This window comes from Melopsittacus undulatus, chromosome 8, assembly GCF_012275295.1.
Source record: "Melopsittacus undulatus isolate bMelUnd1 chromosome 8, bMelUnd1.mat.Z, whole genome shotgun sequence".
Classification (NCBI taxonomy): Eukaryota; Metazoa; Chordata; class Aves; order Psittaciformes; family Psittaculidae; genus Melopsittacus; species Melopsittacus undulatus.
The window spans coordinates 26,740,208-26,883,594 of NC_047534.1; the positions used below are offsets into that span (position 1 = coordinate 26,740,208).

Genomic DNA, 143,387 nt, shown 5'->3' on the forward strand with positions numbered 1-143,387 from the left:
ACAGACACAGGAGCCATGCCTGGCCATTGCCAGCCCAGACACATGGCCATTGCTGTTATCAGACCATTCCCAGGCATGGCACAAGCAGATAAACACTATAGCAAGCACCGAAAGCAGAAAAGCAGCCACTAACAAGCACTAGACTGTAATATACAGTAAAGCAAGCAAACCCCATGGCAAGCACAGAAGCCTGCCAATGAACAGCTAAACAGCAATAGCAGCTACAACTTCCATCTAGCATATTCCAGAGAAATCTGTCATTGTCTCAAACCCTTCAAGACCTACACTGGGCACTAAAAAGAACTGCCATGGTTTAACCACAGCAAGTGGCTAAGCCCCCTACTCACTCAATCCTCCTACTGTGGGATGGAGAACTGTAAGGGTAAAAATGAGAAAACTCGTGGTTTGAGATAAAGGCAGTTTAATAGGTAAAGCACAAGCCACATGCTCAAACCAGAAAACCAAGGAACTCATTCATCACTTCCCATGGGAAGGCAGGTGATCAGCGATCTCCAGGACAGCAGGGATCCATCATGAATAATGGTTACTTGGGAAGACAAAGGCCATCATACCAAATATGTACCCCTTCCTTCTTTCCCCAGCTTTATATACTGAGCATGATGTCATGAGCATGGGACATCCCTTGGGTCAGTCAGAGTCAGTTGTCCCGGTTGTGGCCCCTCCCAGCTCCTTGTGCCTGTTCACCGGTGGGGTGAGGAGCAGAAAAGGCCTTGACTCTGTGCAAGCACTGCCCAGCATAACAGAAAGATCCCTGAATTATCAACACTGTTTTCAGCACAAATACAAAACATCACCCCATACCAGCTACTATGAAGAAAATTAACTATCTCAACCGAAATCAGCACTCCTCAGTATCTTCACAAAACACCAGTTTATAAGGTGCCCCAGTTAACCTCTTGAAAAGCAAAAGACAATAAAATCTCTTGTGGGGGAGTTACTAACTGTAGCTATGACCATCACAACCAACCATATCAAACAACTTCTTTCCTATATGGATCACACAACTGTTTTCCTCCTCTTCTAAGCCAGAGGAAGATGTTTTAAGGAGGAACTCTGCTGTTCCTTCAAGCTTTGGAATATTTCAGGAGTCTCAATACATGAACTTTTCTTCAATTCCAAGTTAATTTTGAATAGGAGGAAAAAAGAAAGTTCCAAATAAGAGTCCTCTCAAAACCCAGGACATTCTAATACCTCATTTCATTTACTTTAAATACAGTCCATTTGTATGTGCCTTCAGTACAATAAGCATTATTGTCCAGCTACCCCTTCTCCTTCAGAACAGTATGAGTGTCTTTCACAAAGTGTTTTTGTTAGTTTAACAATGTCGATAAACTCTCTTCACCTCCAAAAAGTCTTTCTTATATTTCCCTAGGTTTCTGTGTTAGCTTTAAAACACTCCTGGTAGGAGCCGGTAAGGGACTGCTGCAGTGTAGCGCTTCCAGTCCTTACCGTATTTGCTGAGACAACGGTGTTCATCCCTAATGCACCGGTGGGTTAGCAGAATAGTCATATAAACTATGTAGAAGTAAGGCAAGATGTGCTCAAAGCCACAAGCCAGGCAGTAGGCCAGGGAACCCATTAGGTCACCTGTGTAGTTAAAATGACGTGCCCACCCCCAGAATCCCGAGGTCATCAGTTTGCTGTAGTACTTGGTGCCTTCTACAGACATGTAGGAACACTCTATGTACTCTGGTTTCTTCCCCCATATCTTGCAGTTGCCGTTGGTACGACGGAAAAGGTCCTTCTGGTGGTTGGTCATTCTGAAGATGTAATAGCCGATGAAGCCCAGTATCAAGATCCCTATAGCATTGGCTGTGCCCAGCTGGACAGGGTGGTAAACCAAATACAAGCCCTGTGGGGAATGTAAAGAAAGAATTAGTGATTTACCTTAAATATATGTTCCCATATATGAATGTGTTAAAATATGAACCAACATCCACCAAAAAAACCCTGAACATGCTGGAGCGCAAAAAGGAATTAAAAGGATTTAGAAAAACATATAGACACAAGACAGTGATAGAAGAAGACACTGAAGAAGGGGGGAGAGGAAAAGATATCAAGTCCATGCAAGCACAGTAAGCCTTCCTACAAGTGCATCATTACAAACGATGTTGTAATGGTTACAATCAACTTTCTAGAAACAGTTGAAGATACAAATCAAACTGTCAAGGAGAATGTTTCTGGAAAGTTTCTTTCCTTTTAGCCTCAACACATATTGTACCACATTTTTACCTGCAAAGTATAGAGGTAAGGCAACCAAACACAGTCTCCCCAGCCCAAATACCATCCAAAATGATCATGGCAGATATCAATGGTTTTCAAATACCAGGCTTCATTCCAGAAGAAGTCCAAAACATAAATACCCTGAAACAGACCAGCAACATTATTCACATTAATAATAGAGCACAGTCACCAATTATCCTGTTTAACAGCATCAGCCTCATCTTTCTGCGCTGTCTTGTGATAAGACCTTAAAACTGACTTGTTTTTTTATGTTAACACCTCAAAAATAGGGTAGTAAGAGGAACACATCACACAAGTATACTCCATCCAGATGGATAAAGCAATAAAAAGTCATGCAAAGCAATATTAACCAAGATGACTAAGGAATTCAAGACAAAGTTCTTTACTGCGAGGGTGGTGAGACACTAGAACAGGCTGCCCAAAGAAGTGGTAAATGCTCCTTCCCTGGCAGTGTTCAAGGCCAGGTTAGACACAGCCTTGGGTGACATGGTCTAGTGTGAGGCATCCCTGCCCGTGGCAGGGGCGTTGGAAGTAGATGATCTTAAGGTCCTTTCCAACCCTAAGCATTCTATGATTCTATGATTAAGACAAGTGTGCTACATAAGGACATAGACTTCAGAAGTATACTTGCACTTGACCACACATACCTCTCTTCAGCTTAAAGAGCCTTATGCTTTCAGAGAGGGGAAACAGAGACCCCGTTGAGTGGGCTTTTATTTACACTTATCAATGGATAAATCCAAACTATTACCTGTACTTAGGACTTTGGGGTCTCTTCAGTAGAGAGCATGGCACCAGACTGGCTGTTTTTAGGTGTGGAGACATCTCTAGTTTTGCATGTCTCACACACACACATACACACAAACCCAACTTAGGTGCAGTGCTGCCACCACTAAAAAAACCTGTCTAATTTAGCTCCAACTAAAGCCATAGAATTTGTGATTGTTCTCTTTGGATTCAAGATCATTCTATGCCTGTTTCCAGAACACAGGATCAGAGAAGCATTTCTTAAGTTCACACTGAAATCTGCTGGTGCAGGTATGACCATGCCACTAGTAGCACTGCATGAATACAGCAGAGTATTTACATTGGCACTCTGAATGAACACAAGTGTCCAAAAGATCAAGTTCCAGTGCATGTTCTCTGAAAGAGGTTGTTCAGGCCAGGAAAAAAAAAAAAAAAAAAGAAAAATCAATTTCAGTACAAAAATTTTTGTCTACTTTAATAAAAATAGTTTATTTCCAAAGTGAGTTCCTACTTTGCTTCTCTGAATTTACCTGAAGGACATTGACAAGGATCATGGAGTTAGTTACTTGGCCATACAGCTCCTGTTGTTTAGCAGCATAGGAAAGGTTAATCAGAGTCCAAGCTACAATACCAGGGCGCCCATTGAAGAAGAGCTTGAAATCAAACCACTTTCCTATCCGAGGGTTAAATTCAATCCCCATCATGTAGTCGTAAAAGAAGTTGCCAGTGAATTTGCTAGAAAGCATAAAAAATTGGAAATATATGCAGTTACATACAAATACTATTCTAACTACACATTTTAGATTCACTTGATGTAATGATAATAAAACTGTAAAACCATATAGTGCTTTGCAAGACAACACAAACTGACTCAACCAAAGCATTCCATTAGCAGAGAGAAATTTTAGCTTCAAAGGTACCCAATTTTTTTCTTGGTAACATTTTTGAACAGTTTAACTACAACCGTCCCTATTTGTCACAAATCGGATGGATTTATTTGTGACACTGAGGCTACCAGTCACATGATACAGAGGAAGGTGCTAATGAAGCAAACCATCAGTCATGTATTGGCCTATTTGTGCCAGTAAAATATATTCTATCGCTATTCTGTGCGGCATTCAATTTATATGTCCTATTGTTACAAATCACATACCAGTCTTTTGGATTGGTAGGGAAAAAGAAGCCTTTAATCATTGCAAATGTAGAAACTGCATATCCCAGGATATTGGCACACCACATGAGAGGAATCCAGTTGTCAAAAATTATGGTAGGGGAGAAGTAGTGGAAGTAATAGGCATTTGCAAACCAAAGCACGTGGGTAAAGATCCAAGCCTGAAGTCCATTTATTTCATACTTATTCACTATACCTAAAATATGAAGAAAATACGAGTGTTTAGTGGCATTGCATTAATACAGCTTTTTATTTTAGACATATGCATACAATATACAGAAGCTTAATCGAGTACTATGACCTTACTCTCCTCAGCTTCCCAATTAAATATCTTGAGATACTTACCTGAAAGTTTCATTAGACTCCACTGTAACCATCACGCTCTGCTGGGCTGAGTTTTTCTCTTCAAGCGGTCAAGTTACTGTCTCCCTTTAAATTGCCTAAGGTATGAAGTTACCCTTTCACATGCTAAGCTCACATCACACATTTTGTTCAAGTCCCATGGGTTAACTTCATTGTCAAATACCAGCAGTAGTCCACTGCTGATTCTAAGTGCCAAAACTACCAGTCTGTATTCTAGCATTGCTGGTGCAGTGCCTGACACATCATTAGTTTTACTGACAGCATGAGATGGGAATTCTATAACTTATCCTAAAAGATTACATAGATTGATTGCTTTTTATTTTCCTTTGTAGTGAACATGAGGAAAGTGAAAGCATTTATGGCCATGTTTCCTTCAGCTCCACATGGGTTATAAAGAGTAAGTACAGAAATATTATAGAAGACTGTATGGTTGGAGGTATTTTAAGGAAGAACTTACCAGCAGGGGTGACAGCACCTTCTTGTACACCTCCTACATATCCAGGAAGAAATTTATGGCAGAAGTCAGGAAGGCATATATACAAAACCACCTAGAAGAAGTAGAATGTATTAACAGCAAAACAAGACATGACAAAACCCCCCAAACCACTGCCCTTTTCATGCACATACCAAATATAACACATGTCGGCTTCAAATAAGGACTGGATAAGCAAATACAGCACAATTTAGCTGTTGTTTAGTTATTAAACAGCTCTAAAGATGTTCTTCATGTATGGCTGGCATCCCTTTTTGGTGGGGAGGCAGGACATTTGGTAACTAGATTCCTTATCCTTTTACTTTGAAGTTTATCTGTATTATAAGCAAGCTGTTTTCCAATTTTGGAAAAAAAAAAAAAGGAGTGATATGCTTAAGTTTGAAGATACTTTACAAATACATGTAATGTCAGTGTTCTTTTACAGCCTTTCTATAGAAAATATCACCCCTTCTGCAGTGTTAGTTTATGATTATTTATTGTGTATTAATTTAAGACAAATGGGTATTGGTCATATATAGTTGCTTTTTCTTAAAAACCACATCAAGAAACACATCACACCACGAATATTTGTGTATATTCCCTACATATTTATTTTCTGAATGCATAAGTGGCATTTGGATTCCAAAAAGCCATGGCACACAAGAAACACAGAAAAAAGTAAATGCCACTGTGACATTCTATTACCCTTCATGTAAAAGGATTCATCAAGCAGCTCTTTGAAGAAACAGCCACTACATTTAGATTTGAACTCAATAATGTACCTGGAAAGTGACCCAAAGGGCATAGATGCCAGCAGCCCTGTAGGTCGGCATAGGAGTCTTGTTCCAGATGTCAGACAGATGTTTATTCCCCGTTAGCAAGTCAATGAGTGGATTCATCAGGGAGCATTGGTACTGGTCACAGGACATTATGAAGTAATAAACAATAAGTGGTGCAAACATAAGCAGGAAAAGGACACTTGCCAAGGAAAACCAGTCCACCTCCCTGTAATCCAAAACAGAGCAATTTTTACCCCCTCAGTTTTCAGTTAGAATAGGGGTTTGATGAAGTCAGACAATATTTTCAGTGGACCTACTCGACTAACTGGATGAAAACTGAAAATGTTTTCAGGGCATTTATATTTGTTTGTGTCAAATAGGGCGTTGCATACTTTACCAGAATCTGTTATAAAACTATGCTAGCTGGTCAGAGCAACAGAATAGGTAATATCTCCTCCCCAAAAAGCAGATTATTATTACAACCTTCAATCAAATCACACACGATTGCCTATGATATGGCAATCATAGGTACAACTGGTATTCCGTTGGGAGTGGTAACAGAATCACAAGAATATTGTGCAAAGCTTTGAAAAACGGAACAGACACACCCTGAGCAGCCATGAGTTGTCCTTGCTCTACAACACACCATACTGGCAACTTATATAAACACCCATGGCTGTTTCCAGCTGCAACACAGTACTGACACTTGCACAACTCCTTGAGAACAGGGATACGAGTCATAAGTCTTGTTGCAGCACGAGATGTCAGCTGGCAATATCACAGATGGATGCCTGTTCTTCAAATCTCAGGAAATATTGAGGTTAAAGTTCCAGCCTTGAAGGAACTACAAGTTTGACTGATTTTTATGATCTGCTTTTTGCAAGGACAACTGTGTTTTAACCCAAGCCATCTGGCAAGCTGTCTGTCCTAAAAATCTTGAAGGACTCTTCGTTGGCATCTGCTACTACAGCTCATTATCCATCAGTTTCAAGAAGAGGGCAATGCAACAATCTGTTACTAATAGAGTTAAGTTTAAAAGGAATGTAGCATCTAAAGGAGTGTGAACCAATTTGAGACACAATGACTAATTAGAGTCATCAGCTTCTCTCACCATGCTCTTCCCCACTGGACTTGAGATGTTTGAGTATTATTTTGGGGACTTTTGTGTTTTCTTTCTTCAGAAGGTTTTTTCTCCTGCTGGGCTCCCATGATGTCCTGTATGAAACAAAATATTCATGGTATTACTCCATCTGGTTCTCAGTAATTCTTATGGCTCTACAGAAGAGAAACACGAATAGACGTTATTAAAAAAACCTATCATGTAGCCTTCTGATTACAAGAAATTTGGGAGAAGAGGGTAGAAAGGAAAAAAAAATCCTTCCTACTTCCTTACGATCTGATATTCATCAAAACATAATCAGAACACTGATTAACACCATTAAACGTCTTCCTAGCAGGGAATTTATTATAAGATATATTGTATAAGACCTGGCTTATTGCTTACCTGTGAGATGCAAAGGGGAAAAAAACTGGTTTGCTACATGCTTACAAATCTCTGAAAATGACCATGTGTAACTAATTGCTTTTCTTAATTAGAGAAATTCCTACTGTTGCAACATTACAGGTACTGGACTTTGGCATATTATGTATTTTTCCCCAGACTCCTTGCTCCATACCTGTCAGCTATGACACAGAAAACAAGATAGCAGTTTATAATCCCATCTAAATCAGAAATCAGTGGCAATGGAAAAGGACTTGCACCACACCCAATTCTCTCTGTGGAACATGCATTACAGCTTTCTTTTGCTTTGCCCACACACTTCTGTTGTTAAAAATCATCATCCCATAATGTAAATATTTGGTAATCCCCCCTCCAGAAAAAAAAAAAAAAAAAGAAGAAAAATGTCTTGTGGGACAAGGGAGACTATAAGACACACTGAGAGTTGTTGTTAGTTTTGTACCTTTTTGGGCTTTAATATTTCAACTCAAACCAGAAACCAGCAGTTATTTCCACTGAAACAGAAATTATAATACAACACTGGCAGTGCCCTGAGGACACCAACAGGCCTTACTGTCCCTGCCCAGCCTGGCCCAGGGCCTGCCCTGACTCATTTCAGCCCATCCCAGGGCCATCAATCCCTGGTGATAACACAAGAGTACTGGTCTCCAGCTCCACCAGAGCCCTACCTGACCATGGGTCCTGCTGATGTCCCACAGCCTGATGTCCTGGCCCAGTCTCATCCCCATGGTCCTGTCTGGCCATTCTGGGTCCTTGTCTGACACTGCTTCTCCCTAGGCCTGAACCTCACCCCTGTGCTGATTGGGCCCTTGCCTGGCCTTGGCCTGGCCTAATCACCACAGGACTGCCTGGTAACCAGGGGACCAGACCCTGACCTATAGACCCGCTGTTTCACCATGAACCTGCCTGACTATCTGGACTCTTGGTTGAACCTGGCCATAATCTCTGGGTCTTTGTCGCTCACCTCAAGGAGTTACTATGGAATGGACTGACAGGCAACTCCCTGCCTACAGCCCTGTTATCCCCAGTAAGCTCCCAGCCCCCTAGGGAGCAGTATTTCACATTAAGACAAAATAAGGACTCAAACAGGATCAGCCCAGCTGCAGGGATAATGTGTCACACTCAGATTAAAACTACATGGTATTTTACTCTGCAGCAATCTCCTCCACACAACACATTTCAACAGAAGTGCTTATTTTCAGAAACAATCTAAAAATAACATTGCCAACCTGGTTAAGGCAGAAACTCTAGTAAAATAATGCAAGATACATGGGTGGCAAGAAGCCTATGTTACTACTACAGTTATTTACTATTTCAATTATTGTGTTACCAACCTATCCTTCAGCAGAAACATTTCCAAAATACAGTCAAACTTCTGCTTCACTTTGAGCCAGAAGTCTACATCTTTCTCAGTCTCAATACTTTCACTACAAGATTTCTAAAGCAAGCAATGAAGCAACATGTAGAGGAGGTTATTGATCATGTACAAGAAACGGGAATGACAGGAGAATAATAATATCAAGATTGCAGTGTGTGAGCTTACTCCAATTATTTGTGTTGGTTTTGCTTTACAGCAGTAGTCCAAATTCTTACAATAAGCAGTTACAATACTAATAGGGTTTTTACCAAGATAGAAAGGCTCTGACTCAGGAATTATCAGAACTGGAAATATTTGGCTCAGATGACACCTTTGACATCATTCACTCCTCACTGAGAGCAAGGGCAATTTACAACAGGTTGCTCAGCACCTTGCCCAGTTAGATTTTGAATATTTCCAAAGATTCCACATGACTTGTCAGTCCTACTGAGAAAGAGCAAGCCTCTTTTATAAGAGGCCCAGAAAAGAAATCCTAAGTTGAGAATTTTCAGTGTTTAGGCTTGTAGTAGTCAAATAGCCTAGCTACTTTGCTGAACTCAGCATACTCTGTGTGAGAGCTGTGCTCAGCCTGCTGAGCACTCCTAAAAAGCCTGCCTGCAGCCGGCAGCACGTGGGATTTGGTGCTACACCATTCTGTGTAATGATACACAGAGTGTATCATTAACCCTATCAGACAACACAGAGACAGGATGATCACCGATTACTACTGGGAGCTAGCTACATGAGAAGTGCTGTCACTCCTTCCCACAGCCTGCAGTTCTTCATAAATTGCTCCAGTGTGGGTCCCTCACACAGGGTGCAGTCTTTCAGGAACAGACTGCTCCAGTGCGGGTTCCCTGCATGGTCACCAGTCCTGCCGGCAAACCTGCTCTGGCATGGGCTTCTCTCTCCATGGGGCCATAGGTCCTGCCAGAAGCCTGCTCCAGCGAACAGAACAATGCCCATGAGATCATAGCCTCCTTCAGGCACCCCCTGCTGGTCCCCGAGGTCCTCCCCAGGCTGTAGGTAGATATCTGCTCCACTGTTGGCCCACGTGGGGGTTTAGCTCACCATGGTCTGCAGGGGAATTTCTGCTCTGGCGCTTGGAGCACCTCCTCCCACCTTCTGTACTGACCTTGGGGTCTGCCAAGTTGTTTCTCTCAAACATTCTCACTGCTCTCTCCAGCTGAAATTGTACAGTTTGGATTTCCCCTCCCCCCCTTCTGGAATATGTTATCCCACAGGTGCTATCAGTGTCACTCATGGGTTCAGCCTTGGTTAGTCCATCTTGGAGCTGGCTGGCACTGGGACACAAACCCAGTACATTTAACCATCTTCTTAGCAAGAGCATGAAACAAAATTCACAATTCATATATCACCTGAAAAGAGAGCTCCAGATATTCTCTCTTCCTCAGAGTCCAAATCTCAGGGCTTAACAATGAAGTACTGCATTACTGCTCACATTGGGTTAAACTAGTAATCACGTCAATTCACTTGGAAGCTCTTCCCATTTGGTGCCTAAGCTGTAGATCTAACATACAATTTACAATGTAAATGTCACATGAAGCCCTTGCAAACAACAATACACGTGCTTGATGCTTTTAAGCAGCATGCTCTAAAATCACTGAAGGAAACTGATGAAAAAGCATGGCAACCCCCCACATTTTGCCCTACAAAACCAAGGCAGACTCATGCTCAAGAATGTGTATTTTCAAGAGAAGTCCCTAGCCAACATGCGATATGCCACACAGCCCCGTGCTTTACACAGGGGAGGATCACAGCAGCAGGCTGCTCAGAGCAGGGGGGCTCAGCATGCCCATGTAGGCAGGTAAGGCAGCACCTTTCCACACATCAGGCCCTTCATGAGACACGAGCGCTATTACTGGGAAGAGGCCGCACGTTAAGAACACCTTCTGGGGTCAGGGAGCGCTTACTGAGCTCCGTACCTGCCCTCGCCAAGAACCGGCAGGTACGCACCCACGGGCGGGCTCACCAGCCCGGCAGACACTACTCACTTCCCGAAAACAGTGCGAGAGCAACATACTTACCGGTGCAGCTCAGCACAGCCCGGCCCGGCCGCTACCACGTTTCCTATTACACCAACGGGCTCAGCTCAGCGGATCCCACCTGAGCCGCTACCCACGTCCGTCCCGCTCTCCTGAGGAAAGCCCCACCCCCAACCCACCGCTCTGACCAATCCCCGCCGCGCTCCGCTCCCCTTCACGCCACCCCATTGGTGGAGCGCGCTCAACCCATGGGCCGAGGGGACGGAGTGGGCGTGGTGGTGCGGTGCCGGCTACACGGCACCGCCCCGGAAGCGGCGGAGTCGCCATGGGCAGAGCTGTGACTGTGGCCGCCTGCGCTCTCAACCAGTGGGCCCTCGACTTTGAGGGCAACCTGAAGAGGATTGTCAGAAGTGAGTGTGTGTGCCTATCCGGTCGTGCGTTCCTTGTCGGGGCTGTAACGGAGGCAGTGTCTGGTTTATGCCGTCCGGTTCCCGGAAGCGCGGGAGCTGTGGGTGGTGCTGAGTGGGGTGGTTTGGTGCCCCCGGCTGGTGTTTGATCCAACCTTCTTCCAGGTATTGGCATCGCAAAGACCAAGGGAGCCCGGTACCGGCTCGGTCCGGAGCTGGAGATCTGGTAAGAGCGCCTGGTTGGGTCTGGGTTCGGTTCTCTCCCAGTTGGTAACTGAAGGACCATGAGTAAGAAAATGAGCCCTGCCGTTGGTCTTTTTATTGGCCGAGTTGTTGCTTAGAGCACACGGCTGTCACTGCAAAGAAAACCAAGGTAGTTGAAAGCACAACATTGGTTCTCTTGTCTTGGAAACGTGGCTGGTACCCACTACTTCTGTTTGACCTCTGCAGCGAGTCTTCCTCCATAGAAACTGTAGTGCTCTGAATTCCACCCAGGCTGCTGCTCTGGGAAGGAGTATCTCAGCAATGCTATGGAGTTTTAAATGCTGTCAGCAGGAATAGTGTTGGTAGTGCTGCTTCTTCCTGTTCCACATAAATTCCGTGTGTGGATGAGATACCTTACCTGAGGAAGTTCTGCTCCCTTGGTTGTGATAATGTTTTGGCTTATTTTTTCTCTTTTTAAATGCAGTGGTTATGGGTGCTTGGATCACTACTATGAGTCTGACACACTCCTGCATTCGTTTCAAGTTCTGGCAAAGCTTTTGGAGTCTCCAGCTACCCAAGATATTATCTGCGATGTGGGAATGTAAGTTTGGTTGTGTACGTGTGGTCAAGGGTTAGGTCCTTGGGGAGCGCTGCCTCTGCTGTGTGTCTGGATACTGAGGGCTCTGCAGCAAATGTTTAAACATCTTGGGACCTGCACTACTTTCCCTTATAAATACCATGACTAGGATTGCATCAGGCAAAACACTATTTGAAGGGTGATCCTTTGAAAGATTTCTGGTGGTAGAGCCCTTCAAGAGACAAGTAGGAACCCTAATGCCATGGGTAGAACTCTGTACTACATATAATGCAAAGGTCATTATTAATTGATTCACCTTCAGAAATATCAGACTAACATAGCTGGCTTTGACTGGCAGACACCTTTAACATCCATGTGTGTCAGAATGGCTGAAACTGTTGTAAGTCACATGATGACAGTGAAGAGTGATGAATTATAGTTATCATGTAAGACCTGCTTGTTAGTATTGATACAAACACGTAAAGCTAACTTTATTTCAAGCTAGCCTGGTACTATCATAGGAAGTCAGATTTGATTAAATCATAGAATCCCAGAATAGTTTGTGTTGGAAGGGACCTTAAAGCTCACCCAGTTTCAACCCCTGCCACGAGCAGGGACACTTTCAACTAGACCAGGTTGCTCCAAGCCCTGTCCAACCTGGCCTTGAACACTGCCAGGGATGGGGCAGCCACAGCTTCTCTGGGCAACCTGTGCCAGGGCCTCAGCACCCTCACAGGGAAGAACTTCCTAAAATCTCATCTCAGTCTCCTCCCTTTTAGTTTAAAGCCCAAATTAGTCAGCCCAGCCAGGGGGATTCTTCTGGTCTGCTTGTTCCTGATGAAAGCCAGTGGTCTGGTAGCAGCTGATATGTCTGGGACTGGCTGAAGAGTCAGTAACACTGATTTTTGCAAACAGCTGTCAGAGTTAAAGAATTAGAAGCTAAAATTCAGTATCTTGTTTTGTTTAATTCCCCTTTGTGACATAGTGTAGAAGTCCTGTCTTAAAAATAGGTTTTGTTCAGTGAAGTAGATTTTGTGGCTTATTTAGATTTTGTTTAATGAGCTCAGCTGCTGATAATGTTGCTTCTTATTTTCACAGGCCTGTTCTGCACAGAAATGTTCGCTACAATTGTCGAGTGATCTTTTTAAATAAGTAAGTTTTGTGAGGCAATACGTTAGTATATAATTTCAGAGACTTCTGTGGCCTTCAAGAAAGATTCTTCAGTGCTATGTGGAATGATAGAGCTGTCTTCCTACCTGCTACATTTTACAGAGACAGCTAATGTTTTCCCTTATCTCTTTTTTCCATTCTGAATTTGTGGAAATTTTCACTGTTTTCTGAAAGGTTCCAGAAAAAAAAACCCAAATCCTTTACCTCTGCAAATGGAAGCTTCAAAAATTACTGTATGTGGTAGTTGTTTAATGTAAATAATAATAATACTACTACTAAAAAGAGTTGGTATTAGTTTTATTTTGATTTACTGTACATCAGGTCTTAGCTCACCCTTTCTATTTTGTTTTATGTTGTAAGAAAAATTCTTCTGATTAGACCAAAAATGTCATTGGCAAATACAGGAAACTACAGGGAACTTCGATGGTTTACCCCATGGACCAAAGCAAGGTAGGCTGGCTAGCATTAAAATTGTGTTTAAAAGCACAGCTTGCTGCTTGCAGCCCCAGCAGGAGAACTGAAATCTCTATAGAAGTGATGAGTGCTGCTGCAGGATGAGCAGCAGGGCAGAGTCAGCAGAGCTACATAATTGAAGGGCCGTTAGAAGACTTAGGTGCAATGAAACTCTTGAGTTGTTGAGCTGGAAGAATGCATTTTCTTTCTGTTTACTTTTAACCATACGTGGTTTGGGATTGGAAGAGCCTGTGTTTGTCTGCTCAATTGCTGCATCCTCTTCAATATCAATTAAACTGGAAAGCAATGTGAAATGGGTTAGCTCTGTCAGAATCTTAAATGACTGCAGTGGATGAAAGCTGTGTACCTTGGGATGTTCCAAAATACACTGATGCTGTGCACTTATCCTGTAGTCCAGAGAATGGTTTTAACATGACTGAGTTGGTGAAGTACTTCTAAGAGAGTAGCAAAGCATCTGTCCTCTTGATATCAGGCAATTCCAGATGAATTCTGAGTTACTCATGTAATACTGCAAAAAGAGAAATGTTTATTTGGTGTTTGACTTGCAGAGGGTGTTCAGAGAAGCTGTGGCTGCCCCATCCCTGGCAGTGTTAAGGCCAGGTTGGACAGGGCTTGGAGCAACCTGGTCTAGTGGAAGGTGTCCCTGCCCATGGCAGGGGGTTGGAACTGTGTGAGCTTTAAGGTCCCTTCCAACCCAAACCATTCTGGGATTTTATGATTCTATGGTACAACTGATTCTTTGTCAGGTCTAGTTTATGGTTAGGATGTAGCAGTGTTTACCATGCATTTCTGAAGCAAATTGGGATGTTGCTATCTTATAATCTTAATATTTCTGATTAATCTCACAGTATGAATTTGTTTTTTTTTTTTTTTAATTTTTTTAAACATATACAGCTGTGTAGAGCTGAAGTACAGTTTCTTTAATCAGTGTTAGAAGGTGACAAAATGTGGACATGACACTCAGTTTGTATTCTGTGATTTACATATACATATGTAATATACATAACTCTGTGTATTAACAACCTATAAATCTGCTTTAGGCATGTAGAGGAGTATTTTCTACCCAGGATAATTCAGGAATTAACTGGTCAGGTAAGTTAAAAGAAATTTTTTAATTTTTCTTTTTAACTTTAGCAACTTCCAGATTCAGCAATTTAAATGCATAGAACTGGTGGCATAAAACTATAGTACACCAAATTCTGTTTTCATTTGTTTTGCAATTTCACAGGTTTCAGTGAGTTCTCAGTTTAGTTATAGAGCATAATTTAACCTTCTTTATGTTAGTATTTGGTAGCAAAGCAAGTAAACTAAAAGTTTGTTTCAGTCATTTGTATATACTAGACCTTGATTGTCTCATTTTGCACAATTCTGAGTTTATCTGGGCTGGAGACTAGAGATGACTATGTCTTTTGAGGTAAAAAAAAATACCCTTCTTGATTCAGAAGGCTCTAAAACTTGGATTGTTTTCAGCTAAAGCGTGAGCATGATTCCTAGCAAAAGACAGTCTGTTTGCTGATTGTTGTCGTGGTTTAAACCAAGTCCGCACAGCTCATTCACTCACTCCCCCCCTTGCTCCCCCAACTCACGGAGAGTTAGGAAGGAGAATCCAAAGAATGTAGCCCCCACGGGTTGAGATAAGCACAGTTTAATGTCTAAGGTATAACACAAATCACTCCTGCTACTACTACTACAAACAATAATGATAAAGCAAATAACAAGTGAAGAGAATACAACACCTCACCAGCCACCGACCCATAACTCACCCTACCCTGCCCGACCGAGCACCGACCGATACCTCCATCCCCCCAGAGCTCCAGCCCTTCCGGCTCTCTCCTGGTTACATCCTGGGCATCACGTGCTATGGTATGGAATACCTCTTTGGCTAGCCTGGGTCAGGTGTCCTGTCTCTCCTTCCTCCCGGCCTCCCCTCCTCCCTGGCAGAGCATGAGCTCAGAAAAAGGCCTTGGACAAACCAAACATTTGAGCAGTAACTCAAAACATACTTGCTATCAGCAACTGTTCTCAGCCCGAAAGTCAAAACACAGCACTGCACCAGCTACCAAGAAGGAGAAAAAATGCTACTGCTCAAACCAGGACAACTGTTTATTTCAGAAGCAGTTTTTGTGTCCTGGAGCAAAGCACTGAATATGAATACTGTCACCACAGAATATTAGTACAGTCCAGAAATTTGCAGTTTAGAGGTTTTTTTTTTAATTTGGTGTAAAATGAAGGTGTAATGTTATTAATGTATACTCATTCCACATAAGAATTCAATTTTTGTATAGTTTTAAGATTTGTAGTTAATTTTTTTAACTGAACAGATTTTTCTGTTATCTATATGTTCTTGTTTTTCTCAGGAAACTGTTCCTTTTGGGGATGCAGTGCTAGCAACCTTAGATACCTGCCTGGGGGCAGAAATATGTGAAGAACTCTGGGCACCAAACAGGTGAAGGAGACGAAATGAAAAGTAAATTAAAACATACCCTGGACTTGCCCAAAATTAATGTTTTGGGAAAAAATATGCTTGTTATTCTTCTATGTAGTATAACCTTCAGAAAGTGCCAGCAAGCTAAAATAGCATTAAGAGCAATAAATACATAATGGGGAAAGATTTCACTAGGCTAGATTGGGGTGGGTAAGCTAAATTCACCTGAAACAGAAAGTAGGAGAGAAATACAATAAGAAGCAGAATGAAAAAGGTGACCTTAGGAAACAAAAGACAGATGATTATAGTGCTTGCATTCCAGATACTGCTCAGCTTTTAGTTCTACCTGAGGTTGAAATGTCCTCTCTGGATCCATATCGAGTCAAAATGACAAAGTTATTTTGTATCAATTTACAGTATTGATTTTTTTTTTCTAGTAATTATAATCCTGTATTATTCCCACTTACTGTACCTAGTCTCAGAAATTTGAGACTAATAGAAGCTCTTTTAATTTTAATTACCTTATTCTTATCTTTGGCTTTGACCACCTCCTCCAAAGCATTCCACTTAACAGAGGGGGGTTGGAACCAGATGATCTTTAAGGTCCCTTCCAACCCAAACCGTTCTATGATTCTATGATTTGACAAGCTAGAGCGTAAGCTTCTAGACAATATCACTTTGAGATACATCACTTATATTTCTTCTGTTTAGCTGTTAGCTTAATCCTTCTGCTTTACTTTTTAAGCAGCATTAGACAATGCAGCAGGAAAGAGCAAAAGGTTACTGAGGGCAAGCAAAACTTAGTGCCCTTTAGCAATTTTTCCTGTTGCTATTTTAGTTGCTATTGCAGTTCGAAGTTCTTCCCAGTGACAAAGTAGATCCCATTCACAAAGGTCTGGTGTGAGTGGAGATGCGGTTGCGTGAAAGCTGTTGCAGTCAACAGAAAATAAACAGTATCTTCCCAATGATATTCCAAATTTTCCAGTTACAGACATGCATTTCCCTGTAACTGCAGGTGTGATATATTACAGACGGGGGTGTGTGTGGGGGGTGTTCAGTGGCTCTTTTGACATTGGAGAAAGAAGAAGAACAGAACAAATTTCATGGTTCTGTTTGCTTATGCTTTTGGATTTACTGAGGGAAGCTAAATGTGACAACTTACCTTGTAAGAATATCTCTGTGTTGTCCTTTCAGACCAGGATTGTCTTATTCTCTCCTTCTTTGAGACCTGTATTTCTATCAAGTAGGAGGCACTTAATTTAGAACAGGAGCAAAAGCCCTTCTGCCCTCTGCAGTCAACTAGTGCTCTTTGAGAGAAGAGTGAGGCAGTGCAAGAAAACAGATGTTTTTCAGAATCCTGGCCTTGTTTGAGCTAAGACATGCAGAAACCTGTCAGAGATATTTTTACTTCTCAGTGATTTTAACTGATACCTCACAGCACGGTATCACTAGCTCAATTTATTTCTGCCTTTCGCTTTGACAGCCCTCATATTGAAATGGGACTGGATGGTGTGGAAATCTTTGCTAACTCTTCAGGGAGTCACCATGTGCTGCGGAAGGCTCACACCCGGGTGGATTTGGTGAATTCTGCCACAGCAAAGGTATATGCTTAAAAAACCCAAAAAACAAAAAAACCCAGTTTTGGTTATGCATCGCATTTGTTTTCTCAGAGCAGTTTTCTGTGACAAGGACATAGCATGAGTGTGGGGGCCCTGACAGTCTGTGTTGTTAAGTTTCTTGTTTTCTCATCTGCAATTACCTTCCCTAATTGAACCAGCTGTGGGGGACTGTACATCTTTGGGGTGCACTGTCTATAGCACAAAATTGTTAGGAACGGAGAAATAACATTTTGCCTTTTAACATTCTGCCAGGTGCAATGTTCTGAAAAACACTTTTTTTGTCTGTGTGTTTGTTTTCCTCCCAGAATGGTGGAATATATATTTTAGCTAACCAGAAAGGCTGTGATGGTGATCGTCTGTATTATGATGGCTGTGCCATGATTTCGATGAATGGAGAAACAGTTGCACAAGGATCCCAGTTTTCACTTGATGATGTGGTAATACATTCAACCTACAGCTGCTAGTTACAGCTGAAATTAGCTGAATTTATGCTCAACATTTTCCAGACATTCCATTTCCAGACATTCCATTTCCAGACATACTAGGTCCATGTCTGTAGACTAAAGAAGATGTATTTTTCTTATGCTGTTTAACTTGATCTAAGCTTTTTCCTAGTAAAATTGCCCAGACCTGATCTACAGTAGCTCTCCTGCTTTTGTGAGCATGGAAGAGCTGTCACAGTGGAGGGACCTCATGAAAATGTTAACGTGTGCAATCACTCTGTGTAGGAGAGACCCTGTGAACTTGTATTCCCTTGTAGAAAAAAAAATGGTCAAAGCTTGCAGTTTACTGATTATGACCTGGTTTGGTAGACAAAACATTTGATAGTTTGAGTTTTAGTTCAAGAAATCCTTTCTCAGTAGATTGGTTATCCAAGTTCTGGGTTTCCTCACAGTATGTGCCAAATTAATCTCTTTCCCCAGTATGTTTATTGCCTTTTGTGTTTTGCCACCACTGATGGTGAACCTGTTGTTTCGCCATCTGATGAACACTGTAAATTTGTTGTGATTTATGAGTGTCCTGGTGTACTCAGTGAGGAAAGTCAGTTAGAATCATAGAGTCAGAGACTGGTTTTGGTAGGAAGAGACCTTAAAGTTTATCCACTTCCATCTCCCTGCCACAGGCAGGGACACCTTCCACTAGACCAGGTTGCTCCAAGCAATGAACACTGCCAGGGATGGGGCTGTGCCAGGGTCTCACTACTCCCACAGTGGAGAGTTTCTTCCTTATATCCAACCTAAATCTCCCCATATCCGACTTAAATCTCCCCGAGTTGCACTCTCTTGGTAATGTAAGTAATTGTACCAAGTCAGAAATGACCTGTGAAGTGAGCATGAAAATCTGTATTGAAAAAAAAAAACCCATGCATTCTTCAACAGTTTTTGTAATCCAGGCATATCAAACATTGTGTATCTGTGTAGAAGCAATCTAATGTTGCAAACCTTTCCATAGGAGGTGCTGGTGGCCACTCTAGACTTGGAGGATGTTCGAAGCTACAGAGCAGAGATTTCTTCTCGTAACTTAGCGGTAAGAATTCCTGATGGAAGGTTGTGTTTGTAAACTCTGCCAACTTAGAGCAGTTGTTGAATTTTATAAGTATTTGCACGTCTTGATTTTCACAGTATTCTATAGATCTGATGTTTTACAGGTATATGTTACATTAAAATCTATGCCTTCCTAATTCTTCTGTTGTCTTGCTTAGGCAAGTAAAGTAAATCCTTATCCCAGAGTAAAAGTGAATTTTGCTCTGTCAAGTTCTGGTGATGTAGCCGTACCTACTTGTATGCCAATCCAGTGGAGACATCATAGTCCTGAGGAGGAGATCAGGTAAGTACATACTGAATCTGTTGCTTGAAAATTATTTTGATTTAAAACAAGCAAGCCCCAAAACTCAAACGAGAGATAAACATAAGATCTTATTTATATTTAAATAAGAAAATAGCTAATTGGAAGACCACAGTAAGAATGTTGACTGGCTTAGGTCTTACTCCATAACGCTCTTGGAATAAGCATGTTCTCTGATTTCAGCCTTGGTCCTGCATGTTGGCTTTGGGACTATTTAAGGCGTAGCAAACAGGTAAGAATTGTTTCTGTTTGTTGTCTTGGCATACACATCATCTTCTATGCCGTAGGGACACTGCACATTGTTACCCTTTCTGCCGTTAACAGAAAGTGAGGTTAGTCTGAGGTGCAAGGTTTGTGTTTTTCACTGGTAGTTCAGTCAGACTTAAAACCTGTATGGAAAGTGTGAACTCAGTATGCTCTTCAGATCTTTTCCTTAGGAGACATGCTTTCTTTGAAAGCAACACTCAACCTTACCTAATAAAGGGGATCTATTTTCCTTTGAAACACTGGTTTGCTTTGTTGTTTTTTTTTGGTGTTTTGTTTTTTTTTTTTCCAGATAGGATAATATTTCAGTGGCATAATGGAGGTGTTTAAAACACACAGTGACATGAACTAGTAATTCAGTTTAACAGTGAAATATATTTGAAAAATGTAGTATTAGCTTTTCTGTCTTACTGGAGGGTAAAGACATCATGAAAGATTTTCTAGCAAGGGTTTACACTGACTACTTGTTTGATTATCCTTTTGCTGAGAGCTTAAGAGAGTTTGCTAGGTCTGGTTAGTTTGATTTTTTTCCTAGCAGAATATAAGTAGACTTGAGCAATGCATGTGTAATTTTTTTCCCAAGAGTATGTTTCTGAACAGCACAATATATAATGTTCTAATTTTGCTATTTAAAATGTCTTTCTTGCTCTGTTTTCAAGGCAGGATTCCTCCTACCTCTTAGTGGTGGAATTGACAGCTCTGCTACAGCTTGCATAGTATATTCTATGTGTCACCAGGTTTGCCTGGCAGTCAAGAATGGAAGTAAGTAGATATGTGCGTCTGGATAGTTATGCTTACTAATGGTTATGGACAAATTAAGAGCAGTTGCAAGGCGTCATTAGTGGTGGACTCTTGCCCATTTGCTCTAATGGAATCCTTTGTATCTCTTCAGAAATCCCAAATTTCAGTTCTTTGAACTGGCTTAGTAGTTTTCATTTTGGGTTTACGGATTAGATGTGGAACTCAGACTAGTTTCTGTCCAGGGTATTCTTCAAAATGTTGGCTGTTGTAGTTTTAGGATTTCAGTCTATCATGAGCATTTACTCCTTTTGTTGAATTCAGCACTACAAAACATGATTAGATATGGATAGAGCTCTTCAACTGGCTTTAAGTAGGCTATATGCATTTAGCTATGCTTTGTACATATGGGATCATGTATGAATGAAGTTCATACATGAATGTATGAAGTTTCTTTAAGGCATAGAACAAAAAGATTTAATATTTCCATGTTCAAAATTCAGAGCAAAATCAGTCATTCTTTTATTCAGTATATGAAAATGAGTTTGGGGAGTTAAACGATGGAGTCATCTTACTTGTGAGGGGCAGTGTAAAGCTTAATTGGAATACAAGACATACTAGGTATTTGCCTAGCAGCAGCACAATTTCTGCTCTTGCTCTGTTTTTTTTGCTCTGTCCTCAGATGCAGATGTGCTGGCTGATGTGTGCAGGATTGTGAATGATGAGAACTATGTCCCTGAGGATCCTCGAGAGTTTTGCAAGCGTGTCTTTACCACTTGCTATATGGCTAGTGAGAACTCCTCCCAGGATACTTGCAACAGGGCAAAACTTCTGGCTGAGCAAATAGGCAGGTACAAGTTGAAAAGTGTTGGGGGGTGGGAAATTATGTTGTGGCATAGACTTTAATGCAAAACTTTCAAACTCTAAAATGGGAAATTATAGAAGTGGGAAAGTAGGTATGTTAAACAGCAGTACTACAGACATGACTCATTAACTGTATAAATGTGAGGCAAACTTAGAAGCATTTGGTGGAGGATATGGACATTTGGAAACAGAGTCTGGGAAGTGTTATTCTTTCCTAAGTTTCTTCATACCAAATCTGAGATGGTAGCAGCTTTAAAATGTCATTTGTTGGCTGGGTTTTTGGCCTTTTTTTTAATGCTGTGTTATCTGGCCAGATGGTGCCAGTGAGTCACTTCTGCCTGAATTCTTCTCAGCTACCACATCAATCTGAACATAGATGCAGCTGTGAAAGCTATTGTGGGAATTTTCAGCATGGTGACGGGTCGAACTCCCCTGTTTTCTGTCTTTGGAGGGAGCAAAAGAGAAAACCTGGCTCTCCAGAATGTGCAGGTAGGTTTCACGTGGGCTGCATCAGGTCAGACCTTTGCTTTCTGCCTTTTTTCTCCACCCCCCCCCCCCATTTTTTTTTTCTTCTTTTTTTGTCTCCTCCTATTTACCCCCTCCTTCTGAAATAGTACATGCTTATAGCTCATCAATAGCACCGGTGCTGTTTGGAAAAACAGCCCAATAGAAAGGAATTGCCAGGTTAGGAAAATGAGCAGCAAACTATTCTAAGAGACAAGTCTGAAATCCAGTAGGATGATGGCAGGTCAAGACTCAAAATTATTGCTGACGGATACTAGACTTTGATGAATGTTAGCAGCCTTTGAAAGACTCTGTGTGAGGTCTCAAGTTTACCCATACCAATTCCTAGATGTCCTCTGTTTTAGAAGGAAGAAGAGAATTTTTATATTTTTTTACGTTGGAAGGTATTTAATCTTCCACAGACTCATAAAAAAACAACTTAAATACACCTTACCAGTTATGCATTTTCATTGTGTTGCAACAGATTGGTACTGTGCCTGGGTAGTGCTGGTACACGTATCCTATAAACTGATGGAAAACAGCTTCCAAGTGACTTCTAGTCCCTGGCTCCTGTACTTTTTGTTGTCTTGATGGCTTTCTTTTTGGCCTGTTTTTAAAAGCTCCCAACCTAACCAGCATTTCTGTATTGATTCTGGCTAAATGTTGATTGTTATGTTTTATTGTTTTTGTTAGCAGGAGACTTAATCTCTCTCCCCCTGCTGTTACTGGATAAATCCAGCTGTCTCCTCTGGAAGTAAACATTGAACCCTTCATCAGCTTTTTGGCAATGGGATTGGCTTTAGTTGCAGAGGAGTGCAGTGATTTGCCTAACAGCACACAGCTGTGGCTAGCGCTGGAGGCTGAATCTCCGGTCTGTTTGGTGTTATTACCACCTGTCCTGGTTCAGCAGTAGCAGACATTTTTTTCCTTCTTAGTAGCTGGTGCAGTGCTGTGTTTTTGACTTTCAGCCTGGGAACAACACTGATAACACTGACATTTTTAGCTGTTGCTCAGTAATGTTTACTCTGACCAAGGGCTTTCTGAGTCTTATGCTCTGCGAGGGAGGAGGGGAAGTTAGCAGGAAGCAGAGACAGGACACCTGACCCAAAGTAGCCAAAGGGGTATTCCATACCCCAGCACATCATGCCCAGTATATAAACTGGGGGCCGTTACCTGGAAGGGCTGGATCATTGCTTGGGTCAGGCTGAGTATTGGTTGCTGGGTGGTGAGCAGTTGTATTCTCTTCCCTTGTTATTTCCCTTATCATTATTACTATTGGTGGTAGCAGTAATGTTTTTGTGTTACACCTTAGTTACTGGACTGTTCTTATCTCAACCTGTGGGAGTTACATTCTTTCAATTCTCCTCCCCATTCTCCAGGAGAGTGGGGGAGGAAGAATGGGGGGAGTAAGAATGGGGGGAGTGAGTGAGCAACTGCATGATTCTGAGTTACCAACTGGGCTTGAACCACAGTTCTTTGTGGTGGCCAACATGGGGCACAAAGGGTTGAGACAATAACCGATCTGACCAGAGTGTGTCTAATCATTGTTGTGATAAACATTTGTTGTTTCAGACTAATAGTCACTTGTCACAATGCTGATATATAGGCTCTCAAAGTTGTTGCTTTTGATCTCGGAGTTCCAGCGTGTCGTACCTTACTCACAGCCAGTATTTGTTGTTTTAGCATTTATTGGCTGGGGGGCCTGCGCTAACGTTCTTGTTTTGCTGTACTTTATGGTAATGATTTGTAATACAATAGACTTATTGATCATGAAACTGGTCTGGCTTGTGTTCCCAGTGTGGTCATCACCTCTTTACTATGGGAGGTATATAACAGAAGTGTTTAGCAATTACACATTTTTTTTTCCCCTCCTTGGGTGGTCAGCCTGTGAAGGAGACATTCCCTTATGTTCCCAGCTCCCCCACCAAACTATTTACAGCATCATCTGAGGGTTCTGAAGGTTTTGAATGGCGTTTGATTACCCTGGAGACCTGCCTGCCGATTGTGATGGGGATCATCATGTTGGCACACAGAGTGTGTTTTGCCCATGATCATTTTGTCTGATCTCAAAAGTTAAGCAGAGTTGGGTTTGGGTTTTGTCTAGGGTTAGACGGCATCATCTAACCAAGGAGGACCAAGGGATTTTCCCCAAGGCTGGACAGTCATGAGTGGCAGGGTGTGTGGGATAGTATGGACAAGTACCTAGGCCAGTGGGCTCCTCTAGTGCTTTGGAACTTCACCACTGAACAAGTGCAAAATCCAGAAAAATTAGGAGAACATTTAAATGAGGTGTGTTGCCATCCTGATTATACCAGAGAGGGACAAATCATGGCAATGTGCTGGGGCTCGGCCTATGCTTACAGAGCCCTGTTCAACACCATTGAGCACCTTCAAAGGGAAAAAGATGTTTGTGGATCTGATGGGAAAGCAACAGACAATGCAGCTACACCAACCCCAGTGACAAGTACAGCAGCTACTCAAACCCTAACCACAACAGACAATGCAGCTACTCCAGCTCCAAGCACAGCAGCTGAACCAACCCAGTGACAAGTACAGCAGCTACTCAAACCCTGAGCACAACAGACAACGCAGCTACTCCAGCTCCAAGCATAGCAGCTGTACCAACCCCAGTGACAAGTACAGTAGCTACTCAAACCCTGACAGCAACAGACAACGCAGCTGCTTGTGCTACTCAACCCCCAAATACAGTGGTTGCACCAACCCTGACAACAGATAGTGCACCCACTCCAACCCTAATGGCAGACAGTGCAGCCACTCCAACCACAGTGATAATCATTGCAGCTAAACCAAAGGACCAATTCATGCCAATATTGGTTGCCCCTGTACACAAGGGGAAAAGCAAACAAAAGGGACAAGAAAGCAACCCATGCAGTGAAGAAAGATGAAGAACCAATGCACTTACTACATGGGACAGCATCTGCACAAAAGTTATTATGTGGATCAGAGGAAGAGGGAGAAGAAGAGGTGACTTCTCAACCCCGGACCTCAGCTGAGCTACAGAATATGCGAAAAGATTTCACTCATCATCCAGGGGAGCGCATTATCACCTTGTTGCTCTGACGCTGGGACAATGGGGCCGATGGTCAGGAACTAGAAGGTAGCAAAGCTAACCAGCTGGATCACTTGCTAGGGAAGGGAGAATTGACAAAGAGATTGCAAAAGAGAAATGGTCCCTTAGCCTCTGGAGGTAGCTCTTGGCAGCTGTGAAGGAAACGTTTCTGTACAAGGACAATGTTATGAGTTGCTCGGCCAAGTGGACTACTCTAGAGAAAGGCATCCAGTCTCTGAGGGAATCAGCCATTATAGAGATAATCTGTCATAGGCCAGATGCCGGAAATGCATCCATACATCCAGATGAAGTCAAATGTACATGACCCATGTGGCAGGAATTTACGTGGAGTGCACCATCATCATATACTCACTCACTGGCATCAGTGACCTGGCATGACGTAGCACAACCAACAGTGGATGAAGTGATTCATCAACTCCGAGAGTCTGAAGACAATGTCACCCCTTCCGTCATTTCAGCTGTGGAAAAACTGTCCCAGGAGTTCAAACAATTGAGAGACAATCTATCCGATCTATCCAGCTCCCCATGTATACCAACGCACGTCTCAGCTATTAACAAAAGGTGCCCTGCTGCTTGAGAGAAAAGATATAGGAGGTGTATGCCACAGGCCACCTTATAGTTTTACCTGCTGGAACACGGAGAAGACATGAGAAAGTGGGATGAAAAACCTATGTCAGTTCTGGGAGAATGGGTGCATGTATTGAAGAGGAAAACAAAGGTCAAGGATGATTATCACATGAAAACTGTGGTTTCAGTCTCTGGTGAGCAGGTTTCCAGATGGAATGGAAGAGTTGATTTTACTCCAGCTCCTGTGATGAAGTGATGGTATATTGAAAAATGTGGGATCTGAGCATGATGTGAATGGCATGGAATAAGGGGTAAATACTGTCCTGGGTTCAGCAGTAGCAGTCATTTTTCTCCTTCTTAGTAGCTGGTGCAGTGCTGTGTTTTTGACTTTCAGCCTGGGAACAACACTGATAACACCAATGTTTTTAGCTGTTGCTCAGTAATGTTTAATCTGACCAAGGGCTTTCTGAGTCTTATGCTCTGCGAGGGAGGAGGGGAAGTTGGCAGGAAGCAGAGACAGGATACCTGACCCAAAGTAGCCAAAGGGGTATTCCATACCCCAGCACATCATGCCCAGTATATAAACTGGGGGCAGTTACCCGCAAGGGCTAGATCACTGCTCGGGTCAGGCTGAGTATTAGTTGATAGGTCGTGAGTGGTTATATTCTCTTCCCTTGTTATTTCCCTTATCATTATAACTATAGGTGGTAGCAGTAGTGGTTTGTGTTATACCTTAGTTACTGGACTGTTCTTATCTCATCCTGTGGGAGTTACATTCTTTCCATTCTCCTCCCCATTCCTCCAGGAGAGTGGGGGAGGAAGAACAGGGGAGTGAGTGAGCGACTGCGTGATTCTGAGTTACCAACTGGGCTTAAACCATGAGATCATCCTTAGAAAAGGTTGAGTTTCAGAGGACAAAAGCAAAGAGAACTTTTTACATATTTTATGTAAGCAAATCCCTTTAGTCTAATGCTCTATAAAAGGCTACAATAGACAGATGGGTTATCTGCATGCTTTATCGGTCATGGATCCTTAAAGAAGCTTGCAGGAGGTAGGAAATGGCAACTATACCCCATTCTGCAGTTTGTAATAGAATGAACTTGCTTGGTCTTAGAAGTCTGTGGCAGTAGTGAATACTGAACCTGGCTTTTCTACATGTTGGCATCTTCTCCACAAGACCATACTTTTTGCAGTAATGCTTGCCCCCCTTGTATTTTGTTCCTTGTGGGTTTGTTTAGGGAATTGATTAAGAAAAGTGATTTGGGAGGAATTATTCTGCTTCTCAAGTTAGCTTTATTTTTCATTTTGTTTTGCAGGCTAGAATAAGAATGGTCCTTGCCTACCTGTTTGCCCAGCTGACACTATGGACTCGTGGGATGCCAGGGGGACTTCTGGTGCTAGGATCAGCCAATGTGGATGAAAGGTTGGTGGAAGTTAGAGACCTAAAACCAGGTGAACTGAGAGCAGGTCACTGCATTTTCTTGCAACTCTACCAATCCCAGTGTAGTGTTACCAAGAACAGGTAACAAGCTAAAAGTACACTGATAGCAGTAAAATTAATTAAAATAGTTGTATTGGCCTCTGCCGTGGAATGGGCTCAGTCAGAGATCAATATGATCAGACAAAAAGCCATTTATTGCAAAGCATTAACTCCTTATATACTATTGCTTACACACACCTACAGCAATTTGGCATATCATGATTGGATACTTGTCTTGAGGACCCTTAGTGACTAACATATAATTGGTTAAGCACAGGTGTGAGAACTTGACCTCGAACGCTTGCCGACAGTCCACAGTTCTCATAACTCAGTGAATTCCAGCTGCTTCTTATCTTGCTTGCTTAGGCTTCCTCGGGCCTCCCACGGCCTTGCTGTATCCCTCGGAGTTATTCAGAGTTCATTTACCAGATATTCATTCTCCTGTGAGAACACTGTCTCCACAGGCCTCAATGGAAAAATGTGTAATTTTCAGAAATTTAGCCAAAGTATTGTCAAAGTCTTCCCCTAAAATGTTCCTTCCTTAGCTGTTTTCAGTAGAGCTTGCCTATGTAGTTACCAGGTTAACTCTCCAGTCTCTTATTGGTTGTATCTTTCTATTGCTGTATCAGCAATTAAGCTGTGAACTATCAGTTGAAAAAAAGAGCTTTTAGAAACTTGGGCCATTGACCTTACAGCTGACTATTTGAAGATTAAAGCAGTCCTCATAAGAGTGTGGGATTGATAACCTCTAAAGCTGTGAGAATAGTATGTGCTGGTTCTGTGGGTGTTTTGGTGTTAATGTTTTGGGGTTTTTTTTAGTTGGTCAGGGCAGTATTTTGAGTGTTTTGCATCAGATCTATTACCTTAGTGTGGACAGTTTTGAAGTGCCCTCCTGGCAGTTTTGTGGCTTTAGGATAGCCCTGTTACAGCTGACCATGTTTGCCTCTGATGTATAAATATGTTGACAACATGCAGTCTGGTTTTCCCTGTATTCATGCTACATATATATTCTCTATAGTATAAACTATTATAGATTATAGTCATGTTACATTATTATTTCCTATTCCTCTCTAACATGTCCTCTCTTATTTAGTCTCCGAGGTTACCTGACAAAGTATGATTGCTCAAGTGCTGATATCAATCCCATTGGTGGAATCAGCAAGACTGATCTGAAGAACTTCATTCAGTATTGCATTGAAAATTTTCACCTCACAGCCCTCAGAAGGTGAGTAGTGAAGCAGTGGTGTTTGGTGACTGTATTTGTATGCAGCATACTGTGGACAATATGCTTTGGTGGGTTTTTTTCTATTAATAGAGTTATGCTACAGCAATATTGCAGATGCTAGTGAAGAAGAGTGTTCTGCACATCGCTCTGTTTTTAAATGATTGTGTAGCTTACACAGTGTAAATTGCTGGTTGTTGAAAATGCTGCTAGGCTTAGGAATTACTGTATGCAAACATTGGTGGTTTTAATTGTAGAATCACAGATTCATAGAATGGTTTGAGTTAGAAAGGACCTTAAGGTCATCCAGTTCCAACCCCTTGCCATGGGCAGGGGCACCTTCCACTAGACCATGTCGCCCAAGGTTCTGTCCAACCTGGCCTTGAATACTGCCAGGGATGGGGCAGCCACACTTTCTCTGGGGAGCCTCTGCCAATGTCCCATTACCCTCACAGGGAAGAGCTTCCTTATATCTAACCTGAACTTCCCCTGTTTTGGTTTAAACCCATTTCCCCTTACACTATCACTACAGTCTCTGATGAAGAGTCCCTCTCTGGCATCCTTGTAGGCCCCCTTTCATATACTGGAAGGCTGCTCTGACATCTCCACACAGCTTCTCTTCTCCAGGCTGAACAGCCCAACTTTCTTAGCCTGTCTTCATACTGTGCGAACCAGAAGCTTTATGTTTTGGTGTAAAGCATTGCTTTTTAAACCTGAAACAGCTTGCAAGTGTCACTTCTTTGGCATCATCTAATTCTTTAGTAGCTTATGTCCTGAAGAAGTTTTTAATAAAGGATTTGATTTTTAACAAACCAGGCTTAGCAAACTAGTTTGCTAATTAGTATTCACAAAGCTGGATAGAATTAATTTTTTTCTTTTTACCTTTTTCTTACAGTATCATGTCAGCTCCACCCACTGCAGAGTTAGAGCCCCTGGTGGATGGACAAGTGGCTCAAACTGATGAGGTAATGGACAGTGACTTTAAAATGCTCTGGTAAGCCTTATCTCCAAATTTGATTTTTGTCCAATAACTATTGTTTGCTCTTGTCTGTATCCATACTTGTTGATCAGCACATTGTAAACTGTCTTAAACCTGCTGACAAGGCACTAGTATCCCACACCTGACTTACCTATGTTGACAAGTTTCCAAACCAGCAAAATAACTCAGTATCAAAAGGGAGTCAGGGCCTTACTGCTATGGAAATAACTGGTGGCACAGCCCTTCCTCTTCTCCCTGTGCTGTCCTGTGCTGTGGGTAAGAGAGGATGGGGATAGTAACAACTACCTCTGAGGGCTGATGGATATTTAATTATTAAAGACTGAAGGTCTTTATGATACAGCAGTAGGTTGCTGAACTAGAATTAATGATTTTCTTTATTTGGCCTTACCTTACTGAAGTACACTTCGTTTAAGTCACCTAGAAGGGAAAATGAACAAATATTTTTCAAAAAAGAAATGTTTTTACTGGCGAGATCAAATACAAATCAAATACATTCATGGAAGGATTTCACATCTCCTATTTTAGAGAGATTTCAGTAGGTACTTCTGCTTGTAATATGATTATCTGTCTTTCTGATCAGTGGCGATTTCATTTTGGTGTTTGACTAAACTGGGTTATTGTAATTTCTCCATAAAACTATAAATTATAGTTTACATAGTCAAGATTTTCAGTGACTTTGTGTGTGTGGGATTGCAGGTGGATATGGGAATGACATATGCAGAGCTCTCCATCTATGGCAAATTAAGAAAAATCGCAAAGGCTGGACCATACAGTATGTTCTGTAAGCTGATTAATATGTGGAAGGAAATTTGTACTCCAAGAGAGGTAATATTAAAAAAAAAATCAAATCCTATAACATCTTTGCCAAAATAGAGTATGTTTGGAGGAAGGTTGAGTAGAATTCCTTTGAATAGAAAAGGATAGTTTAATTATTCTGTGTCTAGAGATTATTCTACAGCTATAACTTAATATGCTGGAAGAATTGGTATGCATCTCCTAAATTAATGCAGCCTGTTGTCAGTGTTGCATGTTGTTAGAAAGTAATTGGGTAACTTGAAAATAATTACTTCAGAACTATACCTTCAGGGGAAAAGTATTCTCTGAAATACACATGGCTAACTACTGTTGAAGCCTTGTGGTTGTGTATTCTGAGACAGAACTTGGCTCTTGCTTTGAAAGAATATCTATGCTGCAGAGCCATCTGCTTTGCTGTTATGTAGTTTTTCCCTTCTTGTGCATAAAGGAACAAGGTCAGATTTTTCACCTGAATTGGAGAGGTTGGTGTGCACTTTTAGACGTCTTCTGAGAGTCTGGAAGTGGTCTTAAATGCCTCTTATAGGCAGGGTCATCCACAGGGGTTCATACTAGTGGTAGATAATTTATGAAAATGTTAATGGCATAAAATGGATGTGTAAAGCTAGAACACAGTCTCCAAAATACAGCTCTCTAGATTTTTAGAATACTGACAAACTTCATGTGATTTAAAGTTATATTCTTTGTACACCAGGTGGCATCGAAGGTTAAGCATTTCTTCAGGATGTATTCACTTAACAGACATAAAATGACCACCCTCACTCCTTCCTACCATGCTGAAAACTACAGTCCAGATGATAACCGGTTTGACCTGAGGCCTTTCCTTTATAACACTACATGGTCCTGGCAATTTAGGTGTATAGATAAAGAGGTAAATGCCTTCTGCTTCTTATATAGTTTTGTATTTAAAGCCCTTACAATGAGACAAGCTCAGTTCCAGTGAACCTCCAATAGGAGGCAGCTAGCATTTAGGATGTAATAGTTACAACAAATTCTTGTGAGTGTTCTTTTCACATAGCTATGAGGCTAAAAATTCTCTGGGTTCAGTGTAGGCCGTGCCGTTTGTTTTGTTTCTGTTGTTAAGTACAGCATGTTGTAATGCTTTAAAAGTGAGAAGAGGGAAAAGAAAGAGAATATATGTCCTGAGGCCAGAAACTAATAGGTGTACCCATACTCACTATGCTAATGCAGAGGATGAGTTTATGTGTTTCAGTTCAGGATTTGTTTAATTATGAATTTAAGGCTTGACCTGCATCTGTGTAGGAAAAGCCACAATTTGTTGTGAAAGCTTTTCCCACCTGCTTCAACAGCCTTAAGTCAGTTGACTCACAAATACGTGTTTGCTCAGATGGAGCAATAGTTATGGTACAGTGCTTAGTTTGAGCACTGTGAGGTGTGGTGGGGCTCAAGCAATTATCAGAACTATGCTTAACTTTGTATTTTTTAGTTACACCTTTGATGTTATTTTAATGCATTTTTTAAGGCAAAAGTACTGAATAATTTTAGCACCTTGAAAGTTTTTTTTTGTTTCTGCCAGAGATTTTACACCTCACTTGCTTTTAAGAATATGTTTATATGTGTAATAAAATACTAATTCCCTCGTCTGTGAAATGCCAGACATGTTGTAATGGTGTTTTATTACCTTTAAACCTAGGATGAAACCTGCCATGTGCAGCACTGTTTTGTAGGTCTGTATGGTGGAAGATTTTTTTCCATCATTTTGGACTTTTTCCCTCTGAAGTCCATGACAAAAGTTCTTTTGGCCTCAGTGGAAGTTGGGTAAAATATTTTTGTAGGGTCTAGACCAAAATGTAATTATTTAATGCTTACAGTAACTGTGATAAAGATCTTCTCTTCATGATCCAGGATATTATTACACTCTTTAACTAGATGTGTATGTAATAGCAGTAGTGCTGTGCAAGGGTACTAGCCATTGCAACTTATTCCTGGAAACTGGGAGTCAAGTCTGGGGAAGAATCTGTTATGTAGGCAGCAGTAACCTGAACTGCTATCCATAACAATGAGTTAGCTTTTTGCAAGACTGGAAAATGATGACTTGCAATAAGATGCGTCAGATCTTCCCTATTCAAGAAGGGGAATACTGTAAGCATTTCCACTTACTGTGTGTATCCAGCACATCTGTAATTCTGAGGACAAACAGTTTCTAGTACAGTGTCTCAGTTATAGTTGTGCTCCTGGGACTTAATCTGCACTTTTTTGGCTTTTTTTGTGTAGTAGCAGGACTATGAAAATAAGGCATAAACTCCGGATGATGTAAAATTCACCTTTACTTAGGTAATGCTGGGTTTTCTTGTAAAAGAATCAAGTTACATCTTAAGCCCCTGTGTGAAGGGAAATGATTTGGAGTGCTAATGATAGAGAAATCCGTTGGATTTGTGAAAAGTACTTTTCTACCTTGGATGCTTGTACTGTAGTCAAGCCAATGTAGTTACCCGCTCTTTGAAGTGCAAAAGTACATCTGTATTTGCTGCAGAAGGAGCAACAGTAAAGGAAGTTGAGATAATAGCATTTGCTGGCAGTTGCCAGATTTGCCTTTGGAGTCTTAGTATTATTAACCTCTACCTAGCTGAAGGTTCTACCTGGGTGATAAATTTCTAGTGGTGTAGAGAAGTCCTAGGAACTCCAGTAGCTTCCGCCTTTGAGTTATAACTTATGTAAAGGATATGTGGTCAGAGCATGCACTTTAACACTTTCTAGGTGCCAGAATGTTCATTGGGATTTTAATAGCTGGCATAATATGAAGGACCCGTGACAGAGCGCAGAAGAAAACTGGCACTCTTGCCCCTGAGGACTAGGTATCTGCAAGTCTGTCTTCTGCTTTTTCCAGTGCTTACATGAGATCAGCTGCATTTGGTCAAATAAAAAGATTTAACAGCCCAAGTATCTTCATGTGTGTCTTGCGACCAGTAGCGGATGTTGAAGGAAGAACGTAAGAACAGGGAATTTTTAATATGACCCTCCCTGTATATCCCCACAGATCTGGGAAATGTAGAACTGGATTTTCCAAAGATAATAAATAATGTAGAAAGCACTGGGTTTAGTTCATGCTCTTGTTTGAGTTTGGAGAATACTTTCTGAAACTGTTTATATTGTTAGTCTTTTAACAACAGCTTAGCTTAATAGAAGTTAATATAAGCTTAATATAAGGTAATTGCTTTTCTTAAGTTTTAAGAACAGTGAAGATCAGTGTTGTAAAATTGTATGTGTGTGTATGAAAAGCATTTCCACTCAGTTTTAATTACTCTAGACTTTCTCTTAGAGGCAGGATTTCAGGTTATGGCCTGGTCTGATCTGACTGAAGTCGCCAAACTGACCAAAACACAAAAAGTGGGAACTTGGATGTGGGAAGGTTATGGAGGCAGGCAGGAAGAAAGTTTGATCTTATGTTTTGACTGCAACACCCTGCTAAGTTGTCCTTTAGAACATAACCTACTGTCAGTTACTGGGAAATCTGGACTCTACACTGCTTTGTGATGGAAGTCTGAAAAGACCAGAGACATTAAATGCAAACTTACTTGTACTATTACTTTTTATATATGCATAAAAATATATATAATTATTTCAATTGTTATTGAATCAATTTCGTTTTAACTTGCAGGTATCCAAGCTAGAAAAAAAGGAAGAAATTTCTCTCGTTGAAGATACGGACTGATTTGCTGTCTTGTTTAACTGTGGTAATTAACTTGCTAAGCAGAATAGCAGAATGTTCAAAACAGGAGTAATATTGTGATGATGAGCAGAGATGACCCAAACAGTTGTTGACATGACCATAGTAAATGGTATTTGTAATTTGTTTTGTTTTGATTGACTTCCCATTTTATTCCCAATATACGTACACTGTAGTTTGGCTAAGGAATATTTTTTTAAGGATTTTCTTCAACTTCTTGAGTTAATAGCCTTTAATTAAAAGTATTTGGATATCAGCCATAAATAAATGCAGGGTACTTAGTCTTCTGTGAAAGTGAATACATATACAAGTAGTAAGTTTGGTTCTGACAACTTGGGATATGATTTTTGAGTAACATTTAGCCAAAAGTGTAAAATTTTAACAGCTCTGGCATGTGCCGTAGAGGGGAAAAACTCATTTTACTTTGCAATAAACTCGTAATTTTGTAATGCTAATTGGCTCAGTTCCTACTTTGTGTTTTTTATTTAGCTAGCATGGGCCATGCAGTCTGGTCGAGTGTTTTCAGTGGCTACATAAGGTGTAATTTGGCAAGGGAGTAAGTCTAACTTGAAGCAGATGGGTAATCCAATTCTTAGTGGGATCCAAATTAGAGTTCAGCTTCTTGTTTTGCATGTACTTGCTGTGTAACCTGTGCCAATAAACTTTAAAGTCTTTGACTTAATTTTCTCATAAAGGAGCAATACCTACTTCATCAGGATGGTTAGCGGATTGCTTCATTGTTACTGCTCACCAAGATCCTCAGTTGTATTTTAAGGAATTTGAATAAAGTTGGCTTGGTGTGATTTCCCTCCTGGCATTTTTGATGTGTAAAGGTAATTGATGTACCTGGAATAAGAAATATCTTCTGGTGCATTATGTCTTGAATAGAGAGGACACAAGGTTGGTATCCACACCACTGTTGTTATTCCTATATGCTCTGGTGCTGTTTGTCCAGGAGGTATGATCTGTTATCAGTGACCATGCCAGCAGTGCGTGATTGGACTTGTCCACCTAATCCCTTTACTGTTTGAATCAAGCTCACTTGGGTGTAAAACATCTGGAAATGGAGTCAGTACTGCAGATGAAGTATAAAGCTAGCTTCCTTTCAGCACCTTCCATCTACTGTTTGAAAAAACTTATTTTAACTGCACAGCTTTGTCAATTTTTTAACTGTGTCCCATGCTATGGAATAATAAAAAAGTACAAGGATAGGCTTGTACCTTCTCATTAGTCTCTCTTCTGCTCATTCATTTGACGTCTGGCCAGTTCTCCTGTTTAAAAAAAAAAGTTGAAAGTTGTGCTTTTAATAGGGAAAACTAGAAGTGCATTTCTGGGCAAACAATGCTGTGACTGTGACAGCAGGAGAGCTTAGGCCAAATGAGACTCTTAAAACTGGTCATATATTGTGTTAATGAAAAATGCCTGCTAAAAGGGCATATTCTCCACATTTGTTTTCCACAATCCAGAAAGTCAGAGTTAATTCAGTTGCAGTTAAAGATGCTGCATTGTTCTTGGTGGGTTTGTTATATGGTATGCATTTAGGCCTTAGTGTTTGTTGGTGGTACTAAGAAGTTTGACGGAAAATCTCAGCTGCGATTCATCTTCCTTCACGATCATTTGAGCACTTCTACTTCCTGTTCCTGCCAGAGGGCAGTGGCTGGATTCTGAACAGAAGTTCACTGTACATTTGAAGGCTTCTTACTTCCTTTTTTTTTTTTAATTCCCTGAAGTTACTGATTCTCTTCCCTGACAATCACAGATGAGAAAAAAATGAAACATTTTCTTACATTCAAATAAAAAATAATAGCAAAAATAAAACAGTGTTTACATGTGTTCTCTGTTACTTTGGCTACCCTGAATATTTCAGACATTCAATGATTAATGGATAGTTGTGCTTCTTAGCAATGGCACTTACACTGTGTATGCAAAGTGCATGTTATTTCTTACCTGCTAGTGCTGAATACAGATTGTACCAGCCCAACCTTACTTTCCTTTTACTGTTTGAATTTTTCACTGTAGTGTGTAGCCCCTAGTTCAACCCTTATCAACACTAACTCCTGTTTTATCTGTGCTGAGAACAGGAAATAAGTGTAACATACAGCTGCTGACATTCAGTGTTTAGTAGTGATGACTATTATGGTAAAGGTCATGTCATGGAGGTTTCCTTTTAAGCTTAAGCTTCTTAAAAAGGATGAATTATTTAGATGTCTGTGTAAAACTGGTGTTTGACCCATTGCCTGTGTAACTGAAGGTAAAAACTACCCCACCACTAACTAAAGAGTAGAGGATGAATCTACTTTTGGTGCTCGGGTTGGGAACACCAGAGTGAGGGATGGATAAACTTACCTGTTCATCATTATGCTGCCGCAGCTCCCACCATGTGGCAGAAAAGTGTGTAGTTGTAAAACCATCCTCTTGAAATTGCAGCTTTATTGTATATTGTGTACAAAGGGGACCGTGAAGAAAGGGGGGGGAGCAGCAAAACTGAAGCATCTTTTAACAGTCAAACCAGCATGTGCTAAATATATAGTTGCTTCTGGGCTAAGTAATTAAATACAAATTAAATAGTTTCTGCGGCCAGGTGATACACGGGTAACCAATGTACAGGGGGGTAATACAGAAAAATTGTACAAGGGAGTTAAAGGAATTCCTTTGCTTAAACAAAAGTGTTGTCTGTCTTAAGTACCTGCCATTGCCATCTTGCCAAGGCACTGATTACTGCTGGAGGGGAAGAAACAGATGCTAATTCTACTGACAAAAGCAGATGAAAGGTCCTGCTGATAGGCGGCAGGAGAGGCAGACTGGGTGACCAAGCCTTAAGACCATGACAAAAGCACAGGTGTTGGGTCCTACTGATAAGCGGCAGGAGAAGCAGACTGGGCGCCGACTAACCCTAAGTCCATGTCTGAAGATTAAAAGGTGTAAAGGTTAAGAAGAGGAAGACTCATTTACTTCATCTTGAAGACCCCTACCCACAGGAGGAAGACTCATTTACTTCATCCTGAGACCCCTGCCCATGACCAGAAGGGGCACTGCACAGGTGCAAAGGACCTTCCGGCTCATTATAATACGAAGCGGGGATAGATAATAAAGGGACAACAACCCTGAGGCGTGCATGCTTTGCAGGAGCTATCCCCATGCACCTCAGCGCTGAATAAAAGCATACCTACTTTACAACTTTAACTAGTTGTGGAGTCTATCCGCGCATCACAGGAAGGTAAAGGATGAGGAATGTGACTAGGAGCAGGACGCAGCTATGATTTCCTCTGTTTCCTGAACCCAGCCCCGAGCGGCGGCAGGCTGTCCGCAGCTCCCCCTGACACAGCGCCCAGCCGAGGACACCGATTTAGAGCTGCCGTGAGGTAAAAAATCTCCAGTTCCTCATGGCGGATGTGTTTTTCTCACGGTGAACCACGTCCGGGGCCTCCTCTCCTCAGCTCAACAAAACGCACTTTGTACCACAGACTTACTGCCCGCCCTGCCCGACACCGAACAGCGGGGGCCTGGTCGCTGGGCGGGAGGAGTCCTGTTCCCGCCCTCCCCCGGCAGCCGGTCACGTGCGGCGGGCGGTGCGCTCCCATCCCGGCGGTGGCAGGGGCGTAGCGCGGTGAGTGCTGGTGATGGAGGCCGGCACCGAGGCGGAGCCGCTGTTGCCCCCACGGAGCTGGCGAACGGGCCGGGGGCTCTGGAGGGCCGGTGCCCCCACTGCCGCCGAGGACGGTGAGTGCCGCGGGGCGCGCGGTGGCGGCGTGCCTGGGAGCCTGCGGGCTGGGTGGAAGGTGCTGAGGGAGCCGGCGCCTGAGGCGGGCGGCGCCGCTGCTATTGCCCTTCCTTCGGAGCTTGCCCTCCGCGAGGAACGGGCCGGGTGCCGGAGGAGAGCCCCGCGGGGTGTCGGGTCTCGGCGTGGGGCTCCCAGCGGTTTCGTCTGGGACTGTGCTGAGGGACCAGCCACGGCAGCCCCGGTTGGCTGATCTCAGGTGCAAGCCTTGTGCCGATTCGGCCTCACAGTGATTATTGTTCTTACCTATGTTTCACTTCATAAGGTTTGTTTTTTTGGTTGTTGTTTGTTTAAAGTTTCTGACAAGTTTTTTCTCTAACTCCGTAAATGTTAGAAGTTTGATTTCTCAGTTACTTCAGGAAAGCATAGTTCGGACACCTCAGCTTCTCTGTTTTCAGGGTATCGTGTCACTGAAGTAAACCTTTTTTTGTTGTCTGCTTGTTTGGTGTCAAAACTGATGCGGAGTCTCGGGTAGATCCTGCATACCCAAGCCGAGCAGTACTTCATTCATCACTGTGACTAAGTGTCACTTGCTGTGGCTAAGAGTTGCAAGATAAATTGGATGTTCTTGATAGTAAGCCTAGAGAATGTCTGGGATATATTTTTTTTGCTTTGTTTTGGTTGGTTTTTACTTTTTAATGACATTTTTTCAAGTCAGCGTTTCTTGGTAATTTCCCTGTTTTGTGTTAAGGACAGCTGCTTACCTCCTGCCCTTTCAGAATTGTTGGGATCAATGCCAGGCTTTCTGTGTGCTCCCAGAACCTAAAAGTTTTGCTGTTCTTGCTATTCCTTTAACTACTACTGTTTGTTTAAACAACTATTTTTCATCTCACTGGTGTGTCATGTCTCGGAAAAGATAGGGTCTTCACTGCATGAGCCTAGCTTGTCTCCTGTTTATGCTCAGTCTTTCTTGCACTGTGATTCATATCGGAATTGGTACAAAACTGTGTTGTTGCTCATGCTCTGATAAATGGTGACATTTAAAAACTGCAGTCTTTGTGGAAAACGGATGCCGCTGAATCATGTGGAAGATAAAATCATCTGGGATGCAGGGCAGTAGTGTTTCTGGTGTTGCTTAGTGTCTGGAGAACATTCAGCTGGCATTGGGACTGATTCTATCTCATTGTATCCTGTCTGTGATTGCTGTCTCCTGGGAGAAGATGGTATAAAGTGCTCTTTGGGACTCTTCCCCTCTGTGGGAAGGTTACAGTAGCACCTATTTTCATATCTCTATCTCTCTCAGCTTGCTTTCTTCCCACTCCTTCACCCCTTTTTTCTTTTTCCTTCACATTTGTCTCTTTTGTTGGCTTCAGTAACAGTTACTCAAAGGTCCTTCAAGTGAACACTAATTATTGTCCTTTATTCGCCATACAGGCTTCCTAGTTATGGGCTTTGAAACATTGCACAGTAATTAACTTGGTGATAATTTTTTTCACTTTGTGTGCTTTCACTCCTTTACGTGTCTTGATCTGTTTGATACATTAATAATAATTCTCAGGACAAATTGAAAGAGGACTTAATTTTATTCTCAACTGACTGGAGATTTGTAATGGGTTTGGAGAGAATGAGATCAGCGTAAACCTCAGTACCTTTATTAAACAGGAGTAAAAATGCCCAGAATACTACTGTCTTGATTTTTCCAGCTTCAGTTTGCTGTATGCTTTGTTAAGGAATATTTTGGTTGAAGCTCTGTTACAACACCTGTTACATGGGACTTGTCTCTGTATAGAAATATTGCAGTCTTGTGACAGCTATTTAACTACTTGTGTAATTTAGTTACCTAAGTTGCTTGAGCTAAATGTGAGACCCTTTTCACAAAACACAGAAACATGCATGATGATGATTATTTATTTTAATTAATGCAGGGTGCTACTGTTGAAGCACAGTGTCAGGTGCTGTGTCTCTACTTTTTGCACAGTGTCCTTTGTCATGAGAGCCATGGTTGTGAGCTTCTGTTAACTAATGAGCAAGCTGTAGGCTTTATCCAAACTCCCAAATAATTCTTACTTCTTTTTAACTTTTCAGGTACTGGTGATAATGACCTTCATATAAACCAAGCTGTAGTATTCATTGAAGATGCAATACAGGTAAATATAACTTGTTTGCTGGCTATTATGCTTCCCATGCTGCATACTTGTCACACATTCTGCTAGTTTTTGAATCTGTCTGTTCAGGCAACCAACATTTCACGTCCTCTCAATGTACAAAACAGAATCAGAATTCCAGATTCCTGTGGTATGCAAATTTCAGTGAACTTTTGCCTGAGGGAAACATGTTTGTCCACATAATAAAATAGACAGTGTCTTCTCTTCAAGGTTGTCCAAAAGAGATGCTGTTTTGTGGGATGTTTTTTTGTTTTGGTTTGTTTGGTTTTTGTTTGGGTAGGTTTTGGGATTTTTTTTTTTTTTTTATTTTTTTTGAGAGTGCCTGGCTGTACTGTTAGGACAAACTGAGAAAACTCTGGAATTTACTTCCAAATCTGATTACTTGCTAAGAGGCGATTGGGTTTAAGGCTAGCTTCAGGCACTAAGCTTGAACTCTTTGGCTTCAGCTGAGCTTAGTGTCTTTGGAAGTCTCTGTTTTCTCTCTGTGTCTCTTTTTTTGGCCTTTACTGCAGATTCCTAGATGCTGTTATTTCCCAGTTACTAGTTGCAGGCAGTGGGAACACTGGAGTGCAGTTCTTGAGTTCTCTTGCTACTTTTGGTTGGGAGATTTCTGGGGATCAGATATATTTAAAGTGTGTGACACCTTTCTATAAGTGGGTATTAGCAGAGGCAGGGTAACAGTGGTCAAGGAGCAGTCACAGAGGAGGAACCCATTCTGAAGAATCACAGGTACTTTCTTGAACTTAAAGCACATTTTATTGAAAGATATAGATTGGGGTCTATAATATTCAGAATTATTTTGCATTCTATGGCTTTTCGGAAAAGAAAGACAAAGGAAAAAAGATCCATGAATGGAATGAATGCTAGAAAGGTGAATTAAATAGGTGGACTGTTTTGGTGAGTACCTAGACTAGACACTGAATTATTAGAGATGCTGTTATTTGTACTGATGATAATGGCTCTTTCAGATGACTGCCACACAGTTTGGTTATCTGAGCATACAACGTTATCACAGTCCATGCATGTAGAGTACCGCTATTGTAATTGCTGACTGATACTTTAATAACTTATGCAATCATTTATCTTATTGTGAAACTGGAATTATCTCAAGACTTGATATTTGTTGATTAGAGTTTAGTTTATTTCGGTAACCTTATATTTGTCTTTGGTTCTGACTAAATATAATATCTGAATTGTTCCTTTTGCTTTTCTTTCAGTATCGATCTATAAATCACCGTGTGGACTCCAAATCCCTGTGGCTTTATCGATGGTATTACTCAAGAACTTGCCAGTGGTAAGTTTTTTTGCGTTTTGCGTTTTTTTTCAGGAGTAAATCTTAATAAAAAAATATTCCTCATCTTTCATTGTTGATAAATAATTAGATAACTGTGCTTTTATCTTTATAAGAATTTACAGTAAGAATCAAGTGGATTGACTATATGTGAACATGATAGAAGTGGAAAGCAACAAATTATATTAAAGTGTGATTATGTAGATGGCTCTTTCAAACAGGGCTGGTGCATGAACTGTTGGCATGATTTACAGCACTGTGTGTTAGAATTTTCCAATTATCTTTTTCTATTTGGTGGTCAGCAGTTACATTATTCTAAGTAAGTGTGGCATTGTTGCCAAACCCATTGGTGTTAAATGTGATATTATAAAGCTTAGTTTACTTCTAAGAAAATTGCTTTACTGTAAGCATTTTGTTTTTGTTTTGCCTCATTCTGGGGGTGGTGTTTCATCTCTACCTGAATAGGTTTTTGAGTTTAACCATCACTATAATCCTGGCTTTGGCTTTCATTGAAAACCCTTCTTCGCTTACTGTCACATCGGATGTACGATACCGCCTTCCTGCGTGGAATCCTCCGTGTGGCCTAACGGAAAGCATTGAGCTCCTTTGCTTTCTTGTATTCACAGTTGATGTATCTGTGAAGGTGAGCATCACACTCATGTGGTGTTGAATGAAATGCCAGACATACTGGGCAGATCAGTAGGTGTAGGCAATGTGGCTTTTCTCCATTTTAGAAGTGTTATCCTAATCTTGGATTTGTATGATGAGGTTGCTTTGCTTTATTAAAGCCTTACTTTTAGCAGAAATTAGAAAATCCGTATTTTCTAAATTTTAAAAATTGCATTTTGTTTTAAATGTAAGAAATATGTGTGGAAAAACTGAAATTTTGCTGGTAATACAGTGATTTTGGCTTAACTGCTTTTATTAGGTTATAAAAATTGATCTGTATACTAATCAAGTATGTCCTAGCTCATTTAAACTTAATAAAAAGTCAGAAACAGAACCTTTATTTGGATACTTATTTCTGGAAAATCTATTTTATGCTTATGAAATGGACATTTTATTTACCTTCAGGGGATTCCTCTTGCATGGCCACAGAACCTCTCATTTCTACTGATCTTTATTTAGTTCTTGTAGAAAATATCTCTGATCAGTGTATTTTGGTTTGCATTTTGGGGACTTCTTTATGAGCACTGACATAAAACTTCAAATACTTGGAAAACAATTAGTGCTTACTTTTTAGGGTATTGGAATTTATTATTAAAGTAAGTTGCCTTTTTTGTTTTTTCTCTTCCCAGAGTTACTTAATTGGATGGGCAGAATTTTGGAAAAATAAATGGCTAATGGCATATATACTGACTTTAGTTATTTCCCTTGCTGATTGGATAGTTTCGCTGAGTTTTTTTTGCACAGAGGTAAGAAGTGCTTTCTGCAGAAACAAGCAGCAGCTTCGTTGTGGAGAATGGCAGAGGAGAGCAACCTGCAAACTGATGGTGGTTTATTGGAGTATTAAAGGAGGAGGGCAAGATGGCTCATTTTTGGGTTTTGATAGCTGGAAAGTACATTGACCCATAGAAAATGTTTGGTGTTATGTAGCTTCTCAAGGGATTCTGTTTGATTCTTAATAGAAGATGTGAGTTCTTTTCTAAAATAAAGCTTTGCTGCTATAATCTGTCAACAATCAGAATATAGAGAGAATCTCTGGTTGCATAGCACTGATTTTATTGTACAGTTGGAGAATTATATTCTTAACTTAATTCAATGGCAGAGTCTATGTAGTGACATATAAGTAAAAGGTAATTGTACAGTTTAACAACTGTTTCCTAAGATGAGCTTGTGTTGTGTTCAAAATAGTTGTGTCCTGAGAGGAATGTCAGTTTTGTAAAGCTGTTCTTCAAGTGCCCTCTTTTATGGAATAATGCAATCTCCCAATTGGTGGTCTTTGCTATGACATAAATCTGCATAAAATTAGTTGTTCACTTACAGTCATAATAAAGAAAATACTAATATGGTAAAAATGCTGGGAAGTGAGGCAGGAATCCTAATTTTTGCTGCTTGACTAAGTTCTTGTGTCAAAGCCACTATCTGTTGCCTTCAGGTAACTTTCAAACCTATTTCAAATAATTGTCTGTATTAGCCAGGGTTAGGTTGGATGTAGTTGCTACTATTAGTAACTCAATGTGTAGCTGTGCATACTTCAATGGCCATAGTTGACCACTGGACATTGCTGACAAGGTTGTGATGTAGTATCAAAGAGATGATCTTAAAATGCTGAAAGAATATGTCAGTTAAGCTTGTAAGTATCTAAGTATAAGAAGAATGCATATGTCCTTTTCATATTCAAGCCAAATAAATACAATGCAGCTGAAAGAGGTTAATTACAACATGGGGAATGTGATTTGGAAAGAAATGGTTGTAAAATCTTTAGGTATCGTAGTGAACAAGTTGTTTGACCAGGAGCCTTCCATACAAAGCAGTGGTAGAAGGAGCAGTTTAACTGCTGCAACGCATGAACAGGGGAATACCAAAGAAGAAAGTGACTCTTTTTTTTCTTTGCTGTTACTGGGAAGGCTGATGCTGAATGCAGGATGCTGAAATACTTGAAGTAGCCAATAAGTTGGTGAAATACTTGAAGTAGCTGATAAGTTACAAAAGTAACTTGAAGGTTGGCAAATGTCTTGAATGCAAGAATCAAACAGCTTAATTGCTTTAGTGCATGTTAAGGAAGATAAAGGCAATCACCTGTTTGAGTCTTGCCAGAGAGAGAAATTGCTGAGTAGTAAGTAGGCCCTTTAATTGTAAAAAGGTGCAAAAAAAAAAAGTCTGAAAATTGTTATCAAGCACTTATTTTAGAATGGAAATCTATTTTTATTGAAAGGAGCTTGCCATTCAATTCTTGAAGTGGACCTTGTTAGAAGATCTGAAAATGCCCTCTCTTGAGCTGCTTATGTCTACTGAGCAGTAAAGTTAGTTTATGATTAGTGGCCTGATGAGGCTATTGAAATGTCACTGTGCTTTTTTAAAGCAGTCTTACTCTTTTAATGAGGCACCCATTGATAGAAAATCTTTTGTGAGTTTTGTGATCACAGTGTGACAGTTTGAGCTTCTGAGCACAGCCTTTTTACGTTAAACTTCTGACTTTGTTGATATGTATATCAGTGGTTTTCAACAGATTTATATTAAAAAGGTTTGTGGTGCTAGTCTTAATGGGAACTCAGTATCTGATCTGCTGGCTTTTGCAGAGTGTGAGAATAAGAAGAATTCTTCGGCCTTTCTTTCTGCTTCAGAATTCTTCTATGATGAAGAAAACATTAAAAAGTATCAACAGCACGTTGCCTGAAATGGGGAGGTAGGTAACAGTGTAGAAGACATTCTTTCACAACAAGCATGTAGTAACCCTCAGAATTCTGGGTAGACCTGTAGGTAGCTTCCTTCTTGACTGCCCAGTTAAGTGGCTGCTGAGATAAGTAGCGGTGGATGGAGGGTGTGTTAACTCTTTGATTCCTTTAGTATGTAAAATTTCTCCAGAATGCATGTGATGTGACTGTATATGACAGATAAGATTTTTTTATGCCAGTTGAGTGGGTTTTCTAAAAATCTGCATATGTTACATACAGCCCTTTTGTAAAGGGAGAACTGAGGCATCATCTGGGCAAAGGTCCATGCTGTGTTTCTCTAAGAAGGCCTCTTGGATGTATGGGTAGACAGACATGTCTTCCAGTTATGAGTACCAGACAAGAAGATCTCTTTCTTTACACTTTCAAAGTGCTTTAATTAATCTTTTTAATTTCTAAATTGTTTTAGCAACAGATGTATTCTTAACTGAGACAGCATGATGTTTTTTGAAAGAGATCTCTTCCTGTGACATGGGTCATGTATGTGTATGGCTTATAAGACTTGCTGTCCATGCCTATTACTTTTTAACTAACAAGTCCAGGAGAATCAAAGGTGTATGCAAGCCAGGTTATATTTTGGTTGGAGTATGTAAGTGTAGTCCTAATCTTGAGAAACAAATCTCATTGACCTCACAACTGTCTAAGCTCATGCTGAGGAGTCCTGATCAAGTATGATTCTTACTTTGAATCAAAACTCAGGTCATCTTCTGTTATCTCCATATAGCTTCCTAAAATTGGTTTTCTCTGTACAGTGTCCTTTTGCAATTTTAGCAAAGGATATTAAGAATAAAATCAAGTTGACATTAATGCATATGATATGTTTTCTTTCCAACAGTGTTGTTCTTCTTCTAGCTGTTCATTTGTCTCTCTTTGCCATGTTTGCCATGCTGCTGTTTGCTCGAACAAAGGTAACCAATGATATTTATGCTTTAGTACATCTCAGTGTAGGTTTTTTGTCCTTTACTCGCTTAGTTGCTGCATGTCTAGTTTTATAATCAAACTAGTGAAACCTGTTTTCCCTGCAAAGGTCATGTTACTTGTCAAACTTAGATGAGTTTAAAGTCCATTTGGAGGGATTTAAGGTGTGCATTGTATTCACGTAGAGTGTTGTTTCTGTAAGTGTGCATTAGAAGGCCCCTCAAAATAGTGTTAGAATCTCTGGGTTTTAGTGAAGAATTTATTTTCCATGTTGTGCTTTGCTTCTGAAGTGATAATGCTCCTTCTTACTCCATGAGTGAAAGATTTCACCTTTGCTGTAGGTTGTTGCATATTATTTTATTAGTCTAGCTCTGCTGCTCAGGGTGAAATCAGATGGTTCCATGCTAAAATGTGGTTGACATCTTTATGGTCCTGCATTTTATTGGTATCGATGGGTAAGAAATTGGAAGTCTATTTATACAAGAGGCTTCCTTGTACAATTCTCCATTTTAATCCTTTGGGTTACTTTCGCTGCTTTTGTTGAAGACTTCTATGCTGTGCTGTGTCCAGAGCTCTTAATCTTGTCACTTTTTTTTATATTAGCACTCATTTCTCTTATCTAGCTTTTTGCTAAGCTTAATTTCTTCTGTGTTTTCTTTTATCATCCAATACTGCTACCCCTGGCCATCCCTTGGTAGGTTTTCTGATCTCTCTGTGTTTTTTGTTTGCTTACTTTTTTTCCCCCCTCTTTCTGCTTCCAGAAAGCAAACTTGAAATTTTGTGGTTAAAATCACTTTTGTGTCCAAGTGTTCCTGGTATGTTGCCTCTCTCCTAATCTTCCTCTGTGTTAATATGTCATGCAGATCTTTTTTTGTGCTTACTTTTTTAAGGCCTTCCAATAAATATGTTCTTCTGAGCACAGAGATTAGTCACACGTTTCTCTCAGTAATATTAGTTCTCTCTTAACCTCAGTTTTGCATCTTCATTCTAGCTGCAGTTTGCACTTGAGTCTGCCTCTAGTTTCCCTTGTGATAGGCAAATTCCTTGAATTTCCATGTTAAAGAAGTTCTGAATTTAAAGCACAGCTCTATTTTCCCCCCTTTGTTTAGTTGCTAACTGGATTTTTGTTTTATCTTTGTATGTTGCACCTAATATCAGTTATGAGCATTCGCAGCAGATGAGAATATGACTTGTACACCTGAAACAGTCAATTTTGTGTACATCTGGGTGAACAATAACAAATTAGAGGACAGTCTCTTTACATTTTTGAATTGCTAGTCTAATACCATTACAAACTAATAGTACCTAACAAGGCAAAACACTGAAAACAAGTTCTGAAAATTTAGTGGTAAAATTCATGCCTATAGATTTTGCATTGTCTTCTGTATGTCCTCTAGAGGTACATTTTTTGTCACTGCAGCAGATTCAAAGGCTGTTTGTTCTGTGCTGCATGATTAATGTTTGTATTGTTTGCACTCTGCATCTTTTTTTAGCTGTCTCTGCTTGAATTTGGGGTGAAAAAATAAATATGTGAATGATCCAAGATCAGCCTCCCTGTGGGTTTTTGATGAAAATTATAGTACCATCTGAGCTTCAGCAGATCAGCTGATGCTACCACTGAGCCACCGAATAAGTTTGATGACCATAGTCACCAAAGTATTTGGAAATAATTTTTGAGTGCTATAGCACTGCTTCTCCCCTGCTCCATGAAGGAGTTCAAGTGCTATGTGATGTTTTTTTCTGATAGTGTACATAGCATTTTGAATCTTTAGCCTCCTGAAGACAGAACAGTTCCCTGTTTTCTAGCTGCCCAACAGCTCCTGAAATGCGCACTAATTCTAGTTATAACATACTGTTTTTTATTGTGTAATCTTACTTGTGTAAATATTTATTTAATCTAAAATAAAATGAAGATTATCCTTGCACTCTTTCTTGTAAGTACACATTCAAATATGTTATTGAAGAGAGTCCTAAAACTTGTCTGGCTGTGTTCTTTGTAGATCTTGCTTTAATTAAACAAAAACCCTTGAGTATGTAAGGGCATAACTGAAGAAAGAGAAAAACCTTTGTTCCGAGTAGTGGTAGTAACATTTGTGCAAGTAACTAATGCAGAGGATGTTAAGTTTCGTATTTGGAAGTCAAAGGTGAAGCGAGAGACACATTTCTCCCTCAGCGAGTGTGCTAGTAGGGCTGTAGGTGTTTGAGAGCTGCTTCTAATATAAAGGCAAGATTCCTTTGTAGCATGGTACTTGTTGAGGCAGCTCTTACCAGGGAAGCTGTTTTGTTTCTGTTCTTCAGTATAGACAAGATTTATTTTAATATTGTCTTCAAACTGTATTATACTTCTGGACAAATCCTGGAGTGTAGTCCTGGAGTATACATTTCAGGGTTGACTAGGTTTCTATCTATAGCATGCTGTAGGGCAGCTCCTACTCTATGCTAATTTTATAATGTAAGGTGAGACTGAATTCGTATGTGATTATTTTTTTTAATTACATTTTTAAAATCATGATTAGGGAGTCCTTGTATCTCCAATACACTAATATCTCTTGCGGGCTAAGAGGTGATGCATTTTATATCGGGTGGCTTCAGATTTCTATATTGTAACGTTACTGTCCTTCCTGTGTCCGAGGTGCTAGCTAGACATAGTTTCTATTTTGAGCTTTCTGTGTCTGTCTTAGCTTGCTGTTCTTCCTTATGTTAATGGCTGTTAATAAGTGAAGTGATTGCACTGTATTCCTAATGTTGTCCTAATTTTCATGCTTTTCTTGTGCTTTTTTCATGGGGTAGTTGTGACTGTGTTTCTGAAGACATTGATTGATATATTTAAAATTTCTTTTCCCCTCCTTGATAAGACAATCTGAGTGATTTTTTGGTGTTCCTCCATCTCTTTGACTAGGATGGCCAACAGGATAAGGAGTGGGTGGGATATTTCCGGAATTTGCCAGATTCACTGACATCGCTGCTGGTCCTGCTGACTACTGCAAATAATCCTGATGGTGAGCAGTCTTTCAGAAGTAACTTTTGTATCTCTTTTCAAATAATAATAGAATAAGGTTATCTTCAGACTACTATAACCATTCTTTCAGCTGATAGTTCTTAGCACAGCTAGAGGAAGGTTATGTAGACATATTTCATGTCTTTAGTAACTTGTTTCTTGCCTTTCTTTTGGTGTAATTATATATGCATCTCTAAAGTGGAGCTATATAAGAGCTTCTACCAATTGCCAAAAATTGGTAGAGATACCTAGCTTTTTATCTTTAAATGTGAAATAATTTTTTTTGTTAATTCTACAGTGATGATTCCTGCATATTCTAAGAATCGAGCATATTCAATCTTCTTCATACTTTTCACTGTATTAGGTAAGCTACCTCTTGCCCTCAGTCGTTTAAATGTACTTTAACTTTGACACTTGTGCATGCCAGCTACAGTGTTTTCTAGGAAAGTTTAATCATAAAATTCTCCCCCACCCTTTTTTTTGTGTATGTGTGTGTAGTGTCTCCAGTTACTGCATAGTGGCTTGTAAGATAACTTTCATGGAAGGTACTTTGGTTTAGGTTTTTGTCAGCAGCAGGTGATAGGGGAATGGATATATCACAGCATATTCAGACATGAAAAACATTTTGGAAACCAAACAGAAGAAAACTAATCCTTTTAAATTTTACATCTGACTTACTATATACGTATCTGTTTGTCAAAGAAGTTTCAGTGTGTTTTTATGATTGTTATTGGCTCTTTTTCTCCAATAGGCAACTTATTTTTAATGAACTTGCTTACAGCAATAATATACAACCAGTTTCGAGGTTACCTTCTGGTGAGTAAAGTATTCCTAATTTCTGTGTTTTACCATATCCTTTAAACTGTGAAGCTCTGAGTATTAAAAGTTTCAACTGTGTTTTAAAGCAATATGCCCATCCTGGTTGTAGATACAGTTTTAAGATACTAAAGATTCTTTGATGTAGACACTTCTTCCCTTATATACTGCTGTAGCTTGATACCCCTTCAATGACAAAATTGCCTGCTTGTATACTTCCACATAGTTTGAATATTACAGGGGGGGAAATACCCCCAACTGTTATAAAATTGAACAAGGGCAAGTGAAAAAGGAACTTAAACTTGGCCTCTGGGAAGAAAACCTGCTGTTCTATTTAAATAGCTATTGTTGCAAACCCTAGCACTTATTTTCTTTGAGTAGCACAGCATTAGAAGCCTTCAGTAGAACAGAATTGCTGACTAAAACATCTTTGTGTTTGGTATTTTTCACTTCATCCTTACTATGGTGGGTGGACGTGATGTTAGAATGATTAGGGCAGTCTGCTGCTACTGAAACATGGACTTGAGTTGAGCCTTGTAGTTGACTTGTACCAGAGTAGTTACCAGGAGGCGTAGTAGATATTCTTGGTAGTATTCAGTATTAAGTAAAAGGAACCTGTGCTTACTGTCCATGCAATGCCAGTTATTTGTGTAATACTTTAATGTGATTCTGGAAGGTGCCTGATCATTCATGATTCTCCCCATTTTGTGCACTGTGAATCTTAAGTGTAGTGTAATGACCTCTTGACTCAGGTATTTATATTAGAGAAGTAGAAGCTGACAAAGCGTACTTCTACGTGTTGTTCAAGGAGTGTGCAATCTGTTGTGACAATTAAACTTATCACTGAAAGCTCTTTTTCCTTTACTAACAAGCTGTGCTGTGTGCTTCGTTGCATTGTGTACATGAGTTGTCTGTTTTCCAGCTGGGAGTGCAGTCTGGATTCCCTTAGCAGGAAATAGCGTAATTGCTTTTTTTTCTATACAAGATAGTGCAGTTGAACAGTCTGTGAGGAATTTTCATGAGTTGAGGCAAGAATATTTTGGAAAGCACGGACAAAGTAAGTCAAATGAAAGATCATTTCAGTTACTTCCAATAAAATGTACTTCATGCAGGAGGTTAAATTTGTGACTTTCCTGTTGTTCCAAATTGCTGTTCCAAAAAGAAGTAACTGACTGGATAGGTGGTGAAAGGAAGAGGTTGCATGGGTGCATCTGGAGATCTCCAGAACTGGGTTTATTTCCAGCAGTGAATACAGAACATCCAAGGCACATCACAGCTACTTAGCAGTTAACACACACAGTAGATTAGTAGAAGGAACACAGTGCTAGGCTAAGTATTAATGTTTATCACACTCATGGCACACAGCTGAATCTTTAGTCAGGCAGTCATCAGTGAAAAGGGGAGCTGTCGATCTCTTGCTCCTTGGAACAGGCAGAGTCTCTCTGCAGTGGTATCTTCAAAGTGTTTGAGAGTTTTCTTTAAGCTTTGTAACTTCCGTGGCGATTTTTTTTTTCCTCTTGAGTTCTTCAGCAGTTTCAATTCCACCTCTGTTTTTTACTTTCCTCTTGCATATTTTATAAAACTTCACAGCTCAGCAGCAATGTGTTTGGGAAAGCTGAGTCAGGGTAATGCTATGCAAAAACATTGGAGTCTGACAGCTAAACCTCTGGGCTGTAGGTTAAGGCTTTTTCCCTTTGTTCCAGTATGGGTATAGGTCTCTGTAGCTTGAGATGAACAGTGATTCCTCATTGTGTATGTTCCAGCTGGTCTTTTCTCATGTTTATAGTTTTGTTCAGATTTAGTGGCAGGGGAAACTGGTAGCTTTGACTTTGGGTATCATCTCCCTTTGTTTACATATGGTTTTATAGTTCCTTCATTACTTCTTTTCCCTTCTACTTATATATAGTCTTAGAGCTCCTTCTCCTTACCTAAATACTCTTATAGTTCGTTCAGTACTTCAGAGGAGTGGAGTTGAGGGATTGGGGGCAAAAGTGAAAGAATAGCTGCTTTGGTAGAGCTACAGACAGAATGTAATGCTTGTTGGATAGTGAGCCTAAGGGAATATTACAGAAAAAGAATTGCTTCCACCTTCTTATGGGAGAGGGGTGTTTAATACATACAAAGAGGAATTCCTGTAATCCTTTCTTCCTTCTTGGTTTCTTCCAAGAAAAATCTTGTGTCAGTTCTTTGCTTTCCCATGTGAGAGTATGCAATAATCTGACTCTTAATAAAGCAGTTAAGTTTGGAAGGGGGGGGAGGGGAGGGAAAGCAGCATGAAAAGCTATGGCTCTGGCTTTATTTTTGCTTGGCAAGAAGCTGGAGTTGGAGAACTGGCATGTCAATCCAGAATTAAAAATAAACCATGACCTGGATGTTTACTTGACCTCCAGAGACTTGTTTGCTTGCTTCCTTCCTTCTTTTACAGGGAGTTCTTGGGGTGAGCGAGGGCTAGGAAAGCCTTCTGTTCCAATCTAATCGTAAATCTAGGGGTTGTGCAAGAGGATCTGTATATTTTCTGACCATAAGACATAGCACTGCATGAGGAGCTGGGTAGCCCTGATCTTCCTTAAGTTCTTCTTAAGGATAGGAGTGGGCTTTGCCAATTTCGGCCCATGACTCTTCATGGTATTCCTTTTAAACTGTGAAGTGTCTGTCTGGTTGGATCTCATCTTTAGACAGCTAGATCTAGTGGGTGATAATGGGGACTTCAGCAGTGGGGTAAAAAAAATCCAGTAGTTTTCCTACCTGAAAAATTGCTCTAGTTGAACAGATATGGCTCTTTGTGAGGCTTGCAGTAGGTTCTGCCAAAGAGCTGGGCAAATAATTTACTGGTCTTACTTATATCATCTAGTTGGGTTTCCTTTAAACAAGTGTGAGTAAGTTGTCTCCCCTGGTGTTTTGACTGTCCAGAAATCAGTTCAGTCCTCCCTCTTCAGGAGGCGACTGGGAATCCGGGCCGCATTTGAAGTGCTTTCTTCCCTCAGAGAGACTCCTACTAATGCACAACAGTAAGTGAAAAATGTTGAAACAGTAGATTACCTAGAAGAAAAGAGCAGATTTTTTTTATCATCTTATTTATTATAATTATTGAATATCCTGTCTTGGAAAAATATCAATTTGCTTATCTCTTTTTTCTTCAACTGGATATTTGTAACACACTGTTTGGGACTGTTATGTGGTCTGTTTCCCTTTTATTTCTATGTCTAATTTTATCTGCTTTTCAAAAAAAAAAAGAAAAGAAAAAAGAGGCAGCAAGAATGCATTTGGAACAGCTGTTTTTGTCGTGAAGACGAGTTACCTGTTCCTTTGGCTATTCTATTTTATTTTCAACAGGTTGCACGTTGGCACTGGGGCCTTACTACAGGTGCTGCAGAAAGTTGAAATGGATTCTCGTTGCAAGCAAGCCATTGTGAGAGTAAGAACTTTGTTTTCTTAGTTGTAGAAACTGAAGTTTCCTTAATCACACCGTTTGATGTAGGAGCTTTCCGCTCAGTTTCATTAATACTAATTTAAGTGTGGACAGAACAAAACCAGTGTCCAGGCAGTGATTTCACTTGAAGTCTGCTGCTACTTTGATTGGTGTGATGAGGAATGCATTCACCTGTAGAGAGGTGTAGAGTAACAAAAACTCTTGTTTTGGCTAATTTTTTCATTTGCTTTACTTTCTAAGGGAGGCATTTCTCACTGTGCTCTAGAACTGCTGTCTATAGCAGCTTCCCTCTACTGTTTGAAAACATCTTTTTTTCACTGGATTTTAGCTGTGCTGTTCCCTCTGGGTATTAATACTTGTATCAGAGTACAGAGGGGGTGGGTTTGCTTAGCTGAAAACTTAATCAACATTGCAGTTCATGCCGTGATTTGCAGGGACAAGAGAAATTACTTAGTTCTATCAAGAGTTGCTAAGATTATTGGTGTGGTTTCACAAAGAGTATCTGAAAGTGATGTTGCTTTTTGAGAACAACATTGTGAGTCCTTTGAAGTCCTTATTGTAAAATCTCTGCCAAAAGGAGGTGGCAATTCCAGGCTGACAGTTACAGCATAAGCAGTTGTCTACCTCTAATGTGAAGGTTGGAAGAGGTACACATGTATTGTTTCTGATGATTGTTGACTGGGGTAGAGGATGCATAAACATAGTTGCATGAAAATAGTGCCCCTGCCCTGTAATTATCCTTAGTTGTCCATGGCATTAGTTACACAAATCCAGGTTTTAGTTTTCCTTCTTGTAGCTTGTGCATTTCTTCTATTTCTTTTATTGTTGTGTGTGCTACAGTTGTAGTTAGTATTTAGCATGCTGTGGAAGTGTTTATCATGTTAGTGTGTGAAATAACTCCATCCTTTCAGGCAGTAATTTCTGCAGAATAGTGATAATTGACATAGTATGTTAATTCTTTTGATCATAACATAATGGCAATACTAGATGACACTAAAAGTTCAAGTACATCAAAAGAGCATGCACCTTCTTAACCAGCATGTGATCCTGGAGAGGGAAAATAGAAATGGTGAGAAAAATCTCACCATGTGGCTGTTTTGTGTTAAAGCAAATCAGTATTGAAGCTCACTCTAATACCTGGTGTAGGTTTTATTACATCTCTATTCCTGGACTTTCAAGATAGTCTGAGAGTGTTGGCACTCTGAAGATGCATCTATTGCAGTTGTTGATTTGAATGTTTCTCTTTCACTTGAAGTCGCTCAAAACATGCTCCTGTGATGAGCTGTCAGCTGCCCAGTTTCAGAAGCTCTTTGAAGAACTAGACAAAGATGCCATTAAGCAAGTATGTATCTGACAATCATTTACAAAGTGTCATAAGTTGAGTATGGTCTTGCACAAAAATAAGTAATGGTATTCTACTATAAAGCATATAAGCAAACTTCACATCTTTTTGAACTTACTGATTTTTGAAGTTGCTCATGGATTGTTGTTATAGTCACAAGCAGCATTGCTTTGGGGGCTTTTACAGCTTTAGTTTGTGGTTGCCAGGTAGTGTTAAATGTACAAAAAGCATGGTTGTTCATGTTGGGAAGATTCGTTACAAGGAAATGGGGGATAGGATTTAGACCTTACGTCATAGACTTTCTGAAAAACATTGTGGAGAAATGAATAGCTCTTTAATAAATTTGTTTTTGTGAAATGTGAGGAATTTGTCATGACACTCCTATATTAAAGCAATGCATCTCTGCTATATATTAGTCTTTGCAGGGTAACACTCAAATATACTCGGGCAAAGTCTTTCCTCCAGTCTCTGATTGAAAAATGAAATGCGAGTTCTGTAAGTGTTCAGATGAAGATGCGCAGAACGCATTCTCCACCTGGGGAAAGAAAGAAAAAAATAATCAAACTTTTCAAGGGTCAGGAAGTGTTCTCTTCTCTGCTTGCATGTAACTAAGACTTCTGAATCTTTTAATGGAGATAAAATGTTGAGAAATAGGGTAGGAATTTTGCAATTAGTAGCTTGGTGTTCAGTTTAGATGCTTGGAGCGTTGGAGAGAGGTTGGATTATTTCCCTTCTTTGTCATTATCTTGTATTATACTATAACAGTCAACCCATTATTTAATCAGAAATGATCTCTTGCTGCTCATAGCCACAGCTTGAAAACATCTTCATACTAAAATGTCAAAATTAGCCTGTGGCTTTTAAGTTTTGCTTTGAAAATATCTGTTTCTTAAATCTGAGAGGAGATGTGTGTTTCCTGCATTGTAATTAATGTCACTAAAATACTTATGCTTTGTGCCTTAGCAAATGCTTTGTGTTCTTTTTCAGCATCCTCCCAGCCCGGAGTACCAATCCCAATTTATGCAGAAAATGCAGTTTGCCTTTGGCCATCCCTATTTTGGGTATCTGGGGAATGTTGTAGCCCTTGCAAACATTGTTTCTATCTGTGTAAGTAAAAAGGTGTCTAAGGGAGCGGAGTTGTTTGATTGTTAGTTTTTTCCCTGCTACAAACTTCAGTTGTTCTTTAGTCTAATACCACTTTTTTGTATCAAATGTCTATGTTTGGCATGCTTTAGTAATGCCAAGTCTAAGAAGAGAATACCTGCAGTTAAAAAATATACAAAAAATAGATATTAAAAAGATCTCTGCAAAACATGAAAAACTGTTCTTGTGTTTAAAAATCTACAGCAGTAAACCAGTGTATTCATAAGATATTTCTTGTTGGTTTAGGTGGTTTTGGTGATGGATGCAGATAAGCAGCCATCCAAAAGAGATGACTTCTTCCTGGGGGTAAGATGCAACATTTTCCTACAGTTAGCTCTGTTTCCTGTGGTGTCAGTAATTCTAATACTTATTTTTATTTTTTGGGGGTGAAGGCTATCAACTGCTTCTTTATCCTATACTATCTGCTGGAAATGTTGTTAAAAATCCTAGCAATGGGCTTAAAAAGATACTTGTCCTACCCAAGCAATAGATTTGATGGACTTCTGACTGTAATTTTGCTGGTAAGTTCTTTTTGACTTCTGTATTCCTGTATTTATTGACTAGGATGATTAGGAACTGCAAGAATTATGGGATTGCTTTTGCTTCAACTCTAATATGCTAAGCTAAGCATCATAAAATAGGGTTGTGGTTTGCTGTGGCTTGAACATTTGTTTCTCTTAGGGTCTCCTTTCTGGAGGTAGGATTTTCTTACATTCATGGAAAATGTGAGCTTTCCTATAAGCAGCCTTTTAAATGTTGTTTGAAAAAAATCAGCTCTTGGAGTAATTACATAAGGAATTCTGTTACATAGCTAAAAATCACCTTATTTTTTTACTTAAAAAACCCTGAATTCTTCTTTATAGAATCATAGAATCATAAACTAGTTAGGATTGGAAAGGACCTCAATATCATCTAGTTCCAACACCCCTGCCATGGGCAGGGACGCCTCACACGAAACCATGTCACCCAAGGTTCTGTCCAATCTGGCCTTGAATATTGCCAGGGATGGAACATTCACAATCTTCCTGGGCAACCCATTCCAGTACCTCACCACCCTAACAGTAAAGAATTTCTTCCTTATATCCAGTCTAAAACTCTGCTGTTTAAGTTTGAACCCGTTACCCCTTGTCCTATCACTGCAGTCCCTAATGAAAAGTCCCTCTCCAGCATCTTTATAAGCCTCCTTCAGATACTGGAAGGCTGCTCTGAGGTCTCCACGCAGCCTTCTCTTCTCCAGGCTGAACAGCCCCAACTTTCTCAGCCTGTCTTCATATGGGAGGTGCTCCAGTCCCCTGATCATCCTCATGGCCCTCCTCTGGACTTGTTCTAACAGTACCATGTCCTTTTTATGTTGAGGACACCAGAACTGCACACAATACTGCAAGTGAGGCCTCACGAGAGCAGATTAGAGGGTCAGGATTACCTCCTTTGACCTGCTGGTCACGCTCCTTTTGATGCAGCCCAGGATACGGTTGGCTTTCTGGGCTGTGAGTGCACACTGCTGGCTCATGTTCATTTTCTCACTGACTAACACCCCCAAGTCCTTCTCCACATGACTACCATGAATTTCCTTTTTGCCCAACCTGTAGCTGTGCCTGGGATTGCTCCCACCCAGGTGTCATGGTTAAACTTCATGAGGTTGGCATCAACCCACCTCACACGTGTGTCAAGGTCCCTCTGGATGGCATTCCTTCCCTCTAGCTTATCAACAGAACCACACAGCTTGGTGTCATCAGCAAACTTGCTGAGGGCGCACTCAATTCCATTGTCCGTGTCAGCGACAAAAATATTAAACAAGACTGGTCCCAGCACCAATCCCTGAGGGACACCACTCGTTACTGATCTCCAGCTGGACATTGAGCCATTGACCACAACTCTTTGCGTGCAGCCATCCAGCCAGTTCTTTATCCACCGAGTGGTCCACATATCAAATTGATTTAGAGACAAGGATGTCATGTGGGACAGTGTTGAACACTTTGCACAAGTCCAGCTAGATGACATCAACTGCTCCACCCCTGTCCATCACTTTTGTAGCCCCACCATAGAAGGCCACCAAATTGGTCAGGCAGGATTTCCCGCCAGTGTAGCCATGCTGGCTGTCACCAAGCACCTTGTTCTTTTTCATGTGCCCTAGCATGCCTTCCAGGGGAATCTGCTCCCAGATTTTGCCAGGCACAGAGGTGACACTGACTGGTCTGTAATTCTCCGGGTCATCCATTTTCCCCTTCTCGAAAATGGGGGTTATATTTCCCTTTTTCCAGTCGTTGGGAACCTCACCTGACTGCCACGATTTTTCAAATATGATAGCCAGTGGCTTAGCAACTTCATTCGCCAGCTCCTCAGGACCTATGGATGGATTTCATCAGGTCCCATGGACTTGTGTACATTCAGGTTCTTAAGATAGTCTCGAACCAGATCCTCTCCTACAGTGGGCCCGAGGTCTAGGTTTTCACAGTCCCTGCGTCTGCCTTCCAAGACTTGGGTGGTGCAGTCAGAGCCTTTGCCAGTGAAGACCAAGGCAAAGAAGTCATTCAGAACCTCAGCCTTCTCCAAGTCCTATGTAGCCAGTTCTCCCAAAAGTTTCTGGAGGGGGTCTACATTGTCCTTAGTCTGTTTTTTAGCCGCTACATACCTATAAAATCCCTTCCTGTTATCTTTAACATCCCTTGCCAAGTTTAGCTCCAATTGGGCCTTAGTTTTCCTAACTTGGTCCCTACATACCCTGACAACATCCCTGTATTCATCCCAGGCCACCTGTCCTTGCTTCCACCTTTTATAAGCCTCTTTTTCCTTGTGAATTTTCCTCAGCAGCTCCTTATCCATCCAAGGAGGTCTCCTGGCCCTCCTGCTGCACTTCCATCTAGTTGGGATGCAACACTCCTGAGCTTGTAGTAGGTGATCCTTGAATACCAACCAAGAGTCTTGGGCCCCCCTGCCCTCTAGGTCTATATCCCATGGAACCTTGCTAAGCAGGTTCCTGAAGAGCCCAAAGTCTGCTCTCTTGAAGTCCAGGGCAGTGAGCTTACAGCACGCTCTTCTCACTGTCTTGAGGACCTCAAATTCGACCATCTCATGATCACTGCATCCAAGACTTCCCTGGAGAGTCACATTTCCAACGAGCCCTTCCTTGTTGTTGAGCACGAGGTCAAGCAGGGCACCTCTCCTTGTCGGCTCCTTTGTTGCTTGCAGAAGGAAGTTGTCTTCCACAGTCGAGGACCCTCCTGGATTGCTTGTGCCAGGCCGTACCATCCCTCCAACAGATATCAGGGTGGTTGAAGTCCTCCATGAGAACAAGGGCCTGTGAGCGTGAGGCTTTTCCAATTTGTCTGTAGAGTTCTTCATCCACAGGTTCCTCTTGATCAGGCGGTCTGTAACATATCCCCACAGTAATGTGTCCCGTCACCGATTTCCCCTTAACCCTGACCCACAAACTTTCTGTTAACTGATCACCTGTCCCCAGACAGAGTTCCATACTCTCCAGCCTATCCCTAAGATAAAGGGCAACTCCCCCTCCCCTCCTACCGGGCCTGTCTTTTCTAAAAAGCCTATAACCCTCCATTCCAACACTCCAGTCAAAGGAGCCATCCCACCATGTGGCAAAGAAAGGGTGAATGTAATGCACTGTATATGCTTTTATGTGTCACTGTTGGATGATGTATGTGTGTTGTGTTAATTTGGTAAATACTTAGTCAAATACGACAATTTCAGTGCTTCGGCGTGGGTGAATTTAGTTGTTTAAAGCTCTTGAAGGTATTTCTTGTCAAGGAACTTATGCATCTTTTGAAACTCAGATTTACAAATTAAGGTTTTGCCTTTTTTTCTTCCCTAAATAAAGGTTTTGGAGGTTGCTACTTTTGCTCTCTATGGATTTCCTCATCCTGGTTGGTATGTAATCTCTGAACTGTTGCACTTTGTGCAGTGTCTGTGGTGGGTCAGGGTAATATGCACACAGGTCTATAAACACTCATGTCATGACACTATGATTGTCACTGCAGGCAGTAATTTACCAAACCTAGGAGAATTTCTCACTGTTGTAGTTGCTGGTGGCCATGCAATATGGATGAGTCAAAGAAAATTAGAAATTTTTAAAAAAGAAATTTAGAGTTCTGTTTAGTTATTCTGAGAAGGATGCATTTGTATTACTTGCAATCTGATGTAAAATAAAAGCGTTAGCAGACCTGTGCGTACTGAAGGTGCAGGAGTGGGAATTTGGTACAGCATACACAACTAGCTAACCTAGTATGTATGAGTATTGGATTGTCCATAAGATCAGTTATGACTTCCTGAACAGCTGGTGAAACTCCTTGAAGTCTGAGTTTTGTGCTGTAAAATTTAGAATAATTCCAATGGACTTCAACTGTTTATAATGCGATAACAAGGAGTTATATTTTGATTTCTCTTAAGTTCAGACAGTTCTTGGATACCTATCCTGTATTGTTTGTGTTAACACAAGCATAAAAATCATTATTTTGTCTCTTAAAACTTGAAAACTGCCACCACAATGAAAGAGGAAAGCAAAGGGCTTCTGGAAGATTTCCTGAATCTTGGGTATTAGCTGCTACCAGTCTAATGGCATTAACTATTAACCTAACTTTTGGTTGTTCGTATTTGGGTTTGATTTTTGCCCTTTGATTCTGTTGTAGACACCTGTTTGCTCTACAGTAGTATCTTGAAGCACCAGTACTACTTGTTAGTTTTTTGTGTCAGTGGCTGCCAACAGATAACAACCCAGATGAGTCATTCCAAGTCCTAATGCTGCTTATGATGTGTCTTGGTGGTAATTGCTTGGTCTGCAGGTTAACATCTTCAGGACAGGACTACTATGTGACTGTATTCTAGAATGTGTTCTATGTAATGTTGTCTTAAATAATTTCTTCCATTATTAGAGTTGAAGATACTAGTGCTACAAACCATGATTTAGCATCTATGTTATGAAGGACCTTTTCCATTAACATCTTCCATCCCCCCACCTTTCCAGCAAAGAAGCACCCAGCATGCCAATGTAAAAGTCTGTTAAAACTCAGGCTGACAGTTGAAGTGTCATATCCACATATCACCTGTGGAATATGAATATAGGGAAGAAGGCTGTCAAGACAGCCTTCTAATTGCTACTTCTAACTTCAGCCAAGCATATCCTGAAGGATTAATGTACATCTTTGTGCAAGGTCCTGAAGTATCTCACTATAGCAATATCTTTGTATTGCTTTGTTTTCTGAAAGGACCCCCTTTGGTCCCTGTCCCCCCAGCAGAAGGAAGGCCACTTACACAAGTATTTTAGTACAAGCATGCCCTTTAAAGAGCACTGTATGCGTATTTAAGAGCCCAGGCTAAATGGACCTCTTCATCGATTATAAAAGTTCACTGTAGCTGAGATTGCTGCTGAGTAAATTAACCAAAAGTTGTGGGGAGTTTAAAGTTACCTCCATGAGCAGATTTTACTGTGTCTTTCGGTCATGAGCTGTTTCTCTGACTTATTTTCTTCCATCTTTCCTAGGAGACCCGAGTTCATGGGCTTATTGTCCCTGTGGGATATGGTGCGATTGGCGAACATGTTAATTGTGTTCAGGTTCTTGCGGATTATTCCTAATATGAAGGTGTGTTTATCCCTCCGCACTTCTCACTTATTTGTGGGTCAAATTGTGAATGTGTTAAAACCTTTTGAAATAATATAACAATCTCTTGCACCTGAGTGGGATTATAACTTGGCTCTAACTACTGCTCCAGACTATTGCACATCACCTTGCAAACTTAGTTTTCCCTGTCTTGCATATGAAATTCTGTTTTGTTTTAGTTCATGGCTTTGGTTGTTACTACGTTGCTGGATCTGGTAAAAAACTTGAGAGCCTTTGCAGGAATTCTTGTGGTAAGTCATGGTACGAGGCTGTAATTTCCTTTCTTATAGTTAGCAGTGTAATAAGGGTATGTTATCACTAAAGCAAACAAAGTTCTTTGACAATCACCATGAATGGTCATACTGCACCATAACCAACCAGTTCTTCTCCCGGGCATGTCTTGCAAAGCCCCAACAAACTACTGTTTTGTTATGGGCTGCGCCCAGTTGACTGGGCCGCATCAAAAGAAGCATGACCAGCAAGACGAAGGAGGTGATCCTGCCCCTCTACTCTGCTCTTGCGAGACCTCACTTGGAGTATTGTGTTCAGTTCTGGTGTCCTCAATATAAAAAGGACATAGAACTGTTAGAACAAGTCCAGAGGAGGGCCACGAGGATGATCAGGGGACTGGAGCACCTCCCATATGAAGACAGGCTGGGAAAGTTGGAGCTGTTCAGCCTGGAGAAGAGAAGGCTGCATGGAGACCTCATAGCAGCCTTCCAGTATCTGAAGGGGGCCTACAGGGATGCTGGGGAGGGACTTTTCATTAGGGACTGCAGTGATAGGACAAGGGCTAACGGGTTGAAACTTAACGAGCAGAGTTTTAGACTGGATCTAAGGAAGAAATTCTTTACTGTTAGGGTGGTGAGGTACTGGAATGGGTTGCCCAGGGAGGTAGTGAATGCTCCATCCCTGTCAGTGTTCAAGACCAGGTTGGACGAAGCTTTGGGTGATACGGTTTAGTGTGAGGTGTCCCTGCCCATGGCAGGGGGGTTGGGACTAGATGAACTTAAGGTCCTTTCCAACCCTAACTGTGATTCTGTGATTCTATGACAGTGCCGCAATTATGAGTTTGTTTTAGGAGTGCCTTTAAAAAATAGATTGGAACTTCCTCAGAGTGCCTGCCTCAGGCTGGATACTCTAGTTTCAAGTAAAAGTTCATCCAGTGCAAAAAGTAGCCTAGTTTTCCTTACTCTGGCTTGATTATATTCTATTAAGTAGCAAAATGAGTTTAACATTCTTTTCTGTTGAGGAAGTCCGTAGATGACATGTTTGGACATGACTTTTAAAAGCCTCTGCCATCCTGTTTTTGGTGTAGCTGTGTAGAATACGTGTAGATGTGTGATTAAAGGATGGATCACAACATGTCCACTACAAAAATCCTCCATTTCCCAACTCTTAAGTTTCTGGCTTTGCAACGATGTCTTCCTGGTAGAGCAAAGAAGTGCCTGGGTAGTTTTTCTGTTGCTTGTAGGGTTTTTTAGGATATCTTAATTTGAGGTAATGGTTAGAGACCAAGGATTTGCCTTGTGTTAGTATTGTCTAAAAAGTTGTTCTAGTCTGTATATTTAACATGCAGTTTACCCAGATTGGCTGGTTTTGTCACTAGTAATTTCTGCTTTTTTTTGTAGGGGAGGGGCCTTAAATTGCATTCTAGAAAGATGGCAGGAACCTGTAGTAATAGGCTTGATTTTATTTTTAGGAAATATGCATGTTTCAGTGAGGTGTTCCTATCCATATATGTAAGGCACAATGTTTATGAAGTAGTTTAATTGTCTGCTTCTAATTATCCTTAGTGCTGGGAGTGTGAATTGTAGTTTTGCGTCAATCATGAGGCAAATCTGCCATTTCCATTAATTTAAAGTAAAATTGCTTTTACTTGAGGCTATGTGGAGGCTGTCACTGAGCTTATACTAAAGTCTGACTCCATTACCTGGTGATTCAAAGCATCTTTCATAAGGTTAGCCTGAAACATGTGCTGAGAAAGTCACTGATTAGCTAGTTTCTCAAGCAGTGAGTGTGTTAATTTTTTTTTTTTTTTTTTTTTTCAAAGAATAAAATTACCTTTATTATTGCCAAGCCAGGTACCCCATCTTCTGGCAGGCTGTGGAATATCAGCTTCAAAGTGCTGTGGTTCATAGGTCAGGGCTGTTCCTGTTCTGCTGTGCCCAGACTTCCCCCCTGGGTCTTTTTTGTAGCAAATTACAGAAATGTATTAAAGAAGTTGCTGATGTAAATTTAAATAGTTAGTTTTGTTCTTGGTTAAGTTTGGTTGAAGCTTATTTTCACTAAATCTAGCAGGAAGCTCCTCAGATATTTAGATTAGTCCTTAGGAATGCAGGTACTGGTTTTATTTTAAGTCATTATTCTGCAGTGTTAAAGGCTAAATATCATCGTTCTGAGACACAGGAAATTAAAATAGATGGTAAAGTAAATTGATCTAATGTGTTTTAACAACTGAAAGTTAAATAGGATATTAAAAACAAGAACAAACAGTTCAATACAGACATTGAGAAGTGTTTTAACTTCAATAGCTTCAGGTATTGTTTGTTCATGAAGTTCCTTGGACTGTGGTGTTCATGTGAATTCCATATTAATTGCATTGTTACTTAGTGATAGAAATACTCAAATCTAATATCTACTTATATTTCTTCCAGGTGGTTTTCTATGCATTTGCTATATCTGGCATAATGCTATTTAAAGATGCTATTGTTCCCTTTGGAAATATCAGGTAACATCACCACTCTGTTTTTTTTCAGCAGCATCTGCAGCTCAGTATCTCTTGAGTTGTTGCTTGTGGTTGGTTTTTTTTGGTTTTTAGCTTGGAGTCACTCTTCTTTTAATGTTGAATTATATAGACTTTTCAGCTGTTACTCCTTCTGTTTCTTCTTGCTGTATTGGAATTACAGGAATTCTTATCTATAGCTTGAAATTTTACCCTTTTGTAGCTTAAATACTTGAACTATTTCCCTTGATTTCTCCCCATATAGAGATTTCTATAAGGCACCAAGAAGAATTTTGTTTTTAAGGTGTAATACATAGAAAGCTATGCTCACATCATCCTGTAATTCTCTTACAGTGCTATCAATACAACATATGATAATGGAACTCTACAGTGTGGGACCTATGAACAGTTGGAATATTGGCCAAACAACTTTGATGACTTTGCTGTGAGTCTGACCACCAATGGAATCTGTCCCTTTTTCCCTCTCTGCTTATCCCTTCCCCTCATGTTCTGAGTGTAAGGTGTGTAATATAGCCACTGAACTCCTGCTTTACTTGGGTTATTTAGGCAGCAGTGGTGACCCTCTGGGATGTGATGGTGGTGAACAACTGGCAAGTGTTTCTGGAAGCATTTTCAAGATACTCAAGTCCGTAAGTAGCAGTAATGGTACTAAAGAAGTCCTGTATAAATCTATAAATTCAGTTACTTATAAAGTAACTGAACAAGTATTATACACATAGCACAGTTCCTACAATCTGTGAAGAGGGGTGCTGCTTACCTTTCTTTTGTGTCAGTTCAGGTATACAGGAAATTAAGTTAATACTCGATGATCTTTCAAGGTCCCTTCCAACCCTTGGGATTCTGTGATTCTGTACTGTTCTTTGAGTAACTTGATGTTTGGTCTGGTACTTGTTGGATGCCATGAAATGCTTTGTCATGTGTAGAAGGGATTGGAAACTTGTTTGGGAGTCATCTTGTTCCAAAAAATGGAAGTGGATGACTTAAGTGGGTTATAAACTTGCAATGTGTTGGATGGGTGGTGCTCTCTGTAGAGTCAATCTCACAGAAGTGAGATATTAGCAAATCACTGTAATTCATTTTGGGCTGATACTGTATTTCCCTGTGGATGAGCAATCTTTTGTAGAGTTAAGACCTTGGACATGTATTTAATTTGTATTTATTTCATGGGAACGTTTGAAAGGACTGGCTAGTCTCTGAGTTGAGCTGTTCCAGTGGTCCTTTGCTGGTTAACCCAACATGTAGTGAAGTTGTGGAGTGCTCATTTACATCTTGTGTGTGATAAATGGTTAAACATGGTCTGGTGAACACTGCACAGGTTGTGAAAGAGAAATCCATTGGGATCTGCAGTTAGTGGAGGCTACCTCTAGGTCAAGAAATCTCTGAACTGCAAATGGCTGGAGACTGGGAGAGCACGTAGGGGGTAGCATCTTAGGTGTTTGACCATGATTTTACACTCTTTCCTGCACTTCTGCTTTGACCACTCTCGGAGGATACTAGCCTAGATGGATCTTTTGCTGTGATCCAGTACAATTTCTACTAGAGCTGCTTTTCTGTCCCTTCAGACTTTAGTTAGGTAAGTTAAATGGGGGGAGTGAGTCTCTTTGGCTAACTTAATGAAAGGCCAAGACTTTTTATTCTTCTGTCCCAGACTTCTGTATACATTAAGATTCATTATACATTATATTTCAAGGAAAAATGTGTTTTCATGGCTCTGTTTGGTTGCTTTCAGGCTGAGGTTGTTTACTGCCTACTTTACTTTATTTCAGGTGGGCAAAAATATATTTTGTAGCCTGGTGGCTGATCTCTTCTGTCATCTGGGTTAATCTCTTTGTAGCTTTACTTCTAGAGGTAAGGAAATGTGTTTATTTGGTATTAGATACTAAAGACAGGTTCTGATTTGTGTGGGGAACAAAAATAACCCAGACAACTTTTTGGGAAAGTACCTGTAGAGGGCACTTCACCGCACCTTAAAACCTATGCACATTTCTTTTGAAGATGCTCTTGTCTGCATTGACAAATAAAATTTACTACTGTAGGCAGAGTGGCAAATATTTAAGACAGAAACTTAGTAATGAGTCTCATGTGAAGCCTTAGTCTTGCCCATGAGTGTTTCAGAAAGGACTTTCAGTTCTAGCTGGAAGCTAACCCCATGAAGTCTTCTATCTGCTTGCTTCTGCAGGGTTGTGGCCTAAGTTTGCTGTAATAACCAAGAAGCAGCATTCTGTAGTAGGAGAGTAGGATGTCACTGGTTTTCTCCTTTTTTTTTGCCTCAGCTATCTGTCTGCTCCCTAGGTGTTGATTTGATAGAGTAGTTCAAAGTCGATAAGGGAACATGACAAAACTAGAACCTGAGTTTAAGTTGTGATGTCTGGATTTGGGAAAATGTTTATATATGGTCGGGTTTTTATAAGAGGAAAAAATTCCAGGCAGGTGAACTCATGTGAGTAGCTCACACAGTTTTCCTGGGGAGGCAGTCCTTGCAAGGAGTAGAAGGCAGCAGGGCTGTTTTTGCTCTGCTGTTCTTCCAATGTGTGAAGAGAAAGTGATCTCATTCTTGAACAAGAGGCTTTACTATAGCAGCCAAAAAATATGCCCGAATAAATCACTGCTCCAACACTCTGCATTTACAGTCAAACTTCACCCTGTCCTAAGCCTTACCCACAAACATACTGACCTGATAGAATCTCTGTTCTGATGTCATCAGAAGTAGCCTTTATTTTTTTTTCCCCCCCATTCCTTTTACACTTCAGAACTTTATTCACAAGTGGGACCGTCGCTGTCATCGAGAGCCTCTTTCAGACATTGAATACCAGAGGACAGTTGATCTCATGTTCAGGTGAGTTGACATGGGCTTGATAATCAGTCTAGTGTTTGATGTTCATCTGTTTTAAAGAGAATGGGCTGGCTTCAAGAGGTTAAAAGGCTTGTCTTCTACTTCCTCCCTCTGAAGCAAACTGTGTCATCTGTTAGTTTTGAAAAGTACATTAAGTACTTTAGCCTGGCTTCAACTGATTTGGTCACCTAACCTTCATATGGTTTTTGAGCATAGCATGTTGGGAGAAGAGGTATGGGGAGGGGGGAGAATAGGACACAGATTGTGCTGGGAGGAAGAAGAAAAGGGAAGATGAGCAAGATGATGCACATTGTTGGCTTATTAAGAAATTGTGGGTGGTGAGTTGATACTTGATGATCATGCATAACTGAAACTTCTGGTGCACATTGGATTTTCAATAGTAGCATTGGGAACATGTTCTCATTTGGGAGTTTCTTCAGGAAAACACATCTCCTGACCTTCAGTTGTATTGTACTGTGTGCAGGAAATTGCTTCCCTGCTTCTTATGGGAAAACAGCTGCTGGTTTCCATGACACATCTGTGAAGGATGGATCACAAAGGAAAGATGCAAGGAGATGCATCTTTAGGGAACATCAACTTACTGTAACTTTAATTCCTTGTTTCATTCTTGAAACAAGCCCATGTTACACCTCACTGTGTGCATTGCAAAAATAAATGCTGAGAAGTTTGCTTGCTGCCCCTAACAACTCATGTTTTCTTGCAGAGATGTTTTGGAAGAACCTACAGAGGAAGAGCTGATGGAAAAACTGCACCAGCATCCACACCTGCAGTTGTGTAGGTGACTGCTGGAAAGGACTGACTTAATTAGACCTCTGTTTTCTTGAGGTTGTCAGCTGGAAGAAACTGTATGGATTTTCTGGGAGGTGCTGTTAGGAGAGAGGCTTGTAGGACAGCATGTGAGGTTTGGCTTGTCAATTCACTGCAGAAAGAGGGTTTTATTTCTGGTTCATCTCTTTCTTTTTTCTTTTTTCATTTTTTTTTTAATGTGAAAAAACTGAATCTTGCTGATTGGATTTGATTTTAAGTTGCGATTTTAGCAGAGTTTTGCAGCTGTTATTTTTATAAACTGCTGATATCTGAACATTTTATTTTTTATTTAAGGAAGAAGGGAAAGTGTGTTTAAAATGACTATGCACTTTAAAACATGAACTTTATAACCACTGAGTCTGCTACTTCTTTCATCACAAGAAAATGGAACTGCCTTTTCTGGTAGGCCTGCACGGCAAAGACTATACTCTGCAGTTCAGGAATGGATTAAGCAGGACCAGAACAAAATCCGTAAGCTTTTTGCAGTGAGAGTTGAAACACTATTTTTATTGAAATGAGACACCAGCATATCTTACCACCTCCTGAAAATCTATTAATCATGTCAGAACACAATCTCTTTGTTTTTGATCAAGGGTTGCATCATGCTGGTAACTTTGTGAGCAGTTAGAACTTCAAACAAATCAATTGCACTTGTGGTTTTCGGTGTGGTAAAATAGAGCTCTCCTTTAGAGTAAGTATTCTCATGTTGCTTTTTAGTGAACCTTTTCCTTCTACTTTCTCCCAAGTCCTGTTCTACACTGTCTTATATTCTGTGAAAAAGCTGAGGGGAATGAACTTTGGCTGGAATGTAGCACTGTGAGTCTCTTGCTTCAGGGTTGGGGGGAGAAGAAGAAGGGTAGAAAAAAATGTTGAATGGAATAATCAAAGTGCTTAGCAGTTCAAATTTTCCTATGTGTCTGTGGGAATTGAAAGGGCTCAACCACTGTTGCAAGATCACATTCTTTTCTGGCTTAATGAATGACATGCTGAATTCCACTCACTTTCACTTGGGTAATGCTTTTTAGGTAAAGAACATTGTCAACAAATCTAAAGTGGAGAATGAACAGTAAGCCATGGCCATTTCCTCTAAAAAAGGTGTGGGTGCCTGAATCTTTGTCCCATAAGTAGTAAATCACTATGAAGAATAGAATCAATCTGAACTACAGTTTCTGTGTGTAAAAATGAAACTACACTTTGGGGTACTGCCTTCTCGTTAAGATGCTGATCACCAAAATTGACGTTTCTTGTGATGTTCTCAGCATTGATAAAAGCACAGACACTTTTCCTCCTCTTCATCCTACCATCTTTTCCTTTTTTCCTGCATAAGGGAGAGAAAATGCTTGGTATGCTGGTGCATTTGATCTCAAAACCATAGCTTTGTGTTGTTGTCTCACTGTTTAGAAGTTGCATAGTGATTCTTGTCTCCTGTATCTTCAGCTTCTATTTGCATTATGCTGCGGAACAAAATGTGTTGCAGCTTGCATGTATGTAGCAATCTGAATGGAGCTGTGTGCTACTCCTGCAGTCTTTCTTTACTCTTGTAAGCTTGCCCTTAAGCCATCCTCTTGTATATGTTTGGTCTCTTGTTTCTGTACCAGAACAATCCACCCACTAACTCACTTGCACTGGTTTCTGAGGTGTTACCATGCTTATTTTCAGCCATGCACTTGCAACACACATTGTTGCAAGTAGATAGAAGCATTGATCCACATTTTCTTTTTGCTAGATTTGAGTTTTTGTTCCGTGTAGCTTTACATCAAGATGGTTTCTGTGCCTAGGATGATGTCATCACTGCCAGCAATTAATTGGCACTTACTAGCAGAGGTTAAATAGTCTATTTTACCTTTCTACTAAGAAATACTATTTTTAATGTCCATTTTTCTAAATACTTGAAGTAGCTTTGCCTTGCCAAAAAGGATGTGGCCAGTTCTTATTAGCTTGCAAGCTTAATTGTTTTTGTTTATTAAGATTGTTTGGGTTTTTGTGTTTATTTTGGGATTTTTTTTATTATTTTTTTTATCATTACATTCCACTGCAGTCTACCAAAGCAGTGCAAATCAGTGTGGGATTATCTTAAACATCACAAATGTCTTCATTATGCAGCCTTTCCATCTGGACAAATGTAAAGAAGACTTTCTGAATGGAATTGTCTTAGTCTTGTTCTTGTTTCACGTTTAATTGCCTGAAAGTATAACTAAAATTTAACACAGAATTGTGGTACCTGATGTCACTTGAACTGGAAGATGTAAATGACCACAGGTCTTATGCAATAATTGTATAAATCATGAAAATGAATGTATGTAACTGGGTGAACTTTGAGGTTTGCATTATTATTAAACAAAAAAGTTCCTTCATAAAATATGAAAATAACTGGGGTGTTGAAATGATTCTTGTGGTTTGGTTTTGCTTTTCCCCTTGTGACTGATTTCTGCTGTGCTCAGCATCTGTGGTCCCCTTACCTTTACTAGTTGAAAGGCTGGGGCCATGAAAGAAGTTAAATACAAGTGGGATACAACTCCCTGGTTTCAAAATGTAGGACCTCAAGTGTGCTGGTGTTAGTCTCCAGTTCTAGGAACACATAGCAGCATCTGTAGGTACTTGATATGCTTAAGTAAGGTGAAACTTTGGTAGAACTGAGCATTCAGAGTGTTGAACAGCTTAATTTTTCATTTGTGTTTCAGTCTTTGCATCTGCAAACTAGGTATTCCTTCATCAATTTTTGTTCCTGAACAGATCAGTGCAATAAGCATTCTCATAGCATTTCAAATGGGGCAGATTTTGCACAGAGTTCAACAGGGTTCATGGCGTTCTTTTGAAACTGGTTCTGGTTTAGAAGATTTTACTTTACTTATTTATTTAAGAACAGAACAAAAACAATTCTAGATCAAGCTAAAGGCTGAAACTTGCTGTTGTCTCTGACAATGGCTATTGCGGATGCTTAGGTGAAGCATGTGAAAGCGAAAGCATTTACATTACAAAATCAGGCTTCTGAAGGGGGTCTTAATCACCAGACTGTTGACTAACTTGAGTCCTCAGGTTTTTCCTTCCTGATTTGCTATGGGTATGTATTACTTCAAGATTTAAGAGTGGAAGGAGAGGATTAACACAATTCAAGTGTTCTTGATTCTTTCAATAGAAATCCAGAAAACCAGTGTTGGGCGTCACTAGCACACTTAAGTATAAAGAAACTTAAAGAGCTCATATTGGTCAGAGCTGCAAGTAGGGCAGCTAGAATAACAGCAGCTGTGTAGAAATGACAGGCAAAGAAAGAAATACTGCCTTGGGTGTCAGGGCTTTATGTGATAAGGTGCATGAGGCATGCCTTCTTGGCTTCTCTTTGTTGGTAAGACAGTACATCTCGACACGTGTTAAGGGAACGTTGCTTTTTCATCTCTCCAACACTTCGATATGCACAAAAGCACAGGGACATACGATGCTTTTAGAAGAAATGGGGTCTATGGGAAACTAATGCAGGGTATAGATTAGTTATTTCTGAAATGTCAGGTTAAGGTATCTCTTTTCTTGTTAGATGGTTTCTCTTTTTAACTGATAGTGTATTATGAGCAGTACACAGTGTTACCATGACTTCTGCTCTTTCTCAGCGTTGTGCCTTAGTCAGATGAAGTCACTTCAGCACTCCAAATGCCTTGGGTTTTTATTGAACACAAACCAGAAATAGGTATTCCTTCTTTTTCATGTAGGTTTTTATGATTTTTTTGTTTGTTTTTGGTTTTTTTCTTTTTTTTTTTCCCCCACTAGATTTTAGTCTGTTCAAAAGCCCATTCAGCCAATAGGGGTTTTCCACAAATCAGGTGGGTTTGACTTAATCTGCAGTCTTTATAACAAATGGCTCTTTATGTTGATGTGAACTTTGGGTAGAAATAATTTGGAGGTGGGGAGCTGGAGGGGTGAGATTTGATTTCTATTCCAGCTCTAAGCACTTAATTATATAGGACACTTTCAAAATTATCTTAATAAACTAGAGGAAATGGGCAACATTAGCAAGATAAAATTTGAGAAATAAACATGGTCTGTTACAGTTTAGAATCACAAAATGTAAAATGCAGGGAGTAAGTGTTATTAGAAGACAAACATTATAGGGCTTACTAAATGTACTACAATTAAATGGGCTAACAGCATCTGAAAGAAATCAAAAGAAAATTGCTTTTATGTAATTGGTAACAATACTTCCCTTTAGGTCCCACTGTTCCTATTTTGGACCCTGCATTTTAAAATAGGTGGGGCAAGGCATTTGTTACAGGACAGTAGCAGAAGTCTTAATTTGGAAGGTTTGAGTCGGATAGAACTCTGAAGGAAATAATTTCAGGCAAACAAAAGATAGGCGAAGAGTTTTTAAAATAATATATAAGTATGTAAATGGTTGAGAGGAACAAACTGTTGGTGTTGTGTAATCTCTGTGTGCCACTTGTAGAAAAAGTTGGGCTTTGGATTTCAGCAAAAAGGGTGGTTAGGTGTGAGGGATGCTTCCTAACTCTGAGTGCTGTGTTGTGCATAATTGTTGCAGACTCCCCTTCACTGGAGTGCCCTTTTAGGAAGGGATAGACAGTCACCTGCTGCAGCTTGATCTGGATGTTTGTGGACCTGCCCCTGCTTGGTGGTACCTCAGCTGGTCCCTGAGTTTCTTTTCTGCCTCCCTTTCTGTGGTTTCACTGGGAAGAATTCCCATGGCTGTAACAGACCTAGCTTATGTTGTTACAGCACGTGTTCTTGGTTCTAGCCAATGGCTTACAAATGTTTACAGCATGCATGTACTGTACAAGTATGGATAGAGAGAAAAAAGCAGAACTCCTTCAGCTTCCCATTATAAACAGGAAGGTGAGATTTAGTTAGTTCCATGTGCTCTGTGGCTAGTATCTAACCAGCATCCTTGTGGCTGATACTTGACCAGCATCCCCTGGTCCCTACATAGTTGTCTATGCAGTTCTTTGCTGAGTTCCCTTTCATCTCATTTCTACACCCCTTACCTTTTTGGGCAAGAGGAGGAACATGCCCTTTTTGCAGTTTGTCTTTGCTCACTGACAAGCTGAGCACATCAGATACGTGTTCTCATCAAGGGAAAGATGAAATTAATTTGTGCACTCTGTTCTACTTGCTACCAGTTGTCACAAAATGTGTGACATTTCTGTCTTTGACACTTCAGCTTGTGTATCAAACTTGGTTTCGTGAATTAAATTAAAAGTTATTACTGGGGAAGTGATGCTGTGTAATGCCTACAAGCAGCTAGAAAATCATAGAAAAAGTAATGTTTGTTGTTGGGAATGATGTTAATTGAAGTTGGTCTGATATTTCACTGGATTTGAAGCCTTCCAATGAGAACTGAACATTTAGGCTCCAATGGAGAGAAAAGGACATGGTCCAGAGACTTAAGCATGCTCAGTATCATTAGTCAGTTTGTAGAAGTGTGGGCTAATGAGTTTCATAACTGTGCACTCTGCTTTCCTGCATTCTCCATGGATACTATCTCTCTCTTTGAAAGATAAAATAGATCATGGAGTATCTATATAAAAATGTTAAAATGTGGAAGTCAATGTCATAGGAAATCTGTTGCTAATTCAGGAATTAAACACTAGTTTCTCAAACTTGCTTACTGACAAAGTTCTTATTTCACTCAGTACTTAAATCTTTTTCTGTATTTGTAGAGGTACTATTTTTCCAGCATAAAGAGAGAAAATGTGGAGGCTCAAGGCTGAGATGTTACTCTTCAAATACTAAGTACATAGTGAAATGTATGGCAGACTACTGGAGGAACTACCTATAATTTCCTCCTGAAAAGAACATGAGAACAACTTCAAGACTGTGTATAAAATGGAGTCACAAGGCAGAATAAGTCTATGTGTTTTTAAAAGGGTCTTAGTTAACTAAAATCGTTGCAATTCTGAAGGAAAAACTGGTATACAGTTACCTCCATCATATATGCACTTGTTTGCCAAAATGATGTTTTGTCATAAATTACCCACATTACCGACTGTAAGGGAAAACCTAAATGTCTTCTGTGACTTACAATCCCAGCCTAATTATGTAGTGGTTTGTTTTTTTTTTGTTTTTTTTTTTTTTTTTTTGTTGGTTGTTGGTTTTTTTGCCTTTTTTTTTTTTTGCATTGAGTTTCACGTCTAGTCCTATACATAGATTTTTTCCACAGTGATTGTGTAAAAAAATTATTTACTGGTGCTGATTTCTTAACTTTGAACTGTAAGTTGAAGACTTAAAAGTTGTCCTTTAATGCTAGAAACTGCTTGTAACAGTTCCAGTCATCTTTTTTCCATTAAGCTAGTTGAGCAGGTGTTGTCTTTGTTCTGTAGAGATACTTTGATGGTCCCCATCATTGCCTTATTTGAGTGCCTCCCAAGTACTTTCCTGAAAACATCCTGCTGGGATAGGAAAATATTACTATCCTTACTTTGTAGATGGTCAGCTGAGATATTTGGTGATCTGCCCACAGCTGAGCTTGAAGTCCGTGGGAGAGTTAAGAAGAAAACCTGCAGTCCCTGCTCACTGCCTATACTAACAGACAGTGCTGCCTTCTTTTTCTTGCAGCAGCTATGAACTTCAGTTGTGTGTTTATTAGACAATGTGGACATTTCCACATCAATTGGTTTCAAGTTTTGCTACTGCTTATTCTTGTATGTAGGTTTTGTTGTTTTTTTTTAAATGGCAGAAAAAGTGAAGCAAGCTCTAAACTTCTCTATTTATTTCCCACTGTATCAAAAGAAGACAGGTCTGCCATCTGATTGATAAGTATTTAGGAGGGATGATCTGCAGCTGGCACATGTGCTGGAAGTTGAGTAAATGTGAATAAACTAGTACCAGTAGTTAAGGTGCCAGTAGTTAAAGGTACTACTGTAGCTGTACAAAAATAGAGGATGTCCATCCAAAACAACAGTTACTTCACAGCTCCAACGTTGGTTTCTATCAGTTCTGAAACTCACTTCAAGAATGCTTGAGTTTCCCTTTAGCCTCATCTACCTTTCTACTGCATGTTTAGTTCTTTCAGGTGAGTAGAATGGTCTGGCTTTTCAGAGCTGGTGAGTGCTTGCCAACTCAAATTTGGAAGACTGTCTAAGAGGCCAGTTGCCCTTCATGATCTCGCTGATAAAGGATCATCGGCATCTGAGAGAATGCAAATTCATGTCAAAATAGGAACTGGAATGCATTTTTATGACCAAGTTCTATTGTGTAGCAGGTGTGTGCTGGTGTAATGTGAAATACAGTCTTTAACATGGCTACAGGTTGCTGGGCTTGATGCATAATTACAGAGTCAAATTGTAAAGATTCTGTTACGCAGCCTGTCATGTCAGGTAAGACCAGAGAAGATTTTGATTTTTATGCTTCAAGTTTTGTAGAATTCTAGCTGAGCTCAGACTGGTATCTGTTAGCTTCCAGCAAAGAATGACTGGTTAGTGTGGGATACAGAACTGTAACACTATAGCATTGAACTGGCTAGTGGTGGTGTAACTATGGCCTTGTACAAGGAACATCCTGCTGAGGGGAGTTGGAAAGCAAGTCTAGTCTGTCTTATTTTATTATATTAGGTCTCCTTCTTGCATTTAGGAATGAATAGGTTCCAGACACAATGTCCTGAGCTGTTGCCGGTGCTTTTATTAAGTAATGATCTTAGAAAGTAGAACTTAAATCTTTTAATGTGTCTTTCCTTTCCTGCTCAATACCAGTGAGAATAATCTTGTGTTTCACCAAAACTATGAGTTTTTAGTTTCCAGCATCCTGGATAACTGGTGGTTTCTCTGAAAAGAGTTGAACAATTACTTGGTATAGAAAAATGGCTCTAAAGCAGTTCTCTGCAAAAATCAAAGGTGAACGTGTTAAAGCCAGAAAATACTTAGATCAAAGTAGCTAGCAGCAGGGGCCAGGAAAAGAGCAGATTGTCCTTTAGGCTTCACTGTGTTTTGTAAGGTATTACCTCTCTCTTTCTCTAATCAGATTTCATGAGGAAAACAAAGCTATTCTTTCCTGATGTAATTCAATCAGGGCCTTCAGCTAGATCAGCAGGAAAGGCACCTGCTTTTGTTGCTTTAGATTTGGTTGATATACCCCCAGTTTTTGGTAGGAGCTGGTTAATCCATAACCCAAGCATGTGGCCACTGTAACACCTGCCATGCAGGTGAGCTTTTAGTCTTGTTAATATACAAATATAGTATAGATTCTTGTGTTAACCTTGCGAACATACACACCCAATGGTGATTGTCATAAGTAGGAGAATTTAATAAAATGAGATCATAAATGGCTAATGTACTTTTTGTTGGGCAATGAAGTTGCCCACATGTTGTAATTGAGGTCTGAAGTTAACTTGCTTGCTGGGGCCTCTCCAGGGTAGATTACTTAGGCTAATAGAGCACGTGAAAAAATGCTTTTCATGCTCTGCTTTTCTGCCTGTTTTGTCCCCTAGTCTGAGCTCTGCCTTGGGTTGGTGCCCACTGTAATATCTACTGCTGTCAAACTCAGTACTTGAAAATTAGGCACACGTTCGAAACATCTGCTTGAGACCATCCATAGTGACTATAAGATTTGCCTCTGACATTCTCCAAAGTCCTTGGTTCTCTTCTTGTCTTCTGAGTGATCCTGATACAGTCCTTTGTAGATCTGTACAGCAGGCTCCTGTACTTCCTCATTGTGCAAATATTTTAAAGTCAAGTGTGGACTGAAGGTTTGGGTTCAGGCTTAAATTTTATGAAAATCACCAACGTTGTGTAAGTGGGCACTGTGAAAATTAGATCTGGAGCACCTTAGGTTCAGTTCTGCCCCAAAGTTTCATGCATGTGGTTTCTGATGTGTGCTGAGAGAGGTGTTATCTACCTTTTAATCGGAACCTCATGAGCAGGTGTTTGGGGAGGACTGCATCCTATTTACTAAATGAGGAAGGGTTGAATTAAATCCCATATAGATAAGATGGCGGTACAGATAAAAAGGGGTTGTGACCCATCAGTGTATGTAAGAGTCCCTCTGGGAGGAAGGGAGTTTCATTGTGTAAGAAGGAATTTGACAAGATTTATGACAACTGTGTTATGTTACAGCTATGTTTTCTGTGTCCAGGAGCATGTTGGTGAGTTAACAACCTTAACCAAGCAGGAGCCCAGCACAATCTTTGCCATAGAATCAGCACAGACATGTACAGGAGTTAAGGCTTACCTTTGTAAAATTTGTGCTTGGTATGTATTTTTAAGCTGAACTGCAACTTTTAGCTATTACAGAAAATCACATGATCCCAGACTGGTTTGGGTTGGAAGGGACCCTAAAGTTCATCCAGTTCCAGCCCCCTGCCATGGGCAGAGACATCTTTTACTAGAGCACATTGCTCTAAGCCCTGTCCAGCCTGGCCTTGAACACTGCCAGGGATGGGGTAAGTAAAAAGAAAATGGAGAAGCAGAAGATGTTAAAGACCAGGACAATTTAAAAAAAAAATCCCCAAAGGTGATATAAGGATTGGTTGTGGGTTTTTTTGTTTTGTTTTATTTTATTTTATTTTTTAAAGGTGTTTTATGTACTATTTCTCTCTCTCTTTTTTTTTTTTTTTTTTGGCATGGCAGGGTATTTTCAATTCCTAGTTGTGATCTTAACCAGCAGAGGGCGTTCAAGACCCCACTTTAGACTGACCATGCAGGTTGGGCTGGATGATCATCACTTCTGGATGCACTTAATAGAACATTCTCAGCATAGTGAAGTGCTGGGGCCTCAGTCAAGGGACTGGAGTACAATCGGGTTTTGTCTTTTGTGGCAAAATGTAAGAAGGTATGTTTCGAGGCACTGAATATTCGGTAATAAACATCTGTTTGCATCAGCATGCTTGTATTTTTATGTGCCAAAGCAAGAAAAATAATGAAATATGTGAAAATAAATCAAGCACTGCTGAGCTTTCTTTCAATCTATAATTGTGGTTCTTCTGTAACAATAAGCTCTCAGCTGAGCATTCATGCATTGAGCAGTCAGGGTCTTTTATACCATCTCAAGCTGATAACTGAAAATGTAAACCACACTTTAATTCATTGTACGAACTGGTCTTGTAAATGTTAAATTATACTAATGTGAGCAGATGCACGTGTTGCTGCCCTAGCAATCTGGGCAAATTCTTCAGAACTGAGAAGCTTATTCTTGTGTTCAAGTACCTAGTGACAAAAACTTCTTTGCTAGTTTCTTAAATTTCTTTAAATTGGCTTTTTGCAAATGTATATTTATACTGCAGTGAAAGCTGTAATGTTTAAACATTTGAAGACTTATAGGTGGGGTGAATAAGAGACAAGTAATAGCATTTTGCCTTTTCACTTAAACCTGATAGGCTAGCACTTGGGTTTATATACCAACAGCTGTGTGAAAGGTTTGCTGTGCTTAGCTGGCATTATCTCTTGTGTAAAGGAAAGTACATTGTAAACCAGTAAAATTTAACTGCCAGAGCACAATGATATGTTTGTGACTTGGAATTCAGATAAAGTTTTGCTTCTGTTGGCAGAATGATAAAAAGAACTGGGGCCATTTGCATACAGGTGAAGAGAAGAAGCGAGGTGCCATGTTCCACAGAGGCCAAGGCACCACAGGTATGTAAGTACTTCAGCTCTAGGTGCTTTCTTTACTTGGTGGGTTTTTTTGTTTTTTTTTACCTTGTTACGGAGTAGGATGACATCGTCTTAAGAAATGGGCAATACCAGGAAAAATCATTGGGTGGCAGCAGAGCATTTACCACTTCCCATGGCATCCCAACAAAATAAAGGCAGCAGTAACTGTAGTTCTGCCTAATTCTGATGCTGGTAGGTGCAAATGAGATCTTGGAATGGTCTCTATGGTGAGAGAGGACTATGTGTTTGAGAGACGAAATTTCTCCCCAGAAGTGTGTCTGCATATCTGTATGTATCTGTGTGTATCTCTAGAAATATATATTTGTGTGTAAACATATATGTGTGTATACATATAAAAACTGTGTCTCTGTGGCATCTTCTCTTTTTAGCTCTGCAGTAGAGTAGTGAGGAGATTTTCTGTCATGGTAACACAAATAAGGGTGACAGCCTTGGAAGCATCAGCACTGGTTTGGTAGGTTCAAAATGAGCATGTCTCTCAGTAACAATGTAATGTGCTTCCTGTAGGAAATGTAAGCCACCACTTTGCTTAGGGAGCAATTAGGAGGTAGATACCACAGCCAAGGGGGCTGCCTAGTGGAAGACACAAAACAGAGCATGAGGAAAGATAGCAGTGGTGGTATAATAGCAGTAGAACTTTGTTCCTTATGTTTGGACCAGGTGTTACGAGGCTGTTAAAATAGACATGACCATAAAATGTATCTGCAGTCATATAACTACAGTAAATTCAGTTAATCCTTGCCATTTTCTTTTATTAGCTTAGGTAATTCCCTTGTTAATTGTTGCATGCACACAGATCTGTGCTTATTTGTGTTTGCCTGTAGAAGGGGGAAATGTCCCCACATTATTTTTTTCATTATTTGCTTCTATGCTTGAACTTTTGCGGAAGGCTAAGGTGTAGACTGGGAATTATGGTACTGAAGGTCAAGTGTACAAACTCTTACTATGATACCTGTGTTTGGGACTAATGTGCATACTAGAATGCAGCCATCAGCGAGAACATGATGGTAGAAACAGTGTTGAGCTTTGCCCAGAGAAACTGTGGCTGCCCCATCCCTGGCAGTGTTCAAGGCCAGGCTGGACGGGGCTTGGAGCAACCTGGTCTAGTGGAGGGCATCCCTGCCCATGGCAGGGGACTGGAACTGGGTGAGCTTTAAGGTTCCATCCAACCCAAGCCATTCTATCAGTCCTAGATCTGTAGAAAATTTATTTGAAGCCACTTTGAAAGTAGGTCAACCTATGGAGATTAAGCAAGTTGGTGGTAGAACTTGAAGATGACTGGGAGTGCTGCAGATAGTTTGGAGCACATTTAGCAATATTTTCTTAATTTGTTTTGGATGAAAAATCTGGTTTAAGAAAGGCTGATAGCAGAAAAACTTATAAAGCTATTTATTAGAAGGTCATTATAACTGTTCTAGTGCTGATGTTTCATGTCCTTTTCAAGACTGAGTTCAGCTTCTGACTCTTGAGGAATCAGTTCTCTAAATCTTAACTTTGTAGCCCTCAGTTAATAGGCTTTTGGAACAAATTGCCTCTGGCTTTCATTTTCTTCACATTCAGGAGTTTGTCAACTTGATTGCTGAAAAAAACACAGTGTCTATTGTCCTGTGCTGATTTTATATGCTGACAGTGTAAAACCTTTCTTTTTCCCACAAGTTTGCAACAACATTCTCATCTTCTCTAGGGGTTGCTTCAAGAGGATAACCACCATTTCCTCCCAGTTCGGCTTCTTTGTGTCAAAGATATTTGATGGTTTCCAGTGGGTGGAAAAGGGCAGTGTGCAGGCTAATAATTGCATGTGTACCTCTGTTGTGAAGGATGCTATCTTAGGACGAATCTAGGAGACATAAAACCATCTTGGCACGAGGATCTAGAAGATAAGCACTGATGTGTGTGTAGTCCCTCCAGCCTCAGTGACTGCAACCAAAGGTCAGATCTGCTACCAACACTAGCAGGAATTCCTGAAGGTTCCCTTGGATCTTCCTGGGATTCAGCAGAAGTGTGTCCAAACCTTTACATATTTAAAAGGGTGATTTTTAGGCTCAGCTACTTGCCTATTTTAATGGAAGTTTATTTAGGCTAAGAAGCCTGTGTAATTAGGAAATACCCTACACAAATTCTGGAGCAAAGAAAGGGGAAAGAAGGTACTGTCATTTGAAGAAGGGCAACCTAAGTCATCAAAGCATTTATGTATTTTTTGAGGTGAAATGCAGTTACTCTGAAGTGACAACTCAGAGTACATGTGCCAATATGAGCACTGGTGACAGCTGGCAATTCGAGCGTCCTGGTATGTGTACTGTCCGCATGGTGGAAGTGATTTCCCAGGGAAATTTGAACCGACACTGAATAGGAGCTATAATGTTGGCAGGTAGTGGTACAGCTATCTCTTCATGTGGTAAATAATCTGTGTTGCTCCGTTGATATGGTGAGTTCTTCTGTAACACAGTCTAGGACATTTCAGGTAAATTCTACTGTAGATGCCCAAAGAAACATCTGTGCTTCTTTCTCTTGAGCATTTTGCATGTTCTGGTTAAGTCCTCAGTCACTACTCTTGTTCAGTGGTAAACTGAACAATTAAGAGTCAGGGTTTTATGCCTGTTTTCCAGTGTACCGCAGGCTGTTGGAATTTCATGTGGCCTTATATAAAAGGAAGTGAATGATTATGTATTATTCATTAAATATTGTTTCCACTGTCTTGCCTGTTTCCTTTCCCTCAGTTCACCAGCAGAGGATTTATCACCAACTTAATTTAGCTTAAATTCAGGGATAAACTACTTGAACTACCCTCCTTAAAGAGCGGCTCCTGCCAAGTTTTGGCCATAGCTCTGAATCACTCTGCTTTTGGAACGTGTGATGTATGTTGTGTACTATGTGAAGCTAGGAGGTATTTTCTCTCTGTATCTGAGTAACTTTCACAGCAAAAATGTCAGATGTCCTTTTTCAAGCAGGATGGTGTTTTGAAGCTTTATTGTTCTACTTCAGAGCTGCCAAGTGGATGCCTTTCTGGAATGTGCATTTAATCTTTTTAGATCTGCCTGACAGTTCCTGATCTGCATGAGGGAGGTGATGTGATAAGGTGACTGCAATGTTTCATCTTGATCTGAAACTGATGTCTCCTTCTATAGCACTCTTGGCTGACAGCTCAGTGCATGCTCAGGGAAGTTCTTCCACTCTCCTTTTCGCATGCTGTGTGAAGTTGGGTTAAAACTAGGACTTTGTAGTCTGAGAATATAGTCGAAGGTGGAAACCCGAGCTCCATGGGAAAGAAAACAGATCCTGTTGGCATCTTATAATGGGTTAGTCCTTGCAGTAGCCCGATAAGTTTTCTGTGACTAGAAGGCTGGGATTCTGAGTTCCTGCTTTCTTAAGAGTGGTAGAAATTCATCTGCTACTCAGCAGAATATGTCGTTAAGTTGCTTTTGAGCTGTTCTGCAGAAGAAGGAATAATTCCTTTATTGCACTGAAGAGTCTGAAATATTTTCCCTGATTTCAGTGGCCTTTGGTCAGACATGTGACATGCTATGAAAATAGCAGGGAGGGTCTGGTTTTGACCCTCAAAGCAGATAGGCAGCCATAACCTATCTTTTCAGATTTTCCAAGTGCTTTGCCACTAAGAAATGAAGTAAATCATTGCTATAAAATTATCAGTAAAAAACCTTTGAATGCTGAACATGTTCAGAAACAGTTTTCAGGGGATCATCCTAAGTCTTTTGAAGTTGTTCTTTATCAGTCTATAAATACTGTCTCTCACAGAACGATTTTTACAAGTGGAATGTGTTCCTACTTGTATTCAGGCAGCTCAAGGAAAAGAAAGGAGTGACTGTGAACAGGTATGCATTATTCCAAAGTACCCTTGAAAGCATAGCAAGACTTGAATAAAACCAAATTTGCTACCATGATTTAGTATTTCAGGGATGCCTAGAGTAAAAGTGTGATTACTTCTCATGGTATAAAATTTGATTGAAATAACTGTTTTTCCAAAGAATTAGTGATTTAGGTTCTAAAATTCTTGGCATGTTTTTATGTGCTTTCTAGGGTTCCTTTTGCAGAGGTGGATAACTATGATTTATATCACTCTGGAGAGCATTTACCTAGGGCAAAGGCAGTTTCTTTTTATCCTCAGTTTCTTATGGTAATGACTAGAGTCTGGGTATGGTCTAGGCTGTGCTGTATTATTACACAGAACAGTGAATAATCCCTGTCTGAAAGAAATGTTAACCTAAAAAGACAACATGAGGAGATGGATATAGAGAGAAGTAATGATAAAATACCAATAATTTCAGTTATTTTTTTTTGTTCTTTTTGAGATAAGTTATCTTCTGAGGGAAACTAAGTGGGTTGATGCAGGAAAGGAGCTGACTGAGCCTGCACAGGAGGGTAAAGGATGATGGAATGAAGCTGATGTGAAAAAAAATTAGCAAAGAGAGGAGAAAGGTGGCTCTGAACTGGAGACCACTTTTCTGTCCTTTGGGAAGCATAGGGAGTTTTTACATGTATGTATTTACATATATTGTATGCATCTGCATGCTCAGTAGCAGGCATCTGTCCTTGTGTGCTTTACTAGTGCTTTCTCAGGAAGTGTGTCTGAATATTTAGCAACATTCTTAGCATTTTACTGGAATGGGAAAAGTGTGAAAGTCAGTATTGGAGAAACATCCCTTTTTTGAATGTGGCTTCCCTTAGCAACCAGTGCCGCCTCAGTGCTTCCAGTGTTGTGGGCACAAGGTGACATACTGTCCCAATGGCAGCAATGACAAAGCTCCAGCATGGTCAGTGACGGAATATCATGTGGTTTAAGGGGCAATCTTGACTTAGGGTAAGGAATGGGATGTTTTATGGTAATGGTTTTGACACAAAGATTATAAAAACAGCTCAGTTTTTCTGTATGTCATGGAGTTCAGCAACAGCTTTGGTTTCTGAGATCCTTAAATAAAGGTTGTCTTCAGAGATATGTTATTTCTTGGACAAGGTTCAGCATTCAGAAATAGATGTAAAGGTTCCTGTTTTCAGTATCTCAGAAGTGTGATAGTCTATCCTCAGAATTTTGATTAACCACCTCCTTATTTGTTGATGGAGGGAAAAGAACAGGTAAGTTGGGAACCTTCTTCAGTTTCAAAACCCCAAAGCATGCAAGGGCCTATTCTCTTTGCAATAAGCATCTCTGCTGAAGTGCTCAGGAAAAAGTGAGGACATGAAACACTGGATTTTTTTTTTTCTGTGGATTGGAGTTATTTTTTCACTTAGGCAGGTGTCGTGGTTTAAATCAAGTCCCCCTACTCCCGGAGAGTTAGGAAGGAGAATCCAAAGAATGTAGCCCCCACGGATTGAGATAAGAACGGTTTAATTGCTAAGGCATAACACAAAACCCATACTGCCATTTACTACTACAAATAATAATGATACAGCAAACAGCAAGTGAAAAGAATACAACACCCCACCAGCCACCGACCCATAACTCACTCCACCCTGCCTGGCCGAGCACCATGTGCTCCCTCCTCCATTTTCCTCCACCGCTCTACCCCTCCAGCTCTCTCTCTCCCAGTATGCCTCCTGGGCATCACGTGCTATGGTATGGAATACCTCATTGACTAGCCTGGGTCAGGTGTCCTGTCTCTCCTTCCTCCCGGACTCCCCTCCTCCACCTGGCTGGAAAAAAAAAAAACCTTGAACAAAAAAAAACACCCTCAAAACATGCTCAAACCATGACAGCAGGAAAGTTGATTATTGTTACTAATGCTACCTCTAATGTTTCATGTTAAAGAAATGTTTGAGCAATAAGCACTTTTCCCACAGCAGTGAAACAATATACCTTTCCCTGCCAAAGATCATATTGACATATATCCTCCTCATTCCTGTAGCTGGAAGGCGAAGCTTGGAATTTTTCCAGAAGCTCAGCTGCCAATTTACCATCATTGGTGATTATCAGGAGTCATTTGAGTGAGGTGTCTGATGCATAGCAGAGCATGTGTGATCCATTAGCTATTTCCTGGGGTCTTGTACTGGTCTATGGAATGCTGCACTTCATAACTGATTGTAGTTTGCTGAAAGACGGCTTCTGTAGTTATAATGAAGTTGTAGAGCATTGATAAGTTGCTGTGGGCGTGAGATGAGGGAGCAGAGTTTGGTAGTACCCACACTATAAACCAAATACCTAATTCAATTCTTTGGCACTCAGTGGAAGTTCAGCTATTGAATTCAGTGGGAATAAGCCCATGCTCAGTGCTCTTTTTACTTAATATTCAGCTCTGTGTCCCCAACATGTTACATTACCTGATGAGAAAGATACTATGAGATTGTACAAGTTATTTGCATTTGGTATAATTCTCAGTTAAGTAGAAAGAAAAAGACCATAAAGATAAGGAAGCTCTTAATTCCATTCAAAAGAAATCAGATTCTTGTCCTGTGAAGGTACCTCTAGTATTTAGCACTGTAGTTTATCAGTGAGTTAGCAGCAACATGTCATGTCAAGATAATGCACAAGATTCTAGCAAGGGAGGTGTGTTGCCTTCCTGGGGCACGGATCAGGGATGTTGCGGAGAGGCTGCCTGCTCTAGTAAGTCCCATGGACTATTACCTGCTTCTAGTGATACATGTGGGTGCTAGGGATATAGATAGTAGTATCCTGAGGAGTATAAAGAAGGACTACAGAGCTCTGGGAAGGTGGTCAGGGGCTCTGGAGCTCAGATAGTCTTTTCGACAGTTCTCCAGGACACAGGGGAGGACCTTCTAAAGGCAAGGAGGATTGGACAGGTTAATAAATGGTTAAAAGGGTGGTGTCATAGTCAAGGGTTTGGGTGTCTTGAACATGGGGCCCACGTTTGTAGGCCAGGCCTAGTGGGGGCTGGTGGAGCTGCTCTGATAAAGAAAGGGAAGAGTGGTTTTGGTAGGAGGCTTGCCAGACTTGTCAAGGATGCTTTAAACTAGATGTGCTGGGGGAGGGGAGCATCATTCCATCCCAACACAGTCAGTTGCCAGCACCAACAATAAATGCTCAGAGCAATGTAGGGATATTTCAGCTGCTCCAGCCACTGAGCCGGCTTCATTTGGAGCTCGAATCAGATGCCTCTATACAAGCACCTGTAGCATGGGGAACAAACGAGGAATTAGAGATGTGGGCACATCTACAGGGCTATGATATAACAGGCATCACAAAAACATGGTGGGATGGCTGCTATGACTGGAGTGTTGGAATGGAAGGTTACAGGCTCATTGGAAAAGACAGGCCCGGTAGGAGGGAAGGGGGAGTTGCCCTTTATGTTAGGGATAGGCTGGAGAGTATGGAACTCTGTCTGGGGATAGGTGATCAGTTAACAGAAAGTTTGTGAGTCAGGGTTAAGGGGAAAACAGTGATGGGATACATTACTGTGGGGATATGTTACAGACCTCCTGATCAAGAGGAACCTGTGGATGAAGACCTCTACAGACAAATAGGAAAAACCTCATGCTCACAGGCCCTTGTTCTCATGGGGCACTTCAACCACCCTGATATCTGTTGGGGCAATGATACAGCCCGGCACAAGCAATCCAGGAGGTTTCTCGATTGTGTGGAGGATAACTTCCTTCTGCAAGCAATAAAGGAGCCGACGAGAAGAGGTGCCCTGCTTGACCTCGTGCTCAACAACAAGGAAGGGCTCGTTGGAAGTCTTGGATGCAGCGATCATGAGATGGTCGAATTTGAGGTCCTCAAGACAGTGAGAAGAGCATGCAGTAAGCTCATTGCCCTGGACTTCAAGAGAGCAGACTTTGGGCTCTTCAGGAACCTGCTTAGCAAGGTTCCATGGGATATAGACCTAGAGGGCAGGGGGGCCCAAGACTCTTGGTTGATATTCAAGGATCACCTGCTACAAGCTCAGGAGTGTTGCATCCCAACTAGAAGGAAGTGCAGCATGAGGGCCAGGAGACCTCCTTGGATGGATAAGGAGCTGCTGAGAGAAATTCACAAGAAAAAAGAAGCTTATAAAAGGTGGAAGTAAGGACAGGGATGAATACAGGGATGTTGTCTGGGAAGTTAGGGACCAAGTTAGGAAAGCTAAGTCCCATTTGGAGCTAAAATTGGCTAAGGATGTTAAAGATAACAGGAAGGGATTTTGTAGGGATTTTGCAGCTAAAAACAGACTAGGGACAACGTAGGCCCCGTCCGGAAGCTTTCGAGAGAACTGGCTACCCTGGATTTGGAGAAGGCTGAGGTTCTGAATGGCTTCTTTGCCTTGGACTTCACTGGCAAAGGCTCTGACCACACCACCCAAGTCTTGGAAGGTGGACATGGGGACTGTGAAAACCTAGATCTTGGACCTACTGTAGGAGAGGATCTGGTTCAAGACTATCTTAAGAACCTGAATGTACACAAGTCCATGGGACCTGATGAAATCCATCTGCAGGTCCTGAAGGAGCTGGCAAATGAAGTTGCTAAGCTGCTGGCCATCATATTTGAAAAATCATGGCAGTCAGGTGAAGTTCCTGATGACTGGAAAAAGGGAAATATCACCTCCATTTTCAAGAAGGGGAAAATGGATGACCCAGGAAATTACAGACCAGTCAGTGTCACCTCTGTGCCTGGCAAAATCTGGGAGCAGATTCTCCTGGAAGGCATGCTAGGGCACATGAAAAACAACAAGGTGCTTGGTGACAGCCAGCATGGCTTTACTAAGGGGAAATCCTTGTCTCCAAATTGGAGAGACATGAGTTTGATAGGTGGACCACTCGGTGGATAAAGAACTGGCTGGATGGCTGCACGCAAAGAGTTGTGGTCAACGGTTCAATGTCTGGCTGGAGACCAGTAACGAGTGGTGTCCCTCAGGGATCGGTGTTGGGACCGGTCTTGTTTAACATCTTTGTCACTGACATGGACAGTGGGATTGAGCGCGCCCTCAGCAAGTTTGCCAATGACACCAAGCTGTGTGGTTCTGTTGATACGCTGGAGGGAAGGAATGCCATCCAGAGGGACCTTGACACACTTGTGAGGTGGGCTGATGCCAACCTCCTGAAGTTTAACCATGCCAAGTGCAAGGTCCTACACCTGGGTGGGAGCAATCCCAGGCACAGCTACAGGTTGGGCAGAGAAGAGATTCAGAGCAGCCCTGCGGAGAAGGACTTGGGGGTGTTGGTCAGTGAGAAAATGAACATGAGCCGGCTGCAGTGTGCACTCACAGCCCACAAAGCCAACCGTATCCTGGGCTGCATCAAAAGGACTGTGACCAGCAGGTCGAAGGAGGTGATCCTGCCCCTCTACTCTGCTCTCGTGAGACCTCACTTGGAGTATTGTGTTCAGTTCTGGTGTCCTCAACATAAAAAGGACATGGAACTGTTGGAACAAGTCCAGAGGAGGCCACGAGGATGATCAGGGGACTGGAGCACCTCCCACATGAAGACAGGCTGAGAAAGTTGGGGCTGTTCAGCCTGGAGAAGAGAAGGCTGCGTGGAGACCTCATAGCAGCCTTCCAGTATTTGAAGGGGGCATACAGGGATGCTGGGGAGGGACTATTCATTAGGGACTGTAGTGATAGGACAAGGGGTAAGGGTTGAAATTTAAACAGCAGAGGTTTAGACTGGATATAAGGAATAAATTCCTTACTGTGAGGGTGGTGATGTACTGGAATGGGTTGCCCAGGGAGGTTGTGAATGCTCCATCCCTGTCAGTGTTCAAGACCAGGTTGGATGAAGCCTTGGGTGATACGGTTTAGCGTGAAGTGTCCCTGCCCATGGCAGTGGGGTTGGGACTAGATGATCTTAAGGTCCTTTCCAACCCTAACTATTCTATGATTCTATGGTTCTATGCTGTAAGTGCTCTGAATGTTTGAGTTGATTTCTAAACCCAGAATTTTATTACTAGTGAGATTAATTTTTTTCCTGTGATAGCTAAGCACTTAGCATCCATGCCTTGTTTCAGCATTAGAACTAGTAAGCTGTAAACCTAGAAAGGATTAAAATTGGTCTTAGTGTTTTATGATGTTTCCATTTTGATTTAGTGATTCTTGTTTGAGTTTTTTTCAGTTCTGCATTGTTGGGATTACATATGCCATATGAGAATTTGTTTAAGGATAACTTTTATTGAAAGTAAAATAAAAACTGGAAAACTTTCCATTATTCTAAGGCTTTATAACAGCTCGTGTATACAAAGTCTAAATTTGGAGCTAGATTTGACTTGTCCTTTAAAACAATAGTAGCCTCAGAATGTTGCTAATAAATGCTGGAGGGTTTGCCAGTACTCAAACAAGTTGGAAGGTATTTGGATTGTTTGCCACACTTAGCCTTTGCACAGATTTTTGGGCTAGAATATATGGGTCTGCATTGGACTTGCCTAAATAGCTGATCATCTAGTAGTGGGTGTGAAACAGCTCCCCTTATTCTTTTTAGCTGTCCATACTTTTTTAACATTTTCATAATCTATTAATGATTTAACCCTGTATAAACCATTTATAAATGTACCCTGTATAAAAAAAAAAGTGTGACCATTCAGTTTTTTCCTGAAGTTTAATATTAAAGGCAAGTCCAAGGTCAAGATAGGCACCTGGAGGCTTTAGGGAACCAGCATAGTTTATATTTTGGCCAGTCAGCTGAGGAACCACGTGGAACTAAAATTAGTAAAGTGTGTGCAGTGAAGAAAGTTCACACGAAGTAATATGCTGTGGGCAGTATTAGCGTTGATTTACGAAATCTGTTAATGATGTGGTCTGTCTAGACCTTTGGAACATTCCTTAGCTTCTTATTTAATGTAAGAGGAATCATTTCTGAAATTAGCATATAAATTGTCCAGAGTCAGCAGCCCTTTAAAACAGTGTTCTAGCCTTGTGTCATGGCACAATAACTGTTCAAAGTAACCCTCTCCTCCCCTCTCCCCCCCCCCCCCCCCCAAATTTTCCAGTAGGGCATATTTTAATGAAGAAGCTCTTGAGTTTAGATTGCATTCTGAAAAAGTGCACAAACACTGAGAACATTTGTTAAAATAGGGAAATGGTCAGGATTTGATTTAGGTAAGTTGTATTTGTTTCGGCATGTTAATAAGAGAAATGTATTATGATAAGGAAACATCTGGCAAAGCCTATTCATGCAGAAGGTTTACATATATGTAATTGAAACTGGAGGCTTTTCTGACTTGAACATAAGGTTTTTTTCCTTGGTCTTTCATATAACTTGTTTACAAGCCATACTGTGTGATGTGGTCATTTCAGGGCTCAGCCTAATTGAGACTCACGTGAAAACAAGCCTGCTCCTGGGACTGAACACCAGGTTGCTGCAGAAAGGAGGTGTGAGGAACTTGTTGGAGGGACATCTTCCTGCCTGGATATTGTTCTTTTGTTGGCTTTTTTGAAGTTCCATTCTTACTTCTTCCCACTTCAGTTGCCAATTGTAACACACAGTGCCCTGTTCCTAGGTTATCATTTTCAAGGGAAGGTAATATAATGTGAAGCCAGGTTGAATGGTGCTTGGAGCAACCTGGTCTAGTGGAAGGTGTCCCTGCCTAAGGCAGGGAGTTGGAACTGGAAGAGCTCTAATGTCCCTTCTGTCCCAAACCAGTCTGAGAACCTATGATAACAAGCATTCAGCTTGTGAACATGTGTAGGAATTGGGAACTTGAATTTTAGACACAACAGATGTGTACGCAGAGACAGAAAGGACAATATGGTGTGGTAGGTTTCTTTGGCATCTGAGATGACCGCACTGAGCAGTAAAGCCAATAAAATCTTTGTACTCCAGAATCATGTGTTCTGAACATGCTATGAGCTTTGCAGAAAAACTATGCCAGGAATGTTGCTAGAGACTTTGATATGTTGATTTGGTACTTAGTTTTTATCTCCCTTGCTCCAAAACCTGGGTGCTTTAATCACAGTGGAATCAATTGCCCAGGTCACTGAGAAAAAGAAATGGAAAATGATGTAATTACAGAAACTCCTAAAACAACATTTTTATATGTTACTGAATAAAAATGTTAAGTTGGGATATTTGCTTACCTCCTAAGGGATAGATACTGAATTTTGACTAAAAATGCCTATTAGAATGCTTTTTCCATTACAGAGAGGTTAGACTTGTGGCTAGGAAAGCCTCCAAGATGCTGGATCTTAATTTTTGTCATGATCTCAGTGTCCATCCATCTGTCACTGTCGTGCTCTGAAGAAAGCATGTGTTTTAGAGGAGAGGGGGAGAGAACTTTTTTTTTTCCCTAAGAAATAATGAAAAACTGTTCAAGAAGAAAAACCAAACAACAAAACGAAACCAAATCCACCTGCCTCAAAATGAAATCGGTTGCTTACCTGATGCTAGAGTAGGGCATGGAAAGAGTCAGTTTGTAAATGCTTTAGCCTCTCTTCTATTCATGTAACCAAAATTATATACATGGGCAGTCCCAGTGACCTGATTGCCATGTATGTCATGGTTAAGCCTGTTTTAATTCTATCTCAAAGTTTGGAGTTGTTTTTTTTTTGTTTGCCTTTTTTTAACCTTTGTTTTAAAAGATTAACACGGATGGCTAAACATAGAGTAGTGATAGATGCAGAACTACGTGCAGAGAGCAGGGTTTGCATTCCATACTAGTGCCCTGCCTGGCACAGGGAGGCCTTGGCTGGTGTCTATGGGATGCAAAACAAAAATCAGGGTAACAATGTGACAGGCAAACAGCATGGCTTGAAGTAGAACACCAGATTCCAGGCTTTGAGTTGTACATTCAATTTGGGGTGAAATGGGTACACAAGGCCTTCCTGCTAGAGTAAGTGATAGCAATTATTTTGTGACGGTGAGCTTAGCAATGGAAGACTTGAATTTAGTTCACAGGCCTTAGAGAGGGTCTGATGCCAAGATAATTTCTCCAAAGTGTCAGAATGCCCCAAGTGAATCAGTGCAGGCTGTTGCTCTTGCAAACTTGAGGCAGGTTGCAGTGCTGTAGGACAGGAACAGATTTGGAGAGCTGCTATATTATATGAAGGCTCAGCACACTTCCCGCTGCACCTCTGCCAAGTCGGGGGTAATCACGACTTTGACAAGCACCTCCGTGGAACCAGACTTGGTCTTATTTCATGAAGTTTGTGGCCTAAGGGAGACCCATTCCTGTGACATGAAAACTTGCTGCATTCATGACAACAGTGGGTGGTGTCTGTGGGGCACAGGGCTCTATTTTTACAGTTGGCATGTTGTAAGAGCCACTTTTTTTTGAGTAGTGGACAAATGGCTTTGACTCTTCTTATCCGTGCTCCTCTCTGGTATCTTGTGGTAAACAATATATGCTTGTTTTTATGTTTTCCTTTTAACATATTTCTGCTTCAGTTGTACTTTAAATGTTTGAAGGGTTTCCCCCCTTCTCCCTTATTACTCAGTTTAATTGGAATTATGGTGCCTATCAAAAAGCATTTCTGCAAGGTGACCTGGCAATAATAATTTCCTTTCATCTACACCAAACATTTGTAGATCGTTAAAATGTCACAAATAAAAAAGTCTTATTCACAAAGAAACGTCTTTATATGAGCACAGTAAAATATGAGATTTCATTATATACAGAAAGGCTACATTTTATATTCTTGGTTCACAGAGCAAACCTCCAACATATGTGGAATGCATGGCAGGATGTAAGGCCCTCTAAGGGCTGTATGCAGATATGTGAAAGGGAAGGGAGGGGGGAGGAGGAGGAGGAGAAAAAAAAAAGGCAGTTGTGGGTCTGAGGAAACGACCCCATTCAGTAACAAATGGAGCATGTGCTCTGGGTCTCCAGGAGGATTTGTGCTGAGATCTTGCTCTCTGTGTGTGTGCATTCCTGGGAATCAGACAGGTGTTAAAGTGAAATGGTGCTCAGAGGACGCAGCACACTCCTATGCTATCAGCAGCCTAACCACATGACAGATCCAAAAGCAGCCAAGCACAACTGCTGAGGGGTTTGCCAAGGGGTTAGATGCCAAATGCTCAGAGAGAGTATCCTTGCCAGCTTGGCACCTTTAGGCCATGTGGCTGCTGCTGGCATGAAGTTGTCATTGTAATTGTCATTGGGGAGAACGGAACCAGAAACTGTCTTAATAGTTCCTTGTGAATGAAGTTCTCCTATTGTTGTGAGTATGAAATATTAATTACCTTACAAATGTGTTTGAGAGGCTGTGTGTGGCTTTGGCATCTGTCCAGACTTGCAGTGGTGAAATCAGAGGATTGCTTCCTGGCAGTTGAATTAATTTATGTCCTATCCCCCCCACCTGCCCTCAGCATCACACTGGAAATAAGAGGAGAACTATTTGGAAGCAATTGATGTTTGGGGAAGGATGTTCGTTGGCTTCTGGGATTTGGACCAGTCCCTGAGCTGGTGCCTTAGGAGTGGATTTAACCAATGTTGTAATCTTTTGGCACCTGTTGCAGTTTTTGGCAGTGGCACAGGACAGCTTTGATTGCACTGCAGCTAGAGTAGTGAGCATGTGTCTAATGCCCATCCCAGAAAGAACAACCTGGTGCCTTTAGTGCCTTTCCTATTGTTTTTCTTCCACTTTCTCGTCTCTTATTCATCAAGCTGCTGTTAGTAGTTATCACTGCATGCAGGCAAGCACTCAACAGTATCTTCAAAGCAAATAAATCTAGGGTAAAGCAAGAGAATAGGAACTGGGAGAGTTCTGCATTATCAGATTCCAGCTCCTTTTAACATTTGATTTTCAGTTGGTTTTTGGCCCTGAATCTTTTTTAGAAGTGTGATAAACAAAGGACTCTAGGAAAAATGAAACATACGCTAGTGTCTGAGAAGTAATCAGAAGAGTCATATTTGGGTTTATAAATATGTTAATTGAAATAATCAACTATGTATCTTCAAGGAGAGGGTTTAGTGGACCCAATAAAGTCTCTGCCTACATGTCTCTGTGCTGATGTTACATCTGTAAGTGGCTGCAGTCCAGCAAAGCTCTTAAGTGCATGCTTAACTCTGAGCACAGCTTGGCTACAGCAATGTTGCTAACTTTGGCATGTGAGCTTTTATGCGTTTGGGGCATTCACATGCCTAGTGTGAAGCACATGCTTGTGTACCCTTTTGGATAGCTCTTTCTTGTGTCCTAGAGGCCTGGAGCTAGGACTGAGTCCAATTTCCACCTTCAGTTTCTTGCTCCTGTAGAAGGTATTGAAGATGACATTGGGGCCATATGTCACCTACAGCTCTGAGGTTTTTAGCCTTCATTTGGAGATCACCGGAACACAGAAGTACAAACCTCTCTTTGTTATATTATAAAACTGACTGAAACTGCATTATATTATGAAGCTGACTGATGCTGTGTGTGCTTTACCTTTACTGTTGTCTTAGAAACCGTCCAAGGATGCCCAGGGATCTCTTGGACTCAGTCTAAAATCTACTAACCAAAGGGTGGTTTTTGTATTTCTGAAGGTGTCTGTAAGCCACCAGAGCAGTTCATTAGGCTCTGATGGACAGACCCATTCTTAGAGAATGGATTAGTAAGTTTACATAATGAGATTGTCCATAAAGGCGCCTACTGTTTTAAATAACTATTTAAAATACATTAGCAGTACAGTCTGTGCAGAATTTAGTGTTTGCTGAAAATTACTCCAAGTAACCCATGTAGAGCTGTGGCAAAGGCAGAGAGCACAGTGGAAAGACTTCAGATATTCTCACTGCTGCATCAGTGTATGTGTTCATAGTGCCTGACGGCCTGAGAGGTATGTTAAACTGGTCATTGTGTTTGCTGGCTTGTGTAGTCAGTCTTGAGAGCTGGGGTGGTTAGATTTGAAGAGAAAGTTCTCTGGTTCTTCCAACGGTTCTTGAATTACAACTCAGTTTTGTCATCTAGAAAATCACTAGAAGATCTTAGGCTTTCTATCTACCTACAGATTTCAAGCAAGATGAGCATCAGTAAAGGCAGCTCAGCAGATAAAGCTCTCAAATGATAAATAAGGAGAATTCAACCAAGTATAATGTAATTGTAACAGCTCAGCTCTCACTAAGTGCCTCTGTCAACAAAACTGGCTTAGGAAAGGAAAAATAAAAAGGGAAAAGAAACATTCCATCAGTTACAAACAATTGGACTTATAAGTAAAGTCCAAGCAAGCAAACTCTGGTGTGTGCAGTTCAGAGTCCACCTGGATATTTCTTGGACTACCATCTGCATCAGAAAGTTGCTGGACAAATAACGCTGATTCTCTCCAGTAACTTCTTGGTATGCCTGAGGTGGGATTCCAAAAGAGGAATAGCTGGTAAACTGTTCTTTGTTTTTACCTTCTCCAAAGCCTGTTTGTACTACAGGGATCATAGTCCCATCTCTAGTGTTTGGTACCCGTAGTCATTTATTTTAAGCAAGTTAACTTCTTGGAGATCGTAAAAAATCCAGATGGGGGGAAAAATATCCTGTTGTGAGAAAGTTCTTATCTGGTGCACTGAAATGATTGAAAATGGCTTTCTAAATATTCTAAAGAAGTCCACTTATGGGCTAAGACCCAAACTTCCTGGGGAGAGTGGGGGTGGAAAAGACAGCAAATGCAAGTTTGAGAAACACTGTAAAATATCTTTGTCCAGCTTTTTGCCCCTGGAGGAGGAAGTGAGGAATTTAGAAAGCAGCACATGTGACAGATGCTGCTCAAGATGCTTAACACATTACTTAAAGATGCTCTGTAACCATGATGTTCTGTGTAATAAAAACATGTGAATAGAATGGAAGAGGAACAGTCCAGATTTACTGTAACCACATCTGTAGCCTCATCACTCTCACATGATGTAAAGAGGTCAACAAATTCCTGCCAGTTCCTGGAATATTCCTAAATGTATTTCTACAGCGCAAAGCAACATCAGATTAGGGAGCCCTCAGATTACCTCCAAGTGAGTTGGCATTTCTGTAGTAGATTACCACACAGGGATACTAGTTTCAGTGCCAGAAGTTTCTGCCACCCATAGTTGATTAGCTCGGGTGTCATACCAAGCAAACATGGCTGTATTGCTTCTGGTTCTGCAGCTAAGTTAATTGAGGCTGGCTTGGGGATCTTTGCCTCAGTGTACAGCAGACATACCCAGGAATGCACTCCTATTGTTGACTGAATACTGTATTTTCTCATAAATGTGGCAGGAGTATAACTGCAGGGTGGAAAAAGAAGGCCAATATACATTCACTATACTTGAGAAACGAAATTAAACCTTTGACTTAACTCACTTCTATACCAGCTCCCTGCATGCATTTCTACAGGCTTCATTAGAGCCAACCTAGGGGCCATGGAAAAGGTCTTACAAAAGACTAGCCAGGAAGCCAGTCACAGTCCCAGATCCTGCTGCTACAGAATACAATCTGCCTCTTGGCACCTCGGCCTTGCAGCTGCCAGGCACTCTCCTTATGTGGTCACTCGTGTTGGCTCTGGGGCTGGAGCAGATACAAGAGGAGGGCTGAGAGGGAACACATTCATCACTGCCAGCAGTGAGTGAAGGCAGTGCCAAGTCACTATGTAACTAGGCACTTGTGCCAATTTGCTCAGTAATTGGATTGCTATTTGAAAAATTAAAGTGGTGTCTAGAAAATTCTAACCTTTGCCTTTATGAAGTTTGCAGCTGAGCAGAAAGAATAGAGGGGATCAAACATAGGTGTTTAAGGAGAGCAAATGTAGGAGGTAATTTGATTGCTTTCCAAAGTGTTACACCAGCCTCGGAAGCAGCCTCTCTGTACCAGAGAGACAAAGAGCAAGGCACAGAGCAGTGGAAAGCTGCAGTGTTATGGACAAACTGTAACCCAGTGCTTACTAAGGTGGACTTGTCAGCTGAAAGCCATTTGTATAAAGAAAACATGCAATTAGAGGGAAAGGCTTGATATACTTGCTGTATTTTTTTTTAAGACAAAAACCTCTTAATTGGGCATTATCTTTTCAGTTTTTTTTCTGAGCCTGCAAATTAGTTGCTTCTGTCTGCTTTATACATTGCTCTCAAATACCTGTGCTGAACAAATCTGATGTGCTAATATTAAGCATAAATGATCCTGAATTACCCAGCTACAGAGAGAATTTCTGATTCAGAAGTATGCCCCTGCCACAAGCCATTTCTGCTTCCCTTGAAGTCAAATTCAGACCTTGCTTTGACTTTAGTACAAAACTAATTACATCCAAAAATACAGTTACCTAAACAGTCCTTCAGGCATTTCATTATTACTTGCAGTTGAGCTCACTGGCCACCATTATTCAGCTGAAAACTTTGAGCGTATGGATATGTGGATTATAAATTGTTCCTAACATAATATTTGTAGTTTATAGTATAATGCAGTTGCTAGTGGGCGTATAAAAGTAGTGCCTGTGTTCTTCATCACTGTGAGCGGAAACTCAAGCTGGAAGCTCTGTATTTAAAATAATAAAAAGTAAAAGTCTGTGGCCTCATAACTGAGGAAGAACTACTTGGAACCTCTGTGAAATGTCTGATTATTTCTCATGGGCTCAGGCCTGGTAGAATGAGGTTAACACATGTCAAAGCAGAGGCAAAGGAAATTTGGGGTTGCATTTCTGCCCCTAGATGGAGTACTCTGCACACTGTTTTTTTGGGGTTTTTTTTGTTTGGTTTTTTTTTTTTATATATTTTGGGAGAATGAAGCTGTGTTAGAAGCCTTGAAATGCCTCTTGTTCTGAATTCCCTTTACAGTGTATCAAGTGCTGCCTATTGGGACTAGACTAACTGGGTCCCAGAGACCATTTAGAAGAGAAAAATCAAATTAGGGATTGTTTGTATAATTGATCGGGCATTATAAAGGCCACTGCACTTTCTGAGCCTCTCCTTTTTGCCAGTTACTAGTAGGTCTATACATAAAAAAGCGAGAAGCCTGTGCTTTACACAGTGTCACTGATTACTATGAAACATCTGATATTTGCAGCTTGCGGGGCTGAATGTTTCTGTGATTTTCATGGTATTCCCTCCTCTTGGTATCCTGTGAGTACCATGGTAACCTTAACCGCTTGTAAAACATTTTAATAGTGACCACTGTAATATAGAGGTTGTGTGCAAACAGCATGCACCATTGCTTCAGAGGTGTTTGCAACACTTTGTTTTTGTCACAATCAAAGTAAAATGTTGCCAGATTTCCAGAACTGCATCCTGAACTTGCCAAACAGGGAGCTGAGAGTCAGTTCTGTTCTCCAGCTCCTGTCTTGGATCACCTCTGGAGTTTCATTGATACATTCCTACCCAGCACTCACAAGTTTAGTGAACCATGGCTCCAGAGAGCAGAGAGTTGCTTGGGGAAAGCATTTGGCTACAGATGCTGTTTGTGGGGTGGATGTCTGATTAGAAGCCAGCTTTTGAAAAACCTGATTTGTTTTGTGTGAGTGGGTGAGAATTCAGCTGTAGGCTCTTAGCTCAGGTATGCTCACATGTGGGCTTTTGGGTTAGCCTGTTCTAACAGGAGGGACCAGCTGCAGTGTTTGTCCCTGGACTGGGAGCTGAATTCCTGCAGAAGCCAGGATTTTGGTTTGGACCTTTTTAGATATGATGTAAATGTCAGCAGCTTCCTAACAACTGTTCTTGAAACTCGGAGCAGAATGTTGGAGCAGACTTAGGGAATTGCACAAGGTATCCCTTCTTAGAACCGAAAGAAAATACCCAACAAAACCTAACCAATCTGACTAGAGTCCTGAGAAATGCTTTCCAGCTCTCAAAGAAAGAAAGGGTCTTAATTCAGATTTGCCGGAATCGTCTAATTAGTCTCTTTAATGCCATGCACCTTATAGTCTGTGCCACCGGATTTGTCCTATAAATGAGACGATGGGCTAATTCATCTTGGCAGCAGTAAACAGACCTTGTGATTGTCCTCCTTACAAACACGGGCCTGCTTTTAGGGAATACTTTGCCCAGGCCTGTGTCCCTGCTCCCTCCCCCACAAGCTCCCGCTTCCCCTTTTCTGAAGTGCTGCCTGTGCTTCTTGCCCTCCTCTTTCCCCACCAACCAACCCAACCCACCCCGTCTCGCACACAGTGACATACCTCACACATTTGCCACTGCTAACAACAACCTGTCAACTCTTTCTTTGCACCGTGCTAGGCGCCCTTTGTTTCTGCAGCCCAGCAAGCCTTGCAGCTGTTGTCCGAGGCCTGCTCCGACAGCCTGTGATCAGTCAGCTGCAAAATCCTCCCTGAACAACTCGGTATTCACAGCTCTAATCGGGCCAGCGAACTGTTTCCTCCTCTCTCGCAGTAAATCTTTATCACTTGCGCTCTGCTCGTCAGTTAGTGGCGCCAGCTCTTTGGGCTGCTCTATCCCTTTCCCATACTCTGTGGGACTGTGTGCTCTGAATAATAACTCCAGCCTTGTTTAGTCTTGCTGCTTGCCTCAGTACTGCAATCCACATGTTGGGAAGGGCCAAATTCCTGCTCCCTCCCCACCTTTTAAGTCGTATATACACCACGTTTGTACCTCTGCAAAGGTGAAGAACTCAAAGGCTCTGTCCCTTTGCCTATTTCGTACTTTAACCAAACAAGTTAATTCTGTGATTTTCTTTGTTTCCCCCCTAGCAGGCTGTTGTGCTTCTGTTAAAGAGCTGTCTTTGGGAAGAAGATGAGGGTGAGCTGCCCAGCCTGGGGAAGCTGGTAATGGCAAGGGAAGCCCTGGGGAAACTGGCACAAACCTTAATTTGATCTCATTCCCAGGGCTATTAACCTTCTTCCTAATGGTCACCCTCATGGACGGAAACACATTTCCCTCCATCCTTTCCCTGACTTGATGCCATCTCCATCTTTTAAAAGATTTACATCAAAGTTGTTGAGTTGTGAAACAGATTTTTAGGAGAAAAAGGATCAAAGTTGGCTATTCTAGTATCCCAGCTGAGTTGAAGAGAGTCCATGGAGCTTTTAGGGGTGAGCTTTCCATCAATGTGGAGTTGCTGAGGATTTATTCTTGTGGAGCTGAAAGCACAACTCAATCTGTGCCTGTTGTTGCTTATGATACAACATGAAAACTCCTCCTGCCTCCTTGGCAAAACATTGTGGGGTTTATTTCCCCATGTGCTGTGTTTGGGCCTGGGGCTGGAGAAAAGCATGTAATTAAACCTCAGTTGAACAGCACAGTTTGCAAAGAGACTCAACTAGCTTTTAAGCATAGTTTGCTGTAAATTAGATTAACAAATTATTCAGGTTAGGGGGGGTTATTACAGTTTATAAGGAACCTGGGAAGCTCTTGTCTGACTACTGGCCTGAGGACAAAACAAGTAATGAGTTTTGCTCTTGTCTCTGAAGCTGAGTCCATCACTGGCACTGAAAACCCTATTTCTCTCTCTGCATCAGCTTCCCCCACTGTTAAATCTTTGTATCAGCTGTTCCGTGTGTGTGTACATCTGCATGCAGGGGTGAAGATCAACCAAGTACAGAAATATTCCTTTAAGAGTAAAGCATGAGCTACCTTTGGGAATATCTTGTTGCTATTAGTTTCATAAGGCAACTGTGAAATAGATGCTGCTTGGAAAATCTGGGTTAATTTCTGTTCAGACTTTCTACATCTCAGTTCTTCATCTGTATGGTATTTGGTCAGTGAAAGGTAAGCTCATGCACATTGGATTCTTACAGTTTTGGCACTGGTGGTCAGGTTGAGCCTGTAGAGGGATGCACAACGTAAAACCAAATGATAATCACAGTCAGAAGGACTTTTAACAAGAACGTGTAGGGACAGGACAAGAGGAAATGGCTTTAAAATGCCAGAGGGAAGACTGAGATGAAATATTAGGAGACCTCCTTTGCACATCAAATCATCATAGAATCACAGACTGGTTTGTGTTGGAAGGGACTTTAAAACTCACCCAGTTCCACCCTCCTGCCACAGGCAGGGACACCTTCCACTAGAACAGGTTGCTCTAAGTCCTGTCTAAGCTATCACATGAGTCTTGATGGGGTTAATTTGCCTGCAGCTTTGATGGCTCTGTCCTCTTGAGGGAATCCTGGAAGTGTAATAGCAGAGTTCAGACAATTCTTATGTCTAATAGTGAGCTATTAGACATGGTTATTTTATGGTGTGGTTGTCTTCTGTATCATGAAACAGTGGTGCTTCACCATGCTCGGGGATAGTGGGATGGGTAATCTCTCTGGTGTCCTGTGTACAAAAAGCAGTTGATTTTGAAGTGTTCCTCAAGAACTTGATGTCCTTTAAAGGCATCCTAATTGAATTCTTTATTCTTTTTGAAAACTCATGGTAGCTACAGTTTATACTTAACCTGATACTGTGGGAGGAAATATTTTGGCTTTGAATTACAAAGGAAAATTCTAACGTGTGCATTGAAAGTCACTAGAACAAGAAGCAGATTTTCTCAAAATTACTACTTTTTTCTTTCAAAATGACTTTTTTTTCCTTAAAACAACTAAAACTGCTGCACAATATTTGGAGTGTCTTTATGGAGAAGTAAACAAGTCTGGCTGGACTTTCCTTAGTATGTTGCCACTGTCCACATGTCCTGGTTCTCCTGCTCACCTGCTGAAGTTTGTGCCTGGAAGTGAGGCTTTATTTTGGAAGCTGAACCTGGTGCTTACTGTGGTATGGTTATAATTCGGTGTTGCTTGGAGTAACGTTTAAAAAATGTCCCAGAGAGGCATGTTCAGTCATTCTTCATTTTTGCCCAGACCTGCAGTGGAGACTGTATTTCTTTTCTATTTAGTTCCTTCTGGAAAAGGACTTGTTCACGGCTGTGGGTTGAACTGTATGAGCAGAATTTGAGAACAGCTTCTCTCTTTCCTGTTGTGAATTGAAAATAGATTTGACTTAGATCTCCTTATGCATCTGGATGCATATATTGGAGTGGTATATTTCATTGTTCTGCTTTTTTATTTTCAAGGAGCAGTGTCAACATATTTCCTAGCTCCTCCCACATCTGTCTTCTAAGAAAATGTTAGACCCCAGCATCTTTCTATTTGATTTTTTTCCCCCTGAGTTACTGATAATATGTTTACACACTAATTCCATTTTAAAGTAGTCTTTTAGTCTAGAAATTTCCTTGTCTGATTTGCCTCAGACTTTCCAGAAAAATTCTACCTTGGCATAATATTTGCACCTGTGAAAGTTCAAGTAAATCAGTTTAGCTATTGCAAAATGAGGAAGGGATGCTGCCAAAATTGAGCTTATGATGAAAAGCTAGTTAAAGTGTGACTAAATTAATTTATTTATAGTTATTTGGTAATATTTGTGTTTAATAAGTCTCATAAAGAAAAAATATGACTAAACTGATTTTATATTGCTTCTGAAAATGGATTTTTGTTTCTTCTTTGGCTGCTTAGGAAAGAATGCTTCCTTCTAACCCATCGTGTTTAATGTTGTGAGCCACTTCTTGTGTACAAATTTCCTGTGCATCTTGAATAAGACCATGTAAAAGATGAACAAAGACTGAGGGGAAAAACTATAAATGGATCCATGTGACTGCCTCTTCTCCAGATTTCCCCCCACTCCTCACTTAAGAAGTTTAGAGGGAATGCAGGGCCATGCAGTGTTTGTTAAAGCTGATGGAATATCTTTCTCCCTTGGGGTATTTCTTTAATCAATGTTTCTTTATCCCATTAGGTCATCTCCTCTTGATTTATTTAATTATTTATCTGAAGAAAAGCTTTGTTCTGTATGTTTTCATGGATCCTGACATCTATTCTTAGAATTATGGGCTGATCACTTCCTCTCTTTTCCTCAAATTTTCTGTCGTTTTATCTGTTTTAAGTGCCAGAGCACAAAGATAATCACAGCTTAGTTCTCTCATTTTCCCCAGCAGTTCCCTCCTCCCCTACCCTCCCTGCAAAGAAAAAAATGAAAGGTCTCATGGTCTTACAGATTTTCTTTATGCTTATTTTGGCCTATTTGCAACCCAAATACATCATCACGCTAGAAGACGGCTCTCTAAGGCTTTTGGATCAATTAAAGGTAGCCCTATTCATTGCCAGGACAAACCTTTGCCTATTAACTCTTTCAAAGGGCATTTGTCATTGCAAATAGTTGTGAATGCCGTCTGGGATCGTTGATTAAAAAAAGGTATTGTTTTAAGGCTGCTGAATATCTTAAGTAGTTGTAATCAGAATGTAGCTTGTGTCTGTGAAGTGATACAGTTCCCTTTCACCTACTTGCTTTATTTTCTGTGGTTTTTAAAAGAAGAAACCCCAAAATGTCCAATGTAATCCAAACATCCTGAGTTTAGGGTACAAAAGCAGTGGACTTGCTGATCAAGCTATAATTTATGACATGGTTTTGGTGAGCCAAAGATTTCATGGGGTAACCCAGAACATGGTCAGCCAAGAGTGAGGAAGTGGGGCAGTTCTGCTCATTGTCAGTGAGCATCCTCCTTTCGTCCCTCACAAATCCAGTGTCTATAGCCTGGAAATGCAGAAATCCACCCCAGTTCTCCAAGCACTTGCATGTGTGCTTATGTTGAGCGCATGAATTGTCAATTAATGCAGGTTTATACAGCACTGTTTGGCACATCAAGGTAGAACAGGGTAATGTCTTTTAGACTATTGAAACATATTCTTAGTTCATTTGCCTCTATTGCCATCTCCAGTGATCTGAAGCTATTTATGGATGTATACCAAAGCTCTGGCAAATTTGCCTAGCTGGAAAAATGTCTTTTCTGCTGTTCTGTGGATCAAAACATTTCTTTCAGTAGTTAGTAACATGAATCTGTTTTCTGTTTAAAGAGACTTGAAAATTAGAGTGAATGCTTTTCCTTGGGCTTCATGGAAAATTTTGTTTGTGCTTGTTGCTTTCTTTTTATTTCCTGAGAAAACAAAATAATTTATATTTCCCCCTAAAATATTTCACTCAAATCCAGTGGTTATTTATGTGCCTGTAATAGAGAGAACCCTTCCAGTCACATGCCTTGATGGTGCAGCATCATTTGACCCTCATTTGCTGTAGGTGCATTTTCAGAGAAGGTGATTTGAGGAGTATGTGCTTTTCTTTCCATTTGTGCAATTATCTTCTTACAGAAAGGCAAAAATATCTTACACTAAGTCACAATTGGTAGAAGTGTGTACTTTTGTACTTGAGTAAGACAGTAAATACAGTGATGAGGTACTTTTGACAAAGGCATATAGTGACAGGACAAGGAGGGGAATGGCTTTAACCTGACAGAGGGGAGATTAAGATGAGATCTTAGGCATAAGTTCTTCCCTGTGAGGGTGCTGAGGCACTGGCACAGGTTGCCCAGAGAAGCTGTGGCTGCCCCATCCCTGGCAGTGTTCAAGGCCAGGTTGGACAGAGCTTGGAGCAACCTGGTCCAGTGGAAGGTATCCCTGCCCATGGCAGGGGGTTGGAACTGGGTGAGTTTTAAGGACCCTTCCAACCCAAACCATTCTAGGATTATGATGTATGATAGTAAATAATTTTTAGGTTGTTTCAATATGGGAAAAAGGACGGGACACAAACGATGTCTCAAGAGGAGTCCCCCTTCTCTGGGACAAAAATGTCGTTAGAAAATACCTGACAAACTAACCATGTATATCAAATTGTTTTTGCAGTTTGGTCACCAGGAAAGCAGGGCAGTGCCGTGTCTGGAAACCACCAGATAAATTAACCCTAAACACTCATGCTCAACTTGTGGTTTGCTTGATGAATATTATTACAGGAAGTCCGTGTGAGCACATGCATGGATTTGCAAGGTAAGATGGCAGAGGCATGGACATGCAAGTGGTTTTCAGTCTCTTCCAGTGAATAAGTGTACTAGACAATACATGGCTTGAACTTTAGAATATGTTTATGACTTGCCTGTATGGGGTGGTTGATTTTTTTTTTTGTTTTTTTTTGTTTTTTTTTTTTTTTGTTTTGGTTTTTTGTTTGTTTTTTTCTGAATGTGTCTAGATTCTGCATTAAATAATTTTTTTTTTTTTTTACTAGAACCATAGAATCACAGAATGGTTTGGGTTGGAAGGGACCTTGAAAGCTCATCTAGTCCAACCTTCAAATAGTTGTTTTTTAATTTTTACAGAACTGCTCCAAAAAAAAATAGTTTTGTCTTCAATTTTCTGTATAGATAAAAAGCCCATTGCCATTTCTATTTTGTCAATAAGAAGAACCAGTCTGATAAAGATTAAAATCCCAACTCAAGGAAAAGCAAAAACTGGAGCCCATATTTCAATGTTCTTGTGATTCTGGCACAAACCATTCTGAAATGTTTCTCTGAGATGCTGTCAGTGGCCAGAATAGAATATGCATTTGAGTTGCAGACAGTACCTTCTCTATAGTATTTCTCACTGCACTGTGTGGACATTTTTTTCTCTTGATTCTTAATAAAAAAATGATGCTCAGGCAGGAGAGAGATTTATTTTCATAGTTGGTGATTTAAAATTCAATGGTTTATATACTATGATATCAAAGCTCATTTTGTTGGGGCAATGAATACAGTTCTAATCTGTTTTTTCTTCAGCTTTGTGGATTTTCACTGAACTGTGTAGTGTCTTTTCTTCAGTCAGGTGCCTTGGAAATAAATTTGGAGATATAAATACACACATTACTTGTGTAGCTCTGATGTGCATATGCACCTCTATATAATGGTATTGTGTGTCTCGCATTATATAACATTTTTAGATTTCTGTACAAGTAAGAGATTTATGAAGTGTGACTCATTTTTCCTTCTCCACACTGTTCCAGTGGAAGAGCTCAGCCTGCGATGAGAAAAACTAGTACACGTTATTAAGAATTCTGATAAAGTAGGCTGAATAAATTTGTTTTCTTTGTGAGCCTTAATCCTGTGTTGTATTGGCTTCTTGGACATGGCTAATTTATTTGGAATTCCATTCTGTTCCCGACAGCATTCCTGATTAGCAGTTTGATCACCCGGAGCAAAGTTACATACCAGCTTTCAACTCTTGTAATCTAGCAGTGTAATTTTTTCAAATGGACTCTTTTCTTCCCTTGTTTGCCTCAGCTCCCCTTCTTTTTGTGTGCAAAGAGACTTGAAAAATAACAGGAGGACCTGTTAGGAGAATGAAGAACGTGTTCAAAACACAGTATAGCTTGCTGAATGACTGACTCTTCCCTGGCCACAAAGCCTCTGATGCAAAGTTCAGACTGGAATATGGAAGATTCCAAAATCAGAGGTAGTCAGAGCAGCCTGTGCTTATTGTAAATCTGGTGTTGGGTGGCTATCAAAAAGGAGACTTAAGAAAGCAAACGAGTAAGGAGACAAAGATAAAGCATAAAGCCTAAGCCATGCAATCCCACACCATTTTTTTTAAATTTAATATGATAATAGTAGGTCTGATCATTTGTTACTGTTTGCATGATTTTAACTAAACTTAAGGTTGTTTTTTTAGTTACCCACATACTTAATAAGGACCTTGCTGAATGCAGACATATTTTTTGATCATCTGTCTTCATAGGTTCCAAAAACCTGTTAATTTCCAAGTAGACCTTTATAAGAAATATTTCAAATATACCTTTCAAGAAATGTAATTGCATTTTAAAAGAGAAAAATGAGGTTGGGAGCTGTGTTGGTGCAGCATGTGAAATGTTATCCTTGATAAGTGATAGAAAGTAAACAGGTTGGGGTTTTTTTGAGTTTTGTGGTTGGTGCGATACCAACCTTGAGGCCTTTCCGTGGTCTGTATTTTGCCAGAGCACATTTTGCCTATGATATATAGCTGAAACTTTACCCTTGAACTTGTATTTAATAGTTAAGTTTATCACATGCTGGACCTTGCGTAGAAATGGTGTTCATTTCTGTCAATAGTGGCTTAAGCTGTCAAATCAAATGAAAACTAGAAACACCAAATTTAACTGTAGACCAGAGACAGGTTTTGATCTGATCTCTTCTTAGTAGAACATGGAAGGAGCATTGTCCAAGCGGAGCTTGAGGAGGTGCAGCATTTAGCAGCCTCCTTTCATAAGGCCTTAATCTGCCAAAGACATGTAATTACAGATGAGAGGGAACTGGGTTTTCCATCTTGTGTTTGAGCCCCCAGTCTGGTTCTATACACAGTGAAAAGGAAGCAAGGTTTTTAAAGTCATGAGAGATTTGGGAATAGGCTGAAAATAGGTGGCCACAGCACTTGTCAGAAGACTCAAGCTGTGGTTTTCTGCATGAGTGCCTTGCCTGGATAATGTTTTGAAGAGCTGGATCTGTCTTTCTGGTTTGTTCTGATCTTGAATTTTATGGGTCTGAAAAGCAGCTCTTGGCAAATATTTCATCAGAGCTGGAGCATATTTTCCCATAATTCTAGTTTTGAAAAACTGGCATTTTGGTTGAAATGCTGTTTTGTCAAAAATAATCTTTAGTAGGTTGATGTAAATTCTGTTAATTTAGTGGGAAAAAAAAAAAAAACCCAAAACCCATTGATGAAAGGAGAGCACTGAGAAAGGATGGTTTAGGGCTACATCCGTTATGTCTGATTGCATTCAGTGAGAATTCCTTAATTTCCCAGCAAAAATCCATAGACTCTCTCCAACCAAAAAGTTATGCAGCTGAGTGTGAAGACTTAGCAACTTGTGTTGGTCTCTTACTCCTAAAGAGAGAAATCGATATACTAATTGCCTGATAATAAACTATTCTGAACTTGGAAACATAAATTCTAAATATTTATGCTGTTTTTTCCTGTGAGTGGCTAAATACTTTTGTATTTTTCTGTTTATTCACCATTAGGTGGACTTTTTTTTGATGTTAATACACTTTTTAATTAATCAGTGTGCCTAAATACAATGGCATGCACATAGTCTATTCTGCTACTTGTAGATCATGTTCTGATCCCACTCCTAGTAAGAAATGCCTATCAATTAAAAGGAAGCAAGATCCTGCTGAGCACTGCTGAGCACTGCAGAGGTGTATGGGGGTGGCAACACAGTAACAGTGAAAGTCTCATCAAGTCTTGTTTAAAATACAGATTTCCTCAGGTAATCACTATTAAGACTTGATAAGGTTTTGATCCATTTCCTCCTAGTCCTTTTTTCACTTTTATTATTCTTTCTTCTATGATCTGTGGCTTTTCTTGCCTTTAAATCTCACTTTTGACTGTGAGGCCTTTGAGGATGAGCTAGAGTTTTACAAATGTTTCTGTTTTTATGGACACTAAAGTAATTCTTAAGAGAAGAAATATGTAATAAATGAAGTATTTTATTTCTGTTCTTGTTTTTTCTTGATCATGGCAGTGGGCATCTGGAACTGACTGTAGTGGGAGGAGTATGTTTGCTGGGGATTTTCCAGTAGAAAACCAGTGGGGCAGGTGTTTGCTTTCCTTTCTTTCAATGCAACATTGAATTATCTTGATATGTGCATATTAACACAAGTTATTTGAAACAGCAATTGACTTTGTCAGATTTTATCCTCTAAAGGTAGCAATACGTTGATTTGCCCCCTTTGAAGTGGCATTTTGTTTTCAATGTGACTTAGAATTGCTTGTTCAGGAGCTTTCACATATGTAAACTGTAGCAAGGTGCCTTTTTGTCTCTGATAACTATAGGAGACACGTGATTCTGAGAGATAAGTGCTGGTCTTGAGTTTTGCTCTTTTTCTTAGCAGTGAACTGAGAACTTTGGTAGCCATTCCAACACCTGCAACTCTTTGTGATTTTCTTTTGTAGATATCCTGACTTCTGAATGTGGGGTAAAACCAGTAAGTCAAATAGCCTATTTTTTACCTCTAACATATAATAATGCTTTGGGATATATTTTAACTGATGATAAGAGTGGGTGTTTTGTGATTGTTGTCTGCTTTGTTGCTTGTAAATTCACTTGATAATTTTAAGATTTTAGGAATGGAGTGATATTTTAGGAGACGGACTGCTTTATAGTTGTAACTGGAAAATAAGATGTGAAATGGGTTGCCTTACATTTTAAAGGTCAGCAAGAATGCATAATATCTTCTTTTTTTACCCTTTACTGGGCACTGATTACCAGGACAATTATGTGATAATTTAAAAGCAAAATATGGAATCTGTCTCAGACATAGTTTCAAATAAAATAATTTTAATAAACATTTATAGCAGAAGTAATAGTGTTGGTTACGCAATGAAAACATATGTTAGTAATAAAATATCACCCATCAGGAATACTGTTCTATCGTGCCATTGTTCTCTAGAGGTATGATTAGTTGCAAAACGATTGTAGCAAAATAAACTCTGAACAGAGAGGATGCTTTTATGTGTGAGACAGCATTCAGTCTTCAAAAAGGCAAATCATAAAAAGCAGTGCCAGATATTAGGAACATTTGTTGTGTGAAAAAGTAAATTTTGGAAAATCCAAATAATAATTATCAGCATCTGGGCTTTCATAGTGCTCTTCCTCACTCACTGTCAAGCTACTTCACAAAAGAGGGAAGAACAACTCTCCATATTAAGCCTCATTTTTTAAACTAGACACCCAGTGTTTTCATCTGGCATGTAGATTCATCTAACTTATGCTGTGCTGCTCATTTTCTGTGTGAGGAAGTCTGTCCTCAGAAGTGAAATTTAAGCAGGAAAGCACTCTCCTTCCATCTTCAGCAACTGAAATGCAGTATTCCTTTGTGTGAATAAATGGAGTACCTACGAAGAGTGCCAAGTTGACAGCCGTGGCATGTGGAGCCATAAACCTGCTATTGAGCAGGCAGCCGTCGTGGAAGCTTACCCAGCTTTGTCAGCCTCTCCCAAGCAGAGCCAAGCGCCAGGTGTGAGGGTTGTGTGTTTTCTGTTCTGGCTTTGACACCTCTTGGGCAGTGTTGGAGGTGGCATAGCTGAGAACCAGTTGTGAGCCAGAGAGGAGGCACCTGTTCACTTGGAACTGGAGTGAACCCCGAATTCATACTTCATGTGCCCTTAAATAACCACCAGGCTTCTCACTGCCAGCAGATTTAGCTGAAGCTGATGGCCAAGACATAAGGTGTGCTGAGTTACCTGACAGTCCCATTGGACTGTCACTGGCTGTGCCAGGGGAAGTTGTTGTGCCAGGGGAGGTTTAGGCTGGGTATTAGGAACAATTTCTTCACAGAGAAGGTGTTCAGGCATTGGAATAGGCTGCCCAAGGCAGTGGTGGAGTCACTGTCCCTGAAGGTGTTAACACACCATGTAGACAAGGCCCTCAGTGATGTGGTTTAGTGGTGGACTTGGCAGTCCTGGAGTAAAGGTTGGCCTTGATGATCTTAAAGGTCTTTTCCAACCTGTCTGATTCTATGATAATATTGAAAATGGTAAAATTCCGTTGGTGGTTGTCAGTGATGCTGCTTGAGAGTGGACAGCAGGACAGCACCAGGGTAAAGGAAGATGGTTGTCACAAAAGATGCACTGTCAGGTATAGCAATTGCATCCATCCAGAGGAGACAGGCACACAGGTGTGTGCTTTCCTAAAAAAGGCAGATCTCATTGCCTCAACCAAGAAATTACAGCTACAGAATTAGCCAGTTGCCCAAGTGAGTATGTACAGTAAAACCCCTGGCTATGGCATCACAGTGGTTGTAGTGTAGCAGATAAAGCGACCAAACAATTTGTCAGTGTTTTTGCTTCTTAAATCCCTTTCAGATGAAATGAAGATTTAATTTCTTCTCATCTGTGTGGATATAAGTTTCTTAAAAAAGCAGGTTAGAGAAACAGCTGTCAGGAATGGCATAGTTGAACTTGCTTCAGGGCAAGCTGATAGACCTTTGGGTCCCTTACATCCTTTTTCGTGTAACTGGAGGTGGCCCTAGTAACATCTCTGTGTAAATGTTTGTTCTCTCCTGCCTGCTGCATTTTTTCAGCAACATCTTTGCTAGTTGAAAGCAGTAGTCCCTTTAAACTCAACATATTTTGAAGTCTGTAGGTATAAAAAGACACTCATTGTTCAGCGCACGTCCACAAAGATTCCTTCTTAATCCCGATTGTGTGTCCTCATCCCTTGGTTGAGCCTTCCCATGCAGAAGAATTTGAGTTTATTCACATTCTTTAATAAATGCACGTAGGGTAATACATTGCACTTTCTTTTTAAGCAATCTGATCAGTTGTGACACTTTCCAGCTCCATTAAAAAAATCCCCAAGGTAGTGAAGAGCACCCATTAGTGTGAACAAACTCCTGAGACTCCTCAAAGTATTTGCTTTGCCATGCCATTTAACTGTTTACAATGCGTGGAGCTTTGCTTCTGGCACAGAGTCATAAAAAGGAACAGACTATTAATTTTTATGTATATACATTTATTTTATTTGTGTTGCCCTTGTAGAACATGTTTTAATCTTGTGAAGTTACACAAACAGGACAAATTTGACTAGCAAATGGTACTGTAAGAGAATACTAACACTCAATATTTAGGTATGACATTTTGGTTCAAGGCAGAGTTCTGACAACTGGGGAAGCAGTCCTGACACTGTGCTATTGCGTGGACCTTGTCCAAGTCATTTCACTTAGTGCTCATCTTCACATTTTTGTCTTCACAGCTCCGCTTGCCCAGGTCCAGTTCATGAAGTCCAGGCAAGGTTCAAACATCTATACAAGTTCCTTGGTTTCTTCTTGAGCTGGTTCCTAGAGATGGAACTTATTCTAATAAGGACTTGGCCTCAGCAAGGATCTCCAAGTGTTCCTGTACCTATTCCCTGATTTTAAAGGAAAAAGAATGTAAAATTCACAGAGCTTTTTCTCTGAAAGAGGCTTTAAGTTCTTTTTAGATGGAAAGTGTGGTTTCTGTGGAAAGGAGCTTGCTAGTTGAGTATGTTCTAAAAGATCTTAGCAGTTCTGATAATTACTCATTTCATCAGACCATCTAATTTAAGTGAACTACACTGAGTACTTTCCTATAATGTCTACTTCAAATAATGCTACTTTACACTTGGTAAGCCAAATAAGGAAATAGAACAGAATCTCACAGGAGTTTCTTTTCCTTTTATTTCATATAGCTCAGAGACTTGCTGTAACAAAAGCCTTTCTCTCTATCAAACCTGTTTAACATATTCTACCAAACAAACTATCTCCTAAAGAAAGCAGGAGGATTTTTTTTATGTATGCCTTGCTCCAGCAGTGGCTCTTGAGGACATTTTTGCATTTATCAATCTACTAAATGAGCGATTTTGGACAGCCTCTATGTTCTGATTTGTTTTGTTGTGCTTTTTTTTTATCTCCCCCCTCCCTCCCTTCTTCCCCTTTTAATTTGTCTAGGAAAAAAAAGGCAGCTCCTTCAGTGTTGTTTCCTGCAAAGACCATTCTTCAGAGCTCGTTGGACAGCGCAGGGCTCTTGAAGTGATAGCTAATTGGTGAAAGAAAGGCCCTGATTGTCTTGAGGGAGCTGGAAAGTGCTGCGTGTGCTGCTGAAAGGGACTAGGGAGAAGGTGCCTGGTTTCGCCAAGCAGCTGCTGCTGGAGATGTTTGGAGATTACATCAGCACTGGAAAAAAGGGGCAAAAAAAAAAAAAAGAGAAGAGAGAAGTCCAACTTCACAGAGACTGAGTTTATGGAGGGTTTTTTCTTCCCCTTCCAAAGGTCTTCTGACAATACTGTCATTGTCAATATAAGAGTTGTTAATTCTTTATGAATAGCACACGGGGCCTCTTGACTAAATAGTACGTTACATGTCCCAAATCTGTCAGCTGGACTCTTCTCTCACATGCTAGTGAGATCACTTTGGTTGGAATGCTACAGGAATTGCTGGGCTGGCCGCACAGAACTGAATACTGCATTTATATAATTAGACCTCCCAGATTTTTTTTTTATTTTGCATTACCTCATTATTGTAGCTTAAATATGGAATCAGCCCTTTTGATGATTTTACTGGTTGTCATTATATTAATACGGTTCATTTTGTGGTCCTGTCTTAGTGCTTATATAGATTATAAACTGTCCCGAAGGTTTCCTGACACAAGAAAAGAGGACTAAGAGACTTCAAAAGGCTCGTTGGGATTTCAGTTGACAATGGGGAGAACTGGATAAGGTAAATAGAGCTACAGCAGATTTTACCTTGGGATCTGATGAGAGAGAAATGACCTGTTGAGGCTGCAACAGAAGTGAAAATTCTTCAGAAAGCCGCATGCTGACTGAGGGGAGAAAAATGACAACTGATTGAGTCAAATAACTTCCTATCAAACTCAGGCATGAATTTGTTGTTGGGAACAGACTTGTGGACTTGTGCCAAATAAATGCTCTGGACAAGCTGGAAGGAATCCTATTACTGGGCAGTCCAAGACTGCCAGTGGCCTGGTCTTGATCTGTGGCACATGATGGCGTGCTGCCTGCTGGACTGACTGCTGGTCTGTATGTTGTCAGCTGCACAGCCTGCCTGAATGCAGCAACTGACAGCTCCCGAAGAAAGCTGAAGATCACTGGCCAAACTCAGTACCCAAGTGGCACTGCATGGACTTGCAGGATTGGGTTTTTATCTGACTGGCTTGTTTGTTAAAATTCCTTGTGGTTCCTCCTGGTCAGTTGGATCTGAAGGTGACTGAATATTTTGAACTGACTCTGACCTGCTGAATATTCATGTTTCTTAGCAAGCATTATATCTGAATGCCAGAAGGAGCTGGATACCACTGGAATATCTCTTTCATGTAAAACTTATCTGTGACACAGAGATTGTCTGGCTCTAGCTGTGCTTCAGTAGCAAAGAGAGCACATGACACTATGGCATGCAGTGAGTTTTGGCTCAAAAGTCTTGCAAGTTACCTTAATTTCTAGCCTTTAATAAGGAGCTAAGACACCAAAGGATTTGGCTGCTTTCCCAAGGCCATAATGACTTAAGATATTTTGGTTAGCTTGTCTTGCAAAATGAAAATTCTAAGTGAACTGTCTGCTTTCAAATAGATATTATACTGAGACAAGCATCTGAAAATCTTCCTATATATACAGCTGAACTTTAACATCTGCTTTGAGCTGTATTTTTCTACAGTAGAAGTAGGAAATCTGTATTGCCTTGCATGAGAGATGCAGTGTCCTTGTCCCAGTCACCTTTAAAACATATTAAAAAAATTAAAGAGTCCTTTTTGGGTGGATAATTTTGTGTGTCATCTAAAAGTGAAGGTTGCTACTTCAGAACCTGGCTTCTGTATTTCTTGGTAGCTCACATGATGACATCAGTTTAGTTTGGGTAAAAGCCTATGTTTCTGGCCCATTCATGACTCACATTCCTACAGGCTTGTCTTGTTAGTAACTATTTATCAGCCCTTATCATTTTGTCTTTTGTAGCCTCCTTAAAATTCAGCCCTGAGGACTGTTATGTGTTTAGGCTGTGGAACAGGGTAAATGTCAGGTCAATTGATTTCAGCCTCAGATTTCATTTATGGTGGATGACCAATCTACAAACCAGCCTGTAATGTCTGAAGATGCATGTCATTGATCTGAAATCGAGACAGATGTCAATAAATTAAATATAGATGTAACTAAGCTGCTTGTCTGTTTCTGTGGTTCTTAATTTTAGTGATGATGCTGTCCATTTTTTTTTGTTTCCCAGCATCAGCAGACCACAAAAGAAAGGGAAATGTTGTCTGCTTGATGTGCAGACATACCTCTGATAATAAGTAGCTGGAAAAACAGGTAGAGTGATCCATTTTTCTTCTAAGTTAATCATTGCTATTCTTAGCTGTTTTATGCAAAACAAAGCTTGTACATAAATTGATAGTGTCTTGAAGAAGCAAGTCTTTTAATTCTTTATTTCAATAATGTTGAAATATATTTGACAGTGTTATATATTAAGTATTTAAAAAGGTGAAAGTAATGAGAAATGATAGAGTTGTGGGTTAATGCCTTTAACATCTGGTGATGCACAGAACCGACACTGGTATGGAATTCACAGCTTAGATTTCTTTATCTGCGCAGAGCAGCATCTGAAATTTTCCGTGCAAATCAGAGAGCATGGTCTTGTTATGGACCGTATTCTTATGGAGGCTGAATTTTCATTGCTCTCCATGGCACAGTCAGTAAGGAATGTTTCAGAATGTTGTCATGCCTGAGATGTCTTAACCATTCCCCTTATTGACTATGCGGAAAAAGAGGGTTGTTACTGGGTGAACTTACTGGTTGGTAGACTTGGTGAGTACTAGGTGTTTATTCTGTAGCTGACTCCTATCCCAAAACTCATCCCTGGCCCAACAGGGGGAGCGGTCTGTCAGTGGGCTGGTTCTGTTGGGATTTGTCTCTTTAAATAATTTGATTTGGAGGTTAGGTGAGCTTAGGTGAATTCCACTCTGGTTATTGATTTTGATTATGGATTAGTTGCTTATATTGATTATACAAGATTGGTCTGGGCAATGTTTGGCATAATATTGCTCTACATCCTATACAGGTAAAACTGGCTGCAGCCCTAAGGATTTTATTAGAACACTGAAGTTTTGAAGCCCATTTAATTTAATAAAGAAATACATATTTTGATTAAAGAATTCCCTGGGATCTTGTTGCCTACTAAACTCCTTATGCATCCAAACTAATTTTAATACTTCTGTGGATTCAGATTGGTTTATATTCAGTGCTTCAGGACCTTTTCAACATGGGAGGCTGCCTTTACAAAATTGGGGCTTTCACACCTTCAAGAGTGCAAGTATGAAGGAAGGGATAATTTTATGTTTATTTCCATAGGCATTTGCCCTTTCTCTTCTCATGGAGATAATAAAAATTTAGTCTCTTTAAGTGCTGGTCTGGTGTGATGCGAGTGTCTACTAATATATCCTGGTGTGATCTGATGGAGCACTGTGCTAAGATGCCTGAATTAAGAAAGTGGCACCTCTAGAGCTGAAACAATACAGCTCTATTCCTTCTAGTTCGTGTTAATGTGCCTTGACTAATCTTGGCCCTGAAGCTCTGTCCCTTTGGTATTGTGCCACAGTGCTAAGCCACCACCATGCTTCTGCTGGCATTGCCCTCTAATCAGTACAGGTTGTACTTGTGAACTGCTGCACTGAACTCCCACATCCCTTTTCGATAGCCAAGAATAGAGATGGTTTTAGGAGCATTCCTTAGGGCTTTGCAAACAACTGGAAGGGGCTTCTCTCTGCACCACCACCCAAAAAGCAAAGCTAACTCATCAGGAGTGTGGGGAGCCTCTGGCACTGATAGCATCACAGTATTCCCAGGAGCTGGGGTGCGGAGTCAGAATTCAAACCAGAATTGGTCTGTGGATTTGGAGGGAGCTCATCTGGAGCCAGCTTCTGTTCTGACTTCCACCTAAAGTAGCTACATTTAAGGCTGGAGTTATTTTTCACTGCAGATGGTGTGATTAGTGCTGATTTGTGCTTCCTGAAGTATCCTCTGAGAATTCTTCTGGCATCTGAAATCGTATCTTTATGATTATTAGAAATTTTGTCATGAATGCATTGGGTTTATGCTGTTATACTCTGATTTAACTGTATTTTTCTTTATCCTTCAGGAAAATACAATAAAAAGGTATTAATTTAAATAGCAATTTTTATTTTTTTCATGTAAAATCTAGCTTGTGCCTGTGCTTACAAGTGACTTTCTTTTACTGGGTGGAGTGCAGTAGAAGAAAACATTTTGGAGAATAACTGCTTCATGTTATTTAAGATTCATCCTGAAGCCTGGATTTCAATGGGATTTCAATGGACTTGACTGGAAGTCACATTGGAGTCTTCTAGAATTCATTCCATTTCATTTACTTATTATATTCATTTAGGTACCTGTAAGAAGACACTTACATCCCACTGATTATGTTTACATTTAAGGATGTATTTAAAAATAAGCCTGCGTTTAATGGCATTGTGGACAGTGGGAATGCAGGTTGCAGTGTGGACCCTCCTTTCAAGACATGACACAAAGGTAAGTCTAAAAAATAGAAAAATAATAGCTAAATACTGTGGTGATAATAAAGTCCTTACAAATGTAAAACTAATTGCATTTCATACACATAGATTAAAATCCACTGCATATAAATATATTTTATATGTATTATTAATTTTTATCATTAACATGCTAAACAGTAACCAAATTTACTGTGTAATTTATTGGGAAGAAACCATACTTCCTGCTTTAAGACATTATTCCAAGGAACCTCAAAGATTGGGTTAGATTCTGTTCCCATTTATTGTTGGAAAATCAGATTTTTGTGATTCTGCCAACAGACTTAACTGCAGATTTTGTCTCACACTCTGTTTGATACTGCAGTACTGTCATAACCAACAACAGACATGGACCTGTTGAGGCACTACTAAAAGTAGATATGTAATTACAGAAACTTATGAGCCACTTATGCAATTAAAAAACCTCTCTAATATTCCACTGTTACTCATAAAAATTTTCCTTTGTGTGAAATGATTTCTTGATTTTTTTTCTTATCTTGTAGTCTAGATATGTACAATGCATTTATATTTATACATACAAACCAAGAATAAAACTGATGTATGAATGCAGAACAGTTACTGTGATAATGTAATGATATTTATGTGTAGAGGATTATGCTTTGGTTTGGTTTTAGCCAGTGTTTTAAACAGAAGTATAGGAGTCTTTATGTGAGTACTGTTTCTCATTCTGTGAGTACCTTAGGAAGGTTGTCATGACTTTCATGGCTGAATTTCCTCCTCCAGAAGGTCAGCATTACAATGTGATATTAGGGTCAGTTTATAAATGTAGGGAGTTGATGAATGTTAGCTACACGCACTGAGCAGTAAGTGTGTAGAGATATGTATGTTTGTATGTGTGTGTATGCACATTTATTTTCATGTAGCAGTGTTAATATTTGAATATCTTATGATAACAGCCCTTCTAACTTCACGCTACTCAATCTTGTGTAGTACTGAAAGAAAAATGATGGATTTAGGTGCTTAAGTAACTGAAGTCACAGGATGCCTTTTGCATTTCTGTATGTTAGAACTCTTAATTTATGGTGACAATCTTTGAGCTGTAAAATCTCATTTGATTGTAAACATCCATTATCTCCATACCTGGCAGCGCTCAAGGCCAGGTTGGACAGAGCCTTGAGTGATACGATCTAATGTGAGGCATCTCTGCCGATGGCAGGGGGGTTGGGAATAGATGGTCTCAAGGTCCTTTCCAACCCAAACTATTCTGTGATTCTGTGACTATGATCTGCAAGTGTAATTTCTGTCCAGCATCCTCTAACATGCAAAAATTGGCATTATGGACTGCATTATGATATGGAGAAATAATTGCACATAAGCTCATGGCCTGATGAGCATGTAATTATACTTATTGATTAAAATAATTCTACAGTTTTGTTTTGCAGTGCCATCATAATGGCTTCCTCTTCAACAATTACTGTCAAACCACTTAAGCCAAGTGGCAGGAGGACTCCCTTAAATGTATCTGGCAGGTGGTCTCATTATTTTAGGTAGGTCCATTACAGCAAACTTCAGAGTTGAGAAGCTGAAGAAATAAGGATCTAAACAGCTGGCATCCCAATTGCTTGTTCACCAAGTGTTTATAATGAACTGCCACATCCTAAACAGAGGCTCAGGGGAAATCTTGTAATGAGCTCTACTGCCCCTGTTCATGTTCAATAGCACAGCCCTAGGGAATGGGAAAATGTTGTTAGGATCTGACTTCATGTAGGCATCGAGTTGTTGGACAGTTAAATGGCAGAAATCTTGGCCTGAGTCTGTGCACAGGAACCCAGAGTTACTCCATCAAATACAGTTGGTTTGTGTTTGATTGTCACCAAAGTGGGTGACATTATAGGGCAGGCCTTTGACTCTCACCATAGGCAGGGCTAGTAACAGCATCTATTACTGAGGCTGCCAGGCACTTCCAGCCCTAAAGGCCTATTTTCAGCTCTTCATGACTATCAAAGGAGCTTTTCAAACTAAATTTTTCCATGTTGCATTGGGTGTCTGCCTCAAGCTGAATTCTCTTCAGAAAGTTTCAGCCAGAACAGTTTAATGTCTTCCAAGAGCAAGATTAGAGAAAAATACATTATTTTACCCGTGCTAAAAAAAAATACTGGCAATGTCTTTCTCTGAAAAGATGTAGTTGTCCCATTCTGGGAGATGATTTCCATCCTCCCCTTCTCTGTCAGGGATGTGTAACTCTTGTTCACATGAAGGAAATGATGTAACTACCTCCGTCAGATTCAAGGGAGACAAGTTCAGATCTGATATGAGAAAATGTGGATGAGGAAATTAGCAGGGGGAAAAAAGAAAATATAATGAGGTTTTAGGTGGAGGGGGAGTGAGCCGTGCATAGTTGATTAAAGGCAAGCTGGACTGCACCACATAGAATGACTAATGCTATGAGTGAGCAATAAAGACGGTAGACAGGAGCTGCTGAGTGGTGGTGAGAACTGAGTACTCTTGAGGCAGAGGGACTGGGGCAGAGAAATAATCATGGAATCCCAGACTGGTTTGGGTTGTAAGGGACCTTAAATCTCATCCAGTTCCAACTCCCTGCCATGGTCAGGGACACCTTGCACTACACCAGGTTGCTCCAAACCCTCTTCAACCTGACCTTGGACACTGCCAGGGATGGGGCAACCACAGCTTCTCTGGGCAACCTGTGCCAGTGTCTCACCACCCTCAAAAGAAAGATGTTCTTCCTAATGTCTAATCCAAATATCTCCCTTAATCTCCTCACTGAGATTAAGACAGTGATAGAATTACGGCTTTATGTGCAGTTTTGTTTTGCTCCCTGAATATTACAATACAGTCTTAAACTGCGCTTTTCTCACAGGTTCTTTTGCTTATTTATTGCATAGGATGAAATGTGCTGGGACTGAAGCTTGCAGGAACAATGCTTTGTATAATCCAGAAATGGAAAGATGGGAGTATGAAAGATGAAGCTTTAGGAAGATTGAAGTTTTGAGTGCAGTGATGAGGAAATGAATTCTGTCACTGAGTTCTAAGTGAAAACACTTAGAGATACGTTTTCTTTGCTTTTTGATTGCTTACCTGGAGATTCTGGGTCTAATTTGCTTATGTGCCAAGCACTAGCAGCTGCAGATTGTTGGTTTAACAAATAAACTTTTACCAGTTTAACAAATAAACTAGTACACCAAGAATTCATATTCTGAGAATCTGAAGTGAAACATCAAACATAAGTAGATGCAAAAGGAATAGTTCCTCTGTACTTTAGTTTCTTACTGCAAAATGAGATGATGTGGATATAACAAAAATGTTAATCAACATCTGCCAAACACAAACATTAAAGCAGATTGAGGAGGAAATTATTCTTGCATGGGAGATCAAGCCCTGATAATGAAGAAAGCATAAGAACTCATTAAGCAAGCACTGTCCATCCTGTCCACTGAATGTGGCAGGAATACTTGGGAAAAATAATCTACTGGGCAAATGAGTATGACAAAATGGAGGGAAAGTAAGTTTTCTTTCCCATGTGTCATAGAGAAAATCAATAGGTGTTTCTGTGAGAGCTGCTAGTGGGCTCTTAACATGTCTACTCACAGGATCTGAAAGGCCAGATATGTCTAGTAATACCACTTAGTTTCTAGATCCCGTTCATGCTTGGCTGTGTGATGCATTTGCAGCTTCCAGCACTGAGATACAGGTGGTCTGGGTGTGTGCAGAAAGACAATTTATGTACAGTTTCCTTTTTGGAAAGGCACAGCTGAGTTTGGAGCCTGTGTCTTGTGCTTAAAGGGATGCTTGAATTTAGGATTGGCCTAATGTGACTTAAGAAACTGTTTTCCTAACTACCTCCCCTTTGAGAACTGGCAGCCTTAAAACTCTTCATCAGAGTTTCTAATTGATACTGATGAGGTGGATACTCTCTCTTTTGTTCTTTCAAGAATAATGTTTTCCTTGCCACTAGGTTATAAGCAATGCTAAATAATTCCTGCTGTATTCTGGGAATGATTCTCCTCCCTAGTCTTTGTATTAAAATTCATGGAAGGATTCATCAATGTCTGTCAAAAGTAGGAAATCCATGTGCACCAGAGTGTTGAAAGCTGAGGTGGATATTAAGGAGGCATCACTATATGCTTGTCCTGTTCTTAGTTTCTTCTTAGACATCCTCTGTCAATCATGATTGGGAATGGTGCCGAGTTAGCTGATTCTGCAGGGTTCTTCTCTACTGGTCTAGAACATCTGAAAAATAAGAATCTGTCCCTTATATTGTTTAGAATTTGTCAATGGGACAAATGCTTTCTGAGGGTTGTAAAAAACAGCTTTACTGCCTGTGTCCTTAACAAAGCAAGGTCATGCTCAAAGGATGAGAAGGAAGGTAGCAGTGAGAATTATGAGGTACCTATACCAATCCCAGAGCAGGCACTTCCAGTAGCATACCTCTGTGGCTCTGTTAGTTGATGACCTGACTTTATGGCTGTGCTTTCTGACTCTTTCTTTACTCATGCTTTCTTTGGCACACATCTCAGACTGAGTATAGTGACTTCCAGATTTTTAGTCCCTGCAAAATGTCTCCCACCACACCTACGTTTAAAAAAGGATGCAGGATCCACTTAGCTAATTTGTTTCTAGGTGGTTAAAATATTTGACACGAGCTTCAGACCATGGAGTAGATTTAACATCACTATTTTACAATTATGAGAACAGCTTTGTGTAGTCGGACATACCTATTTTAGAGTAACAGTCTAATTGGAGGTCGTCCTTTGTGTAACCTTGTTAACATTTTAGATTATTCTGGGAAACCCTGTGGCCCAAGTACTATGGAATGTAGTTAGGAAAAACAGCGTTTTCTCAGCTATTTCAGATGTAGAATATTTATTTTGTAGCCAAAGAAATTTGTTGCCAAGCAGTAGGATCCACTGCCAACTGTACTTGGAAAAAAAGGAAAGAAACCTATTTACCTGTCTTCAGGCTGCGTGGGAGTGTTTGCAATGCAGTGAAGAGGAATCTTAGAGTAAAATCTGTGTGACAGGAGATTTATTGCATCATTGTATTTATTGTACCATTCTGTCATTGTTAGTAGACTTTGGTCAGTTAGACCTTTGAGTCATATATGATGGACAGAAGAACTAGTGAAGACATTGGCACAGAAAATCCCGTCATTTTCAAAAGTGTTCCAGTTTGAAGTCTGCTTCATCTGGGTCATAGGTGATGGAGTTTGCTCACTTGCTCTTCACTGGGCTTCTGGTCCAAAAACGGATGAGGACCTTAGATGCAATTCTGCTCAGACTGCTTTATTGATTTGGTACTTTTGCTTGATCCAAGTGTTCAAATCTTGTTTATTTCACAATTCAGGTAACCAAACTCCTCTGGTTTTCAGAGGAGCTAAAGATGTTCAGCTTGCACTCAGTGGATGATGGTTAAAATAAGATGTAAATTACTTTGAAGGAAGCTTATAGCAGTGTGCCTGTCACTGTTTCAGCACAAACAAAGCAATCGCTACTGCATAAATCTGTTGAATTAAAAATATGTAGTTTGGGAGTTGTGTGTTGATGAACAAATGGGCTCATTTCACTGGATGTAGCTTGAGAAGAATAAACATTTACTCTGGATTAACCTTGATTTTGTTAAGATTCACTGGGTATGTCTGTAATGAATGCTTCCACCTCTTCTTCTGGACTGGGGCATTTATCAGTCATACTCATGGGGAAGAGTGTTCATTAACTGCTGTCTTAAAATGGCCTGTTTGGCCCTAGATGGACACAAGGAAATGCTGCCTGCCTGGGTAAATGGGAGGTGCTTATAAATACATGTTATGTAGCTAAGTCTTATGGAGAAGTGGGTCAAGAAACTATAGGAAGACACAAGAGAGAGCTGTGAAATTGAAGGGTTTAGGAGCAGTCTCAGTGATATTTAAGAACTTTAATGAGAGATAGAAGGATTATTTCTCATAGTATGAATCTTCTGGGGTTTCTCAAAGATGTTCATGAAGCATCTGTTTATCTGTGTTTCCAGAGTGAATTAGTTCATCTGTTCTTTGTTGTCTGTGTAGTGTAGTTCCATGCTTCACTGCCTACTTTGGAGATGTTGCTTGATTTTCTCCTAGGAGAGGTCAAAATGTCAAATTCTTTATGTTTTCAAGCACAAAAGAAGGTTGCCCATGATGCTGCTGTTCAGCTTCCTAAAACTTCTTCTCCAACCTTGGCTCTTTCCATTTTGTCCTCTTGCTTCAGAATAATGCCTGTCTGTTGACCTTGTTTAGCAGTCAAAGCTCTACATGGTGGCATCACCTGTTCTGGCGCTTGATCTTCAACTGCTGGTGGGGTTTGTGTGCACACATGTTAGTTTGGTTCGCTTCTGTGACCACAGATTATGTAAAAATGTTAACTTTATGTGAGGCATCTTCTTGGCTCGTATTGCATTAACTGGAAACCTCAAGTAGTGGATTACTTCAAAAAATGCTATTTCACATTTATTTCCATTGTACAAGAATGCTTATTGTTCTTATGATGGAAAAAGATTTTCTGAACATGAAGATAGAGATGCTTACCATGGTTTTGGTGTGTTTTGGGAATTACTCTCCCTGAATTCTACTCTAACTGTTTTTCTCTAACTGACAGTATATATAACTTCTGTGCTGATGAGCTTGAGATTTTTATTAACATAGTTTCATTTGGTAAAAGTCTTGAGGTTTCAGACTGGATTCCAAAAATGTAGTTATTCGAAGTGTAGTTCTCTACCATGAAAACAGCTAAGTTTACTTTTGGTGCAAAATAGTGCATGAGTATCATTGAAGAACTCAGTTTCTGTCATGTAAGTGTTACTGTAATATTAACAACAAGAAAATAAATTCAGCAGTACATAGTGGTTCTAAAATGTAAAATCTTTTGCTCTAATTATGCTCTAATTATATGTACATATTTTCCATTTGCAGGCTGTGGCATAGTTTGGATTGCCTGTGGTGATATTTCTTTCCATTACTTCAACAGAGGAACCTCCCTTGAGTAGTTTCCTTGCCTGCAAATTGCACTCTTGTAGTTTAGAGGAGAGCTGGAAATCCTGTCGGTTCTTATGCAAGTAATAGCTCATTGCATTCCTTATGTGAGCAAAATCACTGACAAAGATATCTTCTGAATTGTCAGTTACTTCCCAATATTTACTTCCATATTAATATACCACAGGCAGTATTTTAGACAGTTCATGAGTTACATGAATAACCTCTCACAACAGTGTTGTGTTGATGATGGTAGCGGGATTATTTTTCATCCACAACAGGAAGCATACCCAGGAGGGGTGAGAGACTCCTTCTTGTTATGAATGATTTTTGTAGTATATGGAATATTATTTCCCAGATGAAATCAAATGTTGGCATACCTACGGTTTGTACTAAATATCAGAATTCTGGGTTAGCCATTTAACATCTTGACGTCACCAGCATGGGTATGTGAAGAATTGTACTTGGTATCTAATAATGAATGAACTTGTTTTCTCTATTTGCATGAAAACTGAAGTGGGGTGCTCAAGAACAGAAATATCTTTTTTTTAATGACACACACAGCATTTTAATTTATATCATGCAAACATTGTTTAACCACCAAAAAAGCATAAATCTTAAAAATAATCTGCAGACTGTGGCTGCCTAAAGATCCAGCCTGGAAATACTGTTTAGCCATCTTGAAACCTTTCCTGTTCGTGTCACAGGAGGGAATGGAGGAAATACTGTTTGATTCTGCTATCCACTCATAAACAAGAATAACAGCTCCAGGTCCATTGTCAGAAATAGTTTTTTTTAACAGATAGTTTTGAATAACATGTTTTGTAAGATGGGGAGCTACGTACTCACTCATTTGATGGCAACAGCTATTGAAAACATAAGCAGCTAAAGCCTGCTTTCCCAGTTCTAATATGGGGACAATGTCGTGGCTGTGCTATATTATGTATTATTTTGTTTGTACTTTGTACTCTTCATATGTGCTGTGGCTGCTTGGAAGGTCATTAATACTCATCTTGGCCCTGGTTCTTGGCTGTGCTGTAGTTAGTCTGCAGTGGTCTACTGGGTCTATACCATGAAAGGCAGTCTATGAGCAAGGTAATCCTTTGTGGCCACTCTGTTGCCTAACAGCTTCTATCTGCATAGGGTGCAAAGCTGTAAACAAAGGGACTATGGTCAAAACATCTGAACAATCCCTGAAACCTGCACTAGCTCGAAGTCACTGACAGGTGATGAAAAGCAGAACAGCTCTGAAGACGCTCCACTTCACACTAGGATTTGACCTGGAGGGTAGCCAGCGTCATGCTCTGGGCAGTCCCCAGTACTTTGTACTTGCCTTGGCTTCACTCTGGGTTCTTGTGCAGTTGAATGTTCCGGAGAGCCTGGCTCAGCGAGGGTGTGCTGGCTATGGCCAGGCTCTCCTTTTCTGAGTGCTTGGATGTGTTGCATGCACACTGGTTGTGGCTGGGGCTGCAATGAATATATGTATAAGTTATAGCAGGCAAGCACATAGCTAGTAAATAGAAGGAATAGAAGACAACTGGGTAGTAGAAATGTGTTTTCACAGTCCTCGAGGTTTGTAGGTCTTGCCATATTTGACAATAACATTTACCAGTGCACCTAGTGCAAAAGCAGTATTAAATCATGTATGTACTGAAACACTGCTTCTGGCTGTTCCAGGATTGGAAGGTTCTGAAGTATTTTTATTTTCCATAAAAGATAGTGTTCAAGGGCAGTGATTGTTCATTGCCAGACATTTTTGTCTTCTTTTTTGTCCCATTTTCCTTTTCTGCCTGCCTTCTACTGAGTTGAAAAAGCAGGGTATGCGGCCTTAACAGTCACCTGTGGAATAGTTAGAGCAAAGGGTAATATTCAGAGGCTCCACTTTCCCAAGGTTTCCTGAAGGAGTCTCTGTTTATCATTCAGCCTGCAGTGCCTGTATTGGGTTACACTAAGAATGTGGAAGGCTATATGGGAAAATCTGTCAGGCTGTGAAAAGATCTTAGGCTTTGAAATTTTATGGACCATGCTTGCTAATGCACATTACGTATTCCCGTGTGTCTGGCTACCCTTGCTTCTCATAAGGATGTGATGGACACTGTAGACTATATGTACATGTTTTGTTACATTCTGAACTGATAAACTAGGGCACTGACCTAAGGAAGCCACAGAGAGGAAATCCTATTAGGGCATAAATTATAGTGACACCTACTAGTATTAGTATAGTCCTCATTTAAAATGCATGATCTCTACTATAGTAAGGAGCACTGGTGTAACTTTTTCCACAACAGCATTCCAGTAAAATCCCAGTTTACAAGTGGGGTCCATGTTTTTCCTACATAAAAATAATTATGAGAAACTCATCTACAGGTTAGATCTTCAGCTGCTATAAACCAAGTTTATACAACAGGATTTTCTTTTAGATTTGCTTTTACAGCTATTTCAGCAGGATCTAAATTTGCAAGTTGCTAAGTGCAGTTGATAGGACTTAATCAGATGTCTTCGAGTTGTATGTGTATTAACTACAGTATATGTTACATGTACTTTGTAAAATAAACCAAAAAAAATCCATTAGCTTTGGACTTGATGATCTTAAAGGTCCTTTCCAACCTAGCTGATTCTATGATTCCATGGAATTAGCCTTTGTGCTGACAGGTTACAGTGTAAACAGTTCCAAAGGTATGAAACTGGGGCCTGTATAGAAATTTTTCCTTATTTTTAACTTTAATTTGTCTTGTAAGGTTATCTACTGCCCTGATAATATCATTGGAAAAAGAAAAGACAATAAAAACACAAGAAATTGAAGGAGCTTCCCGATTAAAAAGCTGCAGTGACATGTAAGCATTAAAATGTTTTCCTCTTTTTTTTTTTCCCTCTCTGTTGAATGTACTAAGTTAGCCAACTCTCCCAACTGAAAAGGTGAGGTATTAACAGCAAATCTGCTGATGAGGGGTTCACAGCTTGAGTTATCTGTATGTGTGCTTGTAGAAAATAAGGAATTAATTCCAAAGCTGCAGGAGTTTGTCTACATGATCTCATCAATTAGTTTTTATAAAGCAAGACTTGAGGTTTATGAATGCAACACAGAGCTCAAGTCAGTCAGAAAAAGCCATTTTAGGATTTTGTGCATCTAAACAAAGATGGAAACTTAGACAGCAGTAGACACCCACCTCAGATATAAAAAATGTGGGTTAGGGAGAGGCTTAGCCTTTAAGGAGAGGCTCTACTAATAAGGATTCTTCTGTATATGTTGCAAAAGAGCAGTTTGTTGGATGAAATTCTGTTACCTGATTTATACAAATCAGACCATATTCTTGTAATTTGACTGTAAAATGACTTGATCCATTTCTTGGGTAACTCTGTTATCTTCATTTGCTAACTTCCTGTTTTAAACAACAGGAGCTGTTTAGAAGTTACTAGGGATTTGTTCACCAGAATACAGAAATGCTGGTCTCTGGAAGCCACTGCTCCCTTGAGCAGACCACCATTAAGGAGACATGGCCTAGAATAAACTTCAGGCCCTAATGAATGAGCATGGATGAGGGACCATGGATTTCACCTGTGATTCCTGTCTGTAGCACCTGGATAGGTGTTGGCCAGATTGAATCCCCTAGCAACACATGAGCTTATGCTTGCTTAGAGATTCATGGATGTATTGAAGGTGATGGATTATAGACACCTTTCCTTAATGATTATGTTGTTTTGTTGGGCTTATATCCAGAACTTAGTGTAATTCCAACGTCTTTTTGTTTAAAATATGAAGCAAATGCATTGTGAAAATGATATATTTATAAATAATTTTGTCATCAGGCAATTAAAATATCATGTGCTATAAACATCTCTAAGATGCTATGGATGGCAAGGTTGCCAGTTTCACAAGTCACATTGCTTTCAAAAGTACAATGAACGTACAGAACTCTGAACAAACTGGAAAGAAAAGTAATTTTCCAGCTCTTAAAAACTTTTTTTTTAGCTTTTTGCAGTGCTCTGAAGTCAAATTATGATGATTTTAAAGACAGAGCCATTAATTGCCAATGAATTGTCAGTTCTGGCATACTTAAATTATGAACAGCATGGTTTGGCCCATGCTTAGACTCATAGAATAGTTAGGGTTGGAAAGGACCTTAAGATCATCTAGTCCCAACCCCCCTGCCATGAGCAGGGACAACTCACACTAAACCATATCACCCAAGGCTTCATCTAACCTGGTCTTGAACACTGCCAGGGATGGAGCATTCACAACCTCCCTGGGCAACCCATTCCAGAGCCTCACCACCCTCACAGTAAAGAATTTCTTCCTTATATGCAATCTAAACCTCTGCTGTTTAAGTTTCAACCCTTACCCCTTGTCCTATCACTACAGTCCCTAATGAATAGTCCCCCTTAATTGTGTATATGAAATGCTTTAAAAGTAAAGCTAGCCAGAAAATCTGTGCTGCTTATATGAAAAATAAATTAATTTGCTTTATCATGTTAGAAAAAAGATAAATAAATTACACTTACTTACTCCAGTGTTGAGGTTTCTGGCTAAGAATATGACTGTGTAGATGGGGAATTTAAAGTGGGGTCTGTTGGGTCTGGCTCTTTTGACATGGTTAGACACAAGATTATTTGCCTTGACTTTGAAAATTGCATCTGTCATGGATCTGATCATAGCATCATAGAATCACAGACAGGTTTGGGTTGGAAGGGACCTTAAGGATCATCCAGTTCCAATCCCCTGCCATGGGCAGGGACACCTTCCACTAGACCAGGTTGCTCCAAGCCCTCTCCAACTTGGCCAACACTGCCAGGGATGGCACAGCCACAGTGTATATAAATCAATATACACATATATAATGTAAATCAACCTATATGTTCTGCTATATTTTACCTAGTACTGCCGATTGCTTATCAAATTGATTTCAATTTCTAACAAGCTGAAAAGCAGCTCTTGAAGCAATTTTTTAGCTTTAACAGGAAGTGTTGTGAACCTGATGCCTTAGAAACAAAGAAGTGTGAATGTGATGTGATTTACTTCTAATGTACTGACTTATTATTGATGTGCGTCTGTTGACTGAATTGCAGAATGAAGATGGCAGTGTTGTGCCTGGTTGGGTCTCCTGTGAGCTTCAGTAAAGCAAAGTCTCCATGTGGGAGAGCCAGGTCCTGTTCTCTGTGCTGCCAGTGCCTTCTGGGGAACTTTCAGAGATATTATTCAACAAGGTGCACACCCGAAAAGATCCTAAACTAATTAAAATGAATGTTGCATACTCAATGTAATATACTTAAAAGAAATAACATTTTAGAGCCACTACTTGTTATCTAAAAATAAGAAAAAACAATGTGAGAACTTTAATGAGCAATCCCAAAATAATAAAAGTTCCTTAATCCATTGTTGCTCTTTAGGAGCAAGAATTCGGGTGAGGAAACAACAGAGGACTGGGAACAATTGGAAAATTTTATCTAAACAATTAAGATTAGCTTGAGTGATATAATTAATTAGGATATAACTAATTAGGAAGTAGTGGGCCTTGTGTGCTGAGCGCTAATGTGCTAAACACACGCATTAGATAGAATCATAGAATAGTTTGGATTGGAAAGGACCTTAAGATCACTTAGTTCCAACACCCCTGCCATGGGCAGGGACACCTCACACGAAACCATGTCACCCAAGGCTCTGTCCAACCTGGCCTTGAACACTGCCAGGGATGGAGCATTCACAACTTCCCTGGGCAACCCATTCGTTACAGTACCACCACCCTTACAGTAAAGAACTTACTCCTTATATCCAATCTAAACTTCCCCTGTTTAAGTTTGAACCCGTTACCCCTTGTCCTATCACTGCAGTCCCTAATGAAAAGTCCCTCTCCAGCATCTTTATAAGCCTCCTTCAGATACTGGAAGGCTGCTCTGAGGTCTCCACGCAGCCTTCTCTTCTCCAGTCTGAACAGCCCCAACTTTCTCAGCTTGTCTTCATACGGAAGGTACTCCAGGCCCCTGATCATCCTCGTGGCCCTCCTCTGGACTTGTTCCAACAGTTCCATGTCCTTTTTATGTTGAGGACACCAGAACTGCACACAATACTCCAAGTGAGGTCTCATGAGAGCAGAGTAGAGGGTCAGGATCACCTCCTTTGACCTGCTGGTCACAGTCCTTTTGATGCAGCCCAGGATACGGTTGGCTTTCTGGGCTGTGAGTGCACACTGCAGCTGGCTCATGTTCATTTTCTCATTGACTAACACCCCCAAGTCCTTCTCCGCAGGGCTGCTCTGAATCTCTTCTCTGCCCAACCTGTAGCTGTGCCTGGGATTGCTCTGACCCAGGTGCAGGACCTTGCACTTGCCATGGTTAAACTTCACGAGGTTGGCATCAGCCCACCTCACAAGTGTGTCAAGGTCCCTCTGGATGGCATTCCTTCCCTCCAGTGTATCAACCCAACCACACAGCTTGGTGTCATTGGCAAACTTGCTGAGGGCACACTCAATCCCACTGTCCCTGTCACCAACAAAGCTGTTAAACAAGACTGGTCCCAACACCGATCCCTGAGGAACACCACTTGTTACTGGTCTCCAGCTGGACATTGAACCGTTGACCACAACTCTTTGAGTGTGACCATCCAGCCAGTTCTTTATCCACCGAGTGGTCCACCCATCAAATTGATGACACTCCAATTTAGAGACAAGGATGTCATGTGGGACAGTGTCGAACGCTTTGCACAAGTCCAGGTAGATGACATCAACTGCTCCACCCCTGTCATAGCCCTGTCATAGAAGGCCACCAAATTGGTCAGGCAGGGTTTCCCCTTAGTGAAGCCATGCTGGCTGTCACCAAGCACCCTGTTGTTTTTCATGTGCCCTAGCATGCATTCCAGGAGAATCTGCTCCCAGATTTTGCCAGGCACAGAGGTGACACTGACTGCTCTGTAATTCCCGGGTCATCCATTTTCCCCTTCTTGAAAATGGGGGTGATATTTCCCTTTTTCCAGTCATCAGGAACTTCACCTGACTGCCATGATTTCTCAAATATGATGGCCAGTGGTTTTGCAACTTCATTCGCCAGCTCCTTCAGGACCCGTGGATGGATTTCATCAGTTCCCATGGACCTGTGCATGTTCAGGTTCTTAGGATGGTCTCGAACCAGATCCTCTCGTGCAGTGGGCCTAAGTTCTTAATTCTCACAGTCCCTGCGTCTGCCTTCCAAGACTTGGGTGGTGTGGTCAGAGCCTTTGCCAGTGAAGTCCAAGGCAAAGAAGTCATTCAGAACCTCAGCCTTCTCCAAATCCAGGGTAGCCAGTTCTCTCGAAAGCTTCCGGAGGGAGCCCACATTGTCCCTAGTCTGGTGTTTATCCACTACATACCTATAAAATCCCTTCCTGTTATCTTTAACATCCCTAGCCAAGTTTAGTTCTAAGTGGACCTTAGCTTTCCTAACCTGGTCCCTAGCTTCCCAGACAACATCCCTGTGTTCATCCCAGGCTGCCTTTTATAAGCTTCTTTTTTCCTTTGAATTTTCCTCAGCAGCTCCTTATCCATCCAAGGAGGTCTCCTGGCCCTCATGCTGCACTTCCTTCTAGTTGGGATGCAACACTCCTGAGCTTGTAGCAGGTGATCCTTGAATACCAACCAAGAGTCTTGGGCTGCCCTGCCCTCTAGGTCTATATCCCATGGAACCTTGCTAAGCAGGTTCCTGAAGAGCCCAAAGTCTGCTCTCTTGAAGTCCAGGGCAGTGAGCTTACTGCACGCTCTTCTCACTGTCCTGAGGATCTCGAACTTGACCATCTTGTGATCACTGCATCCAAGACTGCCCTGTAGTGTCACATTTCCAACCAGCCACTCCTTGTTGTCAAGCAGGGCACCTCTCCTCATCGGCCCCTCTATTACTTGCAGAAGGAAGTTGTCTTCCACAGTCGAGGAACCTCCTGGATTGCTTGTGCCAGGCTGTACCGTCACCCCAACAGATGTCAGGGTGGTTGAAGTCCCCCATGAGAACAAGGGCCTGTGAGCGTGAGGCTTTTCCAATTTGTCTGTAGAGTTCTTCATCCACAGGTTTCTCTTGATCAGGTGGTCTGTAACAGATCCTCACAGTAATGTCCCTAGCTGTTCTCCCTTTGACCCTGACCCACAAGCTCTCTATTAACTGATCACCTGTCCCCCGACAGAGTTCCATACTCTCCAGCCAATCCCTAACGTAAATAGCAACTCCCCCTCCCCTCCTACCGGGCCTGTCTTTTCCAATGAGCCTGTAACCTTCCATTCCAACACTCCAGTCATAGCAGCCATCCCACCATGTTTCTGTGATGCCTATTATATCATAGCCCCATAGATAGGCCCACATCTCTAATTCCTCTTGTTTGTTCCCCATGCTACAGGTGTCTGTATAGAGGCATCTGATCCGAGCTCCAAATGAAGCCGGCTCACTGGCTGGAGCAGATGAAATATCCCTACATTGCTCTGAGCATTTATTGTTGGTGCTGGCAACTGACTGGGTGTGTTGGGATGGAATGATGCCCCCCTCCCCCAACACATCTAGGTTAAAGCTTTCTTGACCAGCCCAGCAAGCCTCCTACCAAAACCACTCTTCCCTTTCTTTATCAGAGCAGCTCCACTAGCCCCTGGTAGTCCTCCTACTAACTTGGGATCATGTGCTCTTGTCCAGTTGACTGGAAGATGTCTAAGTGTATGAAAGTTGTGTTAACGTACCTCTTGTGTTACACTCCTTCAGCAGTGGGAAAGGACCACTGTTGTGAGGAGGTATTCAACGCTGGTGCCACATTGCACATCAGGAATGGTGTTGGGAGAAGCGGTGTATGCTGAAGGTGTTATTGCATGCTGACCTGCAATACTTTGGAAACTTCATACTTAATTTTGTTTTCAGAAATTGTATCTGGAAAAAGAAGGCAATTAGTTCTTTTCTGATGCTTAGTAATGTGGTATATAAATATGACTGAAGGAATGGCATGAGATTTCACTGCAAGTACTGAGGGAGTCATAGATGGACATTAGCAAAAGAATAGGAGGAGTGAATGGGGATATGTGCTTAGCGTTTATTCTCTTTGAAAGATGATCTCTGTGCCTGGAGACTTAGAGCTATTAATAGCTAATGGTTGCAGATAGGATAGATGGGCTCAAGATTGATGGCTGACTGTTGTTCTTCTAGGTTTTTAATCCAGGCTTTTGCTGGAATGCAAAATTCCTAGCTCGAGATCAATTACACAAGGACAGCAAAAGGAAAGAGACTGTTGCAGCATTTGTCTGCTTCTCAGTCTACCCAAGATGTGAAACTAGTTTTGCTTGCAGTGACATGCCCGTTGATGCCAGGCCATGTAGCACTTTCTTATTATAAGCTTGCAGTTAAAAGTAAAAATCTTCCCTGATACACTGCTCATTTCTTGCACTGAATTATGGTTGTGTTGTCTACACAGATAACTCTTGGGGACTTGGGAGGTCACTGTGGCAAAGCAGAAGGTGCCTAGGGCATTTAGAGTGGACAGCATACCAGTGGCTGTGCTCTTAATCAAAATTCATTTCATACCAGAATACACCCAGCATACAACAGGGGACAATAGAGTTATACAGTAAGCAGAGATAGGCCTGAATCAGTCTGAACTAGGAGGTACTTTCCTGTGAGTGCATGTCTGAAACATCCAGCTTGTCTTCACTGGTGTTAATAGAACAGAGGCTGGCACAGGGAATGGAGCATGGGGTCAGGTAAGGAATCTAAACTTTCAAGTGTGGCTCCAAACTGCAAGACATACATAGATAATGACTATGAAGCAGTTGTCTCAAGTGTAAAGGGTTCTTTACAATAACACCTGCTAAACTTCTTTTGATTTTCCATTAACAAAATACCAGCAGAGAAGCATATGAATATGGAAGGCTGAGAAAAAGAGAGCTCTATAACATTTTAAGGATAGTTTTTAAAAATGGTAACTCTAAAAGAATGTGTGCTATTGGTTTTATTTGCTTTTAGCTTCTGATCATTCCTGTAATACATAGAGCATGAAAATGGGATAAATATTCTGTGCCCAACTGCATACATTAGACTTTGAAAGTGTGGCTTAGAGTGCTCCTTTGCTCATGAGATGTCATTCAGTGAAGGAGAAGCAACAAATTCTGTTCAGGTCAAAGGTGTCACAGCAGACTGCAGACAGTTGATGCTTATTACATTAATTAAGATGATCTGATTGGCAATAGGTAAAAGTAGGATTGATAGCAATCCATATGCAAAGTAAACATATGAATGAATGGCTTCCTGCCAATGCTAGAAGATAATTGATAATTGAATTAGGAATGGGAACAAGATTAACTGATTACTAGATTAGCTATAAATTCTTAAATAATGGGTCAGTTTTGGTTAAAATGCATGAGAATGTTGGGTATAGAATCATAGAATGCTTTGGGTTAGAAGGGACCCCAAAGATCATCCAGCCCCAATTTGAAATCAAAGTTTCCATCCAAATGTCATGTGCTGTGACTTCCTACACTTCTGTAGTGAAGCAGCTATGGTGAAAATTCTGTACAAGCAGAGAACTGACCTTTTAAAGGTGAAAGTTGAAGAAATATTCAAATCTTTGTTACTTATTCTTGGTTCCTCAAGAATTGTATAATACACCAGATAGCCTTCTTACTTTGCCCCTCACCCCCCCAATTATGCCTCTATAAATCACCAGAATATGTGCTGTGGAGCATGTAGCAATTGCACCTGTGATGTGCGCAGCTTTGGGAGTTATCCCTACCTCCTCTTGGAAATAAATGCCACAGCTTGCTTTCCTTGCCTTCTCTGCCCCACAGAGGTTCCTTAATTCCTGAATTTTAGCAATGAGATAGGAATCCTGTGTCATTTCACTAAGTCCATATGGTTCTCAAGTGCTTTTCCCAAGGTGAGGATTAGAGAACATCAAATGCTGCTTAATGGAGAGAAGAAATCTTGTGTAATGCTTTTGTTCTGCTAACATCAATGTGAAGAGCTGCCTGGGAGTTTTGGAATGGAATCTGTCATTGTTGTAATCCTGTTCTGGAAAACTGTGATGGAGACAGCACAGGGAGTGATGTCAGTGGCTGTCTGACACAGTCATCACTCACAGCAAATTCATCTCCTTACCAAACTTCCCTTTGTCTCTGACATTTAAATGCCCAATTGGCAAGCTTATTGGTGGTGGTTTTTATATTTGTTTCTTTCTGCCTTTCCCAGCTGTGTTAAAATTCAAAACACAGATATATGAGAGAGGCTCATACAGAGGAGGGTCTGTTCAATGCTCTCTGCAGACTTCGGAGGAATTTTTGTGTACTCTGCCTTCAGTGTCATATGCAGGAAATTCTTCTCTATGTCCATACAATGCAATAAACAAACCTTCTGTGTATTAGCTTTAGATCTTAGCACTTCTGTCACAGTCTATAGCAAGTGGTAAAACTATAAGAAAGATATGAGAAGGAAGGCTTGGATTGTAATCCTGTGTTAAGAAATGGATTGCCTCTTATCCTGTGTAAGTCATCTCCAGTGTAGTGGGCACCCTTGTCTGTAAGACAGTGTTGCAGGTAAATCATGTTTGTGTTTAGATACCCTTAGATAAATTCTTCCCTGTGAGGGTGGTGAGGCCCTGGCACAGGGTGCCCAGAGAAGCTGTGGCTGCCCCATCTCTGGCAGTGTTCAAGGCCAGGTTGAAAGGGGCTTGGAGCAACCTGCTGTAGTGGAAGGTGTCCCTGCCTATGGTAGGAGTGTTGGAACTGGATGAGCTTCAAGGTTCGTTCCAATCCAAACCATTCTGTGATTCGATAATTTAAAGCTCAGCTTTAAATGGTGGTAAGTGCAGGAAAATTTTGAGACTTACAGATGAAAAATGCTACATCATTGTTCCCTGTGGGACAAACCTTGGTTATCTACTGAGATCAGAGTGCTGGCACTCTGTAAGTTCTGGAGTTTTTCCTGTGCACACTGTTTCTGTTTGCTGCAAGCTGGAAGAAAGTTCTACTGAAACAGCTTGTGGCTGAAAACTTAAGTGAATCTCATAGCAAGGATCTATCAAAAGCAAGACTGTTTTTAAATGCACCAAGCAGAGAACAACAGAAAGCCATGTAGCCTGTTGGAAATGCCATACTAGATTTCCAGTCTAACTTTATAACCTTTGCATAATTCCTAAACTCTTTGATGGTATCACTAATTATTTGCTAAAAATGCCTGTCAGTAATAGATGATATTCTTAAACAGTGTTAATTCTGCTTCCACATGGAGAACATATTTTCCTGCTTTGGTTTTGATGCTCTTGGGTAATGCTTCAAGGTGGGGGTGAAGGCAAGCTGAGCTCCCAACTGGGAATCTTCAACAAAAACTATTAAGTGGTGATAAATCATTGGAGGCTCAGCATGTGATTAAAAGCTGTGGCCACCAGCAGTGACCCATGGGGATGCAGGTATCAGTGACAGAGAGCAGGGGGAGGTGTTTGGCATTCCTGTTGGGAGGCCTAACCAGGACACCAGGGTTTGTTTATGTTTCTGTTCCAGCAACTCCTGTGAAATGCCCTCTGTCTGTACAGGGAACACACAGGGAGTTAGGGAAAGGATCTTTGGTATTTCTCGAAATGTCAAGGCACAGAGGCTTGAAGGTAATGTGTGAGTAGAATTCTCTGGAATTGTGGAGTAAAAACCAAATGGTTAGTTCAGGGCTCTGTGATTCAACAGTCAGCATCACATAGGTATTGTAATTCTAGGTGACTTTCACACAGATGCACAGAAGGTTGTAAATATGTCTCTTTTCCTTTCAAGTCCTTCTAAAAAAAAATAATTTTTGTTGGACCAGACATGAGGAACATTCAATCTCAAGTCCTGCTTGATTTTAACGTAAGAGAAATCTTGATTAGATGAGTCACAAAAGAACCTGGGAAAAACCGTTATGATTTGGAATATTTTCTTTTATGTTTGGAGCAATATCAGTATGTTTTGCTGCTGTGCAGAGAGGGGAGACATACTTTCTGTGTGTTATTTTACATATCAGCTAATTGCCAGCAAACATTGTGCTAGGTGTTTATCAGCAAGTCCAGAAGTACAGATCCAGTTGTGAAATGCTGGCAAGATGAGGCAGCAATGAAGGAAAAGAAGGGTTTGGAAGGCAGCGAGAAGCAGGATGGATGAGGGCTCCAAGCCCTTATGTGGTGGTAGTTTCCAAGTTATGATGGCAGAGAGCTCTAAGGCTAGGAGGGGGGAAGCTTGGTTTGATAAGTGGAAAAGGTCACAGGAAAAGATTTGAACAGAGGAAAAGTCACAACAACTTAGCAAATGAGGTGCCTTTGACAACCAAAGCAATTTACATTGGTAAAAGGGCTGCAGAAACTTTGTTTTTTTGAATGCTTCATTTTTTTTATAGATTCTGTTTAGAGGAATCCTTTCTTTCCCCATGTGTTTATTCTACCATGAGTGAAAGATGGTCTTGTCATACTTAAAAGTATTGTAGGGATTCCTTTATGGACATGTTGTGTTATGTTTGACAGCAGCAACCCCAGCATGCTCCAGAGAAACACACAAGAAACCTTATGTCAAGTACATCTGAATACACATGAGGGCATCTTCCTATCCTCTGTAGGCAGAGATTGGCTTAAGGCCTGAATCATAAGATTTTTGTGTTCCATTCTATGCTCTTTTTATTAGCTTGGACTGGATATTTTCAATATCCATATAATTCTGAACAACTAAGAAACAATTCTTGCCTTTTCATCAGCATCAGAAATATCTTGCTAAGTTTCACTGTGCTATGGATAAACAGGTGATTACTATAGAACTGATTTTGCTCAGCGGGATAAACATGACTGATCCAGGCACCCCTTGTAAAGGAAGAACATGAGATTGGTAATAGTTTGGTGTAAAAAAAGGCTGACAAGGACCCTTAGGGATTTTGGAAACGTTATGGTTGACAGGTGTGCTCTTCAGATGTCAGGATTTACTATTATATGCTTCTGGTCAGAAGAAGCAGTTTCTGTGATAATGTTTTAGAGCCTTTAAGACATGAGGGTTCCTCGACCCTGAAGATGAATTTGGGGACTTTGTTGCAAATTATGCTTATTATTAAAAGACTTCAATCCTTCACATGTGCATGAGGGGATAGCAAGAAGCCGTGGTAGGTGAAAGATGGAAGAAGCTGACTAAACCAAGTCTTTTTCATGACCTTGTAGGTTCTTCAGATTCTAGGCACAGAATTGCTTTCTAAACTTCTGTTTCTGTCCAAATTACCTTAAGCCATGTGGCTTTGAAAATCACTGCTTCTCTCCAAAAATCACTTGCTCTGCCTTGCCCCATCCTCTTTGACGTTGGTCTCTTCTGAACCCCTGGAGACATTTTTCTCTTGGCTACTCCCATCCATTCCTGTGTGCAGGCCTCAGGTCCACAAATCCTTTATGCCAGGGAAGGTCTGACAGGCCTTTAAGATAAAATCACCTACACTAGATAGACAATCCTAACAGGCAAATTAGATGACTGTAGGAAGTTCTAGGCATAAGTGGGAACCACATACAGATCTCCTGTGTCTCAGCTGAGTGTTTTAATCTGAATGACACATGAAATACTTGTTCAGTATCTAATTTCCATCCATAATTGCAAATCATATAATGGTTATTGAATGCTTTACTTAGTAACCAATCCATGTTCATTCATAGTTTATATTCCAATACCCTGTCATTTTCTCCAGTTATTTTCTACTTAAAAAGACAGAGAAAAAGGTCTGTAAGGGTTAACAGATAATCACATAAACAGCCTAGTACTTCCAGAAGCATCAGCCATACTGTTCCTAAAAGTTCCTAAAAAGGTGCTTGTTCTCCGAAGAATACTTGCTGAGCTAGAGAATCTTCCATGATTGTGTTGGGCTGGGTTCCCGGGAAAATGGCAAAGTGGGTATGGGAATGTTCCAAATCCAGTTGCTCTCTATTCTGGCTAATAGCAAGATCAGGTTTAAAGGGCACCAGAACTGGGGAACACTCCTCCCTGGAGATGTCACTACTCAGGAAAAGCCCTGGTAGTATTTCCGTAGTTTTGCAGACAATCAGGCTTCATTCAAACAAGCAAGTTTCCAGCTGCATTGTCAAAGTCAAGATGTTTTCAGTCTGAAGGGCACTGAAGTGTGGATGTCTGCCCGAGTCTGCAAAGAGTCTGAAATTGTAATTCTGAGCTGAAGACAAGTTAAATGGTAAAATTTCATGGAAGGAGTTAGGAAAGGGAGAAGAAGAGATTTATACCTGCATTCAGAAAATGTGTGGTATGAACCATTAACCATGTAGGATGAATGAAGGATCAGCAAATTAGGAAAACATTATTTTGCTGGATGTGAATCATGCTTGCAAAAGTTTGGAAAAATGGGTCAGTTTTGAAGATTTCCTTACACGTATGGGCTGTCCTAAAGCTGAACTTTCTGGGGCATATATTTCATATTATATTTTTGCTTCTAGACCAGGTGGGTATAAGCCTTGAGTAAGTTAGTGCAAGTCTTAGCTTATAGTTGTGGGAGATGGTGTGACTTGCGTGTGTAGGGACCATGTCTCGTGGCAGAGTCTCATGTTTTTCTGTGTAGCTATGTATGAGCAGAGGCTCCCATTCAAGTGGTTAATAAGCCTTCCTGCCAACTTGTGGCTGCTTTAGCAAAGCTTGGGTGAAGTGGGGGAGTGATTATGGATTGAATATAATATTATTAGGAAAGTTATAGCTAATATACTCTCAGCAGTAATCCAGTATTTCACATTTCAGCCCAGGCTACTGTTGTGAGCATACAGTGCTATCTCTTCTTAGATAGCTATCTGTGGGAACTTCAGAATTAGTGGGTTGGATTATTTATATCTGGTCTTCTTAAAACTCATCTGTTTTAAGAGGCAATCTGTGCTTATGACAAAGGGTCCTCTGGCTTTCTGTGCTCCCTCTAGCAAAATGACTCAGCCTGATTATGGGTAAAAGGGCACCAGTGCTGAGAAAACCAGCTTTTTGCAGACCCAGAGGGTCAAAGCAGTAGCCTGGAAATGCATTGGGGTCACCATGCAGACAGGAGAGACCTTTTACAATTATGTTTAATTTGACTTGCAATCAAACAGAATTAGATGGCAAAGCAGGAAACGTTATCTTTAGGCATGACATGAAATAGTATTGCTGTCAACTTGAATAAGAAAATCTGACCTTTTTAAGCAACTACATATTAAAATAATGTGTACGGTCAAACAGCCTTTCCTACAGCCCTTTGATAGCTGGCCTGATAACAGCATATCCCCTATAAATATCCTAAATCAATAAAGCTGTATCACTGCTGAAAGTGGGCATGTTCACATATCACAGCAGATGGGAAGAAAGTAAATAATATTTGTCTTCCCTTTCAGATTGATTTCCTGTTTTTAGTAAGCCAGAGTGTGTTCGTATGTTAATCAGATTGCTAAGGAAGATAACTCAGGGCAGCAGACTTATACTTGACCTGCTGGGAGCAGGGAGGCAAGGAAGGGAAAAGGAAGTCCTCCTTGGCCCTCAAATATCTGTGGCAGAAGCAGTTTGTACAAATATTATGCAAATGCTTGTGCTTTCCTGACTTTCCCTGGGAAGTGCTGAGCTCTCGCCTTTCCTGCCTAGGCACACTTCTTCATAGTGCTCAGTAAACTGCAGGGTTGGATCTGTTCACTGGAGATTTCTTAACCCACTTTTTCTTTCCTCTTGGAGATTATTGCCATGAGGAAAATTTCAGTGTCCTGATGTTGGGCAGAAAGACCCAAAGTCCTTGGGAAGTGCAAAGACTGCAGCCCTTCTCCTCTGCCTTCCCTTGCCTTTTCAGAGTCATAGTTTTCTGTTCTTCCGCGTTTGCACTAACACACGGCAACTTTAGCTGCAATGTGCCCTACATAGAGCACAAGCACCATCAATAATGGCTTCCAAATGCACTCCCAGGTCCTATAAGTTTTCTCTTCAGATTTTAACTTCCATGACAAGTAGTTCAAAGGTCATTTGCATGCACATAAACTTTAACAATATTTATGGGCACTATAGAGTTGCCTGTGAGGAAATGATGGTACACTTGGTGTTCTGTTTTCTGTGGAAGACATTCATGTACATTCTCTAAGCTCTTTGGTTTTCTCCTATTTTAAAAATCCTGAACTTATAAAATGTTTGTTATGTGAATAAAAGTGAAGAAGGTGGTTTCAGTGGACGATTAGTTCATACTCATGGTCTGCTAGGAAGCTCACATGGCAGCTGTAATTCCTGCAGAAGTTAATTGTGTTCATGCCAATGTGACACACTTTGCATAAATATGAAAAGCAACCAAACATATACAGCATATTTTACATTAAATAGACAGTAAAAGTAATTGAGAATGTCCAAAATATATGTATGTATGTATATTTGGTGTTTTATGCTTGCTAGATATGATGAGTTAATACAAGATCCTGGCATCCACATCAAGTCCCAGTTACCTCCTGCAGCCTTTTGAGATAAAGGTGGATCCAACAGGCAAAGCACCAACCTTGATTCAGGAAGCTGCTTTCAAAAGCCTACCTTCATGTCTGGTTTTTAGCAACTGTCCTGGATTCAGCAGTAGCAGTCATTTTTTCTTCGTCTTGGTAGCTGGTGCAGTGCTGTGTTTTGACTTTTGGGCTGGGAACGGTGCTGATAGCAAGTATGTTTTGAGTTACTGCTCAAATGTTTGGTTTGTCCAAGGGCTTTCTGAGCCTCATGCTCTGTCAGGGAGGAGGGGAGGCCGGGAGGAAGGAGAGACAGGACACCTGACCCAGGCTAGACAAAGAGGTATTCCGTACCACAGCACGTCATTCCCAGGATTTTAACCGAGAGTTACTCAGAAGGGCTGGGACTCTGGGGGGATGGAGGAGGTATTGGTCGGTGCTCGGCCGGGCAGGGTGGGGTGAGTTATGTGTCGGTGGCTGGTGAGGTGTTGTATTCTCTTCACTTGTTATTTGCTTTATCATTATTATTATTAGTAGTAGTAGCAGTAGTGATTTGTGTTATACCTTAGTTATTAAACTGTTCTTATCTCAACCCATGGTAGCTACATTCTTTGGATTGTCCTTCCCAGGTCTCCGAGAGTTGGGGGATCAAGGGTGGGGGGAGTGCACGAGCTCTGTGCTGCTTGGTTTAAACCACGACAGCAAGTTGCTCGTTTATGCCTTTGTTCCCCACCTCTTGAAGCAGAGCAGTACTTCCTGCCTTGTAGATTGGAAAAATATACTGAATACTGAGATGTAGTCAGATTCCACAAAGGTACTTAAGAGAAAAATGGGCATGCCAAGGATTAGTTTGATTCAGAGCCTAGTTTGTCACTTGCAGTTTGGGACCTTGAAGGGAAAGGAATGAGAATGATGCTGTTAACTTCTTTCTTGCATTCAGCGTGCCTTGGCTGTCTTCAGGTAGCATCTAGGAGGTCCAGATGCAGGGAGGACTGGAGCTGAGATTTCTTTATATTTCTGAGGTTGAAAGACAAAACCAGAAGACCATCCCTTCCTGGAGTAGCTTTTATTATTAGAAAAGCAATTTTTTTTTTTTTTGCAGAGGAAATATGGTTTTATGGACCTGGAAGCCAGATGATCGCCCTTCTAATCCTGGTGTTGACACAGATTTTCCTGTGTGACCTCACAAAAATATCTTGCTGCATTCCAGTTTCCAGTCAATAAAATGCAGCAATCATTCTTCGTTATCTCTGAGGAGCACTCTGCAGTTAATAATGCGTGGTTGCTAGACACATTTTGATACACACATCAGTACTCAAAGATCATGTTTTGGTTTCCAGAGTTTTTTTGGCGATGTTCTTTTAAAAGCATTTAAGTAAGTTAGGTCTTCACTCTTGTTGCAGTTTCAGGAGCTCTATTCCTGTCTGCATCTGTGTATGGAGCTTAATCCCTTTCAGACAAATGTGGTGGCATAATAGAAAAACTCTAGGAAGAAACTGAGATCTTAAGCAGTATTTTAGTAACTTCATTAAGAGAAATAAGTAGACATAATCACGTGAAACCTGTTAAAATATTTTAAGATCACTTTTCTAAAAGATACGATTAACTGAGCTTTTGGTGAAGAGCCAAACTACATTTCCAACCTCATGCTGCCTACTTCCATGCTGCTGGTGCTACTACTACTATTACTCAGGTAAGGGACACATTTTCTTTACCTATAATTTCTGCCATTAGCCTTTTATATATGCCATAATGGCATCACTAACACTTCCCCTCTGTTACCTGACATTTCCAGTTCAGCTGATCCATGGTAACCTCTGGAAATCCTGTAGATCCTTTGGCTCACTGCTACTTTAGGTTGGCCATGGTGTCCTCTGGAGTACTTGGAGTGTACTGTTTTCCAAAAGATTAATTTGTACCTATTTCATACCTGCCCCTTGCCTTTATCATGTAAGGGAAATGTTCCTAGTGGGTCTGAAGACTGGAGAAAATCTCAGCTCTGAGGCTTTGTTTTGGCATCTCTTGTGTTGAATTAATGGATATAGCCTTGAAAAAGATCAGAACATTCTGCAGAAGCCACTGCAGAAGGAGTAAGAGAGAAGCCACAGCCAAAGCATTGTTAGGTTATGGAACACCTGAATTGAGAGCAAGTTATAGACCTCCTCACACTTAGTGCTTCAGCCACCAGTTCATGTCAGCTGCCAAATATCCAAAGTCTCTATCCGGATCATAGAATCATAGAATCATAGAATAGTTAGGATTGGAAAGGACCTCAAGATCATCTAGTTCCAACCCCCCTGCCATTGGCAGGGACACCTCACACTAAACCATATCACCCAAGGCCTCATCCAACCTGGTCTTGTAAAGCTCGGGTGTAGGGTCATTTCCTCCTTCCTTTTTCAAATAATCACCATTCAAAAATGAGTGCCAGCATGTTTTTTATTCCTTTCATTTACTTGGAATCTTCGCTGCACATCTGATTCTTGGTGAGACAGGGACTATAATTTCCATGCTGTTATCTGATCTATTTTCATGTGTAGCTGGTTTTGAAAGTAATCCAGTTAGATAGACTTGATTTAAATCCATTCAGAACAATTATCTCAGATTCTCCAGCATTCATCATGTTAGAAAACACAAAAATGTGTACAAAAATATGACTGTTCATCTTGAGTGGTGCTTTAAGGATGTAAGAATAGAATCATTCTGTTGCAATAAATAATATTACATGTTTAGAATGTGACCAACAGGTCTTGATTATAGCCATTAATGTTTCTGTTTCATAAAGAGGGTCTAATAAAGGCACTCTAAAAAGGTTACCATATATTACAAAGAATTCCTTTGCTGTTTACATCAGCAAATATTTTAGGTAGAGGGAGAAAATCATTAAATGTTGGCTGTTGATCCCAGGAAAATGTAATAGATTCAATTATATAATGTGACAATGAGTTAGTTCTGCTTTGCCTTGGATTAGAATTTAAGCTTTTCCTCTTCAGATTTATACAGATTGTTAAGTGGCTGCTGAGAAGCTGGAACCTTGTCAAACAAACTTTGCTTTAAATTTTAAATTATTTTTAATCAATATGTGAAGAGGCCAAGCTCTGCCATATGTTCCTCACCATCCATTAGTTGGTAGCGGTCATTAAACTCTCACTAAGGTTTCCTAACTGTGACCATTGTGATTTTTTTCCCCTCCCTCTCTGTAGAGTATGGGCAAAGGGGAGCATTTGTGGCAGATTGCCTTGAGGACAACAAAAACTCTCATGTAGTATGGTTGTTTGTTCAAACACAAACAATAGAGACATTTTGCTCTTACCATTTGCCAGCTATCAAGGGGTTTCAGGCCCCCTCCCCCTTGGTGCCTACAACTCAAAACAGATGCAAAATCTTTCTTTTCAGTCCCCTTGAAATGACCTGTGGTGGGGCAGTGTCATTTAGAGGAGAAATGATTGGAGTGAGAGTGGCTGGTAACAATAGGGGCCTTGTGCCAGGCACATGACAGAACAGTGAGGGGGCTGTTGGTGACTTTATTGGGGAGGAGAGCAGCGATCTGGCAGGTGCTGCCATTGTTCAAGGTCTCTGCTCCTAGACAGTGGCCACAGATGAGTTCATGTCACTTTGTTCGAGCTCTTTATGCTGGGTTCAGGGATGTGACACTGGTCAAGTAGCCAATCCAGCTTTTCTGATCTCCTCGACATGGTCCCTTCTGTGACATAACCCTTTCTTGCTGTGATATGTCAACATGCTTCTAAGCCATATGGCTTCAAGCTAGAGTAACTTTTGTGCTCTCTGAAAGGGACATAATAACTTCATGTTTACTGTGCTAACACAGCTCTGGTACTCACCACTGATCCTGGCATTATTCTGTGGAGATGTCATCCAGACAACCAATTAAAGCATATTGATACAAAATAGATCCATTGCTTTAATGCTGGATTTGACAACAGGGGTGACGGTTGCTTACAAACTGAAAGCTCCCACTGGCTCTATTTAGCAATGTGCTCCCTCAGCATTCT

At 40.7% G+C, this 143,387-nt stretch overlaps 4 protein-coding genes across 7 annotated transcripts; 3 read left to right on the forward strand and 1 right to left on the reverse strand.

The window, feature by feature from the left end:
- Positions 1-404: 404 nt before the first annotated feature.
- Positions 405-10,842, reverse strand: DHCR7 (7-dehydrocholesterol reductase). The gene is made up of 8 exons (XM_005150560.4): positions 10,722-10,842; positions 6,909-7,012; positions 5,801-6,023; positions 5,004-5,094; positions 4,166-4,379; positions 3,543-3,747; positions 2,254-2,385; positions 405-1,873 (listed from the first exon to the last, which is right to left on the reverse strand). The coding sequence occupies exons 2-8, from the start codon at positions 7,004-7,006 to the stop codon at positions 1,409-1,411; spliced, it is 1,428 nt and encodes a 475-aa protein (XP_005150617.1). The 5' UTR covers positions 7,007-7,012; positions 10,722-10,842; the 3' UTR covers positions 405-1,408.
- Positions 10,843-10,980: 138 nt separating this feature from the next.
- On the forward strand, positions 10,981-35,352 carry NADSYN1 (NAD synthetase 1). Of its 3 annotated transcripts, XM_005150559.3 has the most exons (21): positions 10,981-11,089; positions 11,252-11,312; positions 11,775-11,891; positions 12,966-13,019; positions 13,398-13,487; positions 14,552-14,603; positions 15,869-15,957; positions 17,420-17,537; positions 17,861-17,992; positions 19,008-19,082; positions 19,258-19,382; positions 19,584-19,632; positions 20,324-20,426; positions 21,085-21,253; positions 21,620-21,755; positions 26,745-26,851; positions 28,002-28,133; positions 29,026-29,095; positions 29,827-29,955; positions 30,638-30,814; positions 33,563-35,352. In XM_005150559.3, the coding sequence occupies exons 1-21, from the start codon at positions 11,005-11,007 to the stop codon at positions 33,614-33,616; spliced, it is 2,124 nt and encodes a 707-aa protein (XP_005150616.1). In that variant the 5' UTR covers positions 10,981-11,004; the 3' UTR covers positions 33,617-35,352. The 3 variants fall into 3 exon arrangements, with proteins under 3 accessions (XP_005150616.1, XP_030906205.1, XP_030906204.1); XM_031050344.2 differs by lacking the exon at positions 11,252-11,312 and having other exon boundaries at positions 11,008-11,089; XM_031050345.1 differs by lacking the exons at positions 30,638-30,814; positions 33,563-35,352 and having other exon boundaries at positions 29,026-29,124; positions 29,827-29,957.
- A 1,863-nt stretch (positions 35,353-37,215) lies between these two features.
- Positions 37,216-69,180, forward strand: TPCN2 (two pore segment channel 2). Its single transcript, XM_034065815.1, has 25 exons — positions 37,216-37,351; positions 39,435-39,496; positions 40,732-40,808; positions 41,271-41,448; positions 42,104-42,220; positions 44,048-44,154; positions 45,036-45,108; positions 48,018-48,117; positions 48,415-48,480; positions 48,868-48,932; positions 51,843-51,940; positions 52,266-52,347; positions 53,618-53,704; positions 54,692-54,811; positions 55,094-55,153; positions 55,240-55,368; positions 58,683-58,732; positions 60,342-60,441; positions 60,639-60,710; positions 63,117-63,190; positions 63,539-63,629; positions 63,752-63,834; positions 64,972-65,053; positions 65,956-66,041; positions 66,763-69,180. Exons 1-25 carry the CDS (start codon positions 37,252-37,254, stop codon positions 66,839-66,841), a joined length of 2,238 nt encoding a protein of 745 aa, XP_033921706.1. The 5' UTR covers positions 37,216-37,251; the 3' UTR covers positions 66,842-69,180.
- A 33,672-nt stretch (positions 69,181-102,852) lies between these two features.
- On the forward strand, positions 102,853-112,588 carry SMIM38 (small integral membrane protein 38). Of its 2 annotated transcripts, XM_031050351.2 has the most exons (3): positions 102,853-102,985; positions 106,898-106,929; positions 109,698-112,588. In XM_031050351.2, exon 3 carries the CDS (start codon positions 110,883-110,885, stop codon positions 111,123-111,125), a length of 243 nt encoding a protein of 80 aa, XP_030906211.1. In that variant the 5' UTR covers positions 102,853-102,985; positions 106,898-106,929; positions 109,698-110,882; the 3' UTR covers positions 111,126-112,588. The 2 variants fall into 2 exon arrangements, with proteins under 2 accessions (XP_030906211.1, XP_030906212.1); XM_031050352.2 differs by lacking the exon at positions 102,853-102,985 and having other exon boundaries at positions 106,891-106,929.
- The last annotated feature ends 30,799 nt before the right edge of the window (positions 112,589-143,387 follow it).

What these genes read in the sequence shown, in the direction of transcription:
- SMIM38 (XM_031050351.2), top strand. Translation starts at nt 110,883, where the DNA reads ATGCTACAGGAATTGCTGGGCTGGCCGCACAGAACTGAATACTGCATT.
- NADSYN1 (XM_005150559.3), top strand. Translation starts at nt 11,005, where the DNA reads ATGGGCAGAGCTGTGACTGTGGCCGCCTGCGCTCTCAACCAGTGGGCC. An exon ending in AGTTTTCACTTGATGATGTG is followed by an intron (nt 17,993 to 19,007) that starts GTAATACATTCA and finishes ACCTTTCCATAG; the next exon opens with GAGGTGCTGGTGGCCACTCT. An exon ending in TGGCTCTCCAGAATGTGCAG is followed by an intron (nt 21,756 to 26,744) that starts GTAGGTTTCACG and finishes TTTGTTTTGCAG; the next exon opens with GCTAGAATAAGAATGGTCCT.
- TPCN2 (XM_034065815.1), top strand. Translation starts at nt 37,252, where the DNA reads ATGGAGGCCGGCACCGAGGCGGAGCCGCTGTTGCCCCCACGGAGCTGG. An exon ending in GAGATGACTTCTTCCTGGGG is followed by an intron (nt 55,154 to 55,239) that starts GTAAGATGCAAC and finishes TTGGGGGTGAAG; the next exon opens with GCTATCAACTGCTTCTTTAT. An exon ending in TTGTAGCTTTACTTCTAGAG is followed by an intron (nt 65,054 to 65,955) that starts GTAAGGAAATGT and finishes TTTACACTTCAG; the next exon opens with AACTTTATTCACAAGTGGGA.
- DHCR7 (XM_005150560.4), bottom strand. Translation starts at nt 7,006, where the DNA reads ATGGGAGCCCAGCAGGAGAAAAAACCTTCTGAAGAAAGAAAACACAAA. An exon ending in AGGTGCTGTCACCCCTGCTG is followed by an intron (nt 4,380 to 5,003) that starts GTAAGTTCTTCC and finishes TTCATATTTTAG; the next exon opens with GTATAGTGAATAAGTATGAA. An exon ending in CTTACCTCTATACTTTGCAG is followed by an intron (nt 1,874 to 2,253) that starts GTAAAAATGTGG and finishes CATTCCCCACAG; the next exon opens with GGCTTGTATTTGGTTTACCA.